This window comes from Pinus tabuliformis, chromosome 4_2, assembly GCF_031772625.1.
Source record: "Pinus tabuliformis cultivar Carrire ecotype Pingquan chromosome 4_2, CPIR1, whole genome shotgun sequence".
Classification (NCBI taxonomy): domain Eukaryota; kingdom Viridiplantae; phylum Streptophyta; class Pinopsida; order Pinales; family Pinaceae; genus Pinus; species Pinus tabuliformis.
The window spans coordinates 204,133,449-204,277,627 of record NC_142304.1 but is presented as its reverse complement, the minus strand read 5'-3'; the positions used below and the strand labels follow the sequence as shown (position 1 = coordinate 204,277,627).

General features: G+C 38.8%; 1 protein-coding gene across 2 annotated transcripts; it reads left to right on the top strand.

Moving 5' to 3' along the window:
* The first annotated feature begins 82,511 nt into the window (after window positions 1-82,511).
* LOC149168831 (H/ACA ribonucleoprotein complex subunit 3-like protein) lies at window positions 82,512-126,340 on the top strand. Of its 2 annotated transcripts, none has more exons than XM_089428442.1 (4): window positions 82,512-82,704; window positions 82,814-82,917; window positions 125,838-125,880; window positions 126,006-126,340. In XM_089428442.1, exons 2-4 carry the CDS (start codon window positions 82,864-82,866, stop codon window positions 126,101-126,103), a joined length of 195 nt encoding a protein of 64 aa, XP_089284568.1. In that variant the 5' UTR covers window positions 82,512-82,704; window positions 82,814-82,863; the 3' UTR covers window positions 126,104-126,340. The 2 variants fall into 2 exon arrangements, with proteins under 2 accessions (XP_089284568.1, XP_089284567.1); XM_089428441.1 differs by having other exon boundaries at window positions 82,513-82,704; window positions 82,810-82,917.
* Window positions 126,341-144,179: the final 17,839 nt, after the last annotated feature.

The following is a 144,179-nucleotide window of genomic DNA, read 5'->3' as shown; positions in this document are numbered from 1 at the left end:
AGGAGCTTGCTTGAGGCCATAAAGGGATTTCTTAAGTCGACAAACAAGGCTGGAGTCTGTTTGTATGAAGCCAATGGGTTGTTCCATATAGATTTCTTCCTGCAAGTCCCCATGCAAGAAGGCAGATTTAACATCCATCTGATGGACTTCCCATTTTAAAGAGGCAGCAAGGGAAAGAACAAGGCGGATGGAGTTCATTTTGGCAACAGGAGAAAAGGTTTCAGTGTAGTCAATGCCTTCAACCTGTGAAAAGCCCTTAGCAACGAGACGAGCTTTATGTTTATCAACTTTCCCATCTGGTCCATACTTGGTTCTGTAAACCCATTTACATCTAACAAGTTTGCGTCCCTTTGGTAGAGGAACAAGATCCCATGTATCATTTGTCATCAATGAATGATATTCTTCATTCATAGCTGCTTCCCAATGTGGATGGCCTGAAGCTTCTGCAAAAGTGTCAGGATCATGATTTACTGGAGCTTGAGCCAGTAAAGAAGAGGCTCTTTCAAACTGAGAACGTGTACGTCGCTGATCTGTAGGATCACCGGCAAGATCACCTGCTGCATCCCGAGTGGCACGGACCCATCTTGGAAGTTGAGGATCCTGAGAAGGTGGGGGAGGATTATCATCCTCGCTTTCATCATCTGAAGAAGAAATGTTTTCAAAGATAGAAGAGATAGGAAGAGGTGGCACATCCGCCGGACTAGGCTCGCAGGCCGATTTATTTTCATCAAATTTTACATCTCTTCTAATGATAACATTTTTGGACTTAAATGGAATAAGTCTATAACCTTTTACATCTTCAGAATATCCAACAAAAGTACATTTCTCACTTTTAGGTTCTAAAGCTTTATGCTTTTCATCTGGAATATGGGCCCATGCTTCACTTCCAAACACACGAAAGTGACTTACATCTGGTTTAATGGAACTCCAAGCTTCTTCTGGAGTGATATTCTCTAGAACCTTAGTAGGAGTGCGATTGATTATATAATTTGCACAATTAATTGCTTCGGCCCAAAAACTAAGACTGAGTCCTTTAGATTGCAGCATACAATTAGCCATTTCCTTTAAGGTGCGGTTTTTCCTTTCAGCTACACCATTTTGTTGTGGAGTGTATGGAACAGTATGTTGCATTTGAATTCCATTTTCGATGCAAAAGTTGATGAATGTGTTTTTAACATATTCTCCACCATTATCAGTTCTTAGCTTAAGAATTTGATGTCCAGATTGTTTTTCAACAAATGCTTTGAAGGCCAAAAAAGTGGTAAATACTTCGCTCTTGAGTTTTAAGAAGTATACCCAAGTGCGTCTGGAGAAATCATCAATGAAAGTTAAGAAGTACTTGCAGCCAGAGAATGAAGCAACAGGAAGAGGACCACATAAATCACTGTGCACAAGCTGTAAAGGGGCTGAGGCGTGCCAAGAGGCACGTTTGTCAAAACTGTCCCGATGATGTTTTCCGAGTACACATCCAGAACAAACACCATCTCTGCAAGATACCATAGGAAGACCTGTCACCATATTTTCTTTACATAGATGCTGAAGGGAGCGATAGTTTAAGTGACCAAATCGCTCATGCCAAAGTTTGCTCACTTCATCATTATGAGCAACAAATACTGAGGGAAGATTGGATGACCCAAAGTTGTGAAACTTATACAACCTTTTGGAATCATCAGCAAGACCAGTAGCTAGAATCTGTTTAGGATCTTTTAGATCCTTGATTACAACATCATGAGGTGAAAATTCAACAATTTTACCTTCACCTGAATGAGTTATCTGATAGACAGATAGAAGGTTGCAGGATAAGGTTGGAACACATAATACATCATTAAACTGACCATTGTCTAGATGAACAGTTCCAGTCCCTACAACATTAAGAGATCTATCATCACCAATATATATATTTTTGGTGTTACAATCATTTAAAGAAGAAAACATGGCTTGGTTTTTGGCCATGTGACAAGAGGCTCCAGAGTCAATGAGCCACTCATGAGAATGAGAAGAAGAAGAAGATACATTTAATGCATAACCAGACTGAGATGATTGACAATGAGATGCAGAAAGTGCCATTCCGGAAGTTGAAGTTGAAGTAGGCTCCACATGGATGTTATGTTTCTTCATTGCGGCTTCCAAGGCTTCCATCTTCTTAAAGCATTTAGATTCTAAGTGGCCATCTCGATTACAAAAGTTACAATGTCTATCAGTCTTTTTCCATTTGTTTTTATTGGTCTTATCATTTTGCTGAAATGATCTTTCATTTTGAGGCTGAAATGGTTTAGGACCATTCTTTTGAGGATATGACTTCTTAGGATTCTTTGAATTTGGTTGCTGCTGGGCGGCTAACGCTTTCGTGGAAGAGTTTCCAAGATTAAGAAGACCAAGGTGTAAGAGTTTTTCTTGTTCTCTTATTAAGGAATCACAAAAGGAGTCAAAGGAAGGGGGCTTGTAGTCTTGTCCTTGACAAATGAAAGCTTCTCTTGTAGAATGGAAAGTGGAAACAAATACAGAGTAGGCTGGTCCCAACTTAGTAAGGATGGAATAAATAAGGTTACCATCGTCTTTCTTAACTTTAACACCTTCCAGGAGATATCTAAGGTTCTTGAATTTGGACAAGAAATCTTCAATGCAAGAAAAATTATTAGGATCCAAAGTAAGCAGCTCATTTTCAAGTTGATGGGCTCTAATTTCATTTTTAATCCCAAAAACTTTAGCAAGTTTTTCTAATGCTTCATGAGGAGTCTCAAGTTCCGCAATGTGGAATCTAAGATCAGGAGAAATAGACATCCCTATCAAACCACGTGCTTGATCTTGTCTATTTTCCCATTTTGCCGCCTTGTCTTCATCTTTTGGTTTCTTCTCTTGGTCTGTGGCTATTCTGAAGAGACCTTTACTTCTAAGTAAATCTTCGATGTAGGCTACCCATTGGAAGTAGTTAGTGCTGTCAAGAATGACTTGGCATGGGCTTTCCATTTTTTTAAAAAAAACTGAAGCTGAAGATGCTGAAAGTAGGTGTTCTAATGGATAGATCTCGAAAAAATAGGCGGTTTTAAAAAAAACGGCTCTGAAAAAGGCTTCCGGATGAAGAAGTTATGGCTTTTTGAAAAATAATTGTTGAAGTAGCCGGCAAAGTGCGCGAATGTGCGGGAATGAAAAAATCCGCCCCCACAAAATGGAGACTTGAACCCAAGACCTCTACTCTCTTAAAATAGCTTTGAACCAATTGATCTATACAAAAAATTTGAGAGAGAGAGAGAGAGAGGGGGGGGGGGGCCTCGGTTTGCGTGCTTGCCTTGAGAAAGCTCTTTTTCCCTACAAAACACAAAACACAAAACCCAACACGAATATGCAAAGAAAAAACGAACCTTGCGGCTCGAAGTTAGCTTTAGCCAAAAAACTAGAAATTTTAAAAAAATCTCAAAGTTAGCTTTAGCCGAAAAACTAAATATTTTTCTCAATGTTTCTGATTTTCCGAGATCACACTAAGGTGCAGGGAAAAGAGCATACGCATGAAAAAAATCCTTCATTTCTGTTTCTGATTTGCCCAGATCGCACAGAGTCGCAGGGCAAAGAGCATACGCAGAAATGAAAGGTATAGATCCGGTTAAAAAAAAGGCTAAATAAACTGAGACCGAAATAAGCAGAGAGAAAATAACAGTAAACTGCAAAAAAAACACTGTATACCTCCCGATCTGAAAAATGACGCAGCTAGGGCTACCGGAAACCTTTTCGCGTGAAACGAAAGGGGTTCCTCACTGGAACAGATCCTCTCGGCCCGAAACCAGTCAGAAACAGCAGATCTAGGAAACGACAGCCGCATGCAGTTCTACCGGCTTCAGATTTGGATCACCAACGGACGCGGCCCTCAAATAGCTCTGATCCCATGTAGGAATTTACAGGGTAAGTTCCACAGAAAGAATACCAAAAGGACACCGCTCACAACCAGATCTCAAATCAATACACCAGTATTTTTGACGTGGTTAAAACCCTCAGAGTGCAAGGAGGGAAACAGTCCACGGCCTGTCCCAACGTGGGTACTACAGGCAATTTATTAATCAAAGAATGAAAATTTACATAAGCTTCTCTCATGCACAGATTACTCGAACAATGACCCTCCATGCGCTTTAAATAGAACTCATGGACCAATCGGGTGTCAAGCCACGGATCAAGTGTCGGTAATACCGAGGTGAGAGTGAACCGTCGGATCACTACATATCGTGACCGTCAGATTGTAAGTTACAAAATGTACAACGGTAAAGAAACACACTTTACCTAACTCTAACCTAACTCTATACTAGACCAAGTTGAACTTAATTATATCCTATGTGTCGGAATATCCTAACAGTGGAAGCATTGTTTTGTGCTACTTATATTATCCAACCAAATTGGATAAACAAAGCAAGGGATGAATGGAAGAAGGACGAAGAAGTACGGCCACTTATTCAAAAGATGCAAAAGATCCCAATTCAAGCAATATTGCCAGAAATTGAAGAGGAAGGAAAAATCATATTGGAACCTAGAGCAGTCACAGAAACAAGAACCCAACAGCTACGAAATCGATCAATTTCAGAGTATCTCATCAAGTGGAAGAACTTACCCGCTGAATATTCCACATGGGAGGACAAGAATTTTATACAGAAGCATCAAGAACTACTCAAGCGTTGAGGACAACGCTTTTTGAAGGAGAGGGTCATGTTAGCCCCTATACTACTAGTGTAACCCCTTATTGTTATTAGTATAACCCACTTATTATATTGATGTACCCATGTAGTGCCCATATTGTTACTATTGTGCCCCATAGAAGCCCACTATTGTTATTATTGTGCCCTTACATTATTATTGTTACGTCGGCTCTGATTATGTTATAACCCCTTAGACTCCTATATATAGAAAGGAGGTCTTTTCATTTGTATCATCGAAGAATTGTTCATTTATGTAATGTAAAGGAGGTTTCCCCCTCGAAGAGGCTGAATTATAAGGCGTTGATCTATATTTTCTATCTTTTCTTGAGCTGGTTTCATAACACACAGCTTCACCTACGCATGGCAAGGTGTGTGGAGTCCTCAATGGTCATTGGGTTTGCTTGATGTTTCATGTGCACGTTGCTCCTTTGCTTGTACTTTGGCAGGCTTGACATGTTCATCCATTCGCAAAAATATCTCCTCGCACGTTCGCTCGTTCGTCCATCCGCGAACACATCTTTGCATGGTCGTCCACTCGCAAACACATATCTTTGCATGCATCATTCGTTCGTCCATTCACGAACACGTCCTTTTGCATGTACTCTCCTTATTCATCCCATCTGTCATCGTGTCATGTCTGTTCTTGTACCTGTATCTGCAATCACTTATGACGATACAATATCAAATCCATAAACCTCCTAGTCTACCATGATGCATGATCGTTCGCTTTCGCATGCAAGTGACCGGGAGAGAGGACAAGGCTGTGAAACTATGCGGGGCAAGTTTCAAGCTAGGATGCGAGCTCCAAACATTTCTCGTAAAAATTATGCAGAGGTCACTAGGAGACTGAGATGGACAATCCAAATCAGCAATGACTATCCGCGAGATCTGGCTCTGCTGGAGGGAAGATGTGCGCAATTTATGGAGTGAAGCAGTTTGGGCAGCAAAAACTGTGTAATTCCTGGAGGGAGATGGTTACGGGCTTTAGGAAGCTTGGCAGCAAAAACTGTGTAATTCCTGGAGCATGCTGGAAGCAAACTATGGGATGGCTTGGCAGCAAAAACTGCACAATTCCTTAAGGGAGCTGGGAGCGAGCTACAGGGTTGCTGGAGACAAAAACTGCTCAATTGTTGGGAGGATGACATGTTAAACACCTTTGCACAGTTTCTGAGCTAAGCGGGATGTTGGGCTGTTGATGGGCTTGCTTATAAATCTGTGCAGATTTGTAGGTGAGCAGTCGGCCGATTGATTGGGTGACTGGCTGGAAAAACTGAGCAATTATAAAGGGGAGACAGGGACGGACACTTGGTGTCTATCCGATCTATCTGTGCAGTTTTCTGAATCAGTGAAGTGGGCAAGGTCTACATCTTCTGTGCAATTTTTGAGGGGAGTGAGTCCCAGGGTCACTGCCCGGTCAAACTCTCCGGTTGACGAGCAAGAGGATTAGTTGGTCATCTTGTGAGCAACGCAGATTGAAATGGCTTGTTGGACACTTCTGCGTTATTCTGGGTGACAGTCGGTTGAGTCAATTGTAGGGTGGAGGTCTCGCTATTAGAGGGTGATACGATCTTCAGAACTTCAACAAAAATGACTGTGTGAACAAGTGAATTTGTGCATACACAGTTTTTGCGAACACACGCTCAACATAACTTGATGACAAGACACCTCAAACTATCAAGACAACATATGCACAACATGACTGACCAATGGTGCGATGCTTGTGATGGATCATTGAATGACCGCGATGACACTTGCACGACAGTGCATACAACTTCGTGTGCGAGTGTGATAGATGTTTACATAGTGAACACGACATGTACACACGAAGTGAATACCTTGTGCACGACTGGAACATTGTTGCAAGTGTGACATTATGACCAACATGCAACAAGTTGTCTGTTGAATAGTCAAGAAAAGAGGGCGCAACGACTCAGCAGATCCCACGGAGTGAGCCCAAGTGATTTCAAACATCAAATAATAATTTTAATGGAGGCCCTGAAATTGGATGCAGGCCAAAATTTTAGAGGGTGTTGCAGCCGCTACAACAGTTGGTGACACACTGGTAGAATTCCAGCTTCTCTGTTTTGGTTCATTGACAGCAAAGGGCCTTGGTCTTTTAGGGAGTATTGAATCTTTGTGTAGGTTACTTTAGATTTCCTACTTACCCCATGTATAGACATGGTTCACCTTTCGCCAACAAAGTCAAACACGACAAAAGTTTCATCTTGATCGCAGTGTTTCGAAATCAGCAAGGGTAGTTTGGTTCGCAAGTTAGAAAATTTCATAGTATAAGTTTTCATCTTTGGTGTTGCTCCATTGCCAGCAAGCCTGGATAGTACCCCGACGGGGTCACTCAGGAACGCACACATTGCTCCACTACCAGTGAGCCTAGTCAGTACCCCGGTGGAGTTGCATGATTCACCTCTCTACATAAGAAGCCTTTCTCTTCTTTCGCCTTTGCATTTTTTAAAGAGGACTTTGCATAGGCACTTATTTATTTTTGGGGTAGAAGAGGGATCCAGACTTATTGAGAGAAGAACAGGTTGTTCCTTCTTAGAAGCATGTAAGACCTCTGACATAGGTTTGATCATTTAGATTTTCCCCTTCTCCGTCTCTACTAGTTGGATGAGCTTGATCACACAAACCAGAAGACTGAGTACGGGCATGGGGTTTCCTAGTGTGGACACAGGTTCATGGTTGGACCCAAGCGTCCCTTGTAGATGGATCATATTTCCCGTCAAGACTTCATTGGCCAAATGTTATAACCAAGCATAGAGAAGACGAACACAGTACTGGCCAAGTGTTGCAGTGTCACAAGTCCCTTCAGATCTCAGCCACATACTTATTCAAAATCCAAAATCAGTAGAAGGCATCACTTATTTCTAGAAAACAAAAATAGCAAGGTACCAAGAAAACAAAACAAAATGAAACAAAAATAGTAAGCAAAGAAAACAAAGAAAAAAACAATAAGCAGTAAGCAGACTATGTACATGGCGCGGGGCGCGGCCTAGCCTACTGAAAATAATGTTTGAGATCTTGGCTGTTGACAAGAAGGTTGTCAATCCTCCCGTCAAGTGATTGCAAACGGTATGTGTGTGGGCCAAGCTTCTCATGGACTGTGTACGCACCGATCCACAGGGACTGGAACTTTGTATGCTTGCCTTTGTCTTCATGGGGTTTATCCCATTTCAACACTAAGTCACCAACACCAAAGTTAGCTTTCCCTGCAGACTTCTTATCGAACCATCTCTTGATATGGTTCTGGTGGAGTGTAAACTTTTCTTTTTCTTTCATCCTTTCTTCCTACAGTTTGTGAAGTGTATCCATCCTACGTTGAACTATCTGGCAAGGCTTGCCTTGGGATTCTTGAGACAACTGAAGTGCAGGCAAGTAGATATTGGGTGGTAGGATGGCTTCTTTACCATAAAATAGGAAGTACAGTGAGATATTCAGAGAGGGTTTGGGTGTTACACGGCCAGCCCACAAAGAATTCATCAAGGCAGAGTGTCAGTTAGGCTTCTTAGAGTAAATGGTATTTTTTATTATACGGATAAGGTTTTTGTTCGTGGATTTTGTGAGACCGTTTCCATGTGGGTAGTAGTTAGATGAGTGTTTAAGCACAATACCATTTTGTAATGCAAAATCATAAAGCTTCAAAGATGAAAAGGACATTGCATTATCAAACACAAGTGATACTGTAACGCCAAAGTGTGAGATGATGTTCTGCTGGAGGAAGTTGATGACCTCTTAGTCGTTCACTTGCTTGAGCGAAACTGCTTCTATCCACCGCGTGAAGTAATCAGTTGTTGTGAGAATGTAGTGGTGATGTTTTGACGAATGTGGGAAGATTTCCCTGATGATGTCAAGGCCCCATTATTGGAACAATTCAATTACTGCAACATGGTGTAGTGGGGCTATTGACCTTTGCGTTCTATTGACACATCGCTGACAGACCAGGAACTTGTGCGTGTAAGCTTATGCATCCTTGAATAATGTGGGGTAGTAGAAACTGGATCACATAACTTTGTGCGCAGTGATATTTCCCGCGAAGTGACCCTCGGCTGATCCGTCATGCAGATCTTGCAAAACCTTCTCTGATTCATGTGCCTCCAGGCACCTGAGAAAGATTTCGTTGTTGTGATTTTTGTAAATAACTCCATGCACCAACTGATAAACTAAATATTTGAGACATAATGCCCTCTTCTATATTATGGAAAAGTGAGAGGGTATAGTGACCTACTCAAGGTACTGGTGCACATTTACGTACCAAGAGTTTTCATTTACAGTGGGTGGTGCTCGCACTACATCATACATCTCAATTTCCTGCTCTCAACCAGAGAGCTCTTCTTCTTCCTCCTATGTGTTTACTGCCTCAGATCATATTCTTGCAATAGAGTTCACACGTTGTTCACCCAGCGCTTATTGTACAAGCAGTGAGCGGACTGTTGGGTGAGGCACATAGACTATGTAATGGTTTTTCAGCAAGTAGGGTCTGAAGTGTTTCACCACCTTGTATACTGCATATGCTTGTTTGTCAATGGTGGGTTAGTTGAGTTCAGGTCCCTACATGCTTGCACTCATGAAGGAGATGGGACATTCATCGTTCATTTCATCCTTCTGAGTGAGTACTGTAGTGAGTGAGTTGTCAGAGGCGAAGGTGTATAGCAGGAAGTCTTTGTTGAAATCTAGGTTGTAGAGTGCAGGCACTTCTGCAATAGCCTGCTTGATATAGGTGAATGCATACTTTTCCCTCTTGCCCCAGCTATAAACTGCATCCTTCTTGATCACGTCTTGCATTGGTTTGACTATCTACGCATAATCCGAGATGAACTTCTGGAGGAAGTTTATCTTTCCCAAGAAGGACTGCATCGCTTTCTTGTTGGTTGGATGAGGGATCTGTGTGATAGTCTGGACTCGGTCCGAATCAACCTTGATACCGCTCTTGGCAATGATGTGTCCAAGGAGGTTCCCCTCAGACACTACAAATATGCTCTTTTTGGGATTCAAGGAAATCCTATATTTCCAACATCGTTCAAAATTTTTCTTCAGATGGCGTATGTGGTATTCTCATCTTCTTGAAAACACAATCACATCATCGATGTACACCACTACATTCTGTCTTATGAGTCCACGGAAGGAAATGTCCATGGCGCGCTGAAATGTCGCACCTGCATTCACAAGCCCGAATGGAATTTGTCTGTATGCAGACGTACCCCACTTGGTACTGAAGGTAGTTTTGAGTCTGTCAAGGTCTACTACCAGAACCTGATTATATTCCAAAAACCCGTCAATTAAAGAAAACATTTGTGCCCCAGATATTGTTTGTAGAATGTGCCCCATAGATGGCACGGGGTAGTTGTTTTTATCCGAGGCACGGTTCAAGTTCCAAAAATCAACACACAAGCGAATTTCCCCGGACTTCTTACATAGAAGAACAAGGTTTGAAACCCAAGTAGAATGACAAACTATGTATATGATCTATGCATCCAAAAGCTTAGTGAGTTCTTTCTGTATGAGGGGTTCAAGTGACGAATGTACTTTCCTCATCTTCTACTAATATGGCTTGACCCCTTCTTTGATCGGAATGATGTGTTGGATTATTCGTGTGTCGTAAGTTTTTAGATCATCATACGTCCATGCAAACACATCCCGATACTATTTGAACAAGCGGACAAAGGCTTGTCGCTCCTGCTGCATGCAACATGTACCGAGATTGACGAACTTCGAATCTTGTTATGTTCCCAAGTTAATGAGTTTGTGCATCATGGTAGAGCTGTGGGTTTTGTTGTTCCTCGGCCCCTGAAAGCATTCTTGCAAGTCATAGAGATTTTCCAAAGATGCCACACCCCTAGGGATGAGGTGGCCTTTCTTGATATCCATCCCGACTTGCAAATATCGCTCATGCTCATCTTCGTCTATTGCTGCATCCTTGAAGGTATCAGTGTTGTCCATGAAATGCAGTATCTGTTGATAATCATCAAATACACATAGAGTAGTTATGTTATCCTGTATAGATGGTCTATACAAAATTTCAATAGTAAATCTATCCCTAATCGGTGACATTCTAGAAGTTGCGTTTGCCAAAGCATTGGAAACTACATTAAGCGTTCTTGGTACAACAGTGATATTGAATTCTTGGAAGTTAGAGATCAGTCGCCATACCTCTTGCTGGTAAATTTTGAGATGTGATGATAAACAGTGAATGGTGTTACGTACCTGCCATACCATTATTTTCGAAACACCTACCACTTTGAGCGCGACCACGTTGAGGTTGATGGCTTTTTGTAAGCCTAACACGAATTCTTCGTATTCAACAATGGTGTTCGTGCACTTGAACTCCAAGCAACTCGAGATCAGATGCTTCTTGTTGTTTGGGTTGATCAAGAAACACCCAACTCCTGAGCCATCCTGTGCCTTTGATCCGTCGAAGTACATGGTCCACAACTCGTTTGTACATGAATCGTTCAACACGCTTGCACTATTGTTTCTACTGCTACTGCTACTAATGTTACAATGTATTATACATGTTTCATTTCCATCAGTTGGGCAAGGAAGGAGACCCAACTGCGTGTCTAGTGGAGTTGGGGTTAGCCGTGTGGGATAACATCCCAGCGTTGTTTCCAAGAGGCAGTTGCCAAACATGAGCTCTGCAAAGGCCAATGGTTCATTTTCGCCATTGATGCGAGTGACATTGTGCCTCATATATCTCTCAGATAACACCCGGATTTGATTTTTTTTGCCCTTGTATGGAAGTCAAATGTGCGACCAGTCTATAGTAAAGTATCCATTCAAATTGCTAGACCAGTCTCTGCTGAGCAATAAGCCATACGTTTCCGGTATGTTCAAAATAAAGATGTTTATGCACTGATGAACTCGGTCGTCATGAGATAGTCTGATGACCACGTCGTGAAGTTCGTAAATGGCTGGTATAGATTTTCAATCAAGTTGGATGATTTGAGCGGATGTCTTGCTCCACTGCGCGTTGATTTTTTTAGCAATGGAGAGTGGCATGAGATTGGCTGTCGCACCAGAATCAACCAAACAGTTGTGAACATTATAGTTGAAGATTTCGAATGAAAGCAGGAACAGAGGGCAAACTGAGTTTGCTTCTTCCATCTGGAGTGTGTTTAGCACAGTTGAAAGTGATCCGGGAGGTGTGCTTTCTCCCTTGCTGGTAAAGTTCGCATTGTCCACTGATGTCTATCCTAGTGCACACAGCAGGATGTCCTGCTGACTCTGAATATTAGCCAACTCAAACAAACTGATGTTTGTGCGAGTTTTCTTCATGTCTTCCACAATGTTGTAATCCAGAGGTGGTGGACTCAGTGAGGTGTTCGGGGTAAGACTGGTATTCGTGTTGTCCGGCGGAGTGCTTTGTAACTTGCTACTCATGGATGTACTCTTGTTCGTTGTTGTCTTCTCAGGCTTGCTTTGCGTTTTCTGCTTTTGGACGGCTGGTGGATCAACCCTCCTCAGCAATTTGATTTTCTGCTTCATTTCCCCAATTGTAAGGGGAGCCCCTTTACTTATGAGATTGTAGCGCTCATTTTGCTTGGGGGGCTGCTTCTTAGTGTTTGTCTTCTGTGTTTCTTGCGCGCACTAATACATGTTAATCACTCACTCAGTGCTTGAGGTCTCATCAAGTGCAGCATCTTTGTCATCATCAGTGTCCTCCAGTTGTGACTGCGAACTACTTGACATGTTTGTCATTTGGTCACATACAGAGCCTACAACTTGTTTCCAGTCTGAACAAGATCCTTCCCGCTGCTTGTCTTCGTGAAACGAACAAAATTCATTGTTCGCACAATCATCAACCTGGAACACTGAGTTGGAGCTCTGCGCAGTTTTAGTCGAGTAGTTGTTGTTACCTAATGACATGCTTCCTTGTCTTTTTTTGGGCGGTCGGCTACTCGCATATGTGTCTGTTGATCGTTGTTTCAGTTCAGACAATTTTGTTTTCAAGTTCTTGATAAGGCAAGTAAGGGTTTCAATATCACTTGTTCCTTTGTCTCTACGCTTGCGCGTTGCAACCTGGGGCTTTCGGCTTGTGTCTCTGGAGTCCTTCGCTGGTTCATCATCCTTGATGACTCCAATCACGCGTAGGTCCTTTTCTACAATGATTGCCTCTTTGCAATTTTCTAACAATGTTGGTTTCGCAGCTTGCTTGACGAACTATGCAATGCTAGCTAGTAGTGCGGACGTGTAGTAGTTGACAATGATACATTCATGAGGCTTCGTGTCTGCCACAAACTTGTTCAATATGGGCATAAACCTCTAATAGAAATATTTTACCTTTTCTTTCCCCTCCACCTCCAGGCTTCCCAGTTCCTTGAGTAACATGGCTGGGGTCTTGTCATCAACAAACTTTTCTAAAAACATATGTTCGAACATACACCAGTTCTATATGGAGTTGACAAGAAGATTGTGATACCATGTTGTTGCGTGACCATCCAAGGTACATGGGAACAGTCTACATGCAACGTCATCGTAGTGTACCTCAAGTGTCTGCAGCTACAGGTAGAAGTTGTCTAAGTGATCTTCTGCCTTCATTGTGCTATCAGGGTCGAACTTTATGATCATCCTCTCTGACTACATTGGCACCTTGTGCAAAGAACCCGGGAGGGCCAATGGTACTTGAGTCATCCATCTCATATTTTGGTCAACCGTGTCTTCTTGCTCTTCGTCCTTTTCCTCTTCTTTAGAATCTGAAGGTTCCGGATCTGAGTCTGTTGGTTCGTCTCCACCTCCGCCTCCTTTGCTGCCTTCCCCTCTGCCTCCTATACTGGAGTCTGAGCCTAAGATCACGAGGGTGTCTCGTTCTCCCTTTCAGAAGACCAAAGGTTCTTCTTCGTCCTAAACAGCTTCTACCAGACCTTCAAGTGTGGCAAGAATTGCTTCTTCCACTAATGATAGAACAACCCCTATGGGAGTGGTTTTTAGCTTTCTTGATGCGTATGGAAGATGTTGGATTCCTGGGATCAATTCGACTGCTTTCACGAACTAGCGGGTGATGGGACGGATGGATCGAAGTTGCTGATATGAAATTTCGTGTTCAGCCCTGGGAGGTGAGGAGTAACCAACTGCAAAGTCATGCGCAAGTGAGAGGGAGTGCATGTTACTTCCTTGACCAGATGATTGATGAGTGGGGGTGAGAGGACATTCAACCATAAACAACTGGCGGCCCTCCTTCTAATGCCAAAAATGTTGACGATGCTGGACCCACCAACATTTAGGGGATCTCCCCAGTATGAAGTCCCAACTAGACCTCACACCGTTTGGTGTAGGAGTACCATCCAGTATGATGGCCCGGTTTCCATTATCTTAAATGTTTGACTTAGCTCTTGCTTGTCAACACGAGAGAGTGGTCTTCTTTGTCTTCGAACAATGAGATTTGCGTGCCTAGTGAATGCTAGTGTTACTTGGGTCAAGGCTCTTTCACAGCAAAGGGAGAGGGTGGGAGTCAGTCTCTAGTTGGAAGGAAGGAAGTCCCAACTCTTACAGAGACACACAACACAACATGACATGCACAACTTCCAGAAGAGCAATTCACACGGATGTGGCAGTCACAACACACAAAGGAAGATATCACGTCAACACCCAGTGGGGCAGTCCGTGCGAGTGCGACAGTCATTATACCCAATTTACGTGAAAGGTTTTATCTGATGTCCAGGGAGGTAACCAACATGGGCAAGACATCGTTAATAACTTATACAACACATTTTCATTAATATATGTATTAGAACAGCTGAATGAGTTCAATCGTTTAACACAGGTTAAAGCAACATGTATTACAAGTGTTCAAGATTAATTCTTACAAACAGTTACAACACATGTGTGAAAACGTGTTGGCCTGTGAGCAGGCTTCTGAATTAAGTGAAAGTTCCAAGACACATCGATACACCATACATCACTAACCCCATGGGTGGGGCGTTGGAGCCACTACTCGCTCCTCAAAGAAAATATTATAGACTCTCAAGGCTATGTGGGAGGAGCCAAGGTGAAAAGTCCCTTACATGTACAAATGAGGGGGTATTTATAGCCAAGGGTGAAACTGACCCTTGTGACTATTCAACTTCCCTCATGACTGTTTGAATTTCATGACTTTTCAAATTACATGACTCTTTGGATTACAAGTGGGTCTCTTGGACTTCCACATTACATTACATTGATTGACAACAATATGGCCCACAATAGTGATGTGGCCAACATGACTCATGACACGACTCGAAACGACAGTGCTAGTATGTTCATGTTGTTGCTGGTGTGTATGTCGAGTTGATGTGTTGCTGAGTGATGGATGTCCTCTTAGTGTATCACAGCTTCACCTCTGCATGGCAAGGTGTGCAGATTCCTCGATGGTCATTAGCTTCGCTTGATGTTGCATGTGCACGTTGCTCCTTTGCTTGTACTTTGGCATGCTTTACATGCTCATCCATTCGCGAAAATATCTCCTCGCATGTTCACTCGTCCGTCCATCCACGAACACATCTTCGCATGGTCGTCTGTTCTCGAACACATCTCCTCGCATGCATCATTCGTTTGTCCATTCGCGAACACATCCTTTTGCATGTACTCTCCTTGTTCATCCCATCCATTGTTGCATCATGTATGTTCATGTACCTGTATCTGCAATCACTCATGACGATACGACATCAAATCCATAAACCTCCTAGTCTACCATGATGCATGATCGTTCACTTTCGAATGCAAGTGAACGAGAGAAAGGACAAGGCTACAAAACTACGCAAGGCAAGTTTCAAGCTGGAATTCGAGCTCTGGGAACTGATGGTGAAAATTGCAGAGAGGTCATTGGAAGACTGAGATGGACAATCCGGATCAGCAGTGACTATACGCGGGATCTGGCTCAGCTCTAGGGCAGATCTACTCAATTTCTGGGGTGAAGCATTTTGGGCATCAAAGGGCCTTAGCAGCAAAAACTGCGCAATTCCTAGAGGGAGCTGGCTGCGGCCTCTAGGAAGCTTGGTAGCAAAAACTGCGCAATTCCTGGAGGGAGCTGATAGCGGGATGGCTTGGCAACAAAAACTGTACAATTCCTGAAGGGAGCTAGTAGTGGGCTGCGGGTTTGCTGGAGACAAAAACTGCGCAATTTGTGGGAGGATGACCTACTGAACACCCCTGTGCAGTTTTTGAGCTGAGTGAAATGTTGGGCTACTAATGGACTTTTTCATAAATCTACACAGTTTCTGGGTGAGCAGTCAGTCGGCTGACTGGGTGCCTAGCTGGAAAAATTGCACAATTATGGATGGTAGACAGGGACGAACACTTGGTGTCTCTCTGACCTATATGCGCAGTTTTCTCAATCAGTGGAGTGGGTAAGTTTTCTACCTTTTGCGTAATTTTTTAGGGTAGTGAGTCCCGGGGTCACTGCCCATTCAAACTCTTTGGTTGAACACCAAGAGGGTTGGTTAGTCATCTTGCAGGCAGTGCAGATTGAAATGGCTTGTTGGACACTTTTGTGTTGTTCTAGGCGACAATCATTCGAGTCGATCGTAGGGTGGAGATCTGACTGTTAGATGGTGATCCGATCGACAAAACTTCAACAAAAATGACTAAGTGTGTGAATAAGTGAATTTGTGCATACATGACTTTTACGAACACACACTCAACATAACTTGACGACAAGACAACTCAAACTATCAAGACAACATATAATCAACATGACTGACTGACGGTGCGAGCAACAAGCGCGATGCTTGTGATGGATCGTTGAATGAGCACGACGACGCTTGCACGACAGTGCATACAACTTCATGTGTGAGTGGAACAAATGTTTACATAGCGAACACGACATGTACACACGAAGCGAAGACCTTCTGCACAACCAGAACATGGTTGTAAGTGTGACATTGTGACCAACATCCAACAAGTTGTCCGTTGAACAGTCAAGCAAAGAGGGTTCAAGGACTCAACACGAGCTCATGGAGTGAGCCCGAGTGATTGCAAACATCAAGTAAAACTTCAAGGGAAGCTTCGAAATCGGATGCGGGCCAAAATTTTGGAGGGTGTCGCAACCACTACAACACAATGACGTCGGATAATTTTTTTGGCTCTTTTTCATCAATGATGCATGGTCATGTGCATGCATCATTTTTGTATCCACCAGTTTTTCAATTTCAAGCTAATAATTTATCGTTTACCATAGCACATGTTAATAGTTTCCAATGTTTGTTCTCTGATAATGATTCTTTGATCGATGGTGAACGATATATGTACTATTTGAAATTAGTGATCTCTTTTTTGTAGCACATTGTAATTGCTATGAATAATAAATATATTAGTTATTTTGAACTATGAGCTCTTATGATAATTTTTTCATTGACCTATGTTATCAATCTTGCTTGGAAATTATGACAGATTTTAGTTTCTCTCTACCATAGTATTTTTTGTAACAATATTGGCTTAGGTATTTTATGTATTTATTATTTAACATATACAACTTAGTGCTCTAGATATATTCTAAACGAGAGATTGAGAAATTTGTAAAGTAATATCTCAATCATTGATAACTTGATATCTTATTTTCAATCTCTCATGTCACTCTAGAGTCTGTGCTTTCACTGTAACAATATGGAACTCATTATGATTGATAAAAATATCACTAAACTTGTATGTTTGGACGCACCTACTTCCGAAATGTTGAAAGTTGTTCAATCATTGAATCAAGTGCTTTTATCCTTGTATTCATTAAGCATAGTAGAATTATGTTCAATGTTAATTCAGTTTCATTTAGCCCTGAATTGGAGGCAGAAACTGCTATTTGCATCAATACACCAATCAAAAACATATGTCAGATGAGCATGTTAAAACAGAGTTACGGAGTATAACAAAAAATGTGTCTATAATTTCTCTCCAACCACCTGTTTTTATTGTACCAATATTATCAATGAATTGAGGTCAATGATGATCTAAAACACGTGCCACACACTTCAAACAATGGAATGACTAAGAGAGAAGAAAAAACATAAATTTATGGATAAAGAGATATGTGTTTTTTAAGCACTTATTACCTATTATTTAATATTGTTGGGAAGTTTTATGAAATAATCTTTGAGTACACTCATCTGCCATTTGATATACTCAATATAGTAGTATTATGCATCCACATAATCATGATACAATTAATAATGCACTCATTTCTGAAACTAAAACTAGTCTGCATGTATTGCACATTTTAATATTTTAATGTTAATATGATAATTAATCTCACAATGCATAGTTTTCCCTATAATTTTGTGATTTTCAATCTTAGTATTTGTTTTATCATGTGCCTTTGCAAATAATTCATTTTGTTGTCTTTCTTATGGGCTTTGTATTATATTGTTCTTTTTCTTGCAGAGTGGTACAAGTTGCTACACTAGGTCATTGAATCCAAAAACTAGAAAAACAACAATGATGTGAAACTCATTTCTAGGTAAACCAGGAAGTCATAAATGACATGTTTTACTCTTGTGCTTTTTGAACTTTTTTGCTTTACATTGATACTAAGGCCTTTTTTCACAAGACGAATTATGATATATTGATTTTTGTACTAGGCCTCTATAAGGTCTCCCTTTGTACTTCGGCTCAATATTGATATCTAGTGAATTCTAATTATTGTTATTGTAATACAACAACAACAACAAAACATGTTTTCACGTACGAGGGAAAAAAATTCTCTTTGTCACATATTAAGCAATCTATACATGGCTATGTTTGATCTGTGCTTATATTGTCTGAGTTGCCAATCTTGCAGGAAATTTCATGGTTCTCAAACACTAGAACCACCATGTGTCCTAGATATTCTTCTATTGCCCTCATTGTTAGCATAACAAAATTTGCAAGTTTGCCTTGTTTTTCATATCTATCTTTGTATTTTCTCATCTAATTTAACTAGAGGTATAGAGATGGTATTTCGTGAGTGAGCTATGAATAAAAAACAACATTGATTGACATTAAGTCAATCTAAGGATCCTTGGACATACAAAGGATCTCTATTCAACCCTAATCAAAGTGCTTATTAATAGATTTTTGTTAACAAATGACACAATATATATCTTCCAATCATTGAGAAATATTCCATTTTCCTACTCCTCTTTTAGGATTCTGATTGAAATAAAGACAAATGTTATCAGTGTTATTTCCTTTCATGTACTTGGTCAATGTTCATAAATTTCCTCTTGTTGATTTTGCAGTTATGCATTGTGTAGGATAATCGAAAATATGTGCCACCGGAGAGGAAACCAATGAAAAACATGATAGCTATGATATATGTGGTGATCTTAGGTATACTCTCCTTTGTTTAGAGATTCAGAATCCAAAAATTTTGTTACTCATTTGTCCCTGTTATTTTGATATGGTTCTTATTCATTGTTTTCACTGCAATATCGCTACACATGATACAAGTGTCTTCAAAGCATTTTGTTGCAAAAATATCTTTGATTGCTTTGGAAAAAAAATCAAAACAACTTTGTATTTTAGTTGGAGGAATAGTTCTATGTATAACAAGTCTATAATATGCTTTCAGTTACTTGAACAATTTACTTTGTGGTTATCAAACACAGTCTACATTAGTAACTTTAATTATGACACATGTAAATAATTCCTTGGAAATCACTGAATCTAGCCTTGATCGCTAGTTTCAAATAGCTAGAATCCAAAAATTTATTTAAACATTTACTAATCGAGTATTTATTGCTAATATTAATTAAATAGCACACAAGAGCTAAATGTAGAATTACACATGTCAACCATTTTTCATTCTCAATTATAATTAAAATATGAGCATAAATTAATTGAACACGAGGAATAAAAACCCTTTATGTTACTGCTAATGTTATTTGTGATTCAAAAAAAAAACAACACTTACTCATTCCATGTGTTGGCTCACTAAGATGTCTTTTTATAGGCAGTCTTAATCCCTACATTAGTTGTCAACCCGAGCTAAGTCTTTCTATTTCAAGAGTGCCAACATAGTATGTGCAGTGAAGCTAGAGGTTATCTAATGATGAATCGTTGCAATCATTAAAGGCTAATTCTTCAATCCAATTCACACAACTCTGCAAAGAACTATCTATGAAAGAAATACTCACAACACACTATGTAATTATGTGCAACTTGTTCGAAAACCAATTGGAGCTGAATGCAAATGAGAATTACACTGAGAATCATTCAAATAAGCTTGAGGCTAATCACACTTAATCAAGTAAAGAAACTACGATTATGGAACAACACTACCAATCTATAACAACCCAAATCAATCTGCATTATTCAATTGAACAACAATAATAAATGAACAGCAATCAACAATCGGTAATTGAACAACAATCGGCAAGTGAACAACAACAACGATAAAGGATTCCTGAATGGTAAACATTCTATGTTGCAATATGTAGAAGTTAATCAGTATTATCTCTCAAGATCTATGATAACATCTATTCAATTGAATAGCAATCAAACACGCATTCACTCATTCTAATCAAGGCGCTACTTAGGTATATCTCACAGCTTCAATATAAATCTAATTGAGCAACAGTATAAATCAATGTCACAAATCTTCAAGATAATTGAAATAACTAAACATTAAATCAATTGCAAAGACTAAATATAAAAATATAACACAAAGGAGAAGTGGAACTTCTTGTGATTGGGCCCAGAGTCGCCAGAAGCCTCTGCTTAATAAAAACTTAGAATACAGAGATGTATCAAACGCAACCTTCTTTCATTAACTTCGAAGTAACAGCTGACAGAGTCACTGAATTACAACGTTTTTGCTTCAAAAAGAATAATTACAAATTAAAGTCTCTGCACGTATCTAGTTGCCTTTCGGCCCTATATAACCTAAAAGAGAAATGTGGATAGAAGCGAATCCTCAGATCAGGAGATCTTGAGGATTTCGCAATATAAAATCTGGTCATATGATAAAATAGGAGTATTCGAACTGATCTTCCACTTCCTTGTCTACCCTAGACGTCGTGGCTTTTCCCCTTTATGGCCTCGAGCTGTCCTACCAACTAAACAACTTTTGCCCAATCGTATCTCTACATACAAAGATAGCAAAGAATAAGAATAGTTTCTTCCAACTTTAACTGATATTTTCCTCATTTTAATCTATAAACGGAGATAATCTTATAAGGATGAATGATAAATGAAGCATTTAATGAAGAGAAATCATACCTTTTTCATGTCCCAACATACTCCCTAGCTTACCTTGTTGCACATCCTCGTGCAAGAGTATAGTTCAAATGTAACTGCGTGAGGGAATAAGCAGGGTATACTTCCTCCCTGTGATTCCTAAAGCCATTATTTTGCTTGAGGACAGCGAAAGCTTGGGTTACCTCATGATCTTTTAGGTTATAATCACTACGGTATTGATCAAGAGGGTACCATATGATTAGGGTTTTGTAGCATCATCCTATCCAAGCTGGCCCCATTGTAAAAAGCATATTTCTATATTTATAAAAACGGGAAGAGGCAGCTTGGAAGTTACGGTATCCGAACAGTTCTCGGCCCCTCACAGTGTTACTGGAAACTTCCCATCTTTGCCTTGATGCAGCCAAGGCTTCTTCTTTAGTATCCTAGAAGTATTCCTTTCCAACCTAAATGATATCAATATGGATTAGCCCCAATTTGCTTAGGACGCCGTCTTTTTCCATAAACTAATTATGCCGGACAGATAGGAGTAGTGGCTGTGTAGGTTCTCCTATGACCCATAGGTCAATGCCATACTCACACCTTTTGAATGTGTTGTAAGCCTTGGCCCATTTTAGCTGATTAGCTGCAAAGGAGAGGAATGCCTGAAATTGAATGTCCCCTATAAAAGGGGCAGGGTGGCTATCCCTGTCATCCTCTAAAAAAGAATTATGCATATAGAGCTCACAAAGGAGGCGTTGAACCTTCTCATCATGTTCTCTAAAACATTTAATAAAATCATGAGTGGTTTTAATTTCTGTCGGTTGACCAGCCTTAACGGCCTTGACTTTTAATAGGAGATATCTCTCCATAAGAAATAAAGCATAATTGGTGGCGGAAGCTTGACAAGATAGAGTATCTTAATAGAGAGAACATACAATCTCCATTTGTTCTCTGGCTTTCTGCAACTGACCCTCTAAATTTTCATCCTTCTTTTTCTTAGCCTTGTATTGAGAAAAAGTCTCATCTTCCGTCCTGGCAAGTGCCTCGAATTACAACTTGAACATTTTCTCCAATATTAGTTTGGACAACAATGTCCGCAGTGGGGTAGGTCGTTTGAGTTCCCTGTGAAAAGATACAGGGCTCCTCAGTTTGTATGGCAGTATCTTCTCTGATAGTTGGCTCAGTTTAGGTTTCTTTTGGGCAAACCTCAAGAAACCCTATCAGAGTCTCAGCATCCTTCACAGAACATTTTTCTATTTGTGTCCCTGCATTTTCCATTTCTGCTTTCAATTTCCTCGTTCTGGTTGCTTCTTTTAGCCAATATTTCAACTGCCTGATTACCTGCTTCTGTTTTCTATATTTTTTGAGCACCTTTTTAAGCTTAGCTTTGTAGGGCTCTTCTACTCTAGGGCTTCCATCTGGGGCTGCGTTACCTTCTGCTACTTGTATAGGCGACACTATGTCATCATCAGGAATGTTCCCAATTGGAACTGTGTTTTCTGGTGGAATTTCTCCTTCCAACTCATAATTATTATTCATTTCATGTTCAGGAGATCCCAATGCAATGGTATCTCCTGAACAATCATCATTCTCGTGATCTTCTTCTTGGTAGGCCTTGTCGACAAGGGACTTTGAAAAGGGAATATCACTTGGTTGATTGGCATCCCTCACGTTTTCACCTTCAAGGTTTCTTTCTACTGGGGGGTCCACTGGACCGGTGCCTATGGCTTGAGTTTTCTTTCTGCTGGTCGTTTCTTCTTGTTCCTTGACTTTGAGGGGTGTTTCCATATTAGGAATTGACTCTCTTTGCTTCTCCATGGCATTAGTGCATGGTTGGGTTTGTTCATGACCAGAATTGTTAGCAGGGACTGACCGATCAGGGGTACAATTCTATTCTTCAATGTTCCCTGGTTGTTCCCTGCCTTCAGTAAACACTCCCGTGCTTCCCAAAACCCTTGCCACTTCCTCCTAATAGTCTTGCAAAGGAGGGTCTTGAGGACTAAGAGAAGGTGTGCAGGATGGTTTGGCTTCTTCTGCTTGGATTGGAATGCATCGTTGGGCTTTTACTCTCACCAAGCGTTTACGCTTAGCTGATCTTAGGGGTGTCGTGGGGCTCCTTTGTTTTAATATTTTCTTTGGGCCTAGGGTTCTTGGCCCTTGCTGCTCTGTTTCCTCATTTTATGGGGGTGGAGCCAAGGTAGGATTTATGATATTGTCCCATGTTAATTGTTGTTGTGCCAATCTATTTGTGATGATTAACTTAATTAACCCATGATGGTTGACTACACTATGTGGGTCCTTGGTTGTCCTTACCCGTCATGCAACATCGTGTAATAGGAAATTTAGATAAAATGGTAAATTAATTGAAATTCTTTTCTTTAAAATGGCTAGGAGTTTCAGTTTTCTAGGCTTTACCACGTCATGCCTGACGTCGCAGGTGATATATCTTTGGATGATGGCCACCAGCTCTTGCCACGGTTGCTGCAATGCCGAAGGATGAATTCCTTCCCCATTTGTACCAGTCGCTTGCCTAGGTCCTGGAATGCTTCAATTGCGCTGTATAAAAGGGCGCATTTGTCTACCCATTTCGCTCCTTCTGCCGAAAGTTAAGTGACTCCGGCCAGGACTTCTTCTGAAACCACCATGCTTATGCCTTTGACCACTGTACTACCATTCTGTAGATTTTGCAAAAATTCCAGCATTAGATCTTCATGGAATCCCTGCAGTCTATTTAAATACTATAACCAGCCAACGTGTTCAAGGATTTCACAGGCTTGATCCGACACCAATAGTACTGGAGACTCACTCTGAATTTCTCTTCCACCCATAGCTGCTGTAATTGAGTCTGGTTCTTCTGTATACAACTGTATTTTTTTCCTGTAATGCAACACAACAACAATGTATATCATAGAAACTATAAAGGAAATGACGCTACTTGGATAATTATTATCATTTTTAGTTAAGTCGTTCATCCTGTCAGCCATACTTAACGCAAAATCGTATGTTTTCATGCCCGCCATAATGGTTTCCATTCTTTGACCAATCAGAATTTTCTGCTAATTATTACACATTCCTGCACATCATGCAATTCGTACTCCAAAGGTAATCTGAATGATTGTCACATAGTTATCCATAACTGGAATACATCCCATCATACGTAGGCCATCCCCCCCTTTGACAAGAAAAGGGCGTCCACGTCCTTTCAGCATGCGGAAAATAGGCAAATAAACCAATGCGAAATAAATGCCAGCAACCAATCTAAAAAACACAACACGCAAATCAATAAAGCATTTAAGCGATATCCGCTGTTAGACGTGAATTGGCCAAATCAAAATAAAAACAGCAATATTAAGTCATTATGTCAAAGATTTTATTGTGAGCGGAATTAATCACATCAACATAATCGACAATTTATGTTTAATGACTATCATTTAATGCTCGGACATATGGAATATGATAAATATAGATTAAAATTACCATGATATGCGGCTTGTGAAAGTGCTACCAAATGGAAATTTGCGTTAGAAATAAAGTCATTGGTGATAAGAAGTAGATGTCATATGGCAATATAAGATAATACTTCAATACCACAACAGAGCCACTGCTGCCAGCAAGCAATCATAGCCTCGGCAAGGTTGCTCTTTAACCCTCCTAAATGAGCCAGAGTCCTTTCTACAGTTTAATTTTTCTTCTTTTGTCACAAAGAGACCACTATGCTGGCATGGTGACCAAATAACCATAGTGCCACTCACCAAATGTAACAAAGATGATCAGGTTGGCTCGTGATGAGACCCCCTATTCTTCTAACAAATTAATTATCAAGAAGGTCATTACCTTGGTTTGGTAGCCAAATTGGAATGTCACCTGTTACATTCTTATGAGCACGGTGGGCTGGCTCGTGATGAGACCCCCTATCCTCTTTGGACAATGTTTTAAGCATTTTGCTATTTTATTTTGCTTTTGAAATCTTTCTTGTAGAAAAAGGGAGGCTTATTTGCTCCTTAAGAGTCAGGGATGGTGTAAGAAGTAAGAAGATGCCAATGGAAGTATTATACTCTTATCCCCTTAACATTATATCGATGAGTTTTATCCATTGGGAAGTCTAAACATAAGCCAGCACGAATTAAAGGTAATAAATCATTTCATGATGTGTCCAAAATAAAAGATGTTCAGACAGCCATTATAAAGATATACCATATTAGCTTGATGAATAAAGATAACCAACAAAAGGGTTTTAAAAGTCATAATGACATTGTTGTTACCATTTGTCTTTAGAAGAGGCACAAATGCAAATGGTGCTTATTTGCAATACAAAAGAAGAAGGAAATGGCATAATGATCAAGAGAAAATTTCACAATTTAGCTCTTAAAAGGTGTGGTTCAAGTGGCAAAAAAAAAAAAAAAAAAAAAAAATATATATATATATATATATATATATATATATATATATATATATATACAAGGTGTTGTTCAGTTGATTGAACGATAGTCACTCAATCATTTGCACAACGAAATCAATAAAAAACAAAATTGATGTTAAATCAATTGAACAGTAGTCATCAAGTTGCTCGAACAACGAAATCGAGATAAAAACAAAATGCGTTGTTCAATCAATTGAATGACAATCGTTCAATGGTTTGAACAGTGAAAAAACATCAAGGGAAATGTTGTTCGATCAATTGAATGGCAATTGTTCAATTGTTTGGGCAGCAAAAAAAAAAAAGGGAAGAAGAAGAAGTTGTTTAATCAAGTGAACGACAATCGTTCAATAGTTTGAACAGTAAAAACAAATAAGGAAAAATGCGGTGTTCAATCAATTGAATGACAAGCGTTCAATAGTTTGAATAGAGAAAACAATTAAGAAAGAATGTGATGTTCAATTAATTGAACAACAATCGTTCAATAGTTTGAACAACAAAAATAAATAAGAAAAAAAAATAGTGTTGTTCAAACAAGTGAACGACAATTGTTCAATAATTTGAACAGTGAAAACCAATGAACGGAAAATGTGTTGTTCAATCAATTGAACGACAAAAATTCATTTGTTTGAACAGTGTAAAAAAGAGGAACATGTGTTGTTCAATCAATTGAACAACAAACGTTCGATTGCTTGAACAACAAGAACGCAAAGGAAAATGTGTTTTTCAATCAATTGAACGACAATAATTCAATTGTTTGAACAACGAAAAACGAAAAGAAAAATGTGTTGTTCAATCAATTGAACAAAAAAAGTTCAATTGTTTGAACAGTGGAATCAACAAATAAAAATTTGTTGTTCAATCAATGGAATAGCAAACGTTCAATTGTTTGAACAACGAAAAATGAAAAGAAAAATGTGATGTTCAATCAATTGAATGGCAATGTTTACCTGTTTGAACAACGAAAACAACAAAGAAAAATGTGTTGTTCAATCAATTGAACAACAAATGTTCAGTTGTTTGAACAACAAAATACGACAAAATAAACTTGCATTCTTCAATCAATTGAATGACAAATGTTTGGTTGTTTGAACAACAAAAACAACAAAGAAAAATGTGTTGTTCAATCAACTAAATAACAAATGTTCAGTTGTTTGAACATCAAAATACGACAAAATAAAATTGCATTGTTCAATCAATTGAACGACAAACGTTCACTTGTTTGAAAAGCGAAGACAGCAAAGAAAAATGTGTCGTTCAATCAATTGAACAGCAAATGTTCAGTTGTTTGAACAACAAAATAAAACTACAGTTTTCAATCAATTGAACGACAAACGTTCAATTGTTTGAACAACGAATTACAAAAGAGAAATAGATATGTTGTTCAATCAATTGAACGATAGACGTTCAATTGTTTGAACAACGAAAAAATAAAATAAAAAAATCCATATTTACATGGTAATGCCTACAAAGGTATGTACATTATTTACAATTTTTCAAGCAATTTCAATTTTTTAAAGAAAAAGTTGTTGTGTTATCATTCCCTGCAACTAGAATTTGCATGGAGGGGTCGCAGAAAGACTCCTTGGTAAGCGGTTGATGATAGAGGCGCACTCAATGCCCATTTACCTTAAAGGAATGGTCGGATCCGTCTGTGTAGTCAAGGTAAGAGTACCATTGTTATTTACTTCTAGAATCTCATAAGGGCTGAGCCATCTTGTTTGCAACTTGCCTGGGAAGTCCTAAAACTTGGAATCGTACAGAAGTGCCCAATCCCCTGTTTGAAATGTTTTCTTCTTGATAAGGTTGTCATGCCATTTTGCCCTTTGTTGTTGTATTATTGCAATTCGTTGCAAAGCAAGCAATCAAGCTTCGTCTAGTTCGTTAATCTACTGAAGACGCTTGGTTTGAGCTTCTATTAAATCCAGACCCACTTCCTAGGTTGTCCTCAGAGTCTTTATTTCGAATTCGATTGGAAAAATTAGTTCTTTACCGAACACAAGCTAGTAGGGAGAGTATCCAGTAGTATTCCTCCAAGTCATACGATAGGCCCACAAGGCCTCTAGCAGTCTAGCAGCCCAATCTCGCAGGTGCGTTGAGACTGTCTTGGTCAAAATTGCTTCTATAACCTTGTTTGTACTTTCGACCTGCCCGTTCGCCTATGAGTGATACAGAGAAGTGATCCTGTGTGTGATATGATTGGTAAATCTATTGTTTCCACCCATTTTGTCACATAATCCGTGGCTACCAGTATGTAGGCCTTCTGATTAGAAGGCAGATGGAATGGACATACGAAGTCTAATGCCCAACGCTCAAAGGGTTCTATGACAAATTGTGGCTGTAGAGGCATTTCATCATATTGACCAAGTCAGCTCATCCTTTGGCAACTGTCGCAGGCCTGGACATATTTTTTAGCATCCTTGAAAATAGTGGGCCAATAATAGCCCATTTGTAATATCTTATGTCCTATCCTTCGGTCTACAAAATGTCCTCCACAGGGTTCATCATGGCAAGCCTTCAGAATGTCATGGATCTCATCCTCGCAGATACATCTGCATATATACATGTCGGTCCCTATATGAAAAATATATCTGCCTATCCAAGAGAACCGGGCGCTGCGCTGAACAACCAATTTTCTTTCTCTTGTTGTTAAATGTTTAGGTAGCTTCCCCACTACCAGATAATTTTCCACATCTACATACCATGGCGTCATAACTACCACAGCAAATAGGTGCTCATCTGGGAATTGGTCATCTACTTCCAGTGGATCATTAGCCCTTGGGATTCGAGATAGAAAATCAGCAACTGGATTTTCCTTTCCTGGACGATCTTTAATAGTAATGTCGAACTCCTGCAAAAGCAATAACCATCGTGTTACTCGACCATTTGTGATTGGTTTATTTTTAGATATCTAATGGCAGAGTGATCAGTGGACACAAAGACTTGGTAGCCAGTTTTATAGTGTCTAAATTTTTTTATTGCATAAATAACTGCTAAGAATTCTTTTTCTGTCACTGTGTAATTAAGTTCTGTAGGGGTGAGATTTTTGCTAATGTAATATATAGCATAAGGTTTCTTGTCCTCCTCTTGGCCGAGGACAACGCCTATGGCTACATCTGATGTGTCCGTGGAGATGTGGAAATGCAGCTCCCAATTTGGTCCACATAATACTGGTGCTATCCTACAAAAGCTATGTCACACTTGTCAGACCAACTAAAATCAACATTTCCAGTTGGAGCGTATAAGGGTGTCGCAATCTGTGAAAAAATCTTGATAAATCTGCGATAATAACCTACATATCCTAGGAGACTATGTACCTATGTTTGGGTGCAGGGGGTAAGCAGTAAAATAATTACCTATATGTTTGCTGGATCTACCTGTATTCGTGCTACAGAGATGTAATGTCCCAGGATCACGCCTTCGGTCATCATCATGTGACACTTGACATTGCTTAAACATAACCTGGTAGTGATGCATCATTCTAAGACCTTTTCTAGTGTTTATAATGCTTGATCAAAATCATCCCCATATGGAGTAAAGTCATCCATATATACCTCCAGTCCTTCATTTATTAGATCAGCAAAGATGCTTAGTATAGCTCTCTGAAACGTGGCTGGGGCGTTGCACAAGCCAAATGGTAATACCCTGTATGCGAATGTGCCCCAGGGACAGGTGAAGGTCATTTTGTCTTGGTCTTCAAGGGCAATCTGAATTTGATTGTACCCACTGAAGTCGTCTAAAAAGGAGAAGAATTGCTTCCCTACCAACGTATGAAGGACTAGATCAATGAACAGGAGGGGAAAGTGATCTTTTTGTGTTGCCTTGTTTAGCTCTCAATAATCTACACAAATATGCCACTTCCCATTTTTCTTGGGGATGACCACTAATGGAGAGACCCATTTACTGTCTGAGATAGGATAAATAAAGTTTACATCTAGTAGCTTCTGCAATTCCTCTTTCACGATATCCTTGAGGTGAGGGTTCAACCTCTGTTGAGGCTGCCAAATGGGTCGTGCATCCTTCTCTGTATAAATGTGGTGTGTACATAGTTGTGGATCTATCCCTTTCATATCAGGATAATTTCAGGCAAAAGCCCTTTTATTTTTCTGCAATAACTGGATAAGCTTTTTTGTTGTTCGCTATCCAAATCAGCATTGATATTTAGAACTTTTCCTGGTTCGATCTCAACTGGTTTGTTGTTATGAACAGCAATTGTCAGAATATGTTGGTCGTCTGTATCCTTCAGGGGATCTTCCATGGCTTCGTTATCAAGGATTTCTTTCAACATCTAACATTGTACATTACTCACATTAGCTGGTTGATTTATAAAATTGTTGATAACGTCATCTTCAGTTTGATCTTTAAATTCTAGTGCTTCTGCTACTGTGAGTGGTGAACGGATGCTCTCTTCTAGGTACACTGGTGGTTGTTTACATATTTTTACATTGGGAAAACTTGGCCTGGCAGGAGGGTATAACACCAGATTTTTTACAGCGTCTCCCTTTGTAATAGTCATGTTTCCTTCTCGGCAGCCAATGTATGCATCAACTGTTGCTAGCCAAGGTCGACCCTGAATCAAAGGATTCCCATCCAACCTACTCCTTGGGTTTATAACTAGGAAATCTACTGGATGTTCCCATGAGTCAACAGAAATTGTAATATCTTGTAAGGTCCCTTCTGGTCTTACCACCAACCGACCAGCAAGTTCTAATAAAGCGGTGGTTGGTTCTAAGGCTGTAATACCAAGTGCTTGACAAGTTTCTGTTGTCAATATGTTAATGGCGGCTCCTAGATCAACTAGTGTATTTGGAAAAGAGCGGCCATATATCTAAACTGTTACTATGGGGTTTCCAGGATCTTTGTACTTTATTGGAGTTTCCTCTCCCAGGAGTAGATCAGATAAGGTTCCTACAACATGGATAGTGGGTGAGGTTTTTACCTTCCTCGTAGGCTTCTTTACACATAATTCTTTGATGGTTTTGGCATAGATGGGGATGTCTTGAATAGCCTGGAGGAGAGGAATCTTAATACACAAATTTTTTAGTTCCCCTACAAGATCAAAATCAGGGTAGGTGATCAGTTTAGGTATCGCTAGCCCTTCAGGGAACAGAGAAGTGACTATAAGTTTTTCAGGGTCATCATGTTGATCTGTTTCTTCCCCTCACTTTGATTCAATATTATTTACAATTGGTGGAACATGGACTGGTGATGGAATATGTATAGGTGGAGTTACACTTTCGATTGAAGGTTGGTCCCTCTTTTCCTCAGGGATAATGACACGACCTGACCTTAATCTAAGCTCATTACATTCTTTCTGCTCAATCTCATATTCTGGATTTTCAATAATCTGTACCAATTGGACTGGTCTGTTATTAGGATTCAGGTTCGGCTGAGCTGGTAACTGTGGTCGCAGAAGAGGTTGAGAATTTTTTTGTAATGCATAAGGAGCTGGCAGTGCGGTTTGAGGCTAGGGGCCTATCCCCATAGGTACATTAGATATCCCCAGAGGTTACTGCCAGCTTGTAGACAAATTCAGATTTTGAGAGGTGGAGGCAGGCCACTGGGATTGATATGGATTGCCTTTCCAAACAGGAGTAAAAGGAGAATTTGGCCAGCCATTTCCTGGAAAAGATTGTGTTGGTCAGGATGTCATAGTGAATGGCGGGCTTTACCAGTTTGAGTAGGGTGATTGGCCTTGCCAGGCTGCCCCAAGGTTCTGTTGTTGATTAAACTGTGAGGAAGGAAAGAATTGGGATGCATCTTGTGACATACCTATAGGTTTAGCTGGCCATTGTCGATGTTGGTTCATCAAATATACCGGTTCTGTTTGTTCCTCTGCTTCTTTGAATACTGCTTTCAGCTCGGGTAATGATGGACATTGTTCAGTATTGATCTTTAGTACAAATGGTGCACATCTGAACCATGCCTAACGGGAATTCCCGTTGGCTGTGCTTCTTTCGACAACATGGGCAGAAGATGGCCAAATTTTGTTCTGCTAAAGCTTGTTTTTGCTTGGCTTGTAGGACGTCCAACTGTGTTGTAAGAGTTCCCAGGATATCCGTCTTAAAATCTTCTAGGAGGTTTCCGATCTCCATCCGTGTTACACCTCCACTATGTGGTTTGCTTCCTCTACTCATTGGATCTTGGCTAGCTACTCCTGTACGTGTGCTTCCTCGTGAACACCTGATACACAAACGAATAATTTCATCATAATCTTCCTGAGAAATATCCCCTTTTCCCATTAAGTTTAGAGTTTCTACCCATTCCTCTTTCATTCCTTTAATCAATATAGCTCTTAGGACTTCTTTTGGTAGGGCAGTGTGTGGAGATCTTTGTAAATTATAATTAAATCGTTCTACATATTCTTCTAGTGTTTCATTATCTTTTGCAGTCATCTTGAAAATCTCATCTTTCAGTTCCCTAGTTTTACAAAAGTCCTGATATCTTTTAAGGAAGGAGGTTTTCATTTCGTCCCAAGAATTGATGGTTCGCCCACCTAGACCCATAAACCATCTTAAAGTTGCCCCTTTCAGAGTGGAAGGGAACAATTTCAATTTTTGGGGGTCGGTGGTATAGTCATACCCTCTACAGAGGACATCAAACTCAAACAGGAAAGCATCAGGATCCTCTGTGATCATCCCATGGAAGGTTGGGATGTTCTACAGAGGAATAGCCTTCATAGGGGCATTGGCCACCTGGTCGACTATGGGGTACTCTAATGTCGAGGTTTGACCTTGGGGTGGCTGATCTACCATTTGATCAAAGATATGCCAATAATCTTCAAGGATTTCAAGGGGTGCTTATGTAATAAACAGAGAGTTAGCAACCCGAGCTGGCTTTACAACACTCCCTAGGTCTGGAATCTCAGGAGATCCTTGTTTAGACAGTTGTGGTTCTGCTTTAGCAGCCCCACTAGTTTCTCCTTTTCCTTCTTGTAAGTTACAAGATTTTCCCTCTTGTAGAGGATCAGAGTGTAGGCTTATTGTAGCTTGAAAACTCTGTTCTGATCCTCCTACTTGGCTTTGAATCTCAACATGAGCTACAAATGGTGAGTCTGCTGCTTGAGGGATGGCAGTAGAACTTTTTCCAGATATAGCCTGGAATCCTACTGATGCTTGAGACTCTGCTCTTCTTAGGATTTCGTCTATAAAGGTAGTTCTCCCAAGGTTCACCAATCCTTTAGGTTTTGGTGGAGGATTCTACTCTTTTTATTTCTAGTCATTCATAAAACAAATTCTTATTTAACCTTTAAGATTTTGCTGTAAAACGAGCAGGTAAGCAAGCACTTTACTTGCTAGGTACGCAGGTTCTTACCTTCCGTTTTTAAAACCTATTTCTCCTACAACAAAGAAATAAAATCAATCACTTTAAACACTCTCCCTGGCAACGACGCCAAAATGTTGGCTCACTAAGATGTCTTTTTACAGGTCGTCTTAATCCCTACATTAGTTGTCAACCCGAGGTAAGTCTTTCTATTTCAAGAGTGCCAACACAGTATGTGCAGTGGAGCTAGAGGTTATCTAATGATGAATCATTGCAATCATTAAAGGCTAATTCTTCAATTCAATTCACACAACTCTACAAAGAACTATCTATGAAAGAAATACTCACAACACACTATGTAATTCTGTGCAACTTGTTCAAAAACCAATTTGAGCTTAATGCAAATGAGAATTGGACTGAGAATCATTCGAATAAGCTTGAGGCTAATCACACTTAATCAAGTAAAGCAACCACGATTATTAAACAACACTACCAATCTATAACAGCCCAAATCAATCTGCATTATTCAATTTAACAACAATAATAAATGAACAACAATCAACAATCAGTAATTGAACAGCAATCGACAAGTCAACAACAACAGCGATAAAGGTTTCCTAAATGGTAAACATTCTATGTTGCAATCCATAGAAGTTAATTAGTCTTGTCTCTCAAGATCTATGATAACATCTATTCAAATGAACAACAATCAAACACGCATTCACTCATTCTAATCAAGGTGCTACTTAGGTATGTCTCGCAACTTCAATATAAATCTAATTGAGCAGCAGTATAAATCAATGTCAGAAATCTTCAAGATAAATGAAATAACTAAACATTAAATCATTTGCAAAGACTAAATATAAAACTATAACACAAAGGAGCAGTGGAACTTCTTGTGACTGGGCCCATAGTCGCCAGAAGCCTCTGCTTAATAAAAACTCAGAATACGGAGATGTATCAAACGCAACCTTCTTTCATTAACTTCAAAGTAACAGCTAACTGAGTCACTGAATTAACAACATCTTTTTTCAAAAAGAATAATTACAAATTAAAAGTCTCCACATGTATCTAGTTGCCTTTCGGCCCTATATAACATAAAAGAGAAACTTGGATAGAAGTGAATCCTTAAGATCAGGAATTCCTGAGGATTTCACAATATAAAATCTGATCATATGATAAAACAGGAGTATTCGAACTAATCTTTTGCATCCTTGTCTGCCCTAGACGTCATGGATTTTCCCCTTTATGGCCTCGTACTGTCCTGCCAACTGAACAGATTTTGCCCAATCGCATCTCTGCATACAAAGATAGCAAAGAATCAGTTTTTCATACTAAATTTGCTTATTCTATCACCAAATAGTTTCTTCCAACTTTAACTGATAGTTTCCTCATTTTAGTCTATAAATAGAGATAATCTTATAAGGATGAATGATAAATGAAGCATTTAATGAAGAGAAATCATACATTTTTCCTGTCCCAACACCATGATCCATGTTCTGTTATTTTTAGACACGAAAGATATAATATAAAAATCCAGGCAATAATTTGCATTCCTATTATCAGGTTTACAAGGAGCCTTTTTTTCTTTTGTGTATCACAAAATTAAAAATTAAAAATAAAAAGCGTTAAACATTTTGCTTTTGTTTTTTGAAGACTTAAGTCATAGAATGGATCGAGAAACATTTTGTAAAAAAATTAACCTCTAGACTATGTGACCTTTTGACCACGCAACTAGAAAGTCGGGATGACTAGGAATTTTATTATAAATAATCTGAGTGACCTCCGAACCCAAACATTGGCTAACCTTCAAACTAAACGGCCTAATGAAACCACTCAACTATGGTATAGTCGGGGTCAGGATATAATAAGTGAATCACAAAACAAAGAAAACTCCCAATTGTCTGACCTCTCGACTGTACGATTGACACAATAAAGAGAAAAGTTGAATATGGTATAGTCGAAATCGAGATATAACAAATTAATCATAAAATAAATAAATAAATGTTCGATTGGCCAACCGCCCGACTTCCAATCCGTCTGATCATGTGAATAAAATATTATTTTTGTTGATTTGTGTGCAGTGCACTTTTTAATAAAGATTTTCAAAATTTCTCGTTTCACATTCAATTAATTATTTGTTAAATCAATAATAAAATTTTTAATGCTTTTTTATTCCCGAAAACAAAAATAGTTGCTCTGTTTACAGGAATTAATGCACAAGTTCATTTGCGGTTTTCGCGTTTTTCTAAACAAGATTTTAGGATTTTAGGCTATTGTGCTTGCATGCTCTTTTCTGGAGTATTGTTCGAAGAAAATTTGAATTAAGTAAACTGAGTACCAAATTCAAAAACCTCTTTGTAAGCATAATTTTATTTTTTTTAGATATTCCTCAGTGTAATTTCAAATTTCAAATTAGAAAAACTTATGTACGTTGTATTCACATTTACAAGTTATAAAATACCAAAAAAATAAACTCTTTAGTGGCAAATTTAAGATTTTAAGGTCTTTTGTGTGCATGTTGTTCATTTAGCTCTTGTTCAAAGAAGAATTGAATTGAGGCAACACAATACGAGTTTAAATTTTTTATGTGTAAGCATAATGTTTTTTTTTTGCAAATTGTTGAATTCAGTTCCAAATTTTGAGTTATCAAAACTTAAATATGCTTTGTTACTGTTTACATCTCTTAAAATGCCAAAAAACACAAAATCTCTAATTGCAAATTTAAGATTTTAAGGTGTTCTGGTTGCATGCTCGTTTCTTAAGTCCCATTGCAAGAACCACTTAATTAAGGAAACAAAGCACCAGTTTCAAAGAAATTGTGTAAGCATAACGTTATTTCTTTTAGACATTCATGAATTCAATTTCAAATTTTAAATAAGCAAAAGTTCTATATCCTCTGTTACTATTTACATGTTTTTTTTCCCAGGAAAAAAGTGTAATTTTCATTAGATAAGTTTTAAGAAAATTACATGTTGTGAACCAGCATGTATGAAATTCTTTCACTACTGAACAAAAACAATCCAAGATCATAAACAATATTTACATAACAGCCTGATCAAACAAATAAATAGAGGCTACAGAAGCCATAAAGTCCAAAAATCGGTCTAGCTCATAAACTAGAAACCGCAAAAAGAAAAAAAAGAATGATCCTCATGATCATTCTGAGAGGTTCCCACCCCCCTTCTATGAAAGGGCGATGAAAAAAACTGGAAGAAAGCCCCTTCCCTGAACTCCTGAATCAACAAATGACCTTTAATCAACTGCGCGACCTCTTTGGATAGAAGATCAGTGACTTCATTCCTTTCCCTGTATATATGAAAGTAGACAAAAAAACTCAAATTGAGATTTTAAAGATAAAGCATCCTCCAGCAAGTCCCTGAGTGTGTGCAAGTGATAGAGATAAACACCATTTATCCAATTTATGATAAGCTGTGAGTCCCCGAAAATCTAAATCTTGTGGCAATTTTGTTCCTAGGCGAAAAGGAGGAGGTGTCTAAGGCTATTTAATTCTGCAAAATTGTTTGTGCCTCTCCCTAAACCCACTTTAATTTTGAAATAAACCGAGTCATTTATATTAAGGATTGTGCCACCCCCCCCCCCCCCCACATCCTTCTACTTGGGCCGAGCCATCGAAAAAATCCCATGGAAAGCTTTTCCCTATAACTTTAGGACTGATGACCCTAATCCTTTGTCGAACCGGTTCCTCAAGAATCAAGTTGTAAATAGACAACATGTGATTACAAGAGATAGCCCATTGAAATGGCGACTCCAAAACAATCAGGTGATTTCTAAACAACCAAATACCCTAGCAAACGATGAGGGAAGATTTATGACTTTCTGGGAGGTCGTAGCCGACCACCACTGATGCCAGGCATTATTTACGTTTCGGCCTTCCCATTGATTATCAATATTGAGAGTTGTTGTAATGAAATACCAAACCTCGGTCGAAACTGGGCAATGTAGAAATAGGTGATTTGTATCCTCTACTTCCACTTTACAAAGACAACATCTGGAGCAATCCTGCACCATACGCTTGCTCAAGTTTGCTTCAGTAGGAACTTTATTAGTGAGGATGCACCACATGAAGAGCACTTGTGGGGGGATTTCAATTTCCATAAATGATGCCACCACCAACAACCCTCACCCAAGACCCAAGCCTCCATGATTGCAGCAAAGCCTTCTTTTGGGGTGTACCTACTAGTTGGGGCCTTTGCCCAAATGAGCTCATCTGCCCTATCAAAAATTCTAATGTTGGCTTCCTCCAAAGCTCCCACAAAACGAAACCAAACCCTACTTCATCTTTCTTTTAATCCAAGTTCTCGAAATCCAACCATTGCAGCCTCGGCCAATCAAGGCGACCCACCGCCGAAATTTGTGCTAACTGAGTGAAACTTGCCACCGTCAAGTCCTGGCACATTTCCCTTGGAAGGATATGCTCATTCCCACTACCAGCCCAAGAATCTGTGCCAATTATAACATGCACCCCATTGCCAATCCTCCAGCCCAAACCATTCTTAATAATGCTAAAGGATTGAGCTATGGCTTTTCATATGATTTAAGCACCCATAATATTTTGACAGGGGCTTCTAATCCATTCAATAACAGATAGGAGGTAGATGTACTTGTTGTAAATCACCTCCTTCCAGAGGCTACCTGAGTTTATAATTTTCCACCCCATCTTAGCCCACACCCACCCTACTTTTTTGGTTTTGCAATTTTGTCCCAACTAACCCATGTAAAGTTGTGCCCCAAATTTTGTCCCCTCCAAAGGAAATGAAAACAAATCTGTTGCATCCTGCGAAGAATTCCTTTTGGGATCCAGGCTAGGGACATCCAATATACTAAGATAGCCTCCAACACAATTTTAATCAAAGTGAGCCTAGCCGCTCTTGAGAGCCATCTTTGCTTCCACATGTTGATGCGACTTTCAATTTTTGCTACCAGCCACGACCAGTCAGTAATATGGTATCCATTCGACTTCAGCCTAAATCCTAAATACTTGAGACCAGAATCCAGCTCCTGCTTGACGAAAGCAAAATGTTGGGTAGCAAATCTTTGCTCATTTTGCAAACATGAATTGAATATGATGGTAGATTTGTCATAATTCGGCTCCATACCTGTCTCTTTACAAAACAAAGATAAGATGGTATTGAAACAAGAGGAATCACGGTATGAGCCATTTAAGAAAATAAGTACATCATCTACAAACAAAAGATGCAAGAGGAAAACACTGTCTTTGATCGAGACCCCTCCCAGATCTCCAGCTAAGCGAGCATTTTTTAGCAACCTACTTAAACCTTCCATTATTAGAAGAAAAATCAAAGGGGAAAGAGGGAAGCCCTATCTTAGTCCTCTTTCAGCATGGAAGAACCCAGATGTCGCCCCATTTATGAGGACACTAAACGAAACTGAGGTGTAACAACACATAATCCAATTGATAAAAGTATGAGGGAAAGCAATGTGAGTAAGAATGAGCTAAATGTAGGACCAACTCATGTGATCAAATGCTTTGGACATGTTAATACTGAGGATACCAACCTTTTTGGAAAGCGATTTGATCAAGTGAAGGCCTTCTTGAGCAGTACCTATGGCTTCATGGATCTGGCGGTGTCGGAGGAAGGCAAACTATTCCTTTGAAATCATCTTGGATAGAATAGGATTAATACGAAGAGATATGATCTTTGAAATGATCTCGTAGACACAATTGCAGAGGGATATGGGCCTAAAACTATTTACATGTTATACAATGGAAAAAAAAGGGAAAATTTGCAGTGGCAAAGCAACAAATAGATCAAATAAAATAAAATATTAAGAGCATGGATGTTGGACCAGCACAACAAGTGAACTTCGATGCATTACTCATGTCAGATTCAACCTACAAAATGCAAAAAGCATGTATGATGACCTGGAAAGAGATATTTGAATTCTTTGAGCAAAGGGAATGGTTAAAAGGTCCAATAACTACTGAAACAAAGAACAAATTGTTTGAAACAATCAGAGCAACAAAGTTACATAAAGCAGCAACCAGGGCCATATTTGTTCCCTATTATGACATGATTTCATGGATTCTCTCTCGCGCTTGTTAGAGCCTAGATTTGTCTCAGGCTAAAAAGACAAGGTTCTAGGTCCACCTCAAACCACGCTCAGCCTCGTAGCTAGCTCTACGAGGACAGGAGAGGGCTCTCTCCGAGTCAATCTCGACAAAAGAAAAGTGATGGGGGCTCAAGATGACTGAAATAAAAGCTAATTTTAGTGTAGGTATGAACTACAAAAGTTGGATTTGAGTTTTGGGGGTTTTGTGTTGGAAACAGGGAAAGGCAAATTGGGCTCGGGGATGAGGCAGAGTTTCTGCAGAGTTCTGATTGGGGCAAGGAAGGTGATCGTTTTGATGCTTTAAAGTAAGTGAATGGATAGATCAGACTGGTGAGGAGCTAAGGAGAGCAAGAAAGTCTCAAGAATTCTCCTTAAATAGATGAAAACATGGAAATTTAAAGAAATTCAAAGGCAGAGCATAACAGTTAATGGATTCCACCCTAATCACTCATTTGTTCAAATTCAGAAGAAAAGAGAGGAAAATGATACACATAACATTAATGAACTTACAATTACTCAGAGAAGCACACCATCAAAACATAAAGCCACATGGATCCCAAATAGTGCTGCAAAACCATGGTCTTTCCTTAGCCAAAAATGCAGAGGTAGAATGTACAATGATATGCCAAAGCAATCCCAAGTGTCCAACCCTGAAAATGACTTAGGAATTACATGATATAGACTAGCCCAACCCATTCCCTTGCCTCTATGGGTCGAGCTCATCATTCTAGGAGCTATTTCAACCAATTCTAAACAAAGCACTAAAATCTAGGCAATCAAAACAACTTGCCTCTATAAGGTAGGAAACTGATTCATTCATTAAATTTTCACTTTTTGGTGAATGAATCCTCTAGAACAAGTAAATAAGTGCCAAAATTACATCATGTTCATACAATTACATCAAGATAGATAAAAAAAATTACATCACAAAGCAAAACTAGTCAAACTGGCCGAATTTCTGAGCTGGAAGGTGGAAAATTGAGCAAAAATCCTCTGTGCGCTGCGCCAAAATCTGTATGCGTCGCGCCACTTTGAGGCTGAGTTTGAGGCACTTCCTGAAGTCCAAATTGAGCCCAAGTGTGCTTGTTGGAAATCCCTTCCTGTCTACTTTCCAACCCAAGAGGAATTTCTGAATTTGGTGCCCATTTGCCCCTCCAAAACTTCAATTTCCCAACACTGCTTCCTGTGTGTCAAACTAGGGGCAGTGAAGTCATTTTTTGAGTGTTTTTTACCTCCTCGGGACTCAAAACTTGCCCAAACTTCTTGGCCATGCACCAGCAGTCATGATTTTTCATGCCAAATCCAAAAATATAAACTTTTTTCAGTTTGGAGCTCCCTAGAAAAAGTGCGCACCAGGTGGCGCGGCGCACAGGGAAGGCGCGGCACATTGGGCTTGAGGCGCGGCGCATAGAGCCTGTGCGTAACACTTTTTGCAGGAGACTTTTGGAGGCGTTCCCGGTGTCCAAATTGGGCACATGATAGCTCATTGGAAAGGTCTTTGAGTCTAATTTCCAACCCAACTATAATTTTTCAATTTGGAGTTCATTTTCCCTATCAAAAATCAAATCTCCCAAGACTGGTCAAAATGTGTCAAATGAGACTGCCTCAAGGCAGAGTGCTGTTGCAGTCAACTTTTGAATGCCTTCCTCAACTCCAAATTGAGCTCATGATAGCTCATTAGAAAGATAATTGTGTCTAGTTATCATTTGACTCATCAATAAAGTCATTTTGCCAACCAAGCTAGGAGAAAACTTTATTTTCCCAAGGTCACTTCAGAGGTGCATCAATTCTCCCGACGTGATTGTATTTTTGACATTTCTCTAAAACCATGACACATGTGTAAAAAGTGAAGGAGGTTTTTCTTCCTTGGCCTATTGTGGACAAAAATATCTCTCAGTTGTCCCAAATGCATCTTTTATTGCTCAGAAATATCATTTGAGTAAAACCTATCCCGATGTGTGGAACAAGGGATTTGTCGAAATGAAGCGAAATGAAGCGGATAAGGGGCTTCTAAATTCTTGAGAAAATTTTTGGAAGTAGGGAGGGATGTTAGGAAGTAAGGGAAAGTGTAATCTCTGAAATTGAGTGAGGGGAAGGGGTCAAAAAGGGCAAAACACAGGCCTAGCCTAGAAAATAAGGTTTGTAGCAAGAAACTAGGGTTTGTGTGAAAATAAGGAATTTGGGGGATCTCAGTCATGGGAAATGTTTAATAAGGTACATTAAGGATAGGGGAAGGTGGATGAACATCAGGATACATGTTTTGCTGATGATTTGACCGTCCAAGAGAAATTTCCTTCAAAACCCTAGGAGAGGGAAATGACCTTACCTAGACGCAACTGAAGCATGAACAAGGTGTAAAATGACCCATTGGAACATGACATGATGATGACAACCCTCTGAATGATGGTAGACTCAGCTGAATAGTGACATAGACCGACATTTGGACAACTTTGAAAGGAGTGAAAGCAAAACCTAGACCTAATGCCTAGTGACCAAATTTTACTTGAAGACTCACTGAAATGATAAAATTTGACCTTGACACCTTAAAATCACTTTGTAAGAGTATTTTTGATCACTGGAGGAAGGCTGGAAAGACTGACACGAACAGAGCTAATATTAAAAAGTGAACAATATCTGACCATCAAGAAATTGTGATAGCCTCTTGGAAATCTGAAGTATTATCGGCCATATATAAGCTCAGTGCCCACAAATCTCACTTAATTTTGAGTTCCTTCATAAGTTTCGAAGTATTTTCTTGAAGAAATGTCAGGAGAATTATGATATAGTAATTGAAGAATGGTTTAGAGAAGAAGCATAAAGTTTCAAGCTCAAAGGAAAAAAGGACTATCCAATAACTATTTTTAGGAAAGCATGTTATATTTCTTATTAAAATGCTAAGCAAATTATATGGGGAATAAGATCCCAAGAATTGTAGAATTAAATGGATCCCAATAATCCATAGCATTTTGAATGAGGGGAAACACCTAAACTGGGCTGACATGTTGTCACAGAATATCACAGATTTAGTGAAGTTGTTAATCTCATCTTCCCCCGAGTTCAATTATATTTTTGTATGTATGCCTATTTGTTAGATGTTGTTATTGCCTTGGTCCCATTTCCCCTCATGAAATGGAATTACCCATATGACCAACAACTACCGATTCAAAATTATGCTCCTATTCTATGGGAGTCTAATTTTAAATACCATTTTTATGATATTTTCCACTATGTTTTGATTCCTTTGCATCAAGTGTTGTTTGGAACAATACCTCCCAGAATAAGTGATAATTTGAAAGAAGGCCTAGAATCAATAGATTGTTGGTTTGTTGAAGAATTATTTTCCTACATCAGATTTTTTGGCAACGAAGTTGGTCCCCATCTTCTGCCTCGATATATTCCAAAAAGACTTGCTTTGAGAGAAGTGGCTAATCAAGTTGTTTTGTATGGGCAAGCCAAAAAATTGAGTAAGCTACAAAAGAAACTCTAGCCTAATTTCCCAATAAAGTTTGGTGACATTAATATCTGAGACAAAGGGCATGAAATCATAGAAGCCAAAGAGCTTGAGAAAATTTGGTTATTTACTTTGCCCCATTATGACTATGATCCCCAAGGTTTCATTGGCCATCATTATATAACAATAAATTATATTAAAAAAATTGTTCATCAAGAACCACCTTTTGATGAGGCTTTTATATGCATTGATGATTTTCAGCAAGCTGTCCAAAGAGACAAAGTCCTACATAATGAATCAAGACGACAATTGCAAGAATTTAGAGAGGAAATTTACACAAATTAAAGGAAAAGGCTCTACACCTCAACATTTCATTCGAAGAGTTAAAGTCTACTAAATTTTTGCAATTTAATTTCAATGAAATCACTTCAGAGGCTTCTATTGTTTCTCATAAGGGAAAAGCAATAGAAATTGAAAAATTAGAAGGTTTTGTTATCACAGGTGAAGAAGTTGAATCCACATCAATACAAAATCTAAAAGAGGAACATGAAACTACAAGAAGAGCAAAGACTCCAAAAAAAGAAGAAACAGTTGAACATGAGATTATTGTCATTAATTATCCTAAGAAAACAGAGCAAGAGAAACCATAAAGTGCATAAGTCAAAGAAATGGAAGTACCTAAGGACAAGGAAAAATAGGAATCTACTGAAACCAGTACTAAGGAAAATGAGCAAAAACTGGAATCATATAAAAAACTGGATATTATATCTACTGTATCTCCTCAGGCATCAGTAACACCGATTTCTACTAAGATTCCTTGGGAATCATTGTTGTTTAAACTAGTTTCTGAATTAGAGACAATTGCAAATACTATTCCATCTTTGATAGATTATTATTTTAATAGTCAAACAAAATAAGTTGTCCTAAGAACAAAGAAAAGAAAGCATGATACTCTGGAAACTGTATCTGAATTTAACTAGCAGGCTCAGGGAGACGTAAAAGAAAAAGCTCAGGAATATTCCTAAGCTTTATAAGCTTTTTTCAATTACAATCAGTATCATTTGAATGAGCTTGCAGCTTCATACGATGATAGTTTACAAAAAAATAAATTTTTGGAGGAAAAATTGAAGAAAAATGAATTGTTCAGTGAAGAAACTGGCATCGACATTCTGCTAATTTAATTCAAGGATTTATTGTAGAAATAGAAAACTTGTAGAACGATTTTCAGAAACAACTGGAACAAGTGAATGCAAAACATAAACAAGAGATACAGGAATTGAGAAAATTACATGAAGATTGAACCCGTATCTAGAAGGAAGAAGTAGACAACAATTCTGCCATTATTGTCACAACTTTGCAATAGGAAATTGAATTTCTTAAATATCAAGTGAATGAGAATCAACAAGCAACAAAGAGTCTCGATATTTTCAAAGATCAAGCTTTACAAATTTGTCTAATTTTAAGGAAGAATTAAGCAAAGTTCTATAAAAAAATATGGATAAAATCTCAATGGTTTATCAAGAAATTAAAGATTTAAGTGAAAGAATTGATTTGTTGGTAGAAGAAGACAAATCAATTAAAAGGAAGTTTCTCTCTATACTAAACTGGGAAAATGAATTTCAATCCACTGAAATTCTAAGAGTTTATAAGGGAGACAAAAGATTGATGCTTGCTTCATTAAGTTGCAGGGAGAGAGAGCAAAAATAAATCAGAGCATGCATACAAACCACATATGAGCAATGTTTATCAATTTGGGAAAAAGGAACAAACTTTATAGAATAATTTGACCTGTTAGGTAGCAAGTCATTAAAGGAAGTAGTTCCAAAAGAATTAAAATTGCCCATAGAAGATCTTCTTGCCAAGGACCAGGTAGAAATAAAAAAACATTACGGATTGGACACAATAAAGTTTCCAAAATTTTATGCAACTGCCTTTTGAGCGAATCAAGCTTATTTCCATGTTTGAGGTCAAATATCAAAGGAAGAAGAAAGAAGCACAAGGATTAATTGCCAATTGTCAGATCAACATCAATCAATTCCTCTCAATTATTTCTATGCAATGTACGAGTTATATTCACAATGGACAACTTATGTCGAAGTACATGCACCTGACTTGCTACTTAGTATCAATTACGAAGACTTTGAAGATGAGGAGAAGATCCATGCTTGCCTGCCAGATTTAAAATGAACATACAACATTTTTGAATTCAGTCTTTAGTTTCATATTTTTTTTCATGTTCTAGGACCTATTTTAATTTATTGTATTTTAGTATTTATAGACCTTTATGCGTTGGTGCAAAGGGTCCAAAATCAGTGAAGACTACAAACTTGAACGTTTTTAATCAATATTGAAATGCCAACTTTTTTCAATACCATTTTCAGTGCTCATGTGTAATGAATTGTGGCATTTATGTTAGTGCGTGATTTTAATTACTTAATAAATGCCTCTGGTTTTATTCTATGACTTGTGTTATTTCATTCCCAATGAGTCTTTGATAATTCTATTTAAGATTCCTTGTGAAAATTTTGCAATTTACATCTTTTTATAATAAAAAGTTTAAAAAATTGTAGATTCACTTATTCCTAGTTTATCATTGCAATACAATACTCAAATATAGGCAAATTTGCTCTCCTCTATGACATAGAAATTGTTATTAATTTACTTTAAATTATGCATGTGTAGATATTCTAGAAAATACTAAAAAAATTGTTTGGATGGTATCAAAATCCGAAGATATTTTTGAAGCTTTTATTTAAATGTTGAGCCAACACTTATTTGTTCAATTTTGTGAATTCAATTCCAATTAGGAAATTAAATTTCATGATATTATGCGAACTGTTATGCTCATTTAAACCCTCTAATTGTTGGTATTTAGATTGATTAAATCATTAGTTAAATGAGCATTGTAGTTGATATTGGTACATGCATAATGTACATGACTTTGGAGCAAGTGTTTGATGAACAAAATCTCAAGAAAATATCTTTTGTTTTTGTATTGTAGATATATATGTTAACATCAAATAGTTCACAAATTCATTGTATTGCAAAACCTTTTTCCTCTATATGTCAATATGCATATGGAAGTAATGCGTTTATATTATAAACTTGTGAATCAATGATACATTGCTCTTGTTCAATGTTTCTAGTATCCAGGCGTTATTTTAAGCAATTGGTAGCAATATTCTCATTGCAAATGAAACAATTATTAAAAAAATTGTACAACTGTTTTTTTTCATATTAGACATATCGAAACATAATGCGAGTGTACAAATAGACTCAAACAAACAGTCATCACAATCATTGATATTTTGTCCATAGATCTATAAACCTTGTTCAAGTAATATGTCAAAGTGTACAAGTGAGAATTGGTATGCACATTTGATTGCACCAGTTGCTTCAGTTATTGAAGCTAGAATATCTATTGTGCTATGTAACAAAAGTGGCGCAAATTTTCCACATGCAAAATTTTGATTATCTTGCAAAATATTATATTCATGGTCATCGATGGCTCGATTGAGCTGTAGATCTAGTTGAATTTTAATTTTAGATAGACAACATGACCTTTTTACAGGTGCTAGGCAACCATACTGAAAGAAAAAAATAATAATTGGAACTTTGATCGAGCACATAGTGACTTGTTCCAAGAGGATTTTTGCCACATGTCAATAATTTCTTATTTAAATTGAATGCAAGCATATTAATTGTTGCAGTCATAATTGTGCCTTGATCCCTGTTCACATTCACAATGCTTATAATATAGCAGACTCATCTATTTCTTGTTAAAATATTTATCATTGTATATTGCACATTAAACTTACTATTCTTTTGAGCATTGTTGTACAAGGTTCCTCAACAAGATACATTCCACTAGTTCTCGTTGCACTGTTGTCTCTTGTTATGTATATGTGTCAATATGTCCATGAAAACCAATATGCCCATAAGATGAAGCACAATATGACAATGGATTCAATGTTGAACTTCGGTTGCACACTAGGTATGTCCAGAGTCCCAATAGAAGAGTTATTATACACAAAGCTAGCACAAGGAATTGGGCAAATACTTGCACATTTTATCAAAAAATTCTCTGTCAATTACTATGTTATTGTATTAATTTGTGTCAAGTATTTAACTCTGAATACAACCGCAACTAGAGGACCCAGAGTTATCAGATTTTTGTTCTAACGAACTAGGTATTTTGAGAACATATGTTATTTCTTCAGCTCAATCAGTGTTCATGAATGTTGTTCTTATAACAACTGAATACAATGACAAACACAAACAATGTGCATTGCTTGTCCAATTGACATTTGTTGTATATTTAGAAATCAGTTTCCAAGTTTGTGAATAACTTCAACTTTATTGTCTCAATAAGACATACAATTTTTTGCCTAATGTGTTTAAATGCAATTGTAATGAAGCATTCCATTTTCGTCATATAAGAGTTGGAATATGTTGTTGCATGATAGAGGTGTAAAATAGATTGAGCATGTGTTTCCTTGCTACATTATGTTGTATTCAATTGTCTGAGGTGTTTTGCTCTAAATACAATTATAACTATATATAAACGTAAACATAAACAAACAGAGAATATAGGCTTTGAGAATTAGTTATTGAAATTCTAGAAATACTTTATAATGTCATATACCATATAGACTTATGATATCATTAACTGAGCTGAGAGTCAAGAAAATAATTTCCAGTGTGCACACAATAAAATCTTTTCACAGTTTATTGGACAAAGGCAAATCCAATTTTCTATATTTCTTTGTTTTGTAATTATTTGGTATGAAACTTATAATTTAAATATTCACCAAATAATTTTCATTCTTGTTGTCATGTTTACAACAAGTTTTTTTTCCCTTTGTGTGTCACAAAATCAATAAAAACAAAAGTCTTAAATAATGTAGTTGTTTATATAAACACAAAAGTCTTAAATAATGTTGTTGTTTATATATATATATATATATATATATATATATATATATATATATATATATATATATATATATATATATATATATATATATTTATTTATATTTGAAGACTTAAGTCGCAGGTTAGATTCAAGAAAAAATTGTAAAAAAAATACAAGTTCCCAAGTACCTGACCTTCCTACCACACGACCAGGAACTCGAATTGACCATAATTTTTTTTATTATAAATAATCAGGCCAACCTGTCGACCTCAGCATTATCGGGCTTCTGGCCAACCTACCGACCTTGACATTGTCGGACTGTCAAACTACTAGACCTAATGAGTTCACGCGACTATGGTCTACTCAAGGTCATGATAGAATAAACGAAACATAAAACAAAACAAAAAAACACTCAACTGTCTGGCCTCCCGACTGTACGTTCAACTCAAAAAAAAAAAACAAACAAACAAACAACAACAACAACATAAACATAAACAAAACAAAAAATAAAACAAAAGACAAAAAAACAAAAAAAACACCTAACAATCACAATTGCCTTAAACAATTTTATTTATTTATTTTTATTTTTTTTATTTTTTTTTTTATCAGTTGGAAGTCAGATTTAGAAACATTTTGTAAAACAGAAATATGATCTTTTGACTATCCGACCACCCGAATACCAACACAAAGTCACTACGATTTTTTTATTATATCGGCCTGACCTTTGACTTCAACATTTCCGACTGTCAAACTATCGGACCTCGTGACTTCAGCAATGCCCGACTGCGAAAATACCAAACTAATGAAACCACCCGGTTATCAAACAACCCGACCTTCCATTCACCCCACTAAGAACACCGAGTGACTACGATTTTTATAAATAATCCAACCGAACTCTTGACCTCAGTATTCCCTGATTGTCAAACTACCCGACTTCCAGACCTCAGTATTCCCGAATATCAAACTACCATACTTCACGACCTCAACATTTTTTGACCTAATGAAATTTCCCGACTAAGGTATAGTCGACTCACATTAGAATAATCGCAATAAAACAAAAAACATTCGACTATCTAACCTCTCGACTTTACAATCAACTCAATATTAAGTCGAACATTGAATCTAGAAAAAATATGGCAAAAATGTAACCTCCCGATTATCCGACCTTTCGGCCATGTGACTACTAACTTGAAGTGACTGAAAACGAATACGACTCGACCTCCCAAGCTTGAAGTAAGTGGGTTTCAACACTACTTTTCTTATGCTATTATGCAACTATTACTTCGTCCTACCAATCTCCGTTACCCACCACGTCGCTTGAACATTGCAGATAATCCATGTGCGATGTCCAATCATATAACAGGAGAATCATGCTGACCCAATCACAAGTTTTCCTGCCCACGGTCCTAACTGCAACATGATAAGCCTTATCCAATTCTCTCTATAAATTCAACATTTTGCCCCTTTGCTCGACATTGAACATCCTTTCTTATTTTTCAAGAATGGTTGTGCCATGACCCTTTGGCTTTGCACCACACATAGTCTTTAGTCGACATTTTTGCACTGTCCTCAGAGACCAGGTTTATTGTTGCATGAACTACCTCCAACTAATCCTCTCGATTGTGAGTTTCTCTCAGGAATTAATTTCGCTTGTAGATCTAAATGAGCACCTTGCTACATTATCGAAGTCATACTAAGATGTTCCACGACGTTACCCCTTCTGAGCTTGGGTGATAGTTACATTGAGGAATTGCTATTGTTAGGGTCCAATCCAAACCCCCTTATTTATGTAACAGGATCAAGTCATAGTTATAGTTAAGTAAAGAGTCAATAAAGCCCATATTAATAATTGTAAGTGGTTAACCCGCATTTAATGAAGGGACCACAGTTAGTTGCCAATGGGCCATGGTATTAGATAGATGGTATTAATAAGAACCATGGTATTGCATGTATGAATCCTATATAAAGGGTAGAGACTCCCCTCGAGGATCACCAGGTCTTATTTTGTAATTGAGCTCAGCTCTATTGGAGGTTGCCCCCTCGAAGAGGCAAGTGAACATTGCTTTCTGAATAATAAAATACTTGTTGTTATTTCTCATTGTTCTATGTTCTGGGTATTTTGGCATTCTGGTATCGTCTTGCAGGTTAAGAGCATAACAAGTGGTATCAAAGCGCTTTCCAGGGCTGGTGGGATCTCCAATTTTTAGCAATTTCTTTTTTGGCTAGAGATGTGTTTCGGCGTCTTTAAACCATGGGATCTATCATTGAGCGCATAAACCTACGGATTTGGGGAGGCATGTACGCAGGAAATACAAGAGGTGGTCACACTTGTTGGACTCCCTTATAACCCCTGTGGGTACCCCTTCGAGTAGTAGCGCATTAGACAGAACCGCGCACGGACTGTATTCCAAGTACCCTCTAGGTATATCGGAAGCCCCCTAGCTCCCTTGAAACCTCACCGTACATAAATCGTTGGTCGTCTTGCTGCTACAGTACACTAGGAACAACACTCTGGGAGATTACTCACGCGTATGATAGGGTAGTCAGGTTGTACGGCTAAGGGTACGGTTGATCCTCCTTGGTTAGTGCCCTGAAAGATTGGGCCGAGTACTACTGTCAGACCCTTATGTATATTGCGATCTGTAGCACCTGACACTCCTGGAGACCATAGTTCCCTTCTTTATCTCTAGATCACGCATCATCTTTGCCAGATCAAATCTCGCAGGTGGGGTTTTGTTGTAGCAGCATCAATCAGTTCCGTCATTCAGATTTATCATATCCATCAGATCTGCCATCCAGATCTAGTAGTTTGGGCTCTGTAGCCGTCGCAACAATCAGATCCGCCATTTAGATTTGATTAATTAGAGAGCCCTCGGGACGCTTATTGGAGACTTAGCCCATAAGAATCAGGTCGAAGAGTTGAGCAAGGTGGTACCATTCAATTGTTAGTGCCAAAAATTTCGAGCGATCCCGAATTTCAAGTACATCGGATCGATGCATGGTACAAACTAGAGCTCAAGCTATGGCCAATGAGAAGATTGACAACCTTGAATCAGCATTGAAAGATGTAATGTTGCAGCTGAAGAACTTAAATGAAACACTCTCAAAGGGCAAGATGGAGGAACGCGCGGAGGCATATATTGGCAATGAAAACATTGAGGGCGAGTCTAGCCAGTCTCTTCACCTCTTTGGCACCCACCAACAGTCCCAGCAGCGACCACCCAAGCTGGACATTTATAAATTTGATGGTTCTCACCCGGCCACATGGATAGCACAAATGGAGCAATATTTCACATTGAATCACCTCATGGATGATGCGACTCAGCTTAGTGTGGGTAGCATGTACTTGGACAATGAAAGATGACAATGGTGGCAATGGCATCAATGTTGCTATGGAAGGCCCTTGACTTGGCAGACATTCAAAAAAGCTCTTGCGGATCGCTTTGACCATGAATCTAATTTTTTGGGTCGTCTCACTAAGCTCCGACATATAGGAATAGTGAACGAATATATTACAGCCTTTGAAGCCTTAGCTTTCCGCACAGGAGGTCTACACGATGAGTTCTACGAGGAATGTTTTGTCAGTGGTCTCAAAGAAGCCATACAAGCTCACGTATGACTGCAACACCCTATTTCATGGCTGCATGCTTGCAGGATAGCTCGTGAAGTAGAGTGTGTGTTAGCAGCCCAGTCCAATTGCCCAAATTTCATAGCCAAGGGTCGCCCTACCCAGGCTCAAAGCACTACCCAAACACTCAAGGTTCAAAAGGTGTCAACAGTAGAAATGGCGGAAAGAAGAAAGCAAGGATTGTGTTACTACTGTGATGAGAAATACTCCCTCGGGCATAAATGCAAGGAGCCCAAATTCTTTCAAATTGATGGTATTGATCACAATTCATCGGAGGAAGCCCCAACACTTGAGGAACCAGAGGAGGAAGAATAGGACAACCAGCAGGACAATGTACCTGAAGAACCAGTTATCTTGCTGCATGCTTTAGCAGGGATTTCTTCTCCCCAAACTCTCAAAATCAGAGGTTTTATTAAGCATCACCCAGTAGTAGTCTTGATTGATAGTGGCAGTACACATAACTTTATCCATCAAAGAGTCACGAAAACAGTGCATTGTTTTGTTCGAGCAGTTTCTAACTTCTAGGTCCAAATTGTTGATGGGGGGACAATGAAATGTGAAGGCCGCTATGAAAATGTCAAACTTCAAAAGGGGGATTATCAGTTAAAGACCCACATGTTTGCTATACACATGGGAGGGTGCGACATTGTCTTAGGTGATGAATGGCTTCGCACACTTGGCCCAATCACAATGGATTTCCAGGAGTTATATATGAGCTTTAAGCAGAACAACCACACACATACCCTCTGTGGACTCTAGGTGGGAGCTTCCTCTATCATCAGCTCACATCGGATGGAAAAATTGTTAAAAAAGGGCCACCATGGAGTTATAGCCCAATTTAATGCCATCCAGGCCTTCAAACCCAATTCTCTTCATATTCATCTTGAGATGCAACAGATCTTAAACAACCATCTGCCAGTCATTGACAAGCCTCATGAGCTTCCACCCTCAAGAGGGGAACATGATCATAGCATTACTTTGGTCCCAGGGGCCCAACCATCAAATGTGCGCCCATATAGATATCCGTTCGCCCAAAAGAATGAAATTGAAAAAATCATCAAGGAACTCTTGGAAGCAGGTGCCATTCGTCCCAACATTAGTCCTTATTCATCGTCAGTGGTCATGGTGCTCAAGAAAGATGGGGAATGGCATATGTGTCTAGACTTCAGGGCCCTCAATAAGTTGACGGTCAAAGATAAATTTCCCATGCCGGTTGTCAGTGATTTGCTGGATGAACTAAATGGGGCTCAATTCCTTACTAAGCTCGGCCTTTGCTCGGGCTATCACCAAATTCGCATGAAAGAAGTAGACATTCCAAAGACTGCTTTCCGAACTCATGAAGGCCATTATGAGTTTTTGGTCATGCCATTTGGTCTTTGTAATTCCCCATCCACTTTTCAGAGCCTTATGAACCACCTGCTCAAACTATATCTCAGAAAATTTGTGCTTGTTTTCTTTGATGACATCCTCATCTACAGTCGCACCTGGGCCACACATCTTCAGCATGTAGATATGCTCTTGCAACTACTCCACAAGTATAAATTATTTGTCAAGATGTCCAAGTGCTCTTTTGGCATGGAAGAAGTTGAGTATTTGGGCCACATTGTGGGGCGTGAAGGTGTTAGGGTGGACCCCAAAAAGATCTAGGCAATGCAAGATTGGCCTAAACCAAATACCTTGAAGAGCTTGAGAGGATTTTTGGGTCTCACGGGCTACTATCGCAAATTTGTCCGCAATTATGGTCACATTGCTAGGCTCCTCACTCAACTCCTCAAGAAAAATTCATTCCTCTAGAATGATGAAGCACAACATGCCTTTATAGCTCTCAAATATGCCATGTGTTCCACTCTAGTCTTAGCACTACCCGACTTCACCAAATCTTTTGTGATTGATGCTTCTGGTACGGGTAATGGGGCGGTCTTAATGCAGGAAGGTCGACCCTTGGCCTTCACGAGCCAACAACGAAGTGGGAAGAATCTGGGACAATCTACCTATGAGAGGGAGATGATGGCCATCTTACATGTAGTAGATACCTGGCGACCATACTTATTGGGGTGACGTTTCCAAATCCACACAAACCATCAAAGCCTTAAATATTTTTTGGAGCAATGCCTATCCTTGCCACAACAAAATTAATGGCTCGCCAAAATGTTGGGATATGATTATGAGATAATTTACAAGAAAGGTCACGAAAATATTGTAGCAGATAAATTATCCTGCCAATTTGAGGAGGAAAGTACCCTGCTCCCAATTTCCCTTCCCATTCCATAATGGATTGAAGAGGCTCGCAAGGAATGGTTTTCACATCCCTGGATCTCCCAACTCATTAATCAATTGCAAGCGGATCCAAATTCCACAACGGGCTACTCGTGGCAGGATGAGATTCTTTGTTGCAAGGACAGAGTCGTAATATCACCAACATCCACCCTCAAAAGCTGCATTTTGGCGGAGTTGCACTCATCTCCCATTGCAGGACATTCAGGCTTTCAGAAGACGTATGCTCACACTCGAAGATCTTTTTTTTGGACAGGCATGAAAAAGGACATTCTTACTTTTGTAGATGAATGCGACATCTGTCAGCGCCACAAAGGAGAAACAGTCAAATCCCCAAGCACATTACAGCCATTGCCCATCTCGGCCTCAATCTAGACAGAGGTTTCTATGGATTTCATTACGGGTCTTCCAAAGTCAGGAAACAAGTCAGTCATCATGGTGGTTGTGGACAGACTTTCTAAGTATGCTCATTTTTGCGCCCTACCCCACCCTTTTACACTGACTTTGATCGCTCAAACTTTCATGGATCAGATCTTCAAATTGCATGGCATGCCCACTTCCATTGTGTCTGATCGTGACCCAATCTTCACTAGTAACTTTTGGCAGGAACTCTTCTAGCTATAAGGTACCCAACTACAACTCAGTACTTCCTATCATCCATAAACTGATGGTCAAACTGAAGCAGTCAACAAATGTCTGGAGACCTACCTTAGGTGTTTCACTTCAAAAAAGCAACATCTCTGGGTACAGTGGTTACCTTTAGTTGAATGGTGGTATAACACCAACTATCATGCCACCACCAAAATGACTCCATATGAAGCAGTTTATGGTCAACTCCCTCCTTCCCCTACTTCCTATATCAAGGGATGCTCGAAGCTACAAGCAATGGATCAACTCCTGCAAAATCGCATAACCATGCTGGCCCACCTTAGAGAGAATCTTCATCAAGCCCAAAACCGGATGAAGCAACAAGCAGATCAACATCGCTCAAAACGCCAATTTCAAGAGGGAGATCAGGTATTTTTGAGGCTACAACCATATAAGCAAACATCACTCAAAGACAAGGGTTGTCAGAAATTATCTCCAAAATTCTACGGACTGTATCAAGTACTTTAGCACATTGGAGAAGTCGCCTACAAGTTAGCTTTGCCACCCACTGCAAAAATCCATCCAGTCTTCCATGTCTCATGCCTCAAGAAAGTGATTGGGAACCATTGCAAAATTCAAACCAGTCTACCTGAAGTGGATGAAGAAGGGTCAATCTGGCTCCAACCTGAACAGGTTCTTGACACACGAGAACGGCACCTGCGTGGCCACACGATCAAGGAAGTCCTCGTCAAGTGGAAAGACACCTCTCCGGAAGATGCAACTTGGGAACCAGCTACTATCCTTCAGTAGTTTTCGCAGCTTCAGCCTTGAGGACAAGGCTATTCTTATGGGGGAGGGCATGTTAGGGTCCAACCCTAACCCCCTTATTTATGTAATAGGATCGAGTCATAGTTATAGTTAAGTAAAGAGTCAATAAAGCCCATATTAATAATTGTAAGTGGTTAACCCGCATTTAATGAAGGGACCACAGTTAGTTGCAAATGGGCCATGGTATTAGATAGATGGTATTAATAAGAACCATGGTATTGCCCCATGGTATTGCATGTATGAATCCTATATAAAGGATAGAGACTCCCCTCGAGGAGCATCGTGTCTTATTTTGTAATTGAGCTCAGCTCTATTGGAGGTTGCCCCCTCGAAGAGGCAAGTGAACATTGCTTTCTGAATAATAAAATACTTGTTGTTATTTCTCATTGTTCTATGTTCTGGGTATATTTCTTCGCATATTTGGTATTCTGGTATCATCTTGTAGGTTAAGAGCATAACAACTATCGTGTGACGTTTATTTGCCTTCGGGTAGGGAATTCCTCTCATGTTGGCACAGGTGCTCCTGCTATTCTTACCTGACAGAAGCTTGGAGCCACCTTACATCGGGCTTCCACCTCACTTGCCACACACCAACTATTCTAGAATGCTCAAGAACTCTCTCAGAATCTCCTTGACATTGCTCCTCATGGCAGGAATCGAGGCTCATGCATAATAAAGGCTAAAACTTGTAGAAGCACTACAACAAGACATAATCGACCCAAGTACATTTGTTTGATGTTTCACATACTATTTTCCCGTCAGAACAATATTTTGTAAAAAAATATCTTAATGTACACATTGATCGTCTCTATCAAACAGAGCGTCTCTAGTATAGATTTGTACATTAATACAAAGACTCTTATAACCCAATTGTTCTAATTGATCTTGTTTTACAATTTGAATAGATCGTTGAGATCGATTTTTTTATGATATCATTAAGCATTTAGGAAAACCTGCTATGGGACTCTTCTTCAGTTTGAACTTCAGACACTTTGTAATTACTATTGTTTACTATATTAACTTATTTATTTTTTCATGGAATCATAGGACACGTGTGCTCATGCATAATCATAACCACAATCAATATACAAATTAGGAAAATATTGGTTCACAATTGCAACACATATATATTCAAAACAACGCATATTCCACTTGTTATTTATCCATATCTATTACAATGGTAATGCAACATAACCCATTAATTGGAAATTGTAATCATACAATATTTATCTTTTTTGTGTGCAGTAAAACTGAATCTAGCACTCTATCCACATCATCTCTTCCAAATGCCTCTCTTTTTTTTGAGCAAGTTTCATGTCCCTCCCTTACTACTCCATCTTTATTCTTACAATCAATCCATAAATTTTGTTCCCTTTTGCTCCTTGTATTATTTCAAAAAAGCATGGACTTGAATATTTTCCTAAAGCCATTTAATTTCATGAACCATCCCCTTTACTTCATGGAGCACTAAGCCTTTAATTCTTATCTTCAAGTTTAGGTTTCTTCTTTGCACAATAAATTGTATCATCCCTAACATGAATTCTCTATTCCTAACTCTTCAATCCATGTCCTCATACTCAATCACTTCTTTGTTTTGTTATTCCAAATATTACAACATATGTACATTTTTTTTATAATGCAGCACATGAACCTTTGGTAAGACTATGGCATAGACAATAAAACTTCTGAAAACTAATAACCAACAAATACCCTTTTGTACTCTCAAATCTTGTTTGCTGATTTCATTTAAAGTGAAGCAAATGTCAAATTGCTCTAGCTGTTTACTTATTTGTTTTGGCAAATAAGTTATGTATCAAACTAATCACTGTAAATATCGGTACACAATTAAACCAAAAAGACAACAACACAAATGACATTTTGCAAAAATATAGCTAAAAGTATTTCTTAAAAAAAACTTATTTTCCAATTCCATGTAAATAAATACCAATTAAAATAGAATCAACTCACAAAAAAATGGTATTATAAAACACCATGTTTTTTCTGCAATTGAAAACACTTTATAAAATTATACTTGGAAATTTAGATTCAATACTTTGAAATTAAAAACTAAAATGAAACAGTTTGGTATTATAAGCAGTGACATGCCACCACGTGGCTCTTGTTCTAGTCTAGTTTAACTATATTAAATTTAAAGCAAAAATGTGCATAGCTTTACAAATTGTGCAATTATTATGACATCATTCACATATATATATCTTAATATAAAGTGCAAGTAACTTTCAATGAGATGTCTAATGATACACATTTTACAATTACATCTTTTAATATATAGCATGGTGATATATATATATATATATATATATATATATATATATATATATATTGGCCTTAGCTACCAAGGCCACAAATTTGTTGATAAAGTTATTTTTCCCTCTAATCCAGTGATCGCCTGAAAACTTATTTTTCGCCGATTGATTTTCATTTTTTTTCTTGGTGGAAATGGATCGAACACCATTAAAAAGCCCTTAAACATGTAAAATCCTCATAACTGTAACCCAAATTCCCCAAAATATCTACCGGATTTTGGCAAAAATCATGTTGAAATTTTCACTATTTCGTAGAAAAAAAGCAGGTACAAGTGAACTGCTTGTTCGACAAGGAAATAATGGGCATTCATATCTTCTCGAAATTTAGGAGCGAGTTATAAGAGCCAACATACATTCTTATTTGAAGGAAACATTCTTGAAGAAGTAAATGAGTACAAGTACCTCATGATTGATTTCAACAACAAACTTAATTGGGAGGACTGCAGAAAGAAGAAAATTTTAGGAGGGTGGAAAACATTATATTCTCTTCAAAACAAATGTAGAGAGACAGAGTTACGAGATTAGAAAACCATTAAAGTACTTTTTGGACTCCTAGTTTTTCCAGAGATGCTATATGGGTGTGAATTGTGGGCTAGCAGCACCCCCGTCTCAAAATGGAAACAAATTGAGAAAATCCAAAAATGTTTGATCATGAGCAAGTTCAAAATAAAAAGTTTGGTACCTTATGGGATAATGTTAGGTGAAACATGAACAACTCCCGTCGAAGCAATTGCTATGGTGCGACTCATAAGAAATCTAAAAAGAATTAAGCAAATGGGATTAGGTAGATGGCCTAATGTTATCTTCAATGAAGGCATGAATGAAAGAAAGAAAAAATGGATGAGACAAAACCACACATGGATGCAAAAATGGAATATCTACCTCAATGTTTGTCCCACAAATAACAAGGAGATAAATAATTTTATTATGGAGAAGTTTCGTAAACGGATATGGGGAAAAGAGTTGGGTAGAAAGAAGAAGTACTACATTGAGGAATTCAACCCTACATGTGATCTACAACAAAAAGAGTTCATTGGAGCTAGCATTCCATGGAGGGCAAAGATTCTTATTACTCAATTAAGAACCAACTCGCATCAACTTTGGTGTGAAACAGGAGGGTGGAAAAGGCCTAAACAAGCTTGGGAAGAACGAGTGTGTACATTTTGCACGTTCGAGCCAGTGAAATTGGAAAAACATTTCATTTTGGAATGTGATGCTTTCAAAGACATTAGAGAAAGTTAAGAGAATATGTTAGCATTGGTTTCTTGGCATTGTCTTTTTAGCAAGGGGGTTGTTGGAAGATTAGGTCGGTTTATCAAATTCAAGAAAAAAATTGAATTGCAAAAGACAAAAAGTCATGAATTTGAATAAAAAAAGAATTATATTGCAAAAGACAAAAAACAAGAAAAATGGTCCCATAAACTATTTTTAGCCCCATAAACATTAAACTAGCAATTGCACCAGATGTTGCAAAGGAAACGCCGTAAGGCATAATTAAATAAGAATCATCACATATAAAAGATTATTGAAGATAAGGATTAGTAAACCAGATGTCATTTAAACGTAGAAGATGAATGATTTACATTATAAAAAATATTTTCCCCTCCCCTAATAGGCTCCTCTTCTTCCTTTATCATCTTTTCTTTTCATCATTCATCAGTTATTTAAAAAAGAAATCATTGTTTGGTCTTAGGTTCATCCTACAATCCTAAGTTGTAGAAATCATAGCATTGACATGAGCATGTGTTATACAGTTTCATAATCCTAATCCCTGGTTCCAAACCCTTAATACAACTAAATGATTATCTGAGTTAATATATGCGGCCACTTACATACACTATTATGTATGATGTAAATAATTACCATGCCATGGTGAATGCTCTATGTGAATACCTTGTCTAGTGGATAACTCCTCTTCAAGGTCTTATTTTTCTTTGATATAATGGGGATCTTTCCTTTTAAGTATGGTGGATTTTCCTGCCAAACTCCTCTTAAGCAATACTCAGATCAATGTTATGCCTTGTGTCATGATTAGTCTTACAATTAGGACTGCTCTAACACTCTATAATGCTTCTTAATTAAATTGGTACTCCTATCATCGAAGGGGGGCAATGCAAAATTAGGGCAATACAAAATTAGTTTTGTCTTACAGTTATGAATGCTCTAACACTCTATAATGCTTCTTAATTAAATTGGTACTCTTGTCATCGAAGGGGGGCAATGCAAAATTATCTTTTGCCTTCAGTCCATGAGTGCTCTAGTTGCACTATCATATGCCCAAATTAAACCACAGTGATACATATCGAAATATTCATATAATTTTGTTCTCCCTGTTATGACCAACTCAAGCTCAATCAAATCCTTTATTCTTTCTTCCTATTAGCATTGCTCAAATAAATTATCTACTTAATAGTGTCTAATATATTTGCACAAGCATTTACAAAGGGGTTGGCGTTCCTTAACTCCTTCACAAACGTAAAGAAAATCTAGCAGAGGAAAAAATCCATAAAATGTTTGGATGTATCGAGGAATCTATCTTTGAATGCGCTTATGATCTTAGCAATATCACCTTCCCTCTATAAAAACCCCATTAACATTGATATATCTCTTTGTGTAACAACCTTCTATAGTGCAATATGAAATATTATACGATTAAATGACATTTCAACATTGTACAATCTTAATTATAATTTAAAATAAAATTCTCCTCTAGACATCATAAGCAACAAATAGAGAACTTCAATAGAAACTTCCATAGAAGCCTAGAATTCATATGATACAAAAAAATAAAAATAAAAATAAAAAAATTAAGAAAATTGGAAGACTTACTGAATTATACTTTGACATCAATTTTAATATGGTATAACATAAACTATGATAAATTTCTATATAATCTTCTAATTAATATAACATAACAATTATCATATGCCATTATTATAGATAAAATAAAATAAAATATCATTTCATTAGATAGCAATAATACAAAATTAACACGTCTATGACACAAAGTAAGACAACCCCCAACGACATTAAATCTTACCTCAGCCATTTAGGAAAAGAACAAAGATAGTGACACAAACTATCATGCCTTGTTACACTATCATAGTAGTGCTAGTATAGGAAGAAATTCAAGAATATGTTACATAACACTATGAAAATGAACAACCTTAGTTTTATTCAGATTTAAAAGAGGTTGATTTTATACTTGTTTAGTCATAAAAATTAATATCAAAGGTCAAAGTAATATTTTTTCCTTTTTCCATATTTTTTATTTGGATTTTTACGCCGTAAGGTGTTTCCCTTTGGGAAGAACTCCCTTATATGCCACCGTGTCCTATTTTGGACCATTGATCTTATGTGTTAGACGATTAAAAGAGATTGTGCTGTTGGATCAGATCATTATAGTTGGAATTTTAATTAGTTAAGATTGCATGTGCTTGTTGAACTTCCAGATAGACAGTGATCACCTGTTTCTTCTGCTCCCGCACCATTTCCAGCTGCCAACAACACTAATGGGCCTCCATCACTTCTGGATCGTCTGCTCTTATGGCCAAGCTCCAGGGGAATGCTTATATTGGTGCATACGAATCGCTCATGATTTGTATTACCTCAGTTTTTTGGCCGATTGTTCCATAATGTTAAATTTCGGGTTATCCTCTTCTATGTGCTGGAAGTTGTAGAGTTTGTACGGTAAGGGGCTAGAAAATTCATTGTAATAAGCAGCCATGTTGTGGGGTATATTCCAAATTCACGGCTGGCTGGATCAGTTTTCTTCTTTGGAACAAGTTTCTTGTGCATGTGCATGCCTGGCTCTTAGCCTTTCACTAATGGGCCTCCATCACTTCTGGATCGTCTGCTCTTATGGCCAAGCTCCGGGGGAATGCTTATATTGGTGCATACGAATCGCTCATGATTTTGTATTACCTCAGTTTTTTGGCCGATTGTTCCATTATGTTAAATTTTGGGTTATCCTCTTCTCTGTGCTGGATGTTGTAGAGTCTGTACAGTAAGGGGCAAGAAAATTCATTGTAATAAGCAGCCCTGTTGTGGGGTATATTCCAAATTCACGGCTCGCTGGATCAGTTTTCTTCTTTGGAACAAGTTTCTTGTGCATGTGCATGCCTGGCTCTTAGCCTTTCATTCTTGATTATTATTGATTGTATATGCATTTGTAATTTTAATATTTATTTCATTTATTGGGTTGTATTTCAGAGATTGCCCAAATGTTTATTCCCATCATGGAGCTTGGTTGTCCTGAGTTGTCTTTTGATATATGAGAATATGAACTTTTAAATCCCAATCATAATATGTAGGACTGCAAAGAACCTTCAGGTATAGTCCTTATATTCTGTTCATAACTGGATTTTTAAACAAAATTCTTACTAACAAGTTATTCATACCTTAACAGATCAATACAATTGATGCATGTAATTTTTTCAAACAAACAATCAAGTAAGAAATTTTGTTCCATTTATATTTTCAAAAAAAAAAAATGTGTTTATTGCATATAATTTGGTAATACAGAACAAAATGCTTTGAAAACTATACCATTTTCCATAACATATTGCAATTGGTGCTTAATACCAGCTTATTTCAGAGGAAGCAAATTTAAAGTGTTTATCCATGTGCCAAGCAGTAACTTCTGAAATTATCGTTCAGTGACAAGCGATGTTGACCTGCAAATAATGGAAGAGCCTCGCCATCTGCATCTTCCATTCTTGTTTGAATAATTAACCATTTTTTAAATTGATGGAATGGGTCTGCATAGAATGAAGGTTCATTTGTCAATAAATTCTGTAGCAATCTTGCTTCAATGGGCTATAAGTAATGAGTTTGTAGGGCCCCAAAAAAAACAACAACAACAAATTTTTAAGTTTCAATTGCCCAAAAAAAAGAGAAATGTTATATATCTCTTGACCTGCATTATATTTACATCTTGATTAGATTCTTATTTTTGTTTATGCAGTGGGAAATCATGTACCAAATACACACGTACAGGGAGATGCAGTTGCTGCTTATATGCATGAAGTGGAGACCCAAACTAATGCACTGTTATCACCTTATCGGCGCTTGGGCAATGCGCAAAATGTCCTCGTGATATTACTTCTTCATTTGTAGAACAAAAATAATCCAGATTAGGTTGAATTGTTGGTACTTAGTAGTTGTGCAATGCGAAAACAGCCATTCTAACGTTACTTGCTTTGCAGATAGAATTAATCTTGATTAGCTTATATTATTAGTACTCAGCTGTTGAGCTCTGTATATTATTAGTACTCATCTGTTGAGCTCTGGAAATACAGGTCAACACGGTGCTTGAGGTTGTCTGACATCTCAAAGTTATGAATCCATAAACTCGGTTATAGGACCATCTTCTAGCAATGGCATTATAAGATAACATCTTTTAAGATAGGAAGGTTTCCCATCTCAATGGAAGGTTTCTGGCACTTCTACAGATTCACATTCTTCCCAATGATAGCCTTTTCATTTGAAGACCTTGTTTGACTCTCTTTCTCTGGAAGAGCGAGCAGGTTAGCAAGGCAATTTTGGTTTCAAAGAAAGGCAATTTCCTGTACCGAACAGGTTGTTTAGGAGTGTTCATCAATATGTAAGGGTAAGGTATGTATGGGGAGGTTACAATACAATTTGCCACATTGAGGAATTTGTCAGAGTGAAATGCAATTAGGTCGTTCCTTCAATAGAAAACGAAGTGAGAAACTTGAATGAACTACATAACTTCTCTGTAACACATTCTCTCAGACAACTGAGTGAGAGACATTAGAAAACCTTTGTGCTAATCTTGAATTAGACTCAAAAGCATTGTTTTTGGTTTTTTTGGAAAGAAAAGATGAAAAGATTGAACTATAAAGATTGCAATCTATAAAAGTATATAACCTATTCACATCCAAATCTTTGAAAATATATGATAAAAACAGGCACTATTCTTTCATAGATTTAATAATTTTTTCAGTCATGTTTACTTGTTAGAGAGGAGAGATAATCTAACCTCTGAAGACAATTCTACACCTGCTAGAGAATTCAGTGTCACTCATGTCTCGACACAATAGAAGAAAGGAATGATCCTTCCTTTCAGGCCATTGTCGATGGCTTTTGAGAACATAAACTATTATGTTAACATGCCACCGATATGTGTATCTATAAATCGTTCAATTGAATTGGTAATCTGCGAGTAGTTTGACATACCTAGGTTCTCTTCAATGGAATATCTGGAAATAATGTTTAGTTTCGTAACAGGAGATGAAAAGTGAAGGGTTGGGTCAAGACAGGCTACAACTCCTTTCCAATGTAAGTGGATCCTTTAGACCAGGGGTACTTAGAGCCTTGATGGGAGTTAGTGGTGCTGGAAAAACTACCCTAATGGATGTCTTAGCACTTTCGCAGATTCAAATTCTTCCAAATGATAGCCTTTTCATTTGAAGACCTTGTTTGACTCTCTTTCTCTCGAAGAGGGAGCAAGTTAGCAGGGAAATGTTGGTTTCAAAGAAAGGCAATTTCCTGTACTGAACAGGTTGGTTAGGATCGTTCATCAATATTGCTTCCCCGTTGTGGAAGGTCAGGTCAGGGTAAGGTAAGGGTAAGGTATATCCCATAATGAAAATATATATTCTTATATCCTTCCATGTCTTGGTGTCAACCCATACCTTGCCTTACCTTTAATGACAATATTTTGGAACTTGAATTTGAAAGGAAATCAAGGACACCAATTCAAATCACAAAGCTAAATTCAAGAACTTCATTTAACTACATCAAGATGCCTGCAAATGATGAAATCATAAGCCTCACTATAAAATTTTGAACCTAAATTTGGAAGTCATGCGATGGTGGTAGGTTAAATTCCAAAGGCAGATTCAAGGACAATATTTAGAAGCAGTCCAGACATTCTTTATGTGGGGGAGTTAATGATCACATTGCCAAACATTTCCACTGTAACCTTTGCAGAAGACTTTAAGGTGGATATTTTGGAACCTAAACTTGGATGTCAAGAAAGGATGGTAGGTGAAATGGAAAAGGTGGATTTAGGGACTTCATTTAAATGCTTGAAGATGATTCCATATGAAAAAATCAATAGAAGTGGGGAATCTCCAAGGGAAATGAATGACAAAAGGCCTACTCTATGTTTCTTTGCTTGGATTAACAACAAATGAAGGGTTGCAAAGGGCTCGAACAAGTCAGGGAATAATTGCTAAATTTTCGGTTTTATTGGTTTGCTAAACTACAACTCTTTTGGGCCTTACCTGTGGACAACAGTATTCTGCGGCCCGGTTTCAGGTGTCCTTATTGTTGTTAAGGCATGCTTGGTTATGGCTTCTTCCGCATTAGGAAGCCCCTCAGCAGAGTCAGGAGGTTTCCAACTTCCATGGAGTATGCTGGAAATGCTCTTGTTGTCTATTGCCTTGGCTCTTGGTCACATTGTGGTGGCATACAGGACTAGATGTAAAGCTAGGCGTAAAATGCATCACTTCCAGTAGCTTGATCCTGAAGCGGTAAGATAGTCTCTGATGGTGAAATGGGTTTTCAAGCTACATATTTGAGGTCTTTTTAGCTTTTTGTAAGAACTGATACTTATATATCTTTGAAAAAGATGCAATTTCTATCCTTTCAAGGAGTAAATGTGAACCCATCATCACATTAAACAGTCGTTTCCCTGCCCATACCTACTCTGTAGTGCATAGAGATCTAATTCATATATCTATTTTTCTTGAGGTAATCATGTGGCTAAGCATTGAACAGCTATTGAGTCCAAAATCAGGAATATATCAATTTTAGTTACCCATTCATCTGGCAAATCTTTAATCTTCTCACACATCTCTTTCACCTCTAGAAGTAGAGAGCCACCACCCTCATTGCCTATCAAACACTCCAGTCAGATTTGTGGCAGAGCCAAAGGTTCCATAGAAGGACAAACCACCAGTAAAGTTTATATGTAAACATATTGGTGAACAAGCATTGTATCCAAGTCCAGACCTCCTTAACGAATGGCCAAAAAACATGGCCAAGGTCTTCGGGTTTCCTGAAATAGCTGCAGTTTTCCATCGTTAATCCCATTTTATGAACCCTATTTTTAAGATTTGGTGCAATAAGTTTAAATCAATGTTGCACAACACTGGGTGTGAGTATTGGGTATTGGGTATGGTATGATTAAGGATGAAACATTTGGAATTACAGGTAGGGGTAGTGGTTATGGTAAGTTTCCTTTGTAAAGGGGCTCATCAGCATGTGGGTATGGCCCAGGGGGATAGAAGTGGCCCAGGGGAATAGAACTATGATTTGAAATAATTTATGTATCTTACAGTTATCTTATTTGTCATATAAAAGTTGCACTGGATAGGGCCTCCAAATGAAAAGAAAAGCCAAATTTCTGCACTCTGAATGACTCTATCTTTCATAGGTCTGCAACTTGTACGACCTGCAAAGGAAATAGAAACCAAAGTCCGAACCTCGAAAGTAATATGCATGTGAGCTTTGCTATGTTTTCTAGAGTCTAAGGAGCATTTTTCCACCATTTGAAGACTTCCACATAAGCAAGGTTGTTACCTGGCATACATTCAGTTATGATATTTGTACCAAGGTTGCATATGATATAGTGTGGTGGTATGAGAAGGCCATATTGGGCACTGGTGACAAATTTAAATGCTGAGAATCCTATCATATCTGTGAAATGTAAGCTCTAATATGAAAGGAGATAGGCTTCTGTTGCCATAGACAGCTCATAACTGCATTGTTCAACTTTTCTCCAGTTTCATGTACAGTAGTAATTCTTATTCCTTTTGATCTTTACATTTTACTCCATTCAAGAGTATCAGAAGCATTATTTATTAACTGTCATTACTCATCTCGATCGATAATGAACTGATCTGGTTATTGACCATGTCTTGCATTTTACAGGTTCCACTTTACAACACTGTTTTCCATGGTTATCAGAATCTTCCTTGTTCTCCCAACCCCAATATGGGTAGAATTGTTAAAGCTAATTCTGAAGAGAAATATTTCTTTGATGGAGGGAAACATATGCCTTCAAGAATCCTTCCTGATGATGAGAGTCTTTTCATGCTCTGTGAAGGTCTGGTTATCCATTACAAGATTACAAATAGTCATTCTTACACTTCCAGCGCTTTCCATGATAGTAATGGTGAAAATTATGGGTCTATGCTGAGAAGGTTAAGATTTGATGACCCTTTGCTTCCAAGATCTCATAATCTTGCCAGGAAGTTCAGTCATACTTCGACAAATGAGCCCTTGTACACTCCACTATTGAGCGGCTCTACTACTATAGAAGTGAATCCAAGCTCCAAGTGTGGCTCAAATAGCTATTCTGGTTTCTTTGAGCATATACCCTTACTGAATTTGGAGAAATATAAGCATGAATTAGAGATCTAATTCATATATCTATTTTTCTTGAGGTAATCATGTGGCTAAGCATTGAACAACTATTGAGTCCAAAATCAGGAATATATCAATTTTAGTTACCCATTCATCTGGCAAATCTTTAATCTTCTCACACATCTCTTTCACCTCTAGAAGTAGAGAGTCACCACCCTCATTGCCTGTCAAACATTCCAGTCAGATTTGTGGCAGAGCCAAAGGTTCCATAGAAGGACAACCCACCAGTAAAGTTTATATGTAAACATATTGGTGAACAAGCATTGTATCCAAGTCCAGACCTCCTTAACAAATGGCCAAAAAACATGGCCAAGGTCTTCGGGTTTCCTGAAATAGCTGCAGTTTTCCATCGTTAATCCCATTTTATGAACCCTATTTTTAAGATTTGGTGCAATAAGTTTAAATCAATGTTGCACAAGACTGGGTGTGAGTATTGGGTATTGGGTATGGTATGATTAAGGATGAAACATTTTGAATTACAAGTAGGGGTAGTGGTTATGGTAATTTTCCTTTGTAAAGGGGCTCATCAGCATGTGGGTATCACCCAGGGGGATAGAAGTGGCCCAGGGGAATAGAACTATGATTTGAAATAATTTATGTGTCTTACAGGTTATTTTATTTGTCATATAAAAGCTGCACTGAATAGGGCCTCCAAATGAAAAGAAAAGCCAAATTTCTGCACTCTGAATGACTCTATCTTTCATAGGTCTGCAACATGTACGACCTGCAAAGGAAATATAAACCAAAGTCCGAACCTCAAAAGTAATATGCATGTTATCTTTGCTATGTTTTTTAGAGTCTAAGGAGCGTTTTTCCACCATTTGAAGACTGCCACATAAGCAAGGCTGTTACCTGGCATACATTCAGTTATGATATTTGTACCAAGGTTGCTATGATATAGTGTGGTGGTATGAGAAGGCCATATTGGGCACTGGTGACAAATTTAAATGCTGAGAATCCTATCATATCTATGAAACGTAAGCTCTAATATGAAAGGAGATAGGCTTCTGTTGCCATAGACATCTCATAACTGCATTGTTCAACTTTTCTCCAGTTTCATGTACAGTAGTAATTCTTATTCCTTTTGATCTTTACATTTTACTCCATTCAAGAGTATCAGAAGCATTATTTATTAACTGTCATTACTCATCTCGATCGACAATGAACTGATCTGGTTATTGACCATGTCTTGCATTTTACAGGTTCCACTTTACAACATTGTTTTCCATGGTTATCAGAATCTTCCTTGTTCTCCCAACCCCAATATGGGTAGAATTGTTAAAGCTAATTCTGAAGAGAAATATTTCTTTGATGGAGGGAAACATATGCCTTCAAGAATCCTTCCTGATGATGAGAGTCTTTTCATGCTCTGTGAAGGTCTGGTTATCCATTACAAGATTACAAATAGTCATTCTTACACTTCTAGCACTATCCATGATAGTAATGGTGAAAATTATGGGTCTACGCTGAGAAGGTTAAGATTTGATGACCCTTTGCTTCCAAGATCTCATAATCTTGCCAGGAAGTTCAGTCATACTTCGACAAATGAGCCCTTGTACACTCCACTATTGAGCGGCTCTACTACTATAGAAGTGAATCCAAGCTCCAAGTGTGGCTCAAATAGCTATTCTGGTTTCTTTGAGCATATACCCTTACTGAATTTGGAGAAATATAAGCATGACAAGTTTGGGTTAATAGAAAAGTTATCAGAGCCAACACCATATAAATTTGGACGCATGGGGGTGATTTTGATACATGGATTTGGTGGAGGGGTTTTCTCTTGGAGGTATGTTATGAATCCCCTGGAAAGGCAAACTGGATGCACTGTCGCTGCTTTTGACCGGCCCGGTTGGGGACTTACTTCTTGTCCCAGCAAATCAGAATGGAAAGTAAAAGGACTGCCCAATTCATGTGAACTTGAGTTCCAGGTGAGACCTGGAAGCCATGTGGATTTGAGTGCCATCTCATCAATTCAGAGTTTTAACTATTTTCCTATTTGATTTTTTATCTGCTCTTTCTTGTAATTTCAACCAAACTTTGTTTTGTTTGTGATTGTAGCACTTTTATCCCTTGTATTCTGGGAAAAATATTGTTTTATTTCATTTCCTTTCCTAGACTTTAATTGTAATTGATCTTCTGGGAAATTTAAGTGCTTGATTTAAATATGGCTAGAAATGATTTTCATTATGTTTGCACTGTCCGTGGTAGATCTAATTTTGATGCTTCTTGCAGGTTAGTCTGTTATCATCATTTTGTCAGAAGCTGGCATTTTCTTCTATTGTGCTTATTGGTCATGATGATGGTGGATTGTTGGCCTTAATGGCAGCTGAAAGGTTGTACAAACGACAAGATATTTCCAATGTGAGTTTCCAGGGTAGTTTGGTGACCTGTCACATAATTTTCAAAGCCGAATATGGTATTTACTTATCAGCTTGTTACATAATAGAAAGGATGGTAGGTGAAATGGAAAAGGTGGATTTAGGGACTTCATTTAAATGCTTGAAGATGATTGCATATGAAAAAATCAATAGAAGTGGGGAATCTCCAAGGGAAATGAATGACAAAAGGCCTACTCTATGTTTCTTTGCTTGGCTTAACAACGAATGAAGGGTTGCAAAGGGCTCGAACAAGTCAGGGAATAATTGCTAAATTTTCAGTTTTATTGGTTTGCTAAACTACAACGCTTTTTATAATCATAAAACTTATTTCCTTCAATTTTGTTCGATTCTTGGTTGTTTGGCCAGGTCGTTCCAGAAATACCACAGATTAGCGAAGGATACAATCCAGCGACATGGGCGTCGGAAGTGAGTTCCATAGCTGTTGAGGAAAAACTTGGTGTAGAGTTTGCTGAGATCTACAGAAAATTAGCACTCTATGAGTATGTCTAACATAATTGTAGGAATTTGTTTCAGAACTTTGAGCTTTTTTTATTGTGCATCTCTAATTTTGTTACCCTATCTTTAGTTACATAATTTCTCCCAAGAAACTGTAAATTTTTTTAAAGCCCTATTTGACAGTTATGTTGTTCTGTTTTCAGATGGAATCAAGACCTTATTCAAGAGCTAAGCACCCCTGCTCTTGGCTCGTAGAATCTGAGTTTTCCAACACAATATGCACGGTCCTTCAAGGTTCAGTGCGTGGCATGCCTTTGGAAGCAATAATTTCTCCCAAGAAACTGTAATTTTTTTAAAGCCCTATTTGACAATTATGTTGTTCTGTTTTCAGATGGAATCAAGCCCTTATTCAAGAGCTAAGCACCCCTGCTCCTGGCTCGCAGGATCTGAGTTTTCCAACACAGTATGCACGGTCCTTCAAGGTTCAGTGCGTGGCATGCCTTTGGAAGCAACATTGGTCATATTGGAGGAATCCACACTATAATGTTGTGTGATTTTTCTTCACTACAGTCATTGCCCTACTGTTTGGGACCATCTTTTGGGACCTTGGAAGAAAAAGGCTGGACACTCTCTTGACAGGCATAACAGATTTATTTGCAAAACTAGTCCCACCTCACTTTGACATTTTATTTTCTCTATCATTGATTAGTTTATTGTCTATTACATATTTGAGTCAACAGAGTGACTTAGCATATTGAGAAATCAAAGCATTATATGGGTAATATATCAAAGCATTATATGGTATTTGCATTCACATTTTTTATTTGATCGCGTGAGCTTAGATCTGTACTACAAAAAAACAATTTACCCATTGTCAATTTGGTCAACTGATTCAAACATTTCAATTTTTGGCACTTCTGCAGATTCACATTCTTCCAAATGATAGCCTTTTCATTTGAAGACCTTGTTTGACTCTCTTTCTCTGGAAGAGCGAGCAGGTTAGTAGGGCAATTTTGGTTTCAAAGAAAGGCAATTTCCTGTACCGAACAGGTTGTTCAGGAGTGTTCATCAATATGTAAGGGTAAGGTATGAATGGGGAGGTTACAATACAATATGCCACATTGAGGAATTTGTCAGAGTGAAATGCAATTAGGTCGTTCCTTCAATAGACAACAAAGTGAGAAACTTGAATGAACTACATAACTTCTCTGTAACACATTCTCTCGGACAATTGAGTGAGAGACATTAGAAAACCTTTGTGCTGATCTTGAATTAGGCTCAAAAGCACTGTTTTTGGTTTTTCTTGAAAGAAAAGATGAAAAGATTGAACTATAAAGATTGCAATCTATAAAAGTATATAACCTATTCACATCCAAATCTTTGAAAGTATATGATAAAAACAAGCACTATTCTTTCATAGATTTAATAATTTTTTCAGTCATGTTTACTTGTTAGAGAGGAGAGATAATCTAACCTCTGAAGACAATTCTACACCTGCTAGAGAATTCAGTGTCACTCATGTCTCGACACAACAAAAGAAAGGAATGATCCTTCCTTTCAGGCCATTGTCGATGGCTTTTGAGAACATAAACTATTTTCTTAACATGCCACTGATATGTGTATCTATAAATCGTTCAATTGAATTGGTAATCTGCGAGTAGCTTGACATACCTAGGTTCTCTTCAATGGAATATCTGGAAATAATGTTTAGTTTCGTAACAGGAGATGAAAAGTGAAGGGTTGGGTCAAGACAGGCTACAACTCCTTTCCAATGTAAGTGGATCCTTTAGACCAGGGGTACTTAGAGCCTTGATGGGAGTTAGCAGTGCTGGAAAAACTACCCTAATGGATGTCTTAGCACTTTCGCAAATTCAAATTCTTCCAAATGATAGCCTTTTCATTTGAAGACCTTGTTTGACTCTCTTTCTCTCGAAGAGGGAGCAAGTTAGCAGGGAAATGTTGGTTTCAAAGAAAGGCAATTTCCTGTACTGAACAGGTTGGTTAGGATCATTCATCAATATTGCTTCCCCGTTGTGGAAGGTCAGGTCAGGGTAAGGTAAGGGTAAGGTATATCCCATAATGAAAATATATGTTCTTATATCCTTCCATGTCTTGGTGTCAACCCATACCTTGCCTTACCTTTAATGAGAATATTTTGGAACTTGAATCTGAAAGGAAATCAAGGACACCAATTGAAATCACAAAGCTAAATTCAAGAACTTCGTTTAACTACATCAAGATTCCTGCAAATGATGAAATCATCTGCAGTGATCAATTTGCAAGGGAAAGGAATGTGACCCCAAATTACAACGCACAAACATGGAGAGTAGAAACTGAGCAATCAGATGAAGCTATAAACATGAAAGGTGATGCAATCAAGAGAGAAAGGGCACGTCGTAAGAGGGCTATTTCGAAGTTTGAATCACAAATACAACCAAGGAAGATTCCTGAACAATGAAATGAAGCTATAAACATGAACGGTTATGCAATCAAGAGAAAAAGGGCACGTCATAAGAGGGCTACTTCTAAGCTTGAATCTCAAATACAAGCAAGCAAGTCTGCTGAAGTAGAAAACACAAGTTTGGAGATGACATCAAATAAATTAATGGCCATTCTAGACATTATTTACAAGCAAGAATTAATGACAATACAATCTGTGTTGCCAAATGCTTCTTCTGAAGCCTCTCTAGAAAATTTTGAACCTGAATTTGGAAGTCATGTGATGGTGGTAGGTCAAATGCCAAAGGCAGATTCAAGGACAATATTTAGAAGCAATCCAAACATTCTTTACGTGGGGGAGTTAACAGTCACATTGCCAAACATTTCCACTGTACCCTCTGCAGAAAACTTTAAGGTGGATATTTTGGAACCTAATCCTGGATGTCAAGAAAGGATGGTAGGTGAAATGGAAAAGGTGGATTTACATTCACTCCCTAAATCTCCATTCACCATATTCATAAATTATCATCTACCTTTTATCCATACCAACACTTCTACCTATCATCCATTTCATTCCAAGCCATATTCTTAACTGCTACAGGATCCTACAGAAGTATGCATCTACAACTCTTCCGAATGAGAATTCCGGTTATATCTATAGAAGTGTCCACTTCTAGCATCGTACAGGAAACTTAGGGGGTTTATCAAACAAATTTTGTTCTAATTATAAATGGTCTACTAGAATTTTATGAAGAGACTATATTTGATGGTTTTTGTCAAAGTGGCTTTGTTTTTATGAGATTATTCTTTTAGGAACTCTGATTCCTAGTTAAGAGGACATGTATTAGGTGAAGAATTTTGATTACAATGTTTCTTTAGTATTGATAGATTTGGTCAAGAATTTTGATAACTTTGAATAACGTTTTGATAAGATTAAATAAAGGTTTTTTTAAACAATTCTAGGATACAATATACTTAATTGGAGAAAATCTTAGGGTGATCATATTTACTTTAACGATAGACTTTATTGAATCTACATTATAAGATTTAAGATTTCAATAAAGTTTATAAGAATGATTAGTGTTTTGTTCAAAGATGTTTCTACTCATTTGGAAGTTAATGACAAGCTATTGATAATGTTTATCTTCAAAGTTCAATCAAACAATGTTGCCTTATTATTTTAGTGTTTTGTTTCATATGTTGAAGCTCCAATGTCACAAGAGATATATTTTTAGGGCCCAAGTTTATTCTTACCTAATGAACTATTTTATTTAAAATTGGGTTGTTTTGTTCCAATTTTTTTGGTCTCGACCTTTACCGAGAAAGGCTCTTGGATACTTGTTAGATTGGAAAGTTCACTAGGTGAGGTGAACAAATATCTATTTCTTGGGTCAAATGTCGAAGACCTAAGTCATGGTCACTTTGCAGATGATCCCCCTTCCTCACAAGAAAAAGGAGACTTCCTCACAAGAAAGAGGACATTGAGTGTTTAAAAAATGTGATGAAATTCCTAGATATCTTTCATATATCCGTAGGGTTTGAAGATTCCATGGACCGAAACTATGTCATATAAACAATGCTAACAAGATTCTAAATTAATTAATGTAAGTTGGTTGTAGATTCAATTTAGGTATATCTTTAAATTTCTAGGTATCCCTTTCTTTTTAGGCCCCAACAAAAGAGTTGTGGCAAGTTCTATTTCAATGAAAGGAACAAAATGTGACAAAATAGATTATGAAGCATATGTTCTCAGTAGTTAGACATCAAATTTATATGAATGTCCTGGCTTCCACACATGTTTATTATTCCCTATGCTAGTGTTCCAAGGCCTTGATTTATAGTATATTGGAAAAGGTTATGAGATATTTTACAATCTTTAGCCCAATGCATGCCTTGTCACATAACAATCACATTGCCCAAGATAAACCAACCTCTCAGATAAATTTTGTATCTTTTGGGTGAATTATGTTAGGGCATGTATAACTTGTCATGCATAGCTTCTCTTGGAATCTTCTACACACAACCTTCAATAACTAAGCTCGAAATATCGTCTATGTCAGTGTGATATGATCACATGATGTGTCACCATTGGCATACCACCTAACAACACTGCATTATGCAAATTGTTAGCAACACTATACTCAATGCAACCCCTATTACAAATCTTATAAATTTGTTCTGAAGCCAGCTCATAAATTACTGTGAATTGCATAGCCATTACGTTGCTTCATGTCATCTTATAAAATTTTAATATTTTATCAGAGGATGTATTGAAATTCTAGGAAGATGCTATATTTGGTGGCGTTTTGACTAGAGGTTTTAATAAATATATTTCCAAGCCATATGATGGATTAGTTAATGTTTACAAATTTCAAGTGTGTAACCCTCAGTGATTTCTTTTGTCAAAGTGGCTTTGTGTTTATGAGATTATTCTTTTAGGAACTCTGATTCCTAGTTAAGAGGAAATGTATTAGGTGAAGAATTTTGATTACAATGTTGTTTTAGTATTGATAGATTTTGAATAACGTTTTGATAAGATTAAATAAAGTTGTTTTTTAACAATGCTAGGATACAATATACTTAATTGGAGAAAGTTTTAGGGTGATCATATTTACTTTAAGGATAGACTTTATTGAATCTAAAATATAAGATTTAAGATTTGAAGAAATTTTATAAGAATGATTAGTGTTTTGTTCAAAGATGTTTCTACTCATTTGGAAAGTTAATGACAAGTTATTGATAATGTTTATCTTCAAAGTTCAATCAAACAATGATGTCTTCTTATTTTAGTGTTTTGTTTGAGGAACCAATTGTGCCACTTATCATTGACTTCTTAAATGATATTTTCACGAACAAGGATTATGATGCCAATATTTAGAATGGGGATTTCACAATTGTGAGGAACTAATTGTGCCACTTATCATTGACTTCCTAAATGATATTCTCACGAAAAGGATTATGATGCAAATATCATCATGGTCAAACAACAATTAGAATGGAGAATTTCATAAGTGGGGAGAAATTTAAAACTATTATCCATTGCATTGTGAATTAAGATGATATGAGATTACTTTGTTATGAAATATTTGATTTAAATCATTTACTTATAAAGGTTCCAAAATCTTAATGAAGAGCATTTTCATAAATCCTTCACTTTGACCTTGAAACATAACATATGATTAAAAAGAAACACCAATAAATAAACAAAATTGCATAAAATTTTGACTTCTTTCTTCTATGCTATTGTTTCTTATGCCATTGCCTTACGGCGTTTCCTTTGCAACATGTGGTGCAAATGCTAGTTTAACTAGCAATTGCACCAAATGTTGCAAAGGAAACACCGTAAGGCGGTAGCATATGGAATAAGAGCATAGATAAAGAGATATGTGATATATTATGCAATCTAGATGTTGCCTAATTTGTAACTATTTCCTTTGCAATATAAATTACTACCTATAAAATCAGGTAATGAAATAATCTAACTTTACAAAAGATTTAATTTAACTCGAGAAATCAATACTCTTCTCAACAAAAACACATGATACAAGATGTTTTGTGACATAGTAAAAGACAAATGTAGATGCCCCATGGTTGAAACAACATTTAATGTTCAACCCCAAAACAGTTAAGCAATATTCATCAGCCAGGAAAAGAAAAATATCTCACAGGTGATCATTGTAACTTGAATCACTATTCTCTGACAGGAGGGATGTGCCCTATGAGCCTATTATGTGAAATATCTAGTTGTTGTAACTTCACATGTTTCCCTAAGGTTACAGGTATACTACCCAATCACTTGTTCACTCCATATGACACTTAATGTTTGGTTTTTAGGAAAATGTTTTTGAATGATCTCAATTTTCTAGTTATAATTTATATAATGACACCAAAGAAATGCATTTTATTTCAATTGACACCAAAAAATACATAGATATTAAGACATTGGCACCTTATAATGCTAACACTATAAGACCCGCCATCTCATTTACAAAATAATCACAATTTTTTTGTTCTCAATATTTAAATTAAATGCAATAGGTTCTAAGTGAAGATAAGGCTGACAAGTAATAAATATTGTTTTAGTTAGTGAGGAATGTTCTGAATAGGCCCCATTGTTGGAACCATCCCCATTTACAGGAGGCATGTGCCCTATGAGCCTATTATGTAAAAGATCTAGTTATTGTAACTTCACACATTTCCCTAGAGTTACAGGTATACTACCCAATCATTGGTTCACTCCATATGACACTTAATGTGTGTTTTTGAGGAAAATGTTTTTGAATGATCTCAAATTTCTAGTTATAATTTATAAAATGACACCAAAGAAGTGCATTTTATTTCAATTGACATGAAAAAATACATAGATATTAAGACATTGGCACCTTACAATGCTAACACTATAAGACCTTCCATCTCATTTACAGAATAATCACAATTTTTTTGTTCTCAATATTTAAATTAAATGCAATAGGTTCTAAGTGAAGATAAGGCTGACAAGCAATAAATATTGTTTTAGTTAGTTAGGAATGTTCTGAATAGGCCCCATTGTTGCAACAACAACATCCTGCAGGTGCAAAAAAATAAACTCATGAAATGCAAGTCCTTAAAAAATAGATTGATGCCTCTTAATTGCCTATTCATGGGGACAATATGCAATATCCATATAACTTTTCCTTTGGGGCAAATATGGAAGATCCATATAACTTTCCCTTTCAAAGATGAACCAGTTATTGTTGTAGTAGCATCAAGTAATTTTTGTGACATTTGCAAAGTTCAATACTCAAGGATAAATAACATTATAACAATATTATAACAAGTGAATACATAAAGGAAAAAAATATTAAAAACAAGTCTTAGAAAAATAAATAGTAAATAGAAATTGTAAATTAAAATTGAGAAAACAATTTACATAAGTAGTGGTGGAAATTATACTATAATAAAACCAAAATCTAAAAAGAAAAAAAAATTAAAGTGATAAATAATAATAGTATATCTTAATATTAAAAATAAAAATTAACAAAAATTTACATAATGATAAAGCCACTAAATAATAGTATAGCCAAAATATAAAAAGAAAATGTAGTCTTTGAAAAATATCTCAAAGTAGTTGAGGTAAGAAAAAGGGCCCAAAGAGAATTAATGTATCCCTACAAGAAGAACATTAAAAAAAATAAAGCTATAATGTAATTTTTCCATAACAACAACAACTAGAAAAAAGAAAAAAAGTTCGATATATTTATACATAATCAAATTAATATAAAAAATAAAAGTATTGAAATATTACTAATATATAACCATAAAGAGAAAAAGAAATCCAATAGAATTGATATTTCATCCAATTATAAGTCTTTATGGGTTTGCATGAATAAAAAATTGTCCTTTAAGAAGAAAAATTTGTCCTTTAAAAAGAAAAATTTGTTCTCTAAACTATTCAATCCTAATTCTCGAGTTTGCATGAAGAAAAATTTGTCCTCTAAACTATTCAATCCTAATTCTCTTTATGTGTGTGAGGGATGAACTTCCTAATATATGTTGACAGAAGTAAATTTTGTGACATTTTCAAAGTTTAATTTCTTGAGTTTGCATGAAGAAAAATTTGTCCTCTAAATTGTTCACTCTAAACTGTTCAATCCTAATTCTCTTTATGTGTGTGAGGGGTGAACTTCCTAATATATGTTGACAGAAGTAAATTTTGTGACATTTTCAAAGTTTAAAAAATAACACACAAGTAAATTTTGTGACATTTTCAAAGTTTAATAAATAACATTGGAACAAACAAGTGAATATAGAAAGGGAAAAATAATTAAAAATAATTTTTAAAAAGATAAATTGTAAATAAAAATAAAATTATTTAGAATTGAGAAAACAATTTATATAAGTAATGGTGGAAATTATAGTACTATAAAACCAAAATCTAAAAAAATGAATATAAAAATATTGTTAAATAATGAATAAAAATTAAAGTGATAAATAATAATAATAATATATTATTGAATTGAGGCTTCTGTGATCCATAATAGTTGTAAGAAGAACTTCGGCGTAAATCACATGAGGAAAGACCTTTGTCGACGCATTTCGAACCAACTAGTGTGGTTCATCGTCAACTTGTCCTGACGATGAACCACACTAGTTGGTTCGAAACGCGTCGACAAAGGTCTTTCCTCATGTGATTTACGCCGAAGTTCTTCTTACAATAATAATATATCTTAATATTAAAAAGAAAATTTAACAAAACCTTTTTTTTTTCTCAGCAATACTAACTACTAATATATTGATATGTACAGAAAAGACTTTACATCCAAGGAAGCTGGTTGCCCAGGGCCATAAGTGGCTCCATGGGTGGCATTGACCGACTCATGAAATTGCCTTACAGGGCGATTTTAGCAAAAAGAGCAAAATGCATGACACTGAGAGTTTTCCGAGTAACATCGTGATAACCCACGCAGGGGCACCTCAAAACAGACTTGTGACATAAACCATCTGAATGGCCTAAAGACATAGCCATGAGTGGACAAAAAACGAACAGCGACATAAACCAAGTACCAAACACACAACTTCGCGCCCACTGCGACTGTGATGTCCGCGAGTAGGACTTAGCTACATGAAAAACACCTACCATGATAAAAAACAGGGAATTGACATTAACCAGACCCCAAAACCCGACATGAGAGGACCCAACCTGGAAAACGGAAGCAAAAGCACAAGAGCGTCGATGGTAGCTAGTCCTCTGACTCTTCCTCCATAATTCTGCTCCCGCCCTCTCCTTCTAGAGCGCCTTCCCGCGTAGCCAATGGACTCTGCGTAGGGGCTGGCTGAATAGGGCCTCGAAATTGGGGGGGAGGCTGAAGACGTTCTCCTCCGGAAGTGCCCGCAACAGTAGACGGCTCCTCCATATGGAGCTTACCCTTGCCTCTCTCGGAGCTGGCCACTGAATTCGACGGCTCCCCCATCGGGAGCTTCCCCTTGCCATGCTCTGTGCTGTCCTCCGCCAGAACCAGTGACGACCCCTCATCATCCTCCGTTGGAATTTTGGTGAAAAGCACAGAGATATGTGCATTAATTCCTTCATTGTCCCCGGAGCTGCCCAGTGAGAAGATAACCGAGCCAAATGCTGGAAGCCTGGGCTCCCCCACAACAGAACTGCCAACTTCCATGACTTGGCTTGCTGGAATTGGGTTAGCTCCCATTCTTCTGTAACAATAAACACAACAACAGTGGTGATGAATGTCCGCTGCAGGGGGGCGGGAGGATTCGCCACGCCTAGGACCTCTCCTGCAAGGCATTCTTTCGCGTACCATGATGACCACCCGTTCCTCAAACTGTACACCGAAGCACCTGTAGAGTATGCGAATCCCTCCCGCAGCTTGCTGCCTCCTAAATGCAACCAGACGGAGCTCCAAAGAGTGTAGACACAGGCCCAGAGGCGCAGGAATGAAGCTAACCTCACCCCAGCACTCCACCACCCAGTCGAGACATAGACAATTAACAATCCCTGAATTTCCCTCACCGCATTGTGCTTCCATCGCCAGCCAACGCTCGTTCTTATGCTCATTACCAATTCTTGTGAAGTGACCCGCATTGAATGCGTAACTCAGGCTAGCCATCATCTCCAGCGGCTCCATTAAGGATGCCCTGAAGCCTCCTCTATTCCTGCGTTTCGACGGCCTGGGGCATTAAAAGCCCATTCCTCTTCACGTGGCAGCCCGTGCTTGTCATGTGGCACTGCCTTGTCCACTCCGCAGACACCCGCATCCGGGAAAAATTTAACAAAACCTTACATAATGATAAAATTACTAAATAATAGTATAGCTAAAATTTAAAAAGAAAATGTAGTCTTTCAAAAATCTCTCAAAATGGTTGACGTAAGAAAAAGGGGCCTAAAGAGAATTAATGTCTCCCTCCAATAAGATCAAGAAATAAGAAAAGTTAGAAGACTCAAGAACATTTTCAAAGTTGAAATAACATTGCAACAATATTATAACAAACAAGTGAATATATTAACAGAAAAAATAATTAATATATGAAGGGCAAAATAATTAAAAATAAGTTTTAGAAAAATAAATTGCAAATAAAAATTGTAAATAAAAATTAAATTATTTAAAATTGATTAAACAATTTATATAAGTAATGCTGGAAATTATACTATAATAAAACCAAAATTAAAAAAATGAATATAAAAATATTTTTAAAGAAAGAATAACAATTAAAGTGACAAATAATGATAATAATAATATATCTTAACATTAAAAATAAAATTCCCCGGATGCGGGTGGAAATGGTGGTAGCTGAGGTGGCTGCCCACTGGGTTGGTGGGTGGAGAATGCACATGGCCTCCCATAAGGCGGCACAAAAATTCAAAGAAGGCATTAACTACAGCCGTGAATGCACCTTGAATGAATACTGCCGCCACCCTGATAACCGTCCTCAACCTCGGCTCACAGCAACGATGGGCTCTTGGGAAAATACCTCTGTCGCTCTTGCAATTCCTCCTCTGCAACCTCAGCCCCTGCAAAGCCTCTGCCCTCATGCAGTGGGGGCGCCCAGCTCCCGCACAACATTGGTAGATGATGCCATCTTTATTGCTGCATCGACTTGGGTTCGGGCATCCATTTTACCCACAGCTTGAATCTGCAAATTCATTTCCCCTCAGCCCTGGCATCTTATCCTTCTATTGATTTTCCTGTTAGCTCCGCTACATCCCTCTGAGCCTAATTCAGACCACAACCCGCCTTCCAGTGCCGAAAGAATGGTGCGCCATAGGATGCGCAGTCGCAGAGGTGGAAACAGAGGTAGCCTGTCCCGCTCCAGGCACTCGCCGAATTCGGAGACTACTTCCTCCCTGGCTGAGCATCACGCAAGCCGCTACCCCAACACTCGCAGTGGCAGAGGACGCTTCCATTCGGGGCCCTCTGCGACGCCTCCCTCCACCTCCGGCCCTTCTCCCAACAACACTCCGCCAGCTCCTCTACCAAACCCAGAGTGCTCAATTCACCTTTCGCTCTGCCTTGAACCAGCCCCTCATCACTGCAACCATTACCATCAGTTTTCATGAGGAGAAGCAAAATCTGGAGGCCCAAGACTCTGAGATTGGCGCTCGAATTGCTGCAACAAAGGAACACAGAGCAATGGGTGAGGACCGAACAAAAGCAATGAGGCTCTCTGGTTTCCCCTGCATGGGTAGCAAAAATATATTTTTGGAAACCCTAGGTTAAGAACTGGTTTCCCTTCGGGGCAGTTCAATTCTAGCTTTTTTGCTGGTTGATGCCTCTCTTCTGGCATAGCTAAGTACATGCTTCGACCTCTGTGTATGCTAGTTTTCTTATTTTAATAGAATTAGCCTAAATTAGAAAAAAAAAATTAAAAAAATATTAAAAAAAATTTTAACAAAACTTTACATAATGATAAAATTACTAAATAATAGTATAGCTAAAATATAAAAAGAAAATGTAGTCTTTCAAAAATCTCTCAAAAGGATTGAGGTAAGAAAAAAGGGCCTAAAAAGAATTAATGTCTCCCTCCAAAAAGATCAAGAAAAATATTTCCTCCTCAATTCAAAAAATCTTGAAATTTTCATCCCTAATCCTAAGAGAATAAGTATATTCATAAATGTAATCATTGTTATTGTCGATCTTTAATTAGATTTAATAGTCTAATATACTTATACTTAATAAAACTAATATCAAAAATAGAAACACTAAATTAATCTTTAGTCAAGTACCTTGTACCTTACCTAGGTGTTTCGTTCTGAAGTTGTATACTATAATAAAACCAAAATCTAAAAAAATGAATACAATAATATTGTTAAAGAATGAATAAAAATTAAAGTGACAAATAATAATAATAATATATTTTAATATTTTTTAAAATTTTTTACATAATGATAAAATAACTAAATAATAGTAGAGCTAAAATATAAAAAGAAAATGTAGTCTTCCAAAAATCTCTCTAAATGATTGAGGTAAGAAAAAGGGGCCTAAAGAGAATTAATGTCTCCCTCCAAGAAAATTAAGAAATATATTTCCTCCTCAACTCAAAAGTCTTGAAATTTTCATCCCCAATCCTATAAGAATAAATATATTCTTTAATTAGATTTATTAGTATCTTTAATTGATAAACCAAAATTTGTAGTCCTTTTATTACTGGATTAAAAAAAATGAAACTATAATGTAATTTTTCAATAACAACAACAACAAAAAGAAGAAAAAAAAATCCAATATACATATATTGGATCAAATTGATATAAAAAATGAAAACACTAAAATATTACTAATTTATAACACTAAAAAATAAAAAAATAAAATAATAAAAAATCCAATATACTTATACGGGATCAAATTGATATAAAAAATAAAAACGCTGAAATATTACTAATATATAACACTAAAAAATAAAGAAATAAAATATTTTAATACAATTAACCTTTCATCAATTTATATCCCATAATAAAAATCTTCAAATAGGAATGATCTTTACACTGAGTTTGCATGAAGGAAAAATTGTTCCATTCTAATTCTCTTTATGAGTGTCACAGATGAACTTGCTCTTGTATGGAGCTAGCCTTAAGATTATACGTGGGCATTAAAATTCATTTTTTTATTATCAAAAGAGCCATAAGAAACGTGTCATTCGCTAAACATATATTCAAATATTCACTTAAAAGAGAGAAGGATAACCGAGAAAGGCAAATGAAAACAAACCCTGATGAGGAGTTAATCACTTGTTGAATATTTTAAAAGAGAGAAGGATAACTTGGAAAGGGAAACGATAACAAACCGTGATGAGGAGTTAATCACTTGTTGAATATTTTAAAAGAGGGGGATAACTCGGAAAGGCTGGGGTCTTTCGTAGAATACCATCACCCTAGACTCCACTTCACACAGTTAACCAAGGTCTAGGTTCCAAGTATAGCGAATTTGCTTGTTGAAGCCGGTGTTGATCTAACAGAGGAGCTGGTTCAGATGAATTTATTGTTGAAGAAAAGGAACCCAGACGTTTGAAGAAGAAGTTAAAAAGCAAAGGAATACAGAGTTAATTTACGATTAAGTAGGAGGAGTTGATGGCGATCTAACGCCCAATATTGTTTTGATTGTCTAACATCTCATCAAACACTGCAAAAGTGTACACGATAGCAGTTAGATGAGTTCATCTCAAAGAAAAACACCTTACGGCGTAATTATTAATATTTTTAAAAAATATTATAATATCATTTCATTTCATTTAAAACAATAGATAGGTATCATTTCATTTAATAGATAGGCAATGAGACATTTTTCACTTGGTTTAGAAATACCTAGCGTCAACCCTAACATCATTCAGCATCGACCCCCACGTTACATATAAATCCCACTCACATATAAATATACGAAGTACTACTGCTTGGCGCTTCATTATTTCTACAGTAGGAACAACATCCGAGAAGGAAGAAGTGCAGTTTGCGGGTAATATCGAGCAGTCTCTTCTTGGCTTTGAGGTTCACAATAGTTTTTTTACTCTTCCGGTACTTGGTGATTTTGGCACAATATTTAGTTCTTGTTGTAATTTACACAGTCATACAAACACACATTTGGAGTGATTCTGAAGACCCCGCACCAGCAGCAATGTATCTCATGTTTTATATCAATGAAAATGGAGAGAAAGTCTACACGTTAAAGGTAAGTCTCATTCTTTAAGCCGTTTGGCTTCTGCTTTGATATGGTTTATTTTTGTTGGGCGGAGTGTGTCCGCGTAAACTGCATGTCAAATCTTGGAAATTGAAAATTTAAATTGGATGGTTGCGAAGAATACTGTGAGAATTTCCGTTTTGGGGTTTAAGCTTTAGGCCCTAGGGTTTAACAAAGAGGTCAAACCAAATCGGAGAATGCTTTTTGTTCAGTCGATGTGGTCACAGGGCTCAGGGTTTTAGGAAGAGGTCAATGCTTCTCGGGAAATGCTTTTTTCGGTTCTCGTGGACTCAAGTTTTAGGTACAGATGAGGTAAGATATTATTTCGGGTAATATAAGAAGGCTAAGTTAGAGAAGATAAGAATACTATCCCAAGAGAAGATTGGTAGTATTTTAAGATTCACTAGTTAGATCTGTGAAAGCTTATCAAAGCCTTAGAAGATCACGCTTGAGCATATATTACTAGAAGTATCTTACTTAGAAGATCACGCTTGAGCATATATTACTGGAAGTATCCTTCGAACTTGAATTAGTTTCTTTTCCCTAAGTAATTGTAACAATGCCGCGTCCTTAAATTGCTTTCCTCCAAAGCAAAGGTAGAACTGGATGTTGTAGGATATCTAGACCTTCCCATGTCTTCTTTTCTGCTGGTAGATATTTTCAGTGGGTAAGCTCTGTTGTGGCACAGTGTCTAGGCACTGTGACAACAACCCAGATTGGGGCTGTCACCCTGATCCCCAACCTCTCTGTTTAACCTGTCTCCCAAACTGGTTGGTTCCCAACTAGTTCTTTCATTCTATTTCTGTAGGATTAAACAGCTTAAACGGAGAGACTGGGGATAAGGGTGACAACCCTAACCTCTCTGTTTAACCTGTCTCCCAAACTGGTTGGTTCCCAACTAGTTCTTTCATTCTATTTCCGTAGGATTAAACAGCTTAAACGGAGAGATTGGGGATAAGGGTGACAACCCTGATTTGAGCAGTTGTCGCGGTGCCTAGACATTCTGTGTGGCAACAAGCTCTTTTGACAATATCATGATCTCGAGACTTGTCAGCCCAGCTAAAAAAATCGGCTGTCAAAATTGGTATTTTTCAATGCTGAAAAAGTTGCAATTTTATCGTGAATATCACAAAAAAATTGTGTGACCGTTGGAAAAATACCAGATTGCGGATGGTGCGATTTAAGAATTTTGTTTTGTTTTGTTTTTGGGTTTTTTTTTCTTCGTTCTTTAAACTTTTTGGACTCTTGTATTTTTTTAGTTGATTTTTACTGATATTTTCTTGATTTTTATTGCTTTTCCCCGCCCTGGCTGATTTTATCCCAATGCTGATGTCAGCAACAATGGATTAGGACCCTGTGATATCAACTTTATTGAGACATGAAACATGGAATGTATGGACAGGAGTTGCCTGTTACGCGACTCATATGCAACTTGTCTTACTTTATAGGGTCTGTAGTACTTCGATGCAATTTTTTGTTCTTCCTTCCCTTCAAGGAACCCCCTAAGATATGTTGCAATCTTAATAAAATCTAATCACCAACTTCTCTTTCAATGTGGTGCTGGTTTTGCCGGGCCTTCATTGAATCCTGAGAAGTTTCGAGATTCTTCTTGAATTGATGCAATCTCTGCTGATTTTCCTTTGGGAAATCTTATAGAATGAGTACACGAGTGTCTTCAATGGTCCAATCAATCAATTTAGGAGGATTCCAACCATACAGGGCCTTTGAAGGGATACTGGTATGGTAAGTGATGTTGTACCAATACTTACCCAGATGTAGTCACTCTGGCCTGGCCAAGATGATTGCAGATCTGCCACATAGCTTCTATATTGCTCTAGACTTCTATTAACTACCTTGGTTTGGAGAACCTCGGACTTAGATCAGGAATTGGTCGAGGGTCAACTCAAACTTGGAATGATATGATTTCAATGACTCGGCATACTAAAAAATAGATAATTTTAATGAAAACACATATTTTTTAGATACCAAAGCATTAGTGACAAAATATGCAGAGTCTGCTTATATATATACCATGTAAGGGTGAATATATGAAAATGACACTGATTGCAATACATATTAGCAATAAAATACATAATCAATGAGGCTCCAAATGGCCTCTAGAGTCCAAAAGCCATTACACAAGCTACTGGCTTGGTATATGGTACATAGTACAAATTATTGATCAACACGATACAAATAGGATTCCATTATTTTTATAGTGTCATAAACACCGTTATGCCAATTAAGTTGTGCCTCAAGCTCAATAGTTTACAAATCACAAAGTAGATAACCAATTTCCCAAAAGAAGAATCCAATTCGTTTTTTTGGGCCTGATTGAGAATGATTATATTATATATGAAAATTTATAATGATTTTATAATGAGGATGGATGGCATGGTGTCACTTCTGGTTTCATTTAGTATACCATATTCCATGACCACGGAAATGGGAAAATAAGTGTTAAGAATCTAACAGCTGTGATGGAAAAATAGCATGAAAACAAAATGAAATCAAAACACACTCCTGAACATAAGAAACAAGCAACATATTGAGTTATGGATTCTGGTTGTCCACATTTTGTCAACCAAAAAAGGTTGTAATGGTTTTTTGGTGAGAATAAACTGTTTTTTTGATCTATGGAAAGATGAAACCCATCTCTTCTTTATTGTGGCAAAGCTGTGAAACATTGCAAGCCCAGTGCCCACACAGTGTTATGAACCCAAACAGTTACAGCAAACAAATCAGCTATAAATGTGTTGTGGTAAGAAACTGCTAACCGGAAATTATGAAGAAAACTGAAATTGAAAAAAAATATTGCTAAAAGCATAAATCTGACATTCTAAAATCTAGATTAAAATCTAAAAGCATAAATCTGACATTCTAGAACCCATCTCTTTCACCTATTGAACGGATTCTTCCCCAAAATTGCTCTAAACCTTGTTATTAGCATGTTTAAAAGATTCTTGTCCCTCTAAAATTAGGCAAGATAACCATAGGATAAGATAAGAACAATTCTAACAATAGTCCTAGAAGAGATAATGTAAAATATCATTTTGGAGAAGATAAGAATGCTGATTTTGAAAAAGATAAGAACCCTAATATAGACAAGCAAGCGAAGATGTTATTCTGGAGAAGATAGGAAGGTTAGGTCAGAGAAGATAAGAATACTATCCCAAGAGAAGATTAGTATTTTAAGATTCACTACTTAGATATAGGAAGGCTTATCAAAGGCTTAGAAGATCATGCTTGAGCGTGTTCAATCGGAAGCATCCTTTGAACTGGATTTAGTTCCTCCCAACTACCTGAGATAAACCCAATTGAAAACATTTTCTTATCATAAATACTCGGGTTTTAATTTTCCTGTTAGCTTCATGCTTTCAAGGGTGACAGTCTGTTGATTCTGCACAAGGACTGACCCAATGTTGGTTCTTGAAGCATCATATTCTATGAAAAAAGTTGCAAATTATCTGTAAGTGCTAAAACTGGGTAGGATATTTAGGATATTGTTACCTTTTTCATGAAATGTGTTCATGGAACTGGTCTTTTTTGTTAGATAAATAAGTGGGGCTATAAGTTCTTTGAACCTTTTAAAAAACTAACTGTTGAAATTGCATAAATTGATGCATCGTATTAACTGAGTTACATTTTTAGATGTTTTGGCAAATCAAGAATGGGTTGAATCTTGTAAAGTTTTGTAGATGTTCTATGCTAAGAGCAATTTCACTTTTCTCACAGCAATCATACAAGTAGATAAGCAAAATGCAGATAGAACATATAAGCAGATCTTACAAAAGACAAATCAGAAACAAGAAAAATGTATGTGTTTGTTTCGGCGGTCAACAGGATGCTTTAACCAGCAAAGTCTCCTTTGGTCAGCCAGCCCAGCATGTGTCACAACAACCCTCCAACCAGTAGATGAGTCAACCCAAGTCAGTTCTACAAAAGTCAACGCTGTCCTGAAAAGTCAACGCAGGGGCAGCAAGCTAAAATTCAACGCAGCAGCAAAACGGTCAACCCTTTGACCTCGATTTTTGTGCCAGGTAGTATGGCCTTCAAAAATCGAACCTCCCACAAGTTTTCAGCTTGTTTGGACCAAGCGTTGACCAAAGTCAACGCTGGTCAAACTTCTGCGAAACCCTAACAGCAGAAAAATCCTTTTCGTCCTTCCCACGTGTGGCTGAAATTCGTCCTCCAGGTAGCTCGTACTTTTTAGGATGAGAGAGGAAGATGTGAGTTGTTTTTTTGTGATCAAATTCTCTCCAACTTTTCCTTTATATATATATATCCATCAATGAGGGTGTGTGACACATCTGTTGGGCATGTGAGCCTACATTACAAAACTGGCTGACCTTTGCACATATAATTTATTAAGAATAATAAATTCAAAATATAAGTTCTGCTCATCGGATTAAGACTATTTTTATATGGATTTTACACCTCTCAGAAAGAGGAATCCAACAAAAATATTAGCCTCTTAATCTGAGCATCAGAACATGGAGTTTGGACCTAGTTGTCCAAATTTAACACTCCCTCTCAACTAGGGAGAACTCCATCTATTAGTGCAATTAACATCGTGAGTCATCCCGCCGAAACTTGCTTTGCTGGCTTCTTTATTTGAGAACAGAAGTGGGTCAGTCACAAAGACATCATTCCCCGACTGACATAATCAGTCCAGAGGTCCCAGACCTCACAAATCTTGATCCCAGATCAAGTGGTTGGACCATGCATCCTAGATAGAGAGTACGGCAATCTCTGATGCGTCCATCAGTCTTTGCTAATAGTCTCTAGCTTTTCCACACCTCATTGGCCAAATGAGAGGTACTTCCCATGAGCCCTGAACTCAATGGGTAGGATGCATACGGAGCACAGATTAAATGAGTGGCGAACCAGCTCAATAATCACAAGGGTGGGGCAGAAGCATTATGAGTGCTTATAGCTCCGAGAAGCTATCCCCAAAGCCCCCCAGAGCTCCCAGAGCTCATTGTCCAACAGGACCCACATCATAGGGTCTTTCCACGACACCAAGACTCTCACGGAAGGTTAGGAACTTGACCTTCCCCAGGGGCTTAGTGAGAATATCCGCGACCTGCTCATCAGTTCCTATATGATCGAGCCTTACGGTGCCTCGCTGTACCATATCCCGGATAAAGTGGTACCTGATATCAATATGCTTGGATCGGTCGTGGAACACAGGATTCTCAGTCATACGAATCCCACTCTGATTATCACAGAGTATTACAGTGGTATCTAGCACATGTTGGAACAGCTCACTAAAGAGCTTCCTCAACCAAACTGCTTCACAACAGGCCATACTAGCAGCAATGTATTCGGCCTCCACGGTGCTCAAAGCCACCGACTTCTGCTTCCTGCTCATCCATGAGATCGAAGCAGAACCAAGATTGAAACAGCATCCAGATGTGCTCTTACGATCCACCACACTGCCAGCCCAATCGGCATCAGTATATCCCCGGAGTATCACACTCCCGGCAGTGTATCTCAGCCCATGGTTTATCGTGCCTCGAAGATATCTCAAAAGATTCTTGGCACCAACCCAGTGAAAATGATGAGGCTCAACCATCTGTTGACTCAAAGTATTCACTACAAAACATATGTCCGGACGGGTGTTCACTAAGAACATCAAAGCTCCTATGAGTTGACGATACTCAGTAGGATTGGCCAAGATAGGCCCTGCAGCGCTGCCACTCAACTTCTTAAAGTTGAGTTCCATTGGTGTCGACACGGACTTACAGTCCACCATCCCAAATCTTTCCAGAAGCTTCACAATATACTTTCCTTGAGAAAGGAAAATCTCTCCAGGTCTCTGCCAGACCTCCAGGCCTAGGAAATAGTGCATCAGTCCTAGGTCTTTCATCTCGAACTCAGCAGCAAGCTTCCTCTTACATTGATGAATGAGAGGGTCATCACCTGTCAGGAAGAGGTCGTCCACATACAGCACTAGAATGAGAGGCTTTCCTTCCTCAACCTTAAAGTAAAGGTTTGGATCAGCATTGCTTCGAGTGAAGCCCAGCTTCATCAAGTAACTATCCATCCTCTCATACCAAGCTCTGGGTGCTTGCTTTAACCCATAGAGGGCTTTCTTCAACCTGTAGACATAAATGTCTCGATCTTGAACTTCAAATCCCAGAGGTTGTTCTACATACACCTCTTCCTTTATTGCACCATGCAGAAAAGCAGTCTTGACATCCATCTGATGAAGACTCCATCCTTGCGTAGCAGCAAGGGCTATGATGGATCGGATGGTGGTATATTGAGCCACAGGTGCAAATATATCGTCATAGTCAATTCCTTCCTTTTGAGAGAAGCCACGGGCAACAAATCTTGCCTTAAACTTTTCAGCACTCCCATCAGATCCATGTTTAATCTTGTAGAGCCATTTAGCGGTGACAACAGATTTGTCCTTCGGTCTCGGGACCACATCCCAGACATCATTCTTCATAATAGCCTCATATTCTTCATGCATAGCATCCTTCCAGACTTGATGCTTGATGGCTTCTTCAAAAGATCCAGGTTCAGATTGTATAATAGTACTCATGGCAGCTAGATACCCTTGGTATCTACACGGCTTCTTGCTTTCTCGGAATGTTCCCCTTGGGGCAGCATGACCCTCAGCATCTTCGAGGGTGTCCCTGAGCCATGATGGCCTCTTTCCTAGAGAAGGGGAAGGATCAATAGGGTCCATTGGCTCTTCAACATCAGGCATAGTCTCATCCTGGGGTTCTTCCAGATTTCCAGGTCTTTCTTCATGGTTTTCTTCAGATCTAGGAAGATCTACTACTTTCTTCAAGGAAGCATCTTCGTCAAAAGTGACATCATGGCTTATCTCTACTTCCCTTTGACCAGGTACATAGACTCTATATGCCTTAGAAGTCTCACTGTAGCCCACAAACATTCCTTTCTTCCCAGTAGCATCCAGCTTACTTCTCTTTTCTTTCGGCACATGAAAATAGACAGGACATCCAAAAATTCTAAAATGTGAGACATCAGGTTTCTTACCAGAGAAAACCTCTTCGGGAGTTTTGGAGTCCAAAGCGGAATGAGGGCATCGGTTTTGAATGTACACAGCAGTATTTGCAGCTTCTCCCCATAGAAACTTTGGAAGACCCTGGTCACATAGCATGGCACGGGCAGCTTCCACAATAGTCCTATTCTTGCGTTCAGCAACACCATTCTGCTCAGGAGTATATGCAGTGGTAGTCTCCCTCTTAATGCCAGCTTCTCTGCAAAAGTCTTTGAACTCATTTGACTCATATTCAGTGCCATTGTCAGTCCTCAAAATCTTGATCTTCTTTCCGGTCATATTTTCCACCAAGGCTTTGAAGGTACGGAACCACATGAAAGCCTCATCCTTCTTCTTCAAGAAGTATATCCAGGTTTTGCGAGAGAAGTCATCAGTAAATGTCATATAGTAAGAACATCCCCCCAGGGATGTTACAGGCAACATACCGGAAAGATCAGAATGGACCAGTTGCAATATCTCAGATGTCTTTGTGACACTTGAGGGGAAAGGTCCCCTTGTATGTTTTCCTTCAGCACAGCCCTTACATACACCTTTATGATTATTTCCAAAATCAGGCATCCCTGTCACCACCTTCCTTGCTTCGGGAAGAGCCTTGTAATGAAGGTGTCCAAATCTTCGGTGCCATAGTTCGGTTTGACGGATAGTATCACAAGTCATAGCTCCCAACGGACTCCCTCCAACCTGGTAGAGTGTACCAACTCTAAAACCAATTGAGATAGCTTCCTTGAAGCTCTTCTTCCACATGAGTACCTTTCCATCAGAGAAAGTTACATTGAATCCTTTGTCTTCCATGGCAGATACAGACACAAGGTTCTTCTTCAATTTGGGTACATAGAGTACATCTTGTAGATGGAGGACTTGTCCTTGAGACAAGTGGAGGGTCACAGTCCCGGTCCCTTTCACAGGATAAGTGGCATTATCCCCAAGGGTAATTTCTAGATTAGTATCCCTTTCAACCATGTCAGAAAGTGCTTCCTTGAATCCGGTGATGTGTCTTGAGGCACCACTATTGATTAGCCAGACATCCATAGTGTCGGGCGGAGATGCAGCTGAGAGAGCAGATATTAGAATATACTCATTTCTTTTATCAACAACATTAGACTCCTCATACCTGGTATTTCTGGTCCTTTTAGAAGGTGGATGGTTTCCTTCAAAGTGAGCCTTCCTCTTTCCTTTGGATTTGTCATTTCTTTGATTCCCATTCCTTCGGTTGTTGTTGTTGTCGTCACTATCGGGAGAATTCTTCTGGAAGGGGCATTCTCTAGCATAGTGTCCAGTCCTATGGCAGGTGAAACATTTACCCTTCTTCTTTTGAGTCTTAGTCCTTCCTTTGTCCTTGGAACCACCAGAGTTCTTCTTTTGGGAATGAGCAACATAGGCAGCATTTCTTTCATTATCAAATTCCTTCATCCTTGTTTCTTCTTGCATACATCTAGACAGAAGCTCATCAAAGTTAGGGATGGTATTATTGTTGAGAATGGTAGTTGTGAATACTTGCCATTCATATGGAAGTCCTCCAAGTGCGGTGAGAACCATCTCACGATCAGCTATTGTCTCCCCAATAGCTAGCAGATTGTTCCGGGTTTCGGTCAACTTCATAAAGAAAGTTTGAATAGACTTGTCTCGGCCCTTCTTCATATTCTTCAACTTGTTCTTGAGGAATAGCACTTGGTTCACATTGTTTACTCGGAACATAAGTATCAGTTTGTCATACATCTCCTTGGATGTGCCTAGTTCAGCTATGTAGGCAACCAGACTCTTATTTATGGATTCCCTGATCAGCAGTTTTGCTCTGATTTCTCCCTTCTTATACTTGTGTTTAACAGCAGCAGAGGCATTTGATGGAGGTTCTTGAATCTTCCCTGTCACATGATCTAGGAGATCATGATCTTCTAATTTGAGATCTAATAACATCTTCCAGGCATGGAAGTCATCACTTCCAGTCAGCTTGTCATTCTCCCTGAATTCAAGCTTAGAGGAATCCATTTCCTTCGATGATGATTGCTATAGATAGAGTTTGTCTTCACCTCAGCTCTGATACCATGTAAAGTTTTGTAGATGTTCTATGCTAAGAGCAATTTCACTTTTCTCACAGCAATCATACAAGTAGATAAGCAAAATGCAGATAGAACATATAAGCAGATCTTACAAAAGACAAATCAGAAACAAGAAAAATGTATGTGTTTGTTTCGGCGGTCAACAGGATGCTTTAACCAGCAAAGTCTCCTTTGGTCAGCCAGCCCAGCATGTGTCACAACAACCCTCCAACCAGTAGATGAGTCAACCCAAGTCAGTTCTACAAAAGTCAACGCTGTCCTGAAAAGTCAACGCAGGGGCAGCAAGCTAAAATTCAACGCAGCAGCAAAACGGTCAACCCTTTGACCTCGATTTTTGTGCCAGGTAGTATGGCCTTCAAAAATCGAACCTCCCACAAGTTTTCAGCTTGTTTGGACCAAGCGTTGACCAAAGTCAACGCTGGTCAAACTTCTGCGAAACCCTAACAGCAGAAAAATCCTTTTCGTCCTTCCCACGTGTGGCTGAAATTCGTCCTCCAGGTAGCTCATACTTTTTAGGATGAGAGAGGAAGATGTGAGTTGTTTTTTTGTGATCAAATTCTCTCCAACTTTTCCTTTATATATATATATCCATCAATGAGGGTGTGTGACACATCTGTTGGGCATGTGAGCCTACATTACAAAACTGGCTGACCTTTGCACATATAATTTATTAAGAATAATAAATTCAAAATATAAGTTCTGCTCATCGGATTAAGACTATTTTTATATGGATTTTACACCTCTCAGAAAGAGGAATCCAACAAAAATATTAGCCTCTTAATCTGAGCATCAGAACATGGAGTTTGGACCTAGTTGTCCAAATTTAACAAATCTTAGCAGACTGTTCTTTCGCAACTCCTTTGCTGATAATGTGCCCTGAATACACAAATTCTCTTTTTGGAAAGTCAGACTTAGATTCTTTAGCAAAATGTGAATTCTTTCACAAGAATTTAAAATAATCCATAAATGATGTTGATGTTCTTGCGTATTCTTCCTGGATATAAAATATCATCAAAGAATATGAGCACAAACTTCCTTACATATAATGGAAATATTTGATTCATGGTACCTTGGAAGGTAGCTGGGAATTTTGTGACCCAAAAGGCTTTACCTTGAACTTGAAGTGGTCATGATGAGCCTTAAAGGAAGTGTTGTACTGCTAGCTTTCCTTATGCTGATTTCATGATACTATAAACTAATCTTTGTGAACATGGCTGCCCCATGCAATTATTCTGATAAGTCATCGTTGCATGGGATAGGGTGCTGATTCATAATAGTCTCGTTCAATTTTTGGTAATCTGTGCACATGTGGAACAAGCTTTCCTTCTTCACTAAGATGATCACTGACCAATGATGCAAAAGGACTATTTTTAGGCACATTTTTTGCCCTACCTTTTCTTTAATGGACCTTTGTGGATATGGCTGCAATCATAAGAAAACATTACAACCGATTTGAAATTCTCTCACCATGGCATTGGTCCTTCTGGGCCTTCATTTGGTCTTGAGAGAAATTATGAGATTGCCCCTGAGTTGATGTGATGTCTATTGACTTTCCTTTTCAGGAAATCTTGGACAATGGGCACATCAATGTCTACAATGGCCTAATCAATCTTCACAAGACTAGAGTGTGCAAGGGGTGCATGCTCGGCAAGTATGCCAAGTCATTTGTCTGGGGCCGAGACAATAGAGGTAGAGGGGTTTTGGAACTAGTGCATTCAGATGTATGTGGACCCTTCTCTTCTCCATCACTTATGAAACACAAGTATTATGTTACTTTCATTGATTATTATTCTTGGAAGACTTGGATGTTTTTTATGAAGAAAAATGATGTGGTCTTAGCTAAGTTTTGGAGTTTAAGGCCTTGGAAGAAAACCAATCTAGGAAGAAGATCACAACAGTGAGGAGTGACAATGGCAGAGAATGTCTCCAATGCCTTCAAGGAGTTGTGTGCGAAAGAGGGCATTAAGAGAGAGCTAATAACGACCCGCAACCCTTAGCAGAATGAGGTGGCTGAGAGGAAGAACCACAATATTGTTGGAGCAGCCAAGGCCATGTTGCATGAACAGGGACTGCCTATGTTCTTGTGGGCAGAGGCATGCAACACTGCAGTATTTATGTAGAACATGCAGTGTTTATGCAGAACATGAGTCCACACAGGGTGCTTGGACGAGTTACGCCAGAGGAGGCTTTCACAGGCAAGAAGCATGATGTTTCAGACTTCTGTATCTTTGGCACAAAAGTTTATTGCCATGTGTCCAAAGGTAGCAGGAAGAAACTAGAGCCCACAACAGAGAAGGGCATCTTCGTGGGCTACAATGAGGCATCTCAAGTGTATAGGGTGATATTCCATCACTTAAAAAGACAGTTATCAGGCGAGCCGCAAAACATGAGGTTTAAGGAGGACAAAGCTCTGAGGGAGTCCTTAGAGCGAGAGCAGGTAGGAGTACTTGAGGAGGAGCTACTCGCTCCCAAGGAGGAGCCTCAACTAGGATCATAGTTTGAGTCTCAAGTTTTAACTAGGTGGCAAGAGGGTTGCACAACAGAATGCACAACAATATGATGATGGGGAGAGACTAAGAAGAGAGTAGGCCAACACATGGAGGAAGAGAGCAAAGTGGGATGAGAAGTTGATTCAGGAGGCCTAGGAGTAGGTTGAGACTCCTAGCACCATGTTAGGCAGAGCAAGTAGCCACAGAGGTGCATCGGATATATGGCATTGATGACAGATTTGTTGGACATAGAGCCTTCTTGTTATGATGAGGTAGCCTCTTAGCGGGTTTGGCGAGATGCCATGGTGGAGGAATATTCCTCCATCATGAACGATGTTTGGGAGATTATGCCACCACTTTCAGGGAAAATCAGTAGTTGGTTCGAGAGGGGTGTACAAGGTGAAGCATGGAGCAGATGGGAGTGTGGAGAAGTACAAGGCCATGGTTGTGGCCAAGGGCTTCTCATAGGTTGAGGGCATATACTATGAAGAGACGTTTGCCCCAGTAGCACGATATTCATCCATTAGGACAATTCTGGAACTTACAACACAAATGCACTGGAAGAACCACTAGATGGATGTGAAGACAACATTCCTCAATGGAGTGGTTGAAGAGGAGATTGATTTGGAGTAGCCAGAGGGGTTTAAGCAATCCAACAGAGACACACATACATGTTTGCAGGTTGAAGAGATCTCTTTATGGGCTCAAGCAGGCATCAACAGCACAATACACTCGTATTGACAACTACCTTCGAGGATTGGGCTTCACTAAGAGTGAGGTGGATCTCAAACTGTACTACATTGTGGTTGGAGGGCCTCTGCTCATTGACGACCTTATATTGACTGGAGAGGACAACCTAATCCAGGATTGCAAGGAAAACCTTGTAAGGGAGTTTGAGATGAAGGATATAGGGCTTCTACACTGTTTCCTTGGATTTGAGGTTTGGTAGGGTGATGGTGAGATCTTATTGGGATAGGGCAACTACACGCAAGAGATTCTCAGGAGATTTAATATGCAGGATTGCAAGCCCATGGCCATGCCTCTAGTCACAAACTAGAGGAAGGTGGATGTTAATAGAGCAGAGCGAGTAGATGCTACAATATATACAGGCAACTCATTGGGTCGTTGATGTATTTGGTCAACACATGACCTGATATTTGTTTTGCAGTGAACCAACTGAGTTAGTTCATGATGGAGCCGACCAAAGTTCATTGGGTTGTTGTGAAGCATGTTTTGAGGTATCTCAGAGGCACAACAAATTATGGATTATGGTACAGATAGGTTGATGGAGTGAGGCTTGAGGGCTTCACAAATGCAGATTGGGCAGGGTGCTCCACAGTTTGCAAGAGTACTTCAGGTTGCGTCTTCAACATTGGGTCAACGATTGTTTCCTGGTACAACAAGAAGCATAGATCAGTTGCACTCAGTTCAACAGAGGCCGAGTACATGGATACTAATTTGGTCGCGTGCAAAGCTATTTGGATGAGGAAGTAACTTCTGGGACTTTTCAGAGAGAGGATGGAGCTTATTGTGATACACTGTGATAATCAGAGTTGCATCCAGCTCTCTGAGAATCCAGTGTTTCATGATCACTCAAAGCATATCGAGATCAAGTATCATCATCTCAGAGATTGTGTGCTGAAAGAGATACATTCCAACAAAGGAGCAGACAATAGAAATCTTGACCAAGGCATTGGCAAGAAACAATTTTGTCCATTCTAGAGATAAGTTGGGAGTTGTACATAATCCCTTCTTCGCTTAGTGGGAGTGTTGAAAATAGTAGTGAGAGAAGGTCTTCTTGACTCGTGCCTTAGTCAAGAAAGACCACGGTCAGTCTTTCCTTTAGCATGGATGAGTTTGTGGTAATAGGATGAGTTCATGGAACAAGTTAATTCATGCCCAAAGTTGGATTAGCAAGAAGCAGTTTTGTCCATTTCAAAGATGAGTTGGGAGTTGTACAAAATCCCTTCCTCGCTAAGAGGGAGTGTTGAAAATAGTAGCAAGAGAAGGTCTTCTTGACTCATGCCTTAGTCAAGAAAGACCACGATCAATCTTTCCTTTAGCATGGACGATTTTGTGGCGATAGGACGAGTTCATCTAGAAAGTTAATTCATGTGCAGAATTGGAGGGATAGTTAAGAAGACTTCCAATTGCCAATTCTAATTTAGAAGAGGATGAGTTGGAGAGCGTCAATCTTGATTGAAGCAAGGATGTGTTACACTAGCAATTGATTCAGTTAACAAGTCGAACTCCACGTGTTCTAAATTCGCACTTGCCAGATATAGCATGATTGAATTGCTTAAAAGGAGGACGAAGGCACATCTTTGTATCATTATTGTTTGCACAAGTTTGTGTGAGGAGAGCTTGTTGTAGAGAGAGCTTACTTTGGAGAAGCCATACATTGAGATGGAGAGATATTTCTATTGCAAGTCTGCACTAGGATTTAGGCAGAAATTCCTAAATAATAGGGGCCATTATTGTGCTAGAAAATAGGAGATTTCATGTGATAGAAATTGGGGGTAGAGATTGCGCAAGGAAATAGGAGCTGGGTCGGGTTGCTTGCAGGGTGTTTCAAGCTAAGCATTAGCAGTGAGAACAAGTTTATTTTATAGTGAAACAATATTGTCTTGTAAAGATATCTATTGCGTGAACTCAATCAATAGATTCTACTACAAGAATTGGGTTTTCCCAGTTGGGTTTCCTAAGAAAATTATTGTGTTATTGTGTGACTGTATTTCTATTTCTCTGTGTTTTATTCTACTGCTTATCTAGAGTAGAGAAATTATGTGTATTGGTGAAAAGAAATTAGTTTCAGATTGTTCATCATAACAGTTGCAGAATCTCATGGAAAATCTATAAGGGTGTCCACTGAGTTGGTGTCTATTTAGTTTCAAAACCATTCCACACTAAACCTTGGCAAATCCACAATTTGTTCTGCATCCATGAAGACAGGAAATGGATCCCAAAATTTGGAACATATTGAATTCTAAAAAGGTGAAAATGTGGGGATTTTGATTTGGACCAATGATTTTCCATTTCCATAGCCTTCGGGGGCCAATTTGATCGGTGGTTGTCGTGATAATGTACTGTTATGTTCCAAGAGATTCAAGATTCAAACCCTCCTGATTTCTTGTGTTTGTGGAAAGGGTGTACGCAGGCACCTAGAGGTTATAGTGGTAGTAGTCGGAATTGTCCTTGTGTCACGCGGGTATGAACTGGCCTAGTTGCTGATTCCTCTAGTCATAAAAAGAAGAAGATTCTGCATTTCCACTGCTTTATTTCAAAGTGGTTGTGGGTGTAACATTGCATGTTGGAACTGGTGGAATTGGCCAGGCTGATCATTTTGATACCTAAACTGGTCTTAGTTGTAGCACAAAATCGGAAAAGGTTGGTTCAGTACAAAGCCGGTCGGTTTTGTACAATGCAGCCTAATACTGAACACCAGGGTCCTACTTAAACTTTTAACATTACCAATTGTTTCAGGATGTTTGAGAGTGGTTCCAACCTCATTGGATTTCATATGGAGAAAGTCACATTTTAGATCCTACTCAAAATTTAGCAGACTTAACAGTTTTTAGGATTTCCGGATTGGGGGGATTGCGATGTTTCGATTTGATTCTATTGTGTACGAGGGTATGGAACCAACATTTAATTAGGAGCACCAAGCCCTCTATGTACCTTAATGTTAGTGGCATTGATTGTTGAACTCCTCTATCATGACCCTAGTATGTACCCATCACTCAAACAAAATCTCGATTTGACATGTTAAGCTTTTTCTATCTTGTTTTAATGCTTAGAGGGTGATATACGAGGATCTTGATATAGGCAATGATTTTGATGATATGTAGGTATTTATTATAGGCTGTAGCATGATTTGGTTTGATGCTAGAGGCCATCTAGAGTCTCTTTGTTGATGTATTCTTGGTTCAGACTCAGAGATGTATTGCACTAAATGTTATTTTTCCTAATGTGCCTTCTTACTTCCTATATAAATGAGAACTATTGCATATTTGTGTATTAAATGGTTTTGGATTCATGTGGATGCATATGAATCTGTATGTTTTTCTTTAAAATTTGAATATTTTTGGTCAACCGGCTTTTTGGTCTGTTTTTGTTGTGAGATAGCTTTCCGAAATTTCAAATATCCAAAGAAATGGATTGAGCACACTCGGTGAATGGATCAACGACCACAAAAGTCAAATTTTTCCTTACGTCACTAGGCAACCCTATTATAAAATCATTATTGATCAATTCCCATTTCTGATCTGAAATGGGCAATGACTGAAGTCTTGCTGGGATTTTTGTTATTTATGTCTTGTTCTAACCTCACAAGAAGCTTCAAAATTTCTGATATCTATTTTCATCTCTTCCCAAAAGAATTTGCCCTTATGCTGAAATATATTCCTAAAAATCCTACATGTCAAACAAGTCAAGAATGATATTCTCCAAGTGCATTTTCTTTGAATTTGGAGTTAGGTACAAGTTACAACCAATTCTTGTATTGGATGATGTCACCCCAGAAAAAACCCTTGTTCCTGTGTGTGCTTTAATCTTTATTTAGCAACATAGAGGCAACTTTTGGATCATTGGCATATTCTATCAACATCTCCTCTTTCCTTCCTGGCCCAACCATAAAAATAGCTTACAATTCTTCCATTCTAATAGAGTCTTTGACAACATTATCAATCTTGTTCTTGTTGTGAAATATAAAACCCTTGTAAGTGGCTTACCCAATTGGCCTGTTGCTTGAATAAAGGTTTCTGGGTTAAGAGTACTTGAGGCTTTGGTTGTTTGTCTTGATGGTGATTCGCTGACCGAACTATTATTGCCTGAACTGTTTGATTGAATGCATGAGAATCAACACATCCTTACCATAGACACAATATCTCCTCTTTCCATTCAGGTTTAGCCTTAAAAATAGCTTGTAATTATGACCATCAAATATAGTTTGTGACAACATTATTAATCTTGTTCTTATGGTAAAAAATAAGAACCTTGTAAATTGCTTACCCACTTGGCTTGTTGCATGGATAATTGTTTTTGGGTTAGGAGTACTTGAGGCTTTGGTGGCCTCTCTTGATGATGATGTGCTGACACCAAGTATTATTGCATAAACTTGGTGATTGAATGCATGAGAACCAACACATCCTTACCAAGAACGCAAGAGTTTTTTTTCACTTCCCGCTTTCATGGATAAACTGTGGATTCTGAAATATCACATAATAATGAGAAAAGTTTGTGGGAAATCTGTAAATTCTAAAACTGGGTTGGATGCTATTGCCTTTTTTATGGACTGAACTGTAGCTTCCACTGCCTTTATCAAATGGAATTGACCATTTTTGTTGTTAGATCAGTAAGTGAAATGCTTTTACAAACTTACTCTATAAATGTATAAACCCTGGAATCCTCTTGACTGAGTTATGTTTTTAGGTGTTGGCCAATTGACATTGAATGAGTTATGCTTTTAGGTGTTGGCTCTACTTTCCCGGCTCTTTGCTTTACTTCAAAATCAACATTCTTTAGGTTTATAAACGTTGTAAATATATGTTCAATAAATCCTTTAGTAAACATTGCATGAAGCAACTTTGTATCCAAGTCATCGTCAGATGTTGTTGTGACACTGGCCATCTTCATTTTCTTTTCACCTCTAACTCTGGCACTAACCACACAGAAAGCCTTCCTAACCTCCTTATGCTTCATTAACTCGTCTTCTAGAAGTGCTTTTGTAAATACATATAAGTGTTGTGTGTGAAACAATACAATATTCAAGTTGTCACACCAAAGCTTCCCCCTTTATGATGCCCCCTCTAGTGACATTGATAATGAACTTTATTTATCTTACTAAAACTTTCATCATTGAAAATCTTGTCAACAGATATGGCCTCAAAATGATACTAAATCCACACCCATAGGATGTGTTCGATCAACAACAACATATGGGTTTCTCAGACTTTACCACCTGTGCTATTTTGATACGAGCTGTTTTGGTTTTGCTTCTTAGCCCCATGGTATCTAATGATGCATGGCCGATCTTTTCCATATTGATGTTCTTTTAAGTTTTTAAACCTTTTGTCACTGCTATCACTCTCCATCTCATAAACATTGCATATGGGAATGTGTGTACCTAATTCTTACCAACGATGCATAATTTTTTTCATTAATTCATAATAAGTGCATTGAGCTCCACAGGTGGGTGCTGATATGCAATCCTCTGCCAAGTTTCTGGGATGTGGGAGCACAAGATTGTTGAAATGCACAAGGGGGACGTGTGGAGACACCCCCTGATTTTTAGGGAAATTCATGGGGGATGTGGAGACATAGGGGTCCTCGTTTCTAAAATTATAATCATAAACATATAAAAATAAAAATAAATATCCCAACAAGAACAATTCATCCTGTTTCTTATACAAATTCATTATTGTGCATTGTAATTACTGAACTCAAATTTTTAAACGATATAAACACAATTCAAATTTATAAATGAAATACACTGAATGAGATTCATTATTCGCCATTTTAAATAGTACTAAGCAAAATAAGAGGTACTCAAGTGTGAAATAGTAAATTGAAATTACTCAAAAATAGTAAAGAGTCATGAGTTGAATACTTCATATGAGGTCATCAGTATCTAGAGTCAAGACTATCAATAGGAGTGTCACTATCCGAGTCGGATGTACTCCTATGAGTAACCAATGGCACACCAACCAGTATCTAGAGTCAAGACTATCAATAGGAGCGTCACTATCTGAGTCAGAGTCACTAGTATGAGTAATTAATGGTACACCAACTAGTATGAGTATGAGTAATTAATGGTACACCAACCAAACCATGTTGTATCTCATATGTTTTATCCTTATCTATGCACCATTCTCTAGATCTATTTAGAGCCTTAATTATCAGAACCAGGATGGGAGGTCCCGTCCTTGAGAAAAAATGGGCAATAAACAGAAAAGACCCAAGAAATGCCTTTTTCTTCAGTTGTTCCCATTTGTAGGGGTTAGAAACAGTTGTGACAAATGGTTCCTTGTCACATATAATAGCTAAGAAAACTTGAGAGGGATTATGAATTAAGAAAACCAGTATTCTACAATGTGTTTGACCCTATGTATTCGAAGATGAAGTAAACCTCCTAGTTTGCACAGATGCGTTTTTCAAGATGGAAACATACTACACCCCCTGCTGGTAGTTTTTCCCCTACAAGCCAGTTCTTTACACTTGGTTAGGTTGTATCTGAGCTGTTTATCTGTAATTTGTATGGTTGTGGTTTGTGTCATTAACAATTTTTTAACTATAGTTTTATATAAATGTTGCAGGGCTCCGTTATTTTGTCTTATTAGCATGGGTCATTAACATCTTCAAAATTCAAAGGAGAGTTTGTTTAAATTGGTTAGCTAGCATTGCTTATGCTTAAGATCAACCTATGCTTAAAATAATTGTTGGAACTTCATTCATGTTCCCCTTTTTGGGGCAAGATTGTTGATGTTTCATGATCTTTTAATCTGATAATTACTTCCAATGATTTCTTAAACAAGTTCACTTATGTCACATTCATCATTAAGCAATTATACATAGAAATCTCAACCTTAATGCAATACTAATAGTAGAATTATAAAGGGTCAACCAAGTACACAGAGAGAATTTTTTCACTTAGGAAACCCAATCTCTGGAGGAAACCCAACATTCTTTTCTAGGAGAAATTCTTCAGTTCTTCAAAGGTACATTTCGATATTCACAAGTCAATCTAGGTCTACTTATCCAACAATTATGGATGTGAACAAAACAAACCTCAAAACTCCTCAATCTAGGTCTTGCTCCCTTCTGTTTACAACACTGAGGCTCTTGGCCTCCTGTAGGGCTTCAACCCTTCACAAAAAGATAAGGTCTCGAATCTTCTAGGGCTTTGACCCTTCCACAAAGATAAAATACCTTTATAGAGATAAGATCCTTCTTGAACTTTCGTCCTTCCACAGAAACCAGATTTTGGCCCTTCTTCCATAGAAACAAGGTCTCCATATTTGAGTCCATTCAGCCTCTTACAAGCAAAACCTTGTCCATGTTAAACTCTGCCCAAAAGTATTCCTCTTTGCATGCGAACAAAAGAATGTGGATGTGATGATTGATCCAAATTGTTGTGTCAATTAATGGACGCTAAGTGTCTCTTTTATAGAGGTCTTGTGGTGCCCAAGGGGCACGACCTTTATTTGGGCCAACTTATCCTTATAGAGGGTCGACTTGCCTTTTGGAGGCAAACTAAATTCAAAATTTAATTTTAAATTTGTTCTTTTGATTTTCTTTTCAAGGGTTGAGTTGAATATCGACTGTAGCCACCAAAAATCAACACTCCCTCTTGGATAGGGAGGTTTTCAATTTTGAATTTCTCAGATGTCTTCTTTGCTGAACAGTTTCTCCATCCAAGGAAAAGATTGAATGAGCTTGTTGTGTAATGTATCCATCCACTTCATGTGGAAAACATCTTGCATCAACATCATGCTAAGGGATCTAGTTGCTTACTAGTCAACTCTCCTTTGCAAATGGATCTAATCACCCATTGGCCAAGGCCTTCTAGGGTCCCACTGGCCAAATACTTTTTGGTATTCTGGGGTCAAGGCTAGTCCTGGGTCACCAATTATCCAAGTCGTCACTTGGAACTTGGTCAACACCTGAGACCTGTGGTGAAGCCCTTGGAAATCACCATTCCTGCATGCTAATTGAATGTTAATACACTTGCTTGATGCGGAAGGCACTCAATCTACCCACTAACCAAGTACCTCTTGTCAATTTGGGGGAGCACTCTAGACCTTGATGCACTCTGGGCCATTCTCCTAAGCCATGTTACATGGCCCCTGGTCAATACCTTTGACCTGTCAATATCTTGACCTAGGGAGAATGTCTGCCCATTGATGCTACAACATCAACACTCCCTCTAATTGAGGGAAGCATTCTCAACTAATCTAAGCTTGTCCCTGAAGTATACAAACTTCAACATGGGACAAAGGCTTTGTGAGAATGCCAACATTTTGCTCGATTGTAGAAATGCATAGGAGCCTCATTTGTCTCTTCTGTACCATGTCTCAGATATAGTGGTACTCAATGTGCTTCAACCTGTCATCACGGTCGTCTTCTGCACCAGATCAAACAATCTTGCAAGTAGATTTCAAAGCCACACTGTTTCACAACTTGCCAAATTAGCTGCAATATACTTGGCCTTTGCAATGTTGAGTGTGACAGATCTCTGCTTCCTGCTCATAAGTTATGTATCTAGATCAAAAATAGCACAAAAACATCAGAAAAGATAGATCAGCGACTAGATAATAAGCCACTTTGAGGGAGCAATATCCCTTTAAATCACATAAATGAACAATTCTGGGATGATTCAAATGACAAAAACTCCTTGGTATATATAGGAGTCTAAAGGGCCAAAATATAATTAGGGACTACATAACAATAATAATGTAAGAGCACAACAATGACAATAGTGGGCTTCTATGGGGCACAACAATAACAATATGGGGGCTAAACTAGTATTATAGGGACCTAACGTCCCCCTCTCCTTAAAAAGAAGTGTTGTCCTTAACGCTTGAGCAGTTTTAGATGCTTTTGTATAAAATACTCATCCTCCCATGTGGAATCTTCAACAAGTAAGTTCTTCCACTTAATGAGATATTTTGAAATTGGTCGATTTCGTGGTTGCCATATTCTTGTTTTGTCATTGCTTCAAGCTCTAATATGACTTTTCCTTCCTCTTCAAGTTTTGGCAATATAGTTTGAACTGAGATCTTGTTACTAATTACATTCTTTAAGCATGAAGCATGGAAAACTAGGTGTACTCGCGAAGATCAGGCAACTCCAATTTGTATGCCACAGTACCAATCTTTTGCAACACCTTGTAAGGGCCATAGTACTTGGTTGATAATTTATTATCCTTCTTAGCTTACTTGAGGGACATTTGTTTGTATGGTTGTTAGCGTAATAATACCCAATCACCCACATCAAAACTTCTTTCACTGCGATGTTGATTTGCCTGTTGCTTCATTCGATTCTACGATAGAGTCAGGTAATCCTTTAAGGGTTGGAGAATTTATTGATGGTCGATGTGATCTTCCACTGCTTGAACCTTAGAATTATCTCTTAAAGACGATGTGATGGACGATAGATGATATCCATAAAGTGCTATAGATGGGGTCATTTTTGTTGAGGTATGGAAGGAAGTGTTATACCACCATTCAACTAGAGGTAACTACTTGATCCATTGTGTTTCTTTATTAGATACAAAGCAACAAAGATATCCTTCCAAGCATTTGTTCACTATCTCAGTTCTCCCATCAAATTGAGGATGATAAAATGAGCTATGAGCTAATTGAGAACCATGACAAGAAAATAATTATGTTCGAAAATTTCCAGTGAAAATAGGATCTCTATCACTTACAGTAATCTTTGGGTTTCCATGTAGCTTTTGAACTGTTTCGACAAATGCGGAGGTGACTGTACTGCCTTTGAAATGATGAGATAATGCACAAAAATGTGCATACTTGGTAAGTTTATCAACTACCACCTTAATGACACTCTTTTCTTTGGACTTGGGTAGACGTGTGATAAAATCCATCGATACCTCCTCCTAGTGCTGACTTGGAATGGCTAATGGTTGTAAACGACCCGGGATCTTAATTGTCTCAACTTTATTTTGTTGGCAAACCAAACATTTTTCCACAAACTTTTGAATATCCGATTAAGGCCATCCCAAAAAATTCCTTCTTGACCCTGTGGTAAGTTTTTAAAAATCTTGAGTGCCGTCCTATAGGAGAGGTGTGCAATTCCAAAAGAACTTTTTGTTTAAGTCAGGTGTTCCTACGTAGATATAAACGATCTTTGTACCATAGGGAATCATTTTTCCAGATAAATGTATTAGAAGCACTTTGATCTTGCTGCAACTTTTGAATGAGAGTTTGAACTTCTTTGTCATTCTCCCATTCCTCCCTTGCTTTAGTTATCGAACCAAGTTGAATAATAGAGATGACACAAAGCAATGCCACCACATGCTCATCTCTTCTTGAGAGTGCATCTGCAACAACATTTTGCTTCTCTTTTCTATAGATGATCTCAAAATCATAACCTAACATCTCTGTGATCCATTTTTGTTGCTCTTTTGAAGATAATCTTTGTTCCAAGAACTATTTAAGACTATGATGATCTGCTTTTACCTTGAAATGTCTTCCCATTAGGTAAGGACACCATTGCTTCAGGGCATGTAGTACTGCCCACATTTCCTTCTCATAAATAGGTTTGTTAAAATCCTTTCCCTTAATTGGACAATTTTCAAAAGCAATGGGTCTTCCTTCTTGCATTAAAACTACACCTAAGTCACCTGACATGGGGACACGAGACATGCAGGACACAAATCTGAGTGTCCGACATGGGGCATGTAGACCCCTCGGAACAAAACATGTAAGACACTATATATATATGTATATCATAGTTTTAAAATTCGGCCGATTCGAAACGAAAACGGCCGAGTTGATCCGTTTCATTGCCCAAAAATGTGACTCGGTGGAGGAAGCGGTTCAGTAGGCCGAGTCAGCCATGACTCGGCCAACTCGGCCGTTTCTGTATTGACTCGGCCGAGTCATAACCAGTGGCCTGTAACCCCATCAAAACAACGATTTGACATTTTTTTAATGACATTTTGAAGTGTTTGCTGATTGGTTTGAACTCCAATGTGTTTTATGAATTAGTTAAATGTTATTTGGGGTCCATTTCCCCCTCCCAAACCCTATTTAACACACTCAAATGCTCTCTACTATTGATATGCTATTCAAATTTTCATCCTTTTACTTAAATTTTTAACATTACCATGAAATGACTCAGGATGTTTGAGAGTGGTTTCGGCCTCATTGGATTTCATATGGAGAAAGTAGAATTTTAGATTTCATTCAAAATCCAGCAGACTTATCAATTTTTCAGGATTTCAGGATTGGAGGATTGCAATGTTTCCATTGAATTTTGTCATGTATTAGGGTATGGAACTCGTATTTAATCAAGAGCACCAACCCCTCTATGTACCTTGATGTTAGTGACATTGGTTGTCGAACTCCTCTAGGATTCGCTCCCAAACCAGGAGCTTCTGAAAATGTTGCTCCCGCTCCCGTTTTCTCTCCTGCTCCCAAGTAACACAAAGAAGAGAAACCGTTTGGATCAAAAACAGTTAAATGATCTAGTTTATGTCCAATACAACCTCTGGCTCAGACGAAACCATTTGCTGAACAAAAGCCCTGATTCAGATCCCATTGTGTTGGAAGACATTGATCCAACATCAGATTGGGTAGTGGAGAGTCGTCCAACAGAGTTTGATCCTGATGAGGATCTTGATTTAGATTTAGATATTGAGACATCAGTGGAACTTGAACATGCTGTTCAGTTGAATGCAGATCCCAATCCACCAGCCTTAGTCTCACAGCCAACAAGGACTCCAGTTGTAAGTGCTTCCTCTGCTCAGCCACGACAGAAGTGCAGTCGCATATCTACTCTATCTCAGCTTGCATCTGCTGCAGTTGCACAACCTGCTAGTGGTACCACTTCTACAGTTGCAGTTGGAGATGATGATGATGAGGAGGAGCCATGGGGCCCCCTATCTGACTCTGATGATGATACAGAGATTGATCGACATGATCTTGGCTCCTTTGGCAGTAGCTACTAGCCAGTAGCTGTAGTACTAGTACTGGAGTCTGGTCACAATTTACGTTTGTTGTAGAGGCCATTTCTAGCCTCCTTGGTTATGTGTTTTTTGTTTTGAGTCTTTGATCATGTATGACAGTTGATTATGTATTGCCATTGGGTACCATTTTGATATAATGGATTGGTTCATGAGCCTACTTTGATCATATGTTGTCTTCCATCTATATTATAATGCTGTGTGTTTGGAAACATGAATGAAAATCTTTAAAATTATGTTTTTTTATAAAAAGAAATAAATATTTAATGTATCTTTTACAACGACCGAGTCACTGAAATCGAGCCGGTCGAGTCATTACCGTTTCGGAGTCGGAGTCGGAGTCGGAGTTTTAAAACTATGATGTATATATAATACTAAATAGATATTTCTTAAACAAATTCTCATTCATGATACAAATTCAGACATAGATCTAGATTCTACATTGTAAATTTAAAATTTGTAAGTTGTACAAATTCATAAATGATCCAATAGGAGAAAGACAAGAAACTACAATGTTCTCATTAAGTCATCAACATCAAAATGTGTTACATAGGTAGTAGCTATGCCAATGGCAAATAATAGAAATAGCAAATACAAAACAACTACAAGGTAGTAGGTAGCTCATCAATCATCATCATCAAAATCAACATCACTCTCATGGTCACCACTGCTCTCCTTTGTTGCATCCTCCTCCTTTGTATCCAATGTAATCAGTGCATCTGCTGGTGTGGAGGATGACCCCTCAAGAGTATCACCATTATCTCCAAATTGACATGCTCTAGCACTGGGTCATTAAGATCCAAGTTGGCCAATGCCAACTCAACGTTGTTGTCCAAACCCTTATCATCAGGAAAGACATTCCACATCTTTGTCTTTCCCTTCAACCACTCGTCCCTTTGCCTGTAAATAAGACGAAGGTTGGTTTGCACATATACCATTGCCTTTGCCCTGGACTGCTCAATCCTGCTCTTCTTGACACTATACAAATTCCCATATGTGCTCTAATTCCTCTCGCAACAAAAGGATGAAGTCCCCTGAGAGAGGAGCCTCATGGCTAATTGCTGTAGAGGAGTACTTGTTGCCCCATGAGTTTCCCACCAAGAATAGGGCTTCTTAGCCCTGTTGTCTCTAATCACAACATAGCCTGCAAATCGCCTAGTGCCACTGGAAAAATCTGTAAAGGCATCCTCCACCTCATCAAGGGAAGCTCTATTTTGAAATATCTGCCTCAATGCATCCTTTCTCCCTTGTGAAATTTCACCATCCATGTGAGGAGGGAATTTGCGGGAAGGTCCACCATTCAACCACTCATGGCTATATAGTATTTTGGGTTCAACGAGTGAGCCAAATAATGCAAAGGTGTGCAATTATTGTCCCATCTGCTGACAAGAATATCCTGTGTGGTGGTGAAGAAGGCCTTTGATGATGTCTCATACTCAAGTCACTCACTCTGAAAAATTATGGTCCTCACAGACTCAATCATGGAATCCCATCCCTAATAAACCTCTCATAGGATGGGTTGGTATGTATCTACAAATCTTTGCAAAGCAATGATAGGGTCCATGATCTTAATAGTGAGATCTACCCTCTCCCACCAAGCATCATCTAACACTGTGTCCTTGACTCTTTTTGAGGCTGCTCGATCTGTCTTTCTCCAAAAAGACCAAAACTCTGAAATAACCATGGACCCAAGAGCAGTCTTGACCTCCCTCAACCTCTTTAACATGATGGAAGAAAAGGCAAACCATGTATCTGCAATCTTCAACAATGATAGATGGGTGTACTCCTTGTAGATTGTGAGGGCATTTGTATGATTTTGTACAAAGTTGCGGATATTACGTGCATCTTCAATAACACTTCCAATCCAAGGCTCATCAGAAGGAATAATTTTAAGTGCTAAATTCAAGGAATGGACAATGCAAGGTGTCCAAAATACTTGTGGATATTTAGCTTCCATAATCATGCTAGCAACCTTCCAAATAGGTGCATTGTCTGTAATGATTTGCACATAAGAATCAACACCTACATCTTCAATAACTGTAATGAACAACTCACCACTATATTATGCATCCTTATATTGTCCAAGTGCATCGACCGATTTCAAAAAAATTGGTCCATTCAAGGAAGACACCATGAACTATGAGTGGGTGGGGTGTTGGATTTGCCCATCCATCAGAAACAATATTAACCCAAGATGTTGGTCATGTTAATTTAATAGGCTTAAACATTTTGTCCACCACTTTTTTTTACCTTAGTCAACAATGTGGTTCTAAGCTTCTCTGACCCAGGAGGCACATACCCTGATGGAGCCCCTTGAGTTAGAGCTTGGTACATCTCAAGAAATAAAGGTGAGTGTGCAACATTAAAGGATATGAAGTTCAGATAGAAAAAGAATGCAATGGTGATATCAAGCTCTTCCCGTCTCTCTTTTTGAAAAATCTTGTCCATTGGACCAAGTGCCACTGCCTTCCTTTTTGTTGCTTGACCCACACCCCCACCAAAACTCTCAAATGGAAATTTGCTGTTGCTTTTCCTCAAGAATGGGAGGGGATCATCATTCTTGTTTTTTTTAGATGATACAACTACCCTTGCCACACCAACATTGGCCTTTTTTTTCCATTTCTTTCCTCTTAGCTAAAGACACATTTACACATGCTCCAATTCCACAACCTAGTAAGCCCACTAAATGAGCTTTCACACGATAATAAGTGCTCTTGAAACGATTGTTGCAATAGTTGCATTTCCAAGCAACATTGCCTCCTCCCTTCAATTTGCTGCCTGGCCTTTGATCTCTTGTGACATACTTCGACAAGGGATATTTGCTTTCTTGAGCATGCTGTCTTTCTAAATTTATTAAGCCATCAACATTTGAAGTTGCTGTTGCAAGCCCACTTCCAACAGAGGAACACGTGCAGACCCTGATGAAATTGTAACATGAGGGGTATCACCAATGGTGACATTCTTCTCCTTCCTTTGTCCCTTTCCTGCTGCCCTTGATTGAGCCATGAATGCTGTAAAAAAATAAAGAAAAAATGCACAAACATTGTAAAAAAAATGGACATGCAAATTGCTGTAGCAAAAATGCAAGATAAATAGAAGCAAAATGCATTTACCTATTGATTGAATCACCTCCAAAATGCTCCCAAACCCTTTGCTAGTCGCCCCCACACACCCACAACAAGAGACACTCAAGAATGAATGAGAAATGGGCCCAAATCGGCTTTAAACGCTGCCCATCGAATAAGATTCACATGCCCATCGAGTCCCATGTGCGAGGGCACGCTAGAGTCGTGAATTAGACACGTGTCTTAGAGAATCGTATCCGATTTGTGGGATTCAAGACACGAGGGGGTGGGGGAGGACGAATTCGGTTTCTTAGAACAACACCAATGCCATTTCTTGAGGCTTCACATTCCACAATAAAGGTTTTTGTGAAGTCTGGTGTAGCTAAGACCAGAGCTCGACACATTGCCTCTTTAAGATGTTCAAATGCCTTAGTTGCTTCTGGAGTTCAAAAAAATGCATCTTTCTTCAGTAATGTTGTTAGAGGTGTTGCTATTTTCCCATAGTTCTTAACAAATTTGTGATAATAGCCTGTCAACTCGAGAATTTTGGAAGATGCCTTAAGGTTGTTAGGATTTTCCATTCCTTTATGGCTTTAATTTTGTTAGGGTCTACCTTAACAACATCATGAAATACAATATGACCCAAATATTCCACTTCCTATACCCCAAAGAAGCTATTGGAGGGTTTTGCATATAATTGTTATTTTCTCCAATAGTTTGAGCACCTTGTCAACATGTTGAACATGATCTTTCCAAGACTTGTTGTAGATTAATATATCATCAAATAATACTAACAGAAATTTTCTAAGGAAGGGTTTGAAAGTGGAATTCATTAAACCTTGAAATGTGGAAGGTGCATTAGTAAGGCCAAAAGGCATGACCAAAAATTCATTATGACCTTCAGGAGTTCTGAATGCTATTTTCAGAATGTCTTCTCTCTTCATTCTAATTTGATGATATCTAGAACGAAGATTCAACATGGTGAAGTAAATTGCTCCAAGTAGTTCATCCAACAATTCATCAATGACATGAATGGGAAATTTATCTTTAATAGTGAGCTTGTTGAGCTCTCTATTTTTTGGACACATATGCCATGATCCATCTTTCCTATGCACCAAGAAGAAAGAACTTTGGCTAGGTTGAATTGTACCTGCCTCTAGTGTTTTTGCAACCGTACGTTCTATTTTACTCTTTTGTGCATAGGAATATCTGCAAGGTTTGATGTTTGGAGAAACACTTCCTCGAATCAAGTGAATAGCATGATCATGATTGCAAATAGGTGGGAGACCTTTGGGAGTTTGAAATACCTTGGAATGATTGTCAATGACTCTTTGGAGATCTTGAGAAATGGATGGCTTAGATGTTTGAACATCTACTAAGCATATTTGTGCAATTACCCCTCGTTGTTCCTTATTCAAAAGCTTTGTCATGCTGTTAGAGTTGATTATTTTCCCAGGCTTACTTGTGATACCCCTTAATTCAATTTCCCTTCCTTCTAGGAAAAAATTCAAGAAAAGTTCTTGAAAATTAAAAACTATTATCCCCAAAGATTGTAACCATTGGACTTCTAATACAACATTAACACCACCCATTGGAATGGAAAACATTGGACTACTTAATACATATTCCCACATAGTTAGATTGATATTATGGCACTTCCCTGAGCAATTTATAGTTCTTGCATTTGTAACCATCACTTGACACTCTAGTGTTGAATATAGAAAACAATCCAAATCCTTGTCTATCTTACAATGAATACAATTATGGGTACTATCTAAATCAATCAACACTATTACCTTTTTCCTTTTGATATATCCTTGTATCTTGAGAGTTTGAGTGGTAATTCCCTCCAATGCATTACAAGATATGGTCGGATTCCTTTCTTCTTTTTCAATCTCGGGGGTTGGTTCTTGGTGTATATCTTCTTCATTTGATGTTTCTTGTTCCTTTTCTTTCTCCTTTTCACAATCTATGTAAAATAATTTCTTCTTAGCACACTTGTGACCTTTAGTGTATTTGCTATCACAATTGTAACAAAGCCCTTTTGCTCTTTTTTTCCTTCAGTTGATGTGGTGTCAACCTTGTAGGTAGTGGGAGGCTAGGGGTGACAACAATTCCATCTTTATAGTTGAGTGGTAGACCTCCTTGTTGCCATAATTTTGCTTTCAACTTTTCTTGCCAACCTGAATGCATTCTCCAATGACTTAGGTTCCCAAAGGCGAATCTCATGTTGGATGCTATGTTTTCAAGTCCCTATGAAGACATCAGTTAGATGCTTCTCTGGAATATCATTTACCTTGATATTCAATCTTTGGAAGTCCTCAATGTGCTCCCCAATTGAACACTTTTGTTTGAGATTTATCAATTCGCTAAAGAAGGTATTGCTCTTTGTATCCTCATAATGTGCAATCATTTCTTCTGTAAAAATTGTCCAAGTGATGAGTGATTTACGAGAACAAAGCCATTAATACCACGCAAACTGATTGGGTTTTCTAAATATAAAGATGCAATGTGTACCTTTTGTGTGTGTTGCATGTTACCGCTCAAACTAGCAGGGTTCCGAAAGGGGGATCCTAGAGGGACAATTGCTAGGTCAAGGGAAACAATGGAGTAATAGCCCGCTGTCACTTCAGCTAAAGCTCCCTACTATTTGGGACTTTCATCGATGGAAGGAGACCCGATATAATAAGGATCACGAAGAGGAATAGATCAAGGATAGGATGAGGGGTGATCATAGAGGTCTATTCACAAGAGAGGCTCAAGATGGTGGCTTGCTTGCCTTGGAAGGCAAGATGGAAGGGATAGGATTTAGCAGCCAATGATATGCTTGACTTAATTAGGGAGGAGAAAGGGATCAAATAATGAATATTCAATGAAAGACAATGCAATGATCCCAATGAGGCTACTAGCCTAAGGGAAACCAAGGGCAAGAATTGGTCTTCGAGCTAGGACTTGTGATATCTCAAGATCTTGTTGTCGGAATTTCATGAAATTTGGAGGGCTTCTTGATGATACACCAACACAGTTATGGACGAAAAATCGAAGTATTTGGATGACTAGATTGAGTGATAATTGATGCCCTAGGTGACCTATTTAGACTAGGCTTAGAAAAGAGGGGAAGGTGAAATAAATTAGCTTTAAAGTGATCACCAGAGGAGGACCAGTGCTTTGTCCTTTGGGAGAGATGGAGTCGTGGAAGATATAGAGTTTGGATTGATTTCCACTTGTCAAGGAGGCATAAAAGACAACTTTGTTGGGCATTAGGGCTTAATGGAAGTAGCTTCAAGGCCATTTATGCTTTGTTCAACAATATTTGGTGATTTATCAAGACAAGGATGTCTCTATGGCCATTCATTCATTCATTCAAACATGGCCCAATCATGATACAACACTATTTAGAGATCCAATTTCCACAATTTCGTTCCAAGAAAAGCAACAAATTAACCCTAGAATAGCAAAAATCCCAATATCATGAATGCAACAACATAAAGAATCAAAATAACATTAAAATGGTACTTACATGTAAGAAGAATATATCCAATCACCAAGATATGCCAATCATAGAAGTTCCAAGACAAAGAAGAACAACCAAACATCGAAATTCATCCATTCATCCAAAAGGTCTCATCCTCAAAAGATAGCGAAAATCTTACAAGAAGATATGATCCAATCTAAGTGATGATCTCCAAATGAACTCTCATCATATGTATTTATACACTTCTAAGGAGTTTGATTTATCTAATTGGGCCTACATTAGCCCCTAGAATAAAATAATGTGCAAAATAACTAGCTTTTGGTGACAAACCCACCAAACTAGCTCATAAACAAAAGAATAAGCCTCTTAAGAGGTCAAATGATTAATAATACATGTTGTTGGGCCTTCTAAGAAGCCTGATAAAGTCCACAAGTGCCACAATGATGAATAGGACACCCAAAAGTAGTGGACAAGGGGTTGGCTCCTTGTTCTCGAAATAATAGAGTTGTGGTGCTCCCAATGGGTGTGGGGACACACAAGTAACCTCATGGGTCTTCAAATAAATCAAAGATGCCTGTAGACCATCTGTAAGGGCTTAGATGATGGTGTAGGTGATGCCATGTCAACACACAAGTCTTGGGTCATCTGCTAAGAGCATGGTACAAATGTGGCTCTGGCTGGGAATAGTGAACGAGGTGCATCTTCATTGTCCAATAGGTGAATCTCGAGCAATCTTTGAACATCTTCGGGGATCCATGGAGTGTTGTCTACTATTGTGGAGGCCCATGGCTGTCTACACACACCCTACATTTGCCAATGTAGCCCTCTGGAGGGTTAGGACCCCGTATAGGGAGGCCAAACCCAAAATGGAGACCATCTGCAATCCTGAATAAGATCCAATGCGTGTAATATCCTGTTTCAGAGATTTTCCCCAAAACCCCAGTAAACTCCAACCAAACACACACAAATAATATAATAACCGGGAAACTCAAAATGATAAAAATAACAGTGGTGTAACATATAATAATATAAGCATGAAATATAAGCAGATACTCGAGAAATGCAAAGAGAAATGCTAAGCCATTTTATTATACTGAGTAATGGAATGAGTACAAGAGGTGATTAGAGGATGGCACCTCGACTTGCACCAAGTAAGTGAAGGAATACACTCAAAATAACAAGGAATGGCCTCTGCGTGGGTGCTGTTGGGAAATTGTCGTGCTGTTGCTACTACTGGAAATCAAATGAGAATTTGGGGCTGTTCCCCTCCTCAGAAAATGCTGAAACTCTGGAATCCGTCCCTACTCAGAAAACCCAGAAAAACCCAGAAAACTTTTCTGATATGGCCAGCCCCCAAAAATCACCCCCTTGGGGAATCACGCAATCCCTCAAGGCCCTGCGCTGCCACTGAGTAGAATCTTCCAAAATACTGCCTGAAACTCTGCCAAACCCCTCCAATATGCAAGAGCTGATCCCTTGCTCAATATCCCAGCTCAACTCCTCCACAAATCCTCAACCCGGAACTGCTCCCAGAAGAACTGTGTCCCTCTCTCTCAAGACTGCGCAGTCTCCCAATGCTCAACTCCACCTCAATGCCAAAGATCAAAACTACTGCAAAAAGACTGCTGAAAATACCTTGCCCGAGTAGGCACTCGAAGTCCCCCGGGGCTAAGGGTGAGATCTCCGAATGGAGACACTCAGTGCACTAAACAGTGCTACAGACAGGCTAAGCAGCCAGCGTGATCCAAGTCGAAGTGACTAGCCTAAATGCTCATACTCCAATGACAAAATGAGGGGGCTCCTCTCTCCTTTATAGCATTGGCCTCGCCAAATCCCAAGGCTCACCTCCTCCAATGTAATCCCCTCTTGCCACGTGTTCCCTTTCCATTTGCGTAGTCCCTCCAAGTGTCTGCGTGGCCCCATCTCTGCGTGGTCCTTTGGCTCCCTTGGCTCCACTTTAAGTCACAACGTTGTGCTACTAGGAAGTGACTTTTTATTCTAAAAGTGAGTTATGTCCCCTTTTCCTCACCTTTTTATTTACAAATAACTATAGAAGGAAAAGTTGAGCAAAATCGAATATTCTAATTAGCCATGGCTAATTAGGAATATTACAGTCTCCCCCGGCAAAATGTTGCTTGTCCTAAAGCAACTGAAGTGACGGATGCTGCAAAAGTTTCTCACTCTCCAAGTGGCATCCTCATCTGGTAAATTCTTCCACCTCACCAAGAATTCCTGGACCGTCCTGCTCCGTAGCTGCCTCTCCCTGGTATCAATAATAGCCTCTGGCTGCAACACCAAATGCCCCTCATCATCCATGGGTGGTAGCTCATCTGTCACTGTCACATGCTGTCCCAACGCCTTCTTCAGGCATGATACATGGAAAACGTTATGAATCTTGCTGCCTTGGGGCAGCTCCAACTCATATGCTACCTGTCCAATCCTGCGTATCACCCTGTATGGCCCATAAAAGCGGGGCTTGAGCTTTTCAGCCCCCTTCTGCTTCAGTGACGACTGTCAGTATGGTTGTAATCGTAGGTAGACCAAGTCTCCTACCTCAAACTGTCTCTCCACCCGACCCCTGTCAACATACAACTTCTGCTGGTTCTACGCTGTAGCCATGTTATCCTTGAGAGCTCGGAGAATATCCTGACTCTCTTGGATCCAAATCTTGGCTCTCGGAGCCTTGCTAGCACCAAACATCACGTCAGCAAAAGATAAAGGATGATATCCATACAAAGCATAGAATGGTGACATACCGATGGACATGTGATGTGTAGTGTTGTAGCAGTACTCCCCCAGATGCAGCCACTTCAGCCATGCTCGCTGCTGCCCACTGACATAGTTACGCAAGTAGCCTTCCAGCCATTTGTTAACTATCTCTATCTGCCCGTCTGTCTGTGGGTGATAACTGGTACTCGGTGTCAACTCCGTCCCCACCAATCGGAAAAGCTCTTGCCAAAATCCACCCATGAAACCGCTGTCCCTGTCACTAGTGATGGTCTTGGGGAAGATCATGTAACTTGAAAATCTCTCTGAAGAACAGTTCGACCACCTGCGCTGCTATGTAGTGTGCGGATATGGCGAAAAAGTGTGAGTACTTTGTCAGCCGATCAACGACGACAAAGATGCAATCCTTGCCCTGTACCATGGGCAACCCTGTGATGAAGTCCATCGAAATACACTCCCATTTCCCCTTCGGAATGGGAAGAGGCTGCAATAGTCCTGCTGGATGGTTCATCTCCCCCTTGTTCCTCTGGCAAACATTGCACTCCCGGACATGCTGGAGTACGTCCTCCTTGAGGCCCTTCCATGAGAACCTCTCTCTAATGGCCCTGTAGGTTTTGGTAAACCCCTGATGACCTGCCAATGGTGAATCATGTGACGCTTGAAGTATCTTTTTCTTGAGCTGAGACCCCTCAGTCAAGAAGATCCAGTCCCTGTAGTAGATGATCTCATCGACCACCCTATACCTGTCATCCGCCACCTGCCCATCCAAAACCTCACATGCAAATCTGTCCTTGGAGTACTCTACTAAGAGTCGGGCCTTCCAGTCTGCGTCCAAGCTCATAAGAGACAACGTGGCTGGTCTTCGTGAAAGGGCATCTGCTACTACATTGTTCTTACCCTTGACATACTCAATGTCAAAGTCATATGCTTGGATCTTGCTAATCCACTTTTGCTGCCTCTCCTGTAGCTGCTTCTGCTCCAAAAAGAACTTGAGGCTGTTGTGATCAGTCCTCACCCTGAACCTGTTACCCACCAAATACTGTCAGTACTTAGCCAATGCATGCATGATGGCCAACATCTCCTTGTCATATAGAGAATACAACCTCTCGTGCGGAAGGAGCTTCCGGCTCTCAAAGGTTATATGGTGACCTCCCTGCATCAACACTGCGCCGATCCCCTCTCCGACGCATCACACTCCAAAACATGGTTGCGTAAAATCTGGCAACGCAAGCACTGGGCAGCTGCTCATAACCTCCTTGAGCCTGTCAAAGGCTTGCTGTGCTGTATTCGACCAACTGAATGCCCCCTTCCTCATCAAATTTGTCAGGGGTGCAGCAAGCTGTGAGAAACCCTTGACGAACTTCTGGTAGTAAGTACAAATGCCATTGAATCCTCGAAGTTCCGTCATGTTTCTCGGCTCCGGCCAATCTCTGATGGCCCTGATCTTCTCCTCGTGGACCCTCACTCCATCCACTCTTATGATGTGTCCCAAGTATAACATCTCCGTCAACCCAAACTCCCATTTGGAGAGCTTGGCATAGAACTGCTGCTCCTACAAGATGCACAATACTGTCTCAATGTGCTGGAGATGCTCCTCCCAAGTCCTGCTGTAAATGAGGATATCATCAAAGAACACCAACACAAACTTCCTTAAGTGACTGCGGAAGATGTGATTCATGCAAGACTGAAATGTAGCTGGGGCGTTGGTTAGCCCGAAGGGCATCACCAAAAACTCAAAGTGCCCATAGTGACACCTGAAGGCGGTCTTGGGAATGTCCTGCTCCCTCACGCGAATCTGATGGTACCCAGATCTCAAATCAATCTTTGAGAAGAACCGTGCTCCTCTCAACTCATCCATCAACTCATCGATCCTGGGTATGGGGTATTTGTTCTTCAAGGTCTTCTTGTTCAGGGCCCTGTAGTCAATGCACATCCTCAATGTGCTGTCCTTCTTCTTCACCAACACCACGGAAGAAGCAAAAGGACTCGTGCTCGGTTGAATGTGCCCAAGAGCCAGCAACTCCTAAATGGCCTGCTCAATCTCATCTCGATAGGCCTTGGGATGCTATAGGGGATAGTAATCACTACCTGTATGCCCTGCTCAAGCTCAATGGTGTGCTCAAACCCCTGGTCTGGTGGCTGTCCCGGAGGAATCTCCCCAAACACTGTGGCAGACTGGTCAAGGATGGCCTGTATCTCTGTGTGCACTGTCTGCCCTGTAGTCCCTGCCTCTGATGCATGCAACTCCATTGCCCACTCTATGTCTCTCTTCTGGAAGACTGCCTCCATCCGATGAGCTGAAACAGTCTGAGGTGGGTATGTGTGCTGTCCCCGTATCTTCTCATGCCTCCCTGTCTTCTCGTCATCCCACTCCATCTCTAGGGCCTTCCAATCTATAGTGACCTTCCCTAGAGTGATGAGCCATTGAACACCTAGTACTATGTTGGTGTCCGGAATATTGACCACGAAGAAGTGGTCAGTCAGTGTGTAGGTGCCCATTGTCACTGATAACTCTGGAACATAACGAGCACACACCATGGTCTGATCTCCTGGGACCAAAACTGAAAATCCATCGAAGCTCTCTGTCGGTATACCTCTCCGCTCAACCATCTGTGCATCGATGAAGTTGTGGGTGGCCCCACTGTCAACCAAAATTGATACTCGCTGGCCACGTACTGTCCCCCGTACGTGCAGCATCAAATACTTGGGAACTCCTTGCAATGCTGCAAGGGCTCCTCCGGTAGGTGCAAAAGCTACACCACCTGCTGCTGCTGGTGGAGGCGGCGAGGGACCCTGCATGGCATGACTATCTCCTATCTCCACATCATCCTCCTCATCCTCTTCCCCGCTGCTCTTGGAAAAGACCTCACTAAAATGTGCTTTGCCAGCAGCACATCTATGTCCTGGTGCCCACGGCTCCTGACAGGTGAAGCACAACCGCTTCTTCTTCAACTCCCTCCTGGCATCATCATCAATCTGTACCCGTCCTGGATTCCCCTTCGGAGGCGGAATCCTCACATCCTTCCCCTTAGGCTGAAAAGCCTGTCGCTGGGGGTAAGGTGTCTAGGTCCTGGGTAAGACATCCTGTAAGTCCCGGGTCCTGCTAATAGCATCCTGAAGGGTGGTTGGTCTAGTGGATCTGACTAGACCCTGAAGTGGCTCTGTTAACCCCTCAACATACATGTAGATCCTCCGTGCCGTGGATAGATCTGGCACCGTCACTGAAACACTCAAAAAGTCCGCACTGTAGGTCTCTGGGCTCCTTGTCTGTTTGAGCTTCGTCAGCTCAACAAAGTGCTGTTTCGGATCCCTCCGGTCAAACCTCTCCATCAATCTCCTGGTGAACTCGGCATACGTCGTCACTGTGGAATGCCCGAGTGTAACCATCCCATGGAACCACCAATCCTGGGCCTCACCATCCAAATGTAATGTTGCCACCTTGATGGCCTCTGTCTCCGACATCTGGTTAAGCTGGAAATAGATGTCCAGCTTCTCCACCCAAGACTTTGCTGAACTGTTTGATGAGCCATCAAACGTAGGCAAGTGAAATCTACTAGCAGTGCGGTGGGTGTCTCCATCATGATAATGCCGGTATCCTCTGTGATGGTCACGGGGTCTACTATCCCGCTGGAGCTGAACAAAGTCTCTGAATGAGAGAGCATCCCTGAACTCCTACCCATAGGCCTGGTACTCCGCAAAATAATTGCCCATATGACCGGGCTCTGCCTCCTGCTGTGCTCCAGCCCCCGTATCTGCTCCTAGGAAAGTGGGCATGGTAGAGCGTATAGGGGCATGTGAGGCCACTTGCTGAGTAGTATCACGCTGAGTGGCACCCTGCTCTGGCAAATGGTGAGATGCACCCGATCCCTCTCCAACCTGGAAAACTCGTGGGCTCTCACGCTGTCTAGCCTCCATTGCCGTGAATCTCTGCCCCATCACCTCGATCTGCCTCGACAGATCCTGCACTGATTTGAGGAGCATGTCTGCAAATTTCTTCCTGTCATCATCTGCCATCGGATTCTCCTGCTCTGCGTCCACCACAGGCTCCTCTTGTCCTGCGTCCACCACAGGCTCCTCCTGTCCTGCGTCCACCACAGGCTCCTCTTGTTCTGTGTCCACCACCGGAACACAGTCTCCCTCTCCGTAGGTGTTCTCCAACCTACGCCCAACGTCTCTGTATCTCCTACCTCTGTAACAGATGTAGGGCTTTTCCCCCGGTGTCATAGATTGCTAGCTCCATAGGTTGAGCCAGATCTATGCTCTGATACCACTGTAATATCCCGTTTCAGAGATTTTCCCCAAAACCCAGTAAACTCCAACCAAATACGCACAAAGAATATAATAACCGGGAAACTCAAAATGATAAAAATAACAGTGGTGTAACATATAATAATATAAGCATGAAATATAAGCAGATACTCGAGAAATGCAAAGAGAAATGTTAAGCCATTTTATCATACTGAGTAATGGAATGAGTATAGGAGGTGATCAGAGGATGGCACCTCGACTTGCACCAGGCAAGTGAAGAAATACACTCAGAATAACAAGGAATGGCCTTTGCGTGGATGCTGCTGGGAAATTGCCGTGCTGCTGCTACTACTGGAAATCAAATGAGAATTTGGGGCTGTTCCCCTCCTCAGAAAACGCTGAAACTCTGGAATCTGTCCCTACTCAGAAAACCCAGAAAACCCAGAAAGCTTTTCTGAAATGGCCGACCCCCGAAAATCGTCCCCTTGGGAATGACACAATCCCTCAAGGCCCTACGCTGCCACTGAGTAGAATCCTCCAAAATACTACCTGAAACTCTGCCAAACCCCTCCAATATGCAAGAGCTGATCCCTTGCTCAATATCCCAGCTCAACTCCTCCACAAATCCTTAACCCGGAACTGCTCCCAGAAGAACTGCGTCCCTCTCTCTCAAGACTGCGCAGCCTCGTAATGCTTAGCTCCACCTCAATGCCAAAGATCAAAACAACTGCAAAAGACTGCTGAAAATACCTTGCCCGAGTAGGCACTTGAAGTCCCTCGGGGCTAAGGGTGAGATCTCCGAACAGAGACACTCAGTGCACTAAACAATGCTGCAGACAGGCTAAACAACCAGCGTGCTCCAAGTCGAAGTGACTAGCTCAAATGCTCATAGTCCAATGACAAAATGAGGGGGCTCCTCTCTCCTTTATAGCATTGGCCTCTCCCAATCCCAAGGCTCACCTCCTCCAACGTAATCCCCTCTTGCCACGTGTTCCCTTTCCATCTGCGCAGTCCCTCCAAGTGTCTGCGTGGGCCCCATCTTCTCGTGGTCCTTTGGCCCCCTTGGCTCCCCTTTAAGTCACAACGTTTTGCTACTAGGAAGTGACTTTTTATTCTAAAAGTGAGTTATGTCCCCTTTTCCTCACCTTTTTATTTACAAATAACTATAGAAGGCAAAATTGAGCAAAATCAAATATTCTAATTAGCCATGGCTAATTAGGAATATTACAATGCGTCTTTGCACCTTCCAACATATCAAGTCATTAAAATAATAAAGTAAAAGAGTCTACAAATCATTGTCATTAAGTGGGCACTTCATAATGGCATGCCCTTCCATGGTGGGATTTGGCATGTGCCAATGTTTCCAAGCTTTAAAAGGGGTTAACCAATCATCCTATTAGGTGGTTTCTACTTTTAAAGTGAGTCACATCAAATGGTGGTGTCATGTGATATGATGATGAAGTGGAGTAGGGGACAAAGGGGAACAACCCGGGTCACATCCCATGGCTCAAGGGTAGCTAATAAAAGGGAAGCCCACACTTGGGTAAATAATCTATAGGAGGGAGCAATCATGGTACATGAGTTACCCTGACCTTGATATTTCCACCTTTGAAATGCCTTTTTTCTTTTGCGTTTTTCTTTGGTTAACTGCTCGAGGCTCAAAGGGACGACGAGACCATGATATGCAAATTCTAGCAGTGGATACTTGCTTTTGAGGTGGGGCAACTCATCGCCCACTCGGGGTTGGGACAATCATGGGTTCCTGAATGATAAAGGAGACTCATCAAGGGCCTCTAGGAACCAAGGTGATGACCATTGAAAGGGGAAGCCCTCATGCAATGGCTTTTGCCCGTGTGCTAAATGTGTTTGTCTCGACCATATTTTGCATTTTGTGGTACAATTTCTTGTTGAATGTGACCAATTATGTTTTTTCTTTTCTTTTTAGCTGCATTGCCATCAACCTTCGGGGCATCCTTCTAGGCCCGACCCAATATGTGGGGCAAGGGGAGGGGGTGGCTGACACTATGTGGACCTAGATGGGAGAAGTGATGAAAGGGAGTATAATGAGCGGAAGGGGGATGATCTGTATGAATCAGAGAGTGGGACCACGCATCCAAAATCTAATGAGCAATTCATTCCTTTTCTTTTGGATTGCTCATTAGATTTCAAGTTGGCCATTCCTCTTGTCATGTAGAGCAAGTGCATGGGACACAAAATCTTGATTGTGTGAAATGCAGAGACAAATATAGCATATCATGGACCCAATTTTGACAATATGGTAAGATTTATTTGGATTTCTTTCTTGGATTTGTCAATTTTGCATTATTTCAACTAGAGTAACAAGGATTTGAACCTTGTGATGAAACCTTGAATGGTTTTGAAACTTCTTGGATCTAATAAGTTGATTTCATTTTCATGGATGTGACCCCACATATCATCCTACTTCTGAAGACTATATCCAAGGTGGTCCAAACTTGATTTGGAGCCATGCATGCTTCAACATGAAATAGTAATTTTGGAGGAATTGATAAGTATAGGAGACATAAGGCCTCATCCATGTGGTTGAAATATTTGGATTTTTTAACTACATATTTTGGTTCAATCTTTGATTGCATGGCTATTCGATATAAACCTCTACTTTTGATTTGAAGTAGAATCCTTCGCTTCCATTCACAATAGTTATATGGCGTGAAAGGTGCAGGAGGTGGAAACTCCATTTCTTTTGGTATCACCAGTCTTTAGTACCTCAATCAAGACCTATAATGTTGAATATAGGTCTAGGATTTTCAATTTTTGTACCAAGTTGTCCTTTTGATTACTATCAATCTTGCTGCTTTAGTACTAAATCAGTCATTTTTCTGTTAGGCCATAATGTTAGCACTCCTGCTATAAATGATTCTTCCAAATACCCTTCCTGTTTCAACAAAACTGGCAGTACCAGGCTTTAGTAAAAAAGATTCTTGGATAGAGCAATACACATCGCAGTATAAAACCTCTTCCTGGTCATCATGGCAACAATTGTCATCTTAGCTCAGGCAGCCTTTCACTCAGCATACTTAAGTACATTAATCATGACACAGCCAACAATCTTACTATAGTCAATGGCATCATTATGAGCTCAACATAGCCATGGCAAGTTAAACATCAGTTTATTAATGAACCCTTGAACAGCAACAAGCACAAACTCGCTACAACAAAAGTCTAAAGATCAATTTAGAATGGGGCTCGGGTTTTGTTTCAAAATATTCGATTTTATGCCACGGCTTCAATAATGCCACAGAATTTAGAATTAACTCAGGATTTGCTTCAGGTCTTCTAGGGCTTACAAACCCGAAGCCCAAAATTTCATCAGACTTGACATGTGCAAATTTATCCTGCTGTAGTCAATATTGGATGCCATCATATCATTTCAAACCTCTCATTGATCACCTGGAATTTGTTGCATAGATAGTGAACAAGAGTTTGACTTTGTGTCAATTGTAGGTCTTTTCTCCAAATATCATAAGAGATCCTCAGACTTCCCTCAGAGGCAGGCCTAAACAAGCCCTCTGTAATCTACACATTTAGATCCTCAGATGAACCATTAGCTTATGAAAAATTCCTTCAGTACATAGATTACAACATGCAGCAAGTAGAAGATATAATCCACAAATGTTATCTGCGTGTTCTCTGATATAATCCTTGAAGCTAAAGGCAATCAATGGTGAAACAATTTTCATCAACAGGGATGCAAAAGATTTCAAATCCTCTTAGACAATTTAACTTGTATCACCACTCTCCTTGTTTGGTACAGGCTCTGACCTGCTCATGGCCAAGATTTTGCACAACAGCTTATGACATTATCATTCATAAGCAGCTAGAGATTTATGGAATCCAAATTAAGAATTCAATGTCAACATTCTCCTCCCAAAGGATCCCTATTGGAAAAACAATTTAGAAGTTCATCAGTAACAAAAGGATTTTAAGAATGCTTATAAGTATGTTGATGATATCCTTGGTCCAATTATTAAGAACTTCACTAGCTATTTCACAGGCCTTCGCACCTCTTGGCCACTTCTGAGGCTGCTTGGCCTCTGCTCAATCAGTCCTGAGGCCTTCCTGAGGTCAATCCTGAGACCTCTTGGCCCTTTGTCACAGTCTTCTAAGGCCTTAGACAGAATTTTGGTCTCTCTTTGTCCTGGTCAAAAGCATTGTTGACAGAACTTGGACTAGAACTTTATTAAGGCTGCTTTTTTACCATCCCTCTGATACCATGTTGATGTTTCACGATCTTCTAATCTGATAATTACTTCCAATGATCTCTTAAACAAGTTCTTAACCATAATGCAATAATGACAGTAGGATCATAAAGAGACAGCCAAGCACTTAGCGTACAAAGAGACACAAAATTTTCACCTGGGAAGCCCAAACTTGAGAGAAAACCCAACAATCTTTTCTAGGAGAAATTCTTCAGTTCAACAAAGGTACATTTTAATATTCACAAGTCAACCTAGGTCAACTTAGACAATAATTATGGATCTGAACAAAACAGACCTCAGAACTCAATCTAGGCAGTAGATCTGGTTTCGGTCCCTTCTGTTTACAGACTGAGGTTCTTGGCCTCCTCTAGGGCTTCGACCCTCCATAGGAAAAAAGGTCTCGGATCTTCTAGGGATTCTGCCCTTCAACAAAGATAAAATATCTTTACAGAGATAAGATCCTTCTTGAACTTCGCTCCATCCACAGAAAAAAGATTTCGGTCTTTCTTCCACAGAAACAAGGTCTCCATATCTGAGTCCATTCAGCCTCTTACAAGCAGAAACCCGTCGCTCTTAAACTCTGGTACCCAGATTGCCTGTTTTAATGCTTTTCTGATCAAGCTTGAAACCTGGATACTAGATAGTCATGTATGTTGCTTGGCATAAATTACGTAGAGATTGATATGTAAATGACCTTTGGTTGAAGGCATGCTGTCTTATGTGTGGAGTTTGCTTCCACACTGTTGCTAGGAAGTAGATATGAAGGGATACTAATGAGTGCTTTTATATTCTATATTCAATGCAATGTAGCGTAAACTAACTTACATGTTGAGTCACACATTAATTTAATGTGTTTTTTTCTTGCAGAAGGATTCCCCCGTAGGGTCTCCAACACAGTCAGCCCACCCTGGTATGTCTCCTTTATTTTTATGATAATACTACTTTATTTGATGTCATGTCATTAATATGTGAGGATAGCATTGCTGCATTGATGTTTTTAAAATCTTTTATCTCATGAGGTTTCTTGTGTTACAGCACGGTTTTCTCCAGATGATAAATACTCAAAGCATCGCACTTTGCTGAAGAAGCGCTTTGGCTTACTGCCAACGCAGCAACCCCCACCCACCTATTGACAATTGAATATTCAGAGTTTTTATGTCTCTGCTAGACAAAGAAAGGGTGGTTAGAGGTTACAGGGTTAACATTAATTATTCATTTTGTTTACTCTGTAGTCTTTGCCCTGCCTTTTTGGATGCAACTTCATGCTAGTTTGTGTTTAAGATGTATTTTGATGCTTTTTTACTTTGCACAAGTTGTAGATGTTGAATTGGGGTTTAAATTTAAATATATTGTTTAAGAGGTTATGATTAGATAGAGAATTAATTATTATTATTGGCTTATATACGATACTTTTGCACATTTATTTGTAGGCTAAACATTTGTGATTTTTCAGAGAAAAAAAACCTCCTAACTTCCATTAATCAAAATAAAAGTAAATACATTTGCAGTAGTGACAGATCTTATGTCCATGTAACTCTATGTTCTAGATAAGTCTCAGTAGAAACTCAGAAGATTTTATAATTTTGGATCTTAATCACTATGTATCTACTAGCGTCTCTAAAGGTCTATAACATCATTACAGATTTCTTACCTCTCTAACTTTCCTTCTCAGCGACATTGTTATATTATTTCCCATACATTCTTCAAAAAGAAAAGAAAATAAACAGAAAACTTGAAAAGACATATGAGGATCGTTCTCAGTGAACAGTCAGTGATGCCCTTAATAATTAAAACTCCATGTGCTGATGAGGATGCCATTGTCAAAAGCAGTGAAGAAGATCTTTCCCGGTGCTTGGAAACAACTCTTCTTAGAGAGAAAATCTGCCTCTTGGTTCTGTTCTCTGAATATATGACTGAAAGTCACTTTCTGGAAGGATCCCATGAAAGATCTGATGCGTAGCATCCAGAAGATAAGGGAAGGTTGCCCAAAAGTGGATCTCTGTACCCAATCCAGAATCACTTTGGGGTTCCCAAAACTGATAAATCCTCTATAGCTAGCCAGTTAGCAAATAGGAGTGCCCCCCAAAGAGCTAATCGCGATGCTCTTTTATTAGTCCATGTACCACTATTCCAACAAAATTGAAAGTAGTTGCCAGGCTTTTATACAAGAAAAACCCCCCTGCCACAGATCCTGTTAGTAGAAGCTCCTTAAAAAAAATCATCTGGATTTTGTGACCAAATCTCTTTATATTGGATTTGTCTCGAGTTAACCTTCTCTTTTGTTGGCCCTATTTCCATAAAATATGCAGAGATCTTTAAACAGGTGCCTCTTGTATCTGGGGTAGTCTCTTTCAAATATCTTCTCGTTCCTACTTTTCCATATGCCCACAGAATATAGAAGGGTAATGTTCGAAATGTCCTGTTCTCCTCAACCCACAGAGAAATGCACCTATCTATGGAGCTCGAATGCTATGCTGCTTGTAGGTTAAGAGTGTAATACTCCTCTCCAAATCGAGACTGCAAATGGGCATGTCAGAAAGAGATGATCCACGTCTTCTGCATTTTTTTCATAAAACACCTGTTAGGACCTTGGAAGCCTCTTTTGAGGAGATTATCCCATGTAAGTATCCTGTTATGGATCACCAGCCACATGAAACATTTCAATTTCATTGGAATATTCCATGGGGCATTATCTACCAGGCCGCGACCCATTGTTATGATTTTAGAAATGTCTTTAACTGCTATCTTCTCGTTTACCATATTGCTAGCCCACGTAATCTTATCTTCTTTCTCAGAGAAAAGTATGCTTGCATGACACAAATGAGAAGTGTACAGGGACCATTCCATTGTGAAAGCCGCTAGCATTCTAAGATCGAAAGCGCTGATCCATAAACCTGTAACAGTAAGAGGCTTTATCAACACATAGTTGATTCATATAAAATAATCTTTTGTCATGTAAAAATTCAAGGAGAGACAGATAGGGGATGTATGTTCTCCATTCCTTTTACGGCATCCAAACCAATTTTAATCCTATTTACCCTCCCGACGTCCCATCTCAAATTCCCAAGAAGCCAGTGTTTGTTTCTCATCATACTCCTCCAAATGTATGATGCTCCCTTATGCTCTGGTGACCCCTCCTCTATCCATTCCTCAACCTGTTTATGCTCTGGTGACCCCTCCTCTATCCATTCCTCAACCTGTTTGTTTTTCATATATTTTTCTTTAATGACTTGTTGCCAAACTCCTTTATCTTGTAATGCTCTCCATAAATTCTTGTTTATTAAAGCCTTATTGAAGCTCTCTGTGTCCTTTATTCCCCAACTGCTGTCCTTTTCAAACCTAGAGAGGGTATTTAGACTTACTAAATGGATCTTTTTGTGGAGACCAGGTCTGATCCAATGAGAACCTAGCGATGATGGAGTCAATTCTTTTTAAAATGTCCTTTAGCAGGTAGTATAGGTGCATCCAGTATAAAGCAATATTCTGAAAGACTGATTTTAACATGATCAACCCCTCTCCCTCCCATTGTCAGCCATTTCTTCGACCATAAGGACATGTTGTGTTCAAATCTTTTATAAGCCATTCCCAATCATTAATTGCATAATTATTTGGTTTCAATCTAAAACCCAAATATTTAAAGCTTCTCTCCATATCGATCTGAGCCAGCCATTCCCAATCATTAATTGCATAATTATTTGGTTTCAATCTAAAACCCAAATATTTAAAGCCTCTCTCCATATCGATCTGAGCCACCTCAAAGATTTGTGTTATTTCTTTAATAATCCCATCCGTCGTCACCAGAATTAGCATATATTTACCTTTATTCATATAAATGCAAGGCAGTTTCGAAACATGTGAGAATCTGATGAAAGGATTTCCATGACAAGATGGAGATCTGCTCATTAAAAAACACATTGTTTGACAAACATCATATGAGTAATTTGAATATTCTTGCTGATCTTGCAACCAATAATGTTTCCCTTTGTTCTAGCTTCATTTATACCTCTACCAATGCCATTTATGACCAAAAGAAACCAAGGAGAATGTGCACATCCTTGTCTAAGCCTTCTAGAAGCCTTAAGAAATTAGTGGGTATCCCATTAATAGTGACCATGTAATTCACTGATGTAATGCATGCCATAATCCACTTTATCATCTTGACTCCAAATCCAATCTTGTGAAGAATCAGTTGCAAGAATTCCCTGTCCACGTTGTCATATGCTTTTACTAGATCAATCGTCATAAGACATACCTCCTGCTCACTAGTTTTTTTTATAGAATGTAGACATTCTTGAGTAATGGCAACCGTGTCTTGAATTTGCTTGTAGTATCGCATTAATAATGACAACGTAATTCACTAATGTAATGCATGCCATAATCCAGTTTATCATCTTGACTCCAAATCCAATTTTGTGAAGAATCAATTGCAAGAATTCCCAGTCCACGCTGTCAAAGACATACTTCCTACTGACTGTGTCTTGAATTTGTTTGTTGTCCAAGAAACCAAATTGCTCCAGAGTAATGTGTTTGGATAATGTTGCTTTGATCCAGTTGGCAATGATTTTAGAAATTAATTTATACACCGTATTACATAATGATATCGACATGTAATATGCAAAAGTGGATGGATGGTGCACTTTGGAAATGAGAGCTATGAACGTGGCGCTGAAGGATCTCGTGATTTTGCAAAAAATCCTTGATTCCTCAGCCACTAATAGTAATTTAGTCTCCATGATGTTAGGAAAATGAATAAAGAGTTCAACGATCCATCCATAGGACCAGGACTCTTGCCACTTGCCATGTCCTTGAAGACCCCTATCAATTCTTCCTTGTTGATGGGCCTTCTCATGAAGTCACTTTCTTCTTCATCGACCATCCTTGGAAACAAATTTATGAAATGCATCTGTCTCAAGGAACTCCTCGCTCATTGAACTATCAGGCAGAAGAATATATCTGCCTCCCTATGAATATCTTTTTGGGAGGAATAAAGATTCCCCTCTTCATATTTAATATTCCATATTGTATTATCCTTGTGCCTTTTAGATGCTTGATGGCGAAAAAATCAGGCATTTTTGTCTCTTGTCGAAATCCAAATCGCTCTACTTTTCAAACGCCATTCCTCCTCTCCCTGTTTTAGGATCTGGCCCTTTCTCTCTTCTTAAAATAAGAGCTTATTAGTGGACTAAGAGAAATACTCCGAATCCATTGGATTGTTCAAGGCTTTAATCTTGATATCTATTGTCATCAGTTTCCTTGATTAATGACTTGTTTTTCTCTCTTTCCCAGTGTCTCACTTGTTTCAAAAATTTCAATTTATAACTCATGGCATCCATACAAGAAAGAATCGAAATAGGGGCCAACTTTTTTCCAGGAGTCTCGAACTAGTGCATCAAAATCCTTGACAAAAACATGATCCAACCTTTTAGATATCCCATCCTCCCCAACCGACCATTTCTCCAAGTGGGCCTGATAGGACTGGGAGCAATATCTAGTAACAGGTACTATGCAAACATATCCTTAAAATAAACTTCTAGCTTGTCCCCTCTGCCTTTGGAGCGCCTGATACCTCGTAAGGACTCATAATCATGTTAAGGTCACCTGCCACCACTAAAGAGCTTAAGTGCAACGTTTCACTATTGTCTATCCTATCCTAGAAGATTTTTTGGAGCATGGAGCATAAGTATTGATGACATGAAGGTGAAAACAAGTACCTCTTAGATAACCATATATGCTTTGAAGTTTAGGATCCTAGGATCCCACATAGTCGCCAATCTGTTGAGAAATCAAAGTAGATAGAGATTAGAGTTTTGATTCCTCTTTTCTTGATAATTACTTGTATTTGTTGGCCTTTAATTCTCTATTATAAGCAATTACCAATTCAAAATTTATGAAGATAACAAGAACAAGAGATACAAGATATAAACTCTTAGCCAAGGCAAAACCAACTCTTCTCTATATAGAACCAAGTCAAAATGAGACAACCAAGACCCCAAAACAAGACCAAGAATCTTCCACCAAACACCATGTCAACTCTTCAAACTATCTCCTCCAAAATAGTCAAATCAACGAAGGTCAATGTGCCTTCTTCCTGCAACTTCCAAGATATCGCCGTATGACTCCGACCTTGCAATTTCAGACTATGGTAGTGACAAAAAACCCTAAAAACTCGCACATGTGAGCCAAATTAGGTCAAGAAATCATATTTTGCTTCTTTGCTTGGATTCTCTTCCTTCTTCCTTGACTACACTTATCTTTCTTCTTCTATTTTGTTGCAGATCGAACTTATCGTTGAATTGATGCTAAATATGTCGAATAACCTTCTTATTTATACCTTCCTTGGGTGTTGAATGTGCCTCTTCTAGGTCGAATTTACTAGGAGAGTCGACTTGGTGTTGGGAGTCCCAAAATGACACTTTTAAATTGAATTTAAGACTTTTTCTTGATACAAAGTGCCCATAAGAGTCTTATACATATGACAAATATTTAATTGACTCAATAAACCCTAAAGTATAAAGAACATGCTTGACCTAATTTGAGAAAATAAAATATAGATCATGAAACACATGTTTTTCAAAATTATATATTTTTCTCTTTCTTTTGATTTTACTATAAATATGAGTACAATACAAATTATGAAGATTGAACATAGTTACATTTTCAACACTCCCTCTTAACTAGGGAGGTATCATAATTAAACAAAATAGTACAAGGATGACCTCAAGTTGAAATGTTCCAAGAAGAGTATCACAATCAACATATACAATGCTAGAGATCTTGATACCATCTAGGTCAACTGCCAAGGTATCTAAGTACCATCTAGGCTACCTGCCAGGCACCAATAGGGATCCAGGTGTCATCTAGGCTACCTACGAAGACACAAAATCAACAAGGATCTAAGTGTCATCTAGGTAAGCTGCCAAGACACCAACTCAACACGAATCCATGTGGCATCTAGGCTACTTGCCAAGACACCAACTCAATATAGATCCATGGGTCATCTACGCTACCTACCAAGACACCAACTCAACACGAATCCATGTGGCATCTAGGCTACTTGCCAAGACACCAACTCAATATGGATCCATGGGTCATCTACGCTACCCACCAAGACACCAACTCAACACGAATCCATGTGGCATCTAGGCTACTTGCCAAGACACCAACTCAATATGGATCCATGGGTCACTACGCTACCTACCAAGACACCAACTCAACATGGATCCAAGTGTCATTTAGGCTACCTACCAAGACACCAACTCAATACGGATCCAGGGGTCATCTAGGCCACTTGCCAAGACACCAGTAAGGATCTAGGTACCATCTAGGTTACCTGCCAAGGTACCAACCCTAACATGGATCTAGGTATCTAGGCTACTTGCCAAGATACCAACCCTAAGTACCATCACACGGGTTTGTTAAACCTAACGTAAAATAACTTATCAATTCTCCCGCTCAAGCAAATGAGATATATTAACTAATCCAAGCTTACTTCTTATTGGGAAGAAATTTTGTCAAGATATCGATTACTTGTTCATTTGTCGAGACATACTGTAGTTTTACAACCCCATATTGTACCAAACTTCTAATGTAATGATACTTGTTATTAATGTGCTTTGTCCTAGCATGGAACACATGATCCTCAGTTAGCCTTGTGCTACTTCGGTTGTCACAAAATATCATGGTGGGGTCCATGGGTCCTCCAAATAGATCGGTGAGAAGCTTCCTTAGCCAAACAACTTCTTTTCCAACTTCACAGGCTACAACATATTCAACTTCAGTACTTTTTAATATAACTTTCGACTCATCCATGAGATCATAGCAGATCCCAAATTAAAACAACCACTGATAGTGCTTTTTCCATCGGTCTCACTACCACCCCAATCAGTGTCTGTAAATCTCGATAATAGAATTTCCTTGCGATCATATTTTAGGTAGTCATGAATTGTTCCACGTAGTTATCTTATGTTTTGCAACTATCCAATGATCATGATGTGGCTCCAACCGAAACTGATTGAGGACATTCACTGCATAACATATGTCAAGTCTAGTATTCACCAAGTATACAAGGGAGCCAACCAATTGACGATAGCTTGTGGGATCCACAAGACTAGAGTTTGAGTTCTTCAATTTCTTGAAATTTGTGATCATGGGGGTTGTCATGGGCTTACTATCCATCATGCCAAACTTTTGTAAGATCTTGATCACATATTTACCTTGACTAAGATATATTTTGCTTGGTTTTTGCCAAACTTCCAAGCCCAAATAATAATGCATAACCCCAAGCTCTTTCATTTTGAATTCAACTGTCAACATCTTCGTACGTTCTTGAATATGATGTTCTACACCTGTAATAAGTAAGTCATCCACATATAATAGTATAATAACAAGTTCATTCTTGGCAACCTTGATGTAGAGATTTGGATCAACATATCTTTTTACAAATCCAATTCTTAACAAATAAGCATCCATTCTAGCATACTAAGCTCTTGGAGCTTGTTTCAAGCCATATAATGCATTGTTCAATTTACAAACATGAGTTTTTCTGCTATGGATTTCAAATCCTTGTCGCTGTTCAATATATACTTCATTTATAGTTGCATTCAAGAATGATATTTTGACATCCATTTGATGCATATTCCATCCCATGGAGGCAACCAAAGAAAACAAAGATCTAATAGTAGTGTACCTAGTTGTGGGAGCAAAGCTTTCTTCATAGTAATTTCCTTCCTTTTGAGAGAAACCTCTAGTTACAAATCTTGCCTTGTATTTATCGATGCTTCCCTCCTATCACATGTTTGATTTTATAAATCCATTTGGAAGTGACAATTGATTTGTCACTAGGTCTAGGAATAATTTCCCGAACTCCATTCTTCATGATAGATTGGTATTCTTCCTGCATAACTTTCTTCCATTCTGTTTGTTTCGTTGCTTGTTCATAAGTGAAGGGTTCTGCTTCAATAAGTTTTTGTCATATATGTTGCATACCCAGAATATATTTTAGGTCTTTTACTTTCTCTAAAGGTTCCTTTTGCAATGACCTTCAACTTCTTGTAAAGTTGTTCTAAACCATGCTGATCTTTTTCGATTTTATGGAATGATAGTATGTTGAATAGGTTCACTTGGTCCTTTATCTTCTTGGTACTTCATTGTTGTCATGATCTTCTTCTTCTTCAAAGAGGGGTACTTCTTCTTCATCAGAGTCAATGAAAATGTCCTTGGATCTTTTGTATGCAATGTTTTCATAAAAAATGACATCTCTACTAATGTCAATATGTCAGTCTTCCTTAATATAGATTCTGTAGGCCTTAGATGTCAAGCTGTATCCAACAAAGATTCCTTTCGTGTTGGTAGAGTCCAACTGCTTCTTTTGTCTTTTGGGATGTGAATATAAATGGGACATCCAAAGATTTGAAGATGATCTACATTAGGCTCTTTTCCTGAAAAAGCTTCTTTCAGGGTCATGTTTTCAAGAATTATATGAGGGCTTCTATTTTAAATGTAGACTGTTATCGCTGCTTCTCCCCATAAGAATTTAAGAAGATTTTGATCATGGAGCATGACTTTAACACATTCTTATTTTGTTCTATTCTTTCTTTTAGCCACTTCACTTTTTTCGAGGATTATAAGGAACTATAAGCTCCCTCTTACCTGCTTCCTTGCAAAAAGCTATAAGTTCCTTGGAAGTGTATTCCCCACCATTATCAGAGCTTGGAGTCTTTATTTTTATTTCTGTCAAGATCTCCACTTCTACCTTGAATTCTTGGCATTTCTCAAATTTTTTTTTTTTTAGATTTGAGAGTTAAATCCGTGTTTTTCTTGAACGATAATCAATAAATGTTACATAATATTGATGGCCTCTAAGAGATTTTTCTGCCATTGGTCCACATACCTCTGAATGAATGAGGTCTAATATTTCCTTAGATCTAGTATCATTGCATGTGAATAGCCTTTAACATTTTTACCTAAAGCACATCCCTTGCATACTTCTCCATGGCCTTCTTTCAAATCAAGGATGCCTTTTACCATCTTGCTTAAAAAGGGTAATATTTTATAGTTAAGATGACCATACCTTCTATCTTAAAGTTTGGAAGGGCTAATGTCCAAATGTACAAGAGCTTGAGGAAGAAGTGTTAATAATCTATATAGCCTACCCTCACGAATCCCAATGACCTTAGCTTTATAAATGTTGGAACCCTTTCCCCAAACAAAGACCTTGCCATCTATGAAAACAATTCTATCTCCTTTATCTTTTAGACAAAAAATAGAAACTAATTTTTCCTGCAAACCTGGAATAAAGAGTATGTTGTTGAGATGAATGTTTCCACCACCTTCTAACTTCAAAGTTGGAGACCCAACAACCTTGACTGGATAACTCTTATTATCGCCAAGCTCCACTACATGAGAGGTGTTTCTTTTTGATAAGGTTTGTAGTTGACCACATTCTCCTGGCATGTGTCTTGGGGCTCGACTATCAATTATCCATACATTTTCATCATCAAAAGTACCTATGAGAGTAGAGAAGAATCCTTTATCTGTGATACCCTTAGATATTCTTGAGATGAACTTGACCACACAATATTTGGTAGATATCAATAAGTTTATAATAGCCTTGATGCCTTGTTTTATATAGTTAGCTGTTAAAGATGGATGCTTCAAAGGAGTCTTCAAAGAAATGGCCAATGAGGTGATCTTCAAAATGCCCTTCCTTAACCTTAGCTTTGATATCATGTTGAAAAATCAAAGCAGATAGAGATTAGAGTTTTGATTCCTCTTTTCTTGATAATTTCTTATGAGTATGTGTTGACCTTTAATTTTTTAGTATTATTTCTTCTTTCATCGAATGGACCAAAGCAGTCCAAGAGACCTTGGGATCTGAATCCCAAGAGTCACGTATTGTACTATAAATGTGTATCTTATGTTAATAAAAAATGTACTCAATGCTTTATCTTTCCATTCTTTGCTGTCCATGTGTGTTTAGCATGGTTGCAGATTGAATCAATCGATTGAAACCCGAATCCGCCCAATCACAGGAATGCCCAAAAAACACTTTAATCCTTGGGGCACTTTCAGAAGGTGCGGGCACTAACCAAATTGTGAGAAACACGCGTAAACAACTGATGCAAATATGAGAATGCAGCATGTCAAATTGAAGTTGCTTCCGCCTGCTATATAGTGGCCGCCTCTTGTTCCCCCGTGTACCAGTGGCATCAACTATTCCGGAATTAGGGTTGGAATCATTCTACTTGGGGAAAAATATTCTGGTGGAAAGAGCCGTGGGCGACCATCCCTTACACCACAGAGCAGCAACTGGACGGTTCAGATTGATCAGCATGTGGAGAAGCGTGGCACCAGAAGTAGCATTTGACCGACGAGCTGTTTGAGACCCTATTAAATCTGGGTACTGCTCCTATTACCACTCTTCCTCCATTATCTTTGTTGCATCCACATTTATACACGTATTGCTACTGGAAGTCATGCGGGAGAATTAAAGATCTTTGATACAAACAGTGGAAATGTGCTAGAAAGTCATTCTTGCCAACAGTCACCGATAACTTTGGTTCAATGTACATCACGTGAAACTGGAAGTTGGTCCCCTTGCGTGATAAACCAGTTTTAAGAGATCTCGTACTATTTTATTTTAATGGCTGTGCAATTTTCAGAGGCATATTGTTGAAGGTTTCCGCTGCCTCTCGAAGCCTGTTGGTGTTACACAATTTTTTAATGCGTTTCTCTGCACTGCAATTGGCATTGAATGTGTGGGATGAGTTTGGGATTCTTTTAAGAAGGCAATTGATATGCGCGGTAAGCTCATTCATATTGTTTGGCAGAACATAAAATGAAATGTTTGATATAGAAAGCATGGTGAACGAATTGAGATAGAGATTCAGAATAGTTTGAGTAAATGAATGCCCACACTTTTAAAACTTCAATCCTGCTGTTGTATTATTTTCTTTTCAGATCCATCTCTATTTCCACTCCACTCATTGCTGCGCGATCTTATCTTTATCTCTAGTGACCCATTCGTGTATTGTTCGGTAGAGTGGTCTGGGTTAAACTTTGGCTGCCATGCGAAGAGTTTTGCTGTTGACAAAGAAAACCTATTGATTTTGTAAATTTAAAGGGAAGGAAGAAGCTTTTGTTCTGCTTGGGCTAATTTTCAGAGAGAGATTTGCTGAACTTTTGCATCCAGATATATTTTTTCTGTTTAGTAAAGATATCAAGAAATGACTCAAATTACTGAAATATTAGAGTTCTTAAAAACTCTCATACATTCCTCAGATCATGATACAGTAAGAATAAGCAAAGCTTCTCTTGTTGACATTAGAACCTGTTTGCATAATGTACAAGAAGATATTGAGTTTTTGCAGCTTGAGACAAAGCTATAGCAGGAAGAATTACAGCAGTGGAGTCATCATTCTGAACCTGTTTCTGTTCAGAACAATGAAGCAGACTCCCATATACAGCAAGTCAATATTGTTCAAGTTCATTCAGATTCAGAATCCAATAAAGCAACAGTTGAACATGCAGATGCAGAAATTCAGTCTGCACTTCCCAAGCCCATCATCAGACCTTGGGAACAGCTTGTCCACAACAAGCACAGAACTGGTCTTGGATATGACAAGGACTTGTCCTTTCATATTCCAGACTATGCCAAGCCCATTCAGTTTCAGAGTGCTGGTTTCATTAATGACAGTTCACCTGCTCCTCATGACAGTTCAGCTTCAGCTGTTCCAGACTCTGCCCCTCTTCCACAGCAACAACAACAACAACAACCACAGATTGTAAAATGCCAACACTGTGACCGAGTTGGCCATTTGAAAGATCACTGTTTTGATCTTCATCCATGTAAGCACTGTCATAAAACCAGTCATTCTTCACACAGATGCTTCAGAAACAAACTTCCTGCAAGAACAAAGATTCATCTTGGATGGATCGCTTCTTGGCAATGGGCATCAACAGCCAAGAAGATATTCCAAACACATATCAGAACTTGTTCCAGAGTATTGAACAGTCTTGCAGCTGAGTTTTCTCCATCTTCTCACCTTGTATCTGACAGGGGGGGAAATGATGGTCATCTACAAGCTTCAAAGTCACATCAAGCGAGCCTGAGCCACAACCTACCACACCAGTTTCAGAGTTGCAGCCAGAGACAAAGATGCCCGTGATCACAGATTGAGAACACTTCCTCTAGCAGAAGACTCCAGCTTCTTTCCAGTTTTGGAAGAGTTCCAGAGTTGTTGGTCATCCTTAAACCATCACAGATTGAGAACACTTCCTCTAGTAGAAGACACCAGCTTCTTGCCAGTATTGGAAGAGTTCCAGGAATTGCATTAAGCATTCCAGAGTTGTTGGTCATCCTTAAACCATCACAGATTGAGAACACTTCCTCTAGCAGAAAACTTCAGTTTCTTGCCAGTTTTGGAAGAGTTCCGGGAACTGCACTAAGCGTTCCAGTGTTGGTGGTCATCCTTAAACCACTGCCCTTTTTACCAACATTTCATAGAGCACATTCAGCCTAGTGCTGCCATGCATTTTTTTGCACATTTTGTATTACAGCTCTCTTCTTGGACTCATACATAACCCTTCGGATTAAGGGGGGGAATGTTGGACACCTAATCCTAAAGGGTTAGTGTGGAATTCGAATGGACAAAAGCAGTCCAAGAGACCTTGGGATCTGAATCCCAAGAGTCACGTATTGTACTATAAATGTGTATCTTATGTTAATAAAAAATGTACTCAATGCTTTATCTTTCCATTCTTTGCTGTCCATGTGTGTTTAACAAGCAATAACCAATTCAAAATGTACAAAGATCACAAGAACAAGAGACACAATATATAAGCTCTCAGTCAGGGCAAAACCCCTCTCCTAGGGGAAAATCCAATACAACTCTTCTCTATATAGAATCAAGTCAAAATGAGACAACCAAGACCCCAAAACAAGACCAAGAAACTTCCACCAAACACCTCTCTCCAAAGTATCTCCTCTAAAATAGTCAAGTCAATGAAGGTCAACGCATCTTCTTCTTGCAACTTTCAAGATCTTGGCCTATGACTTCAACCCTGTGATTCTTGGCCTGTAATTTTGGACTGTGGTAGTGACAAAAACCCTAAAAACTCGCACGTGTGAGTTGAATTAGGTCAAGAAATCAGATTTTGCTTCTTTGCTTGGATCCTCTTCCTTCTCCCTTGACTAAATTTCTTATCTTCTTCTATTTTGTTGCAAATCAAACTTGTTGAATTGATGCCAAATAGGTCGAATAACCTTCTTATTTATACCTTCCTTAAGTGTCGAATGGGCCTCTTCTAGGTTGACTTTACCGGGAGAGTCGACTTCGTGTTGGAAGTCTCAAAATGACACTTTTAAATTGAATTTAAGATTTCTTTCTTGATACAAAGTGCCCATAAGTGTCTTATACATATGACGAATATTTAATTGACTTGATAAACCCTAAAGCATGAAGAACATGCTTGACCTAATTTGACAAAATACAATATAGAGCATGAAACCCATGCTTTTCAAAATTATATATTTCTATTTCTTTTGAGTTTACAATAAATATGAGTACAATACAAATTATGAAGACCGAGCATAGTTACATTTTCCAACACAATCTAGCTGAATGCCCTGTAGCATTGGTAGCATAGACGACCCAATCAGGGAAGATTTTCAATAAAAACTCCCATGCCTGCTCTTTGTTGATCATAGTTAATTGAAAAAAAACTACACTGGACTTCTTAAAAAGAATGTTGTTATGAATGGTTCTTCTTTTTTGGGCTGAACCCAGGGCCCTAATGTTGAGAGACATGAAGATCATTACCGAGGGAGATTGTCGGGTAAAGGTTAAAATTGTCAACTAGGGCCATGTGGGTCACCTTATTTATGGCAGATGATATTTTTCTTAGATTCCTCTCGTTGAGAGGTGTAGGATTGATCTAAAGATCATCCGATTCTGACGAGTATTTGTGGAGATATGAATTTATTTTTAATTACTTGACAAATTGTCAAGGTCGGCCAGCAGCTAAGTGTGTGGCACACATGCCCAACGTTTCATATAAATAGAAGAGAGGTTGAGTCATTTGCAACTCATCTTCTCTTTCTCCTACGCATTAGATGAGCCTTTCTCTCACACACGTGTGGCTGAAGAAGGAAGACGCAGATTTTTGGTTAGGGCAACGTTGACTTGGGTTGACCTAGCTACAGGTGGGCAGATTGGATAGCGTTGACCAGCGTGGAGGCCTTCTTGACTGCGGATTGGGTTGGGTACCCTCTCTTAGGCTAGCCGTAGTTCTGTTCAGCACCTTGGACCAGGTTTGACCACCCCTTTGACCAATGTTGACTGTCAAGGAGCTGCTGCAGGTTTGACCAGACTTTGACCAAGTGTTGACTGCTGTTCGACTGATGTTTGTGGACTGTTTTGGGCTGTTGAAGACAATTGTTGAAGACCTAGTTCTTCAAGTTGACTAGAAGTCAATTCGGGGTTGTTTTGACCAAGTTTGACTTTGTTGATTTGGGGTTCTCTGTTGCTGCTATAAAATTACAGAATTCTGAATTGTACTATTTCTCTTTGCTGAACTATTGAAGATAAAAGAAGATTTGATCAAAGGGTTTCCCTGCATAGGGGTTTGTCCCTGGCTAGCCGCCACATCTTGTGTCTCTTGTCTTGGCTTGTTTTCTGTCGATAATTTAATGTTCTATCTGCATTTTACTTTATGTTGTGATTGCTAATAATAAAAGTAAAAGAAGTAAACAACTCTAAGCATAGAACATACCATAATTTAACATGGTATTAGAGCTGAGGTGAAGACAAAACCCAAGAGTAAGAGCAAGAGAAATCACCGAAGAGAAGGTTGGCAAGGCTATCTTAAAGAAATCATGAGGTCCTCAACACACTTCCCTGCCAAAGACAATCTCCGCGAGAATTCTGACTATCACGGATGGAAGATGTCACCCGATCTAACATTAGAAGAGCAAGAAGTGTTGGACCATGTGAGAGGTAGAATTCAAATGCATGCGCTGCTGCTAGGAACAAGTGGACAAAGGGAGAAGTCAAAGCAAGGAAGATCATCCGAGACTCTATCAACAAGCGCCTGGTGGCCTATGTTTCCGAGCTGAACACCTCCAAGGAAATCTACGATAGAATGGTGAGTTTATTTAAAGTTAATGATGCAAATCAAGTTTTGTTCATTAGAAATAAGCTGAAGGAAATTAAGAAGGGAAAAGATGAGAATATGCAAGCATATTTCTTAAGGATCACCAAGATCAAGAATGATCTCCTATCTATTAGGGAAGTAGTTCCTGACAGGGAAATGACACTCACAACTCTTGGAGGACTGCCACCTGAATGGTATATTCAGGACTACTCTTCTCAATAATAACATAATTCCTGGATTTGAGGAATTGATGGCTAGATGCATTCAAGAAGAAACAAGGATGGAAGAGCAAGAAATGCTCGCACTTAAAGGCCATCCCTCTGCCTTTACTTCTCATGCTAAAAGAAGAAACAATTCCGAGGCTAAATCCAAAGTAAAGGCTGGACCAAAGGGTGGAAGAAAAGGATGATGTTACAATTGCAATAAAATGGGCCACTATGCGAGGGAGTGCCCTGATAAAAGGGACTCACACTGAGACGATGATCAAAATCACTCTCAAGGCAATTAAAGGAATGGCAGGTCAAATGGCAGAGGTAAAAGAAATGCCGGAATCAAGGAAGAGGACAACCCTTGAAGAAGGAAAGAAACTCCAGGTATGAATCTAATGTTGTTAACAATATGCAAGATGAATATTATCTACCAGTGGCCCTCTCTACTACTGCTCCCCCGGACTCGCTGGAAAATTGGCTTATTGATAGTGGTGCCTCAAGGCACTTCACTGGTTACAAAGGATCTCTCTCTAATCTGATAGAGAAGGAGACCAACCTGGAAATTGTTTTTGGGGACAACTCAAAATATCTCGTGAAAGGAGTAGGGAATTTCATGTAATGCCCCACTTAAATCTTATCCTGCAAATTTTGTTAATGTTTACATTATCTGAAAATATTGAGAAATATTGGTCTAATATAATATTCATGATTTCCATTATTCAAATTCCCAATTTACCTTCTCAAATTGAATCTTAGGTAAGATATGATCTCCTTCCATTATTTCAAATGATATATGTATTCATCTCACATTCCCTAATGTACCCTCACATTTACTAGGGAGAAGACATGGTCCTCTCCATGTAATTACATCTCACATTCCCCAGTGTACCCTCACATTTACTTGGGAGAAGACATGGTCCTCTCCAACTCATTATCATTATATATATTCATTTCGCATTCCCCAATGTACCTTCACATTTACTAGGGTGAAAACATGGTCATCTCCATGTAATTACATCTCACATTCCCCAATGTACCCTCACATTTACTTGGGAGAAGACATAGTCCTCCCCATTTAATTATCAATATATATATATATATATATATATATATATTCATCTCACATTCCCAAATGTACTTTTAGATTTACTTGGGAGAAGACATGGTCATTTCCCATTAAATTCCCAATTTTATATTTGTGTCACATTTCCAAATGTACTCCAAGCTTTATTTGAGAGAAGAGAAGTCAACTGTAAGGATAGATGAGAAGTTAATGACATTAATAAGAGGTGGTTGAGATGGATAAGAGAAGGAGGGTATAAAAAGGGAAGGGGGAAGGGAGAAAAGGGGGAGGGGGGTCTTGCTTATGATTGTGGTGTTGGTTGTGATTGTTTGGACTTGTTGTGTTTTTGGAGACTTTAGGAACCTGTGGAGGTTTCTTGGGTTGTTGAGAGGAGGGACGTATTGTTATCTTGGTCTAGATCATTCATCTTGGGCACACACACACTACATCTGGTTGGACTTGGGCTCGGAGGGTTAAGGAACCTGTGGAGGTTTCCTGGGCTAGGGATTAATTCCTAGTTGGCTGGGAGGTAAATCCAGTTGGGTCCGTCAAGAGGAGCAGCAGGACAAAGATATTTCCATCAGCCACCGGTACATGTATTCCCCCATAGACTATTCTTGTAAATTTTATCAGAATGAAATATTCACCTTAATTTATGCTGATTAGAATGAAATGATAAAATTGTATTTTTTTATAAGCCGTTTAAGTAAGTAAGTTATCACTTCTGATCGCATTTAATTTCAGAAGAAAGTAGATGTGCTAGCAGACCCTAGGGTAGGTCTCTTACACATGGCATCAGAGCAAGGTTCAAAATCTGGACCTTGAAACCCACACTAGATTGGTCTCCGTCATATATAGCGTATGAATATTGTAGCACTACACTATAGCCTATTTGGTAGCTTCTCCCAAGCCTAGTGGACTCACCATACTGTGATGCACTAGCAATAAAATTGTACTCCAAAAGAGTCCTCGGGTTTCTCATAGGAGGTTCTCCATATCTAGATGGTTCTCCATGTCTAGACGGTAGTTTTGGTATTTGGGTTGACAACTTTCAAGATATTACTGTTATCAGTAATTTGTTGAGGGGGTTCAGTGTTTCAAAGCACAAGGATACCTTTAGGCTGTATTTTCTCTTTGAACTCAGCAATCAACCCTTGCATTTCCAAATCTTCGACAACTGCCTTAGCTGCAACATTCTGTGATGCCTTCTTGTTGGTGAAACCAGGAAGGGATTCATACTTTGCCCCATTGATTATTACAGTGCACTTGAATTGCGGAAGATGGTCTTGGTCCTCATTTACAACTTCATAGAGAGGCAATGGCAAAGAGTTCTTTTGTGCATATTCTTGCAATCTATTCTTGAACATCTGCGCAGGAGACACCATTTCAAGAACTGAAATGAGACGAGAAATCCAAAAACAAGAGCTCGCCTGCAAGACTAAATTTTCCCTACATATTGCCCTAATTTCTGTGTAGATAGCCCTATTTGTTGCCAAGAATGCATGCCCTCTCAGATAACGGTTCATAATTATCTTGATCTTAAGCTGATATCATAGTGACTGGATGGCTTGAACAGTGCAGTCAGTTCAGTTCCGGTTTGTGTCCTCGAACACTTGTTGAATAAAATATCACCTTTTCATCTCAGAATAAAGATATTACATTTCCTGGAAAACTAAAGTATAGGAAATGCAATTCCAACTATGTTCTTAAGACCACAACAGAATTGCAAGTGAATGTAGTTAGTTAGATGTAAAGATACATAAATAATAAAGTTTGTATGCTTTT

What these genes read in the sequence shown, in the direction of transcription:
- LOC149168831 (XM_089428442.1), top strand. Translation starts at nt 82,864, where the DNA reads ATGTATCTCATGTTTTATATCAATGAAAATGGAGAGAAAGTCTACACG. An exon ending in AGAAAGTCTACACGTTAAAG is followed by an intron (nt 82,918 to 125,837) that starts GTAAGTCTCATT and finishes TTTTTCTTGCAG; the next exon opens with AAGGATTCCCCCGTAGGGTC. An exon ending in AACACAGTCAGCCCACCCTG is followed by an intron (nt 125,881 to 126,005) that starts GTATGTCTCCTT and finishes CTTGTGTTACAG; the next exon opens with CACGGTTTTCTCCAGATGAT.